The sequence below is a fragment of the Heptranchias perlo genome, chromosome 1, assembly GCF_035084215.1.
Source record: "Heptranchias perlo isolate sHepPer1 chromosome 1, sHepPer1.hap1, whole genome shotgun sequence".
Taxonomy (NCBI): Eukaryota; Metazoa; Chordata; class Chondrichthyes; order Hexanchiformes; family Hexanchidae; genus Heptranchias; species Heptranchias perlo.
The window spans coordinates 81,709,247-81,810,697 of NC_090325.1; the positions used below are offsets into that span (position 1 = coordinate 81,709,247).

At 43.9% G+C, this 101,451-nt stretch overlaps 1 protein-coding gene across 1 annotated transcript; it reads left to right on the forward strand.

Moving 5' to 3' along the window:
* Positions 1–735: 735 nt before the first annotated feature.
* On the forward strand, positions 736–90,278 carry nmu (neuromedin U). Its single transcript, XM_068002820.1, has 12 exons — positions 736–1,046; positions 1,812–1,937; positions 3,155–3,225; positions 52,438–52,496; positions 53,739–53,786; positions 53,888–53,947; positions 74,865–74,894; positions 74,977–75,027; positions 81,665–81,739; positions 83,929–83,982; positions 84,548–84,586; positions 89,959–90,278. The coding sequence occupies exons 1-11, from the start codon at positions 736–738 to the stop codon at positions 84,581–84,583; spliced, it is 921 nt and encodes a 306-aa protein (XP_067858921.1). The 3' UTR covers positions 84,584–84,586; positions 89,959–90,278.
* The last annotated feature ends 11,173 nt before the right edge of the window (positions 90,279–101,451 follow it).

A 101,451-nucleotide genomic window follows, 5' to 3' on the forward strand; every position in this document is an offset into this window, starting at 1 on the left:
CCGGGCATACCACTCTATGCCATTATCATCGAGGTAGAGGAGGAAGAGGAGCATAGGATGGAGCTAAGGAAATTCAGACACCATTCAAGGAGGATGCAACCCACCGAGTAATCGCTCCCCCCAAGAGAATATTAAGACGGTACAGGTCACATTTGGACCTCTCTGAGGGGCTCTGCATTAGAAGAGTGTGCTTTATGAAAGATGCATCTCCATGACCTGCTGCTTGAAAACTTGCAGCCACATTCATCTCCCTGCATTGTTCTCTCTGTGACTATAAAGGTGCCCACCGCCCTCAGCTTCTACAGCACAGGATTATTTCAGGCCACGGGAGATCTCTGCAACATTAGCCATGGAACAATGTGCGCACATATTCACGAGCTCACTGACATCCTGTATAGCAGAGCAGCCAAAATCAAAACCTTTAGCATCACAGCAGACACCTAAGCTGCATTGAGGGCGCCCACCGAGCACCCACTCAGCTACCTCAACAGGAAGGGATTCCACTCCCTCAATGTCCAGATTGTGTGTGATGACAATCAGAGGATCCTCCATGTCAACGCCCAATATGCAGGAAGTTGCCATGAGGACAGTATCCTTCATCATTCATCCCTCCCTGACCTCTTTATGGAAAACAGTCGGATCCGCGATGGTTTCTGGGTGACAAAGCATGTCCCCTACTCCCATGGCTAATGACTCCAATCGGAGTGGTCTGATCAGCAGCAGAGGAGAGCTGCAATGAAGCACAGGCTGGTGATTGAGAAGACCATTGGGGTGTTGAATGCGCACTTTCACTCTCTGAACGGGTCGGGAGAGGATCTGCAGTGTGTTCCAGATCAGGTGTCCAGAATAGTGATAGCCTGCTGTACCCTTCACAACTTTGCAATTAAGGAAGGGATTTGCTTTGACATGGCTGAGGAGGAGGCCCTGACTCTGACGGATTCAGAACTACATGGAGCAGCCCATCAGGATGATGTGCACTCAGATGAGTCCTCACTAACTGTTGCAAGGGGCATCACAGAGCAGTTCATTTTGGAAGTCCCCTCTGTGTAACTCAGTCCACCTTTAACACTACATCCTGACCTCTTTCTTCTCCAGCTGCAAATAAAGAATCATTTCCTCAATTCACTACCCATTCTATCACATGACAACACATCAGCTCTCTTTGCTCTGATATGACTGTGCCAATAATCATCACCTGAGTAATAAGTCAGCACCAAATGAGTGCACCCTTTCCTGTATGACTGTAACCTCCCTGAGTAACAAAGCACCATGTCAGTGCATTTTAAAATGATAACTGCAAAGTACAAACAATCACCATACTCTTTATTAATACTGTGCTTCCTCTGGGCACCTTTCTGTTCTAATGCCTCTTCTAATTGTCATCTGAGAGCTTGGATCGCAGGAGGCAGTTGGATTTTCAAGCTGTATAGAAGAATCATGGATTGAGTTGGCCCCCATCTCATCACAGCTGGCTCCTGGCATGGATTGCACTGCTGGCATAGATACTGCTGCTGGCTGTATCTCTGGAGGGTGCTCTGGGTCAGCCTGCTCTCGCCTCCCATCTTCCAGTGATGTGGTGCTCTGAGGGGGAAGGCTGGAGGCTTGACATGTATTGCTGTCCTGAGGGACGGCTGTATCAGGTAGGTGGACTCCAGCCGTCACCATTTCACTGAGCCCTGTGGCCCCAATGATCAGTGGCATGGCTGTACAATGGCAGCTATCGGATGCTGAAAGCCCTGAGACACAGTGGTAACCATGGTCTGAAAGCCACGATTCATGCTGTGCTCTAATCTGTCCTCTATTGCCTCCAGAGCTGCAGATTGTGCTTCTGTGGAAGTGGAAGCACCGACTGGTCCCTGGCTGTTTCTTAGCTGGGGATCTGCTGCAGATTGCAATAAAGCTGCAACACGCTCCATTGCAAGGAAGGAAAAGCTTCCGTGAGGTTGCTACAAAGGATAGCTGTAGACTCGAGAGTCATACATTTCAGTTGCCGCACATTCTTGGAGATTGACCTCAGAGCCTGCATGTCGGTGTGATGTTCCTTAAACATCCTTCAAGAAGGGGCAGGATGAAACAGATGCACAGAGAAGGTGTCTTGATTTTCATCCTTCTCTTCCTCATCATCATCGTCATAAGCAACAAGGGAGAACTATCTCCCCAGCTCCTCCTCCACTGCCTCATTATCATTATCGTCATACTCCTCTTCTTCCCATGCACTCCAGTGGCAGTGGTGGATTGCAGGAAGGGAGGGTAAGAATGGGTGAGCATAACCCTCTTGGGATTAGGAGACAGATAAAGAGGATGTAAGGTTCTGTCTGTGTGCTGCTTCAGAGGGATGTCAGGGTGACAATGTAGATGCTCAGTCATTAAACTGGCATTGGCAAGATGCCGCTGACCTTGCCATCTCCAATCGCAAAAGCCAAGTGTGTGCCCATTAGCTCTGTGGCCTTCTTCTCAAAGCGAGTGAAGGGTTTAAAGGAGGGCTGCCCCCTTTGATGGCCTGCCTTTGGCAGGCACTGTGTGCCAATTTGTCCTGCATGAAAAATAAGTAAATGAGTGTAAGGTTAGCAGTTGAGGAGAGAGTGCCAAGTAGAATGGGAGAGCTGAAGTAAGAGATGTGGGGGTATGAGGCTGCAACTCATGATGCCTGGAGCGAGGTGGCACTGGCAATGTATCAAATCCTTCACCCACCAGGACTGCAGACCAGTGGCGCAAAAAGTTCAACCACCTCACCAGGGCTGGCAAGGTAACACACTGGACATTCTCTTCAGGAATGAGGCTGTTAAAATGGAGGAAGGGGTTTTTGGGTCGTTCATGCCAATTATTGGGGTTAGAGGAGCTGTGTGACCAGAGTGCAAGATGTCGAGTTAGAGTCGTCCTTAACTGGAGTGCACTTTGTTGGTTGTACAAATGTTGCTTTAATAGGATGAAGAGTGTGCTGGTGAGCAAGGAAAGAAAGGAGAAAGTGCCCAGTGTGTTACCTTGCCAACCCTGATGAGGTCATTGAACTTTTCATGGCACTGGTTTGCAGTCCTGGTGGGTGAGGCATTTGACACAATGCCAGTGTCACCTCGCTCCAGGCAGCAGGAGGCTATGTTGCACCCACATCCAGGAGTCTGTGCCTCCTGCCTTCGTCTCCAATCTCCTCGAGAAGGGCTTGGAGGTCTGCACCTGTGAAGATTTATGATTTCTTCTGGACGTTGCCCTCACGGTACAGATGGCGATGTAAGTGGTCATTATTTGGTAAAAGAATAATAAAAATATTGTTAACATATTCAGTGAAGTTATTAGAGAGTGAAATGAAAGGGCCAAGCACTGTTACTCTCTCACCTGCTTGTCCTGCTGCTGAAGAGTGGACTGGTCTGTCTTTTAAATGGTTCAGCTGCTCACGCCCATTTTACATGAGTTTTACGCCATGACTGCACCAATGGGAAAGCAAATGAGCCGACCCAGGAAACACGCATGTCACTCCCTCCACAGGTGACGGGCGGTCCCACATTTTTTCCTAAAAAGATGCAACAGAAGTGTAACTCACTTCAAAGAAATTCTAGGCCCTCTCCCCAACCCCATCTTTAAATCAGTACACAGAGCCAGAGTGTTATTTTTTCACAAGCAAGGTCAATTTAGTTTGGTAGTTTGATATTTTTCCGAAGTTATACACCTGTGCATGTAGCAAATGAATCAGAATTATGATTAGTGGCAATCACTATGTACAATGAACAAATAGTGTTGAAAGTGAAAGTGTGTTCCACCCACCTCTATTTTACCTTTTTAACATTCAAAGAAAGTAAAGGCCCTGTTGTGAGAACAAAAGTCATGCAGTCTGCACAGACAAGTTTATTGAGAGCTATATTTTCGCTCAAAGATATCACAAAAACTCATTTCTATTTACATTTAGATCAGACATATGCCGAGCTAAATAAATAGTAGCTCAGAATTAGGACCATTTTAAATAGAGCTGATGTTAACTCTATGACTGTGTCACTTTCTCCATAAACAAAATATAGACTCTAGCACTTAAGTTAAATGATGAACAAGCAAACCATTCAGCACCTGCTTGCACCTTGAAGGCACATATCATTTCATGCCATTGTTTTTGTATTATTTTTCTGATTGATTTTTGCCAAAACAGAAAGTTAAGGATCAGCTTCAAACTCTTTTCTGAGTCTGATTCAATTTGAATTAGGCAGGATTTAGATTTATTCTTATGGTGGACCCAATTTAAGTTTTGTGACACTTGACTTCAAAAACAAATAGTGTACCACGTAAGCAGTGAGACAATGTGCCCTGTTTTGTTCATTCTGCACATACCTAATGCAATTTAAATGGTTGTGCGTCAAACAATTCTGCAAATATGCAGGAAGGGTTACTGTCAGATAGGTCATATATTTTTCATGTTGATGTCAAATTTGTCCAATTTCAATAGCGAGCAGCTATTTTCTGGGAGTTATTTATATTTGCCAGCCTTATGAGTTCTGGTAATTTTACTTTGGGAACTTGAAAATATGGAATTCTTGTGGTGTTGCAGTCAAAACGTTGTAGAGGACTGACAGCCTGGCCATATTGTTTTGATGCTGTGGAGGATCATCCTCGGTATGGATCAGGATATCTTCATCAAATGCACTGGTCTGCAAGACACTGGACTGCACTGAGTCCAGCAAAAGAAAAAACTGTTTGCCAAAGAATCGTAGAATCATAGGAAGGTTACAGCACGGAAGGAGGCCATTCGGCCCTTCGAGTTCGTGCCGGCTCTATGCAAGAACAATCCAGCTAGTCCTACTCCCCTGCCCTGTCCCCATAGACCTGCAAGTTGTTTCCTTTCAAGTTCTTATCCAGTTCCCTTTTGAAGGCCATGATTGAATCTGCCTCCACCACCCGCACAGGCAGTGCATTCCAGATCCTAACCACTTGCTGTGTAAAAAAGCTTTTCCTCATGTAATCTTTGGTTCTTTTACCAATCACCTTAAATCTATGTCATCTGGTTCTTGACCCCTCCACCAATGGGAACAGTTTCTCTCTATCTACTCTGTCTGGACCCTTCATGATTTTGAATACCTCTATCAAATCTCCTCTCAACCTTCTCTGTTCCAAGGAGAACAACCCCAGCTTCTCCAGTCTATCCACATAACTAAAGACCCTCATCTCTGGAATCATTCTAGTAAATCTTTTCTGCACCCTCTCTAAGGCCTTCGCATCTTTCCTAAAGTGTGGTGCCCAGAACTGAACACAATACTCCAGTTGTGGTCGAACCAGTGTTTTATAAAGATTCATCATGACTTCCTTGAGGGCTATAATTTTCCATTTCTGGTATAGCCACTGAAGTTGGCAATGGTAACAAGTAGGATTGAGCTTTCTTGAGGAGTCCCACTGTTCTACCAGTTTATCCAGCTGATCTTACTGCTTATTTTCCCCAGTTTAAATCAAAAGTGGGGGCAGACTGTCGGGTAGGGCGCCAAATGGACACGATATTGATGATGCACCCGCGGCGCCTGCCCAACGTGGCAATTGAGAGGCCTGAACCATTTTCAGGTTCATACCTCATGAATGTTTTCTCAGTGAGCTATGGGTGCCAAACAGGGAGGGAAATCGGCCGACGATTCCATGCAGTCAGCCGGCAGGTTAGGCCTATTCAGGAGGGGAACAGATGCCGAGGAGGATCTGCAAGAATGGGCCAGCATTGGGCTGGAAGATTTCTGTGGGGCCTGGAGGAGCACTCTGTTGTTGGGACTCCTGCCCCATCCATGCTCCCTCTAATGCTGCTGGCCTTGAAAGGGGTGGCCAGAGGCTCTGCCCATTTACAAGGCCCATGGGAGCTCTGATGTTAGGTCTTGACCCAGCGTATTCTGATCCTGCCTGACTTCTGACCCTTCTAACATACTCCCACCGGAGTTATGGCGAGAGTACACCGGAAGGGCTGAAGATTTTGACCTCTAGGTTCTTGCAAAATGGAATTGTGATCTTACCTGGTCTCCTAAAGGAATCTTCTATTTGGGGAAAATTATTGTTCTAAGCTCACATTGCTTATTAAATTTTAACATGTTAAACAACATTAAGAAAGACCTTGAGATTTGAAAAGTTCTCACCCTCTCATTATCAGCTGATGAGAACATTTTTAAGATAAACATAATGGGGGTTAAATTCGATAACCTCCGAATTCAGGTGCGGGCATCGCGGTCCACGATTAACCTGCGCCCAGTGCTTCCAATGCAGGCAGCACGTGAGATTCGTGCTGTCTGATCATTGCCATGATTTGTACGTGCAGCCAGCACTACCCGTGCTGTTGAGAGGCTGCACGCACAAGCAGGGGGTCCGAAATGGGACATGGCCAGCACTAGTTATAGGCAACCTGTACCTCTTAAAGGGGAGGTGCATAGTCAATGAAAGCAGTGCAGGATGGCAGGCAGGATTGCTGGACCGGCAAGAGAGCGCGCACCAAGGTTCTCGAACGACGCATTGGAGGCCCTGGTGGAGGGAGTGGACGAAAGGAAGGCCGACCTGTACCAGCAGGGTGGTAGGAGACCCTCCAGACACCAGCTGCAGAGGCAGTGGCCCAGGAGGTGATTGCCAGGAGCATGGCACCGCGCTCGTGGGTGCAGTGCTGAAAAAAGTTCAATAATTTGACACGAGTGGTCAAGGTGAGTGAATGCAAGTGTCAAGTGGCACATCCTACCAACTACACCACTGCTCCATGCACAACACCCCCTGTCACCCACCCACCAACAAACACTGACCATCCGTATGCACGCATGCAGCATCTCCCCCGCACATAGTACCACACTTGCAGGCCTCACAACCACCACTCAAGGTCGCACACACTGGCAGCTATTTGACTATGACAAGCACATCAGCCACACACCTTGCAAGATACTCACTGACACACTTTCCTCTGTCTTGCAGGAGAAGGTGGCGCACAACAGCCGGCAGCAGGAGAGACCTGAGGGAGGACAGGCACGCCTACACGTCCTCACCCCCCAGGAGGAGACAGAGTTGTGCAACGTTAGGTGGGTCGTTGCTGCGCACGTGGCCACCAGCAGCGCTGGAGGTCCTGACAAAGGAGGCCTCTGGATACCAAATCCTCCTTCTCATTTCCTACATCTCCCTCATCCCACAATCTTTTCTGATTCACGTGCTGCAGATGCTGTCAGCCCGCACGTCTTACTTTCTCCTCTCCCCACTCCACAACTCAACCCTTCCCCTTTTGTCATTGCAGATACCCAAGAACTGGAGCCGGCACCATCTGAGGAAGAGGAGGAGGAGGAAGACAGTGAAACCGCACCGTTACTTGATCTGGCACTCGCATCCACCAGCTCAGACACCGACACTGCGCGTCCTTTAGAGACTAGGTTAGAGGAAGGATCTGCAAATGGTGTGACACCGAGCACAAGTGCGCAGGAGCTGGGGAGGGGGAAAGGATACCACAGGTGCCAGCTCACCGGAGGGCGAGGACTGCTGCCGAAGGGTCAGATGATGACTTTGAGGGGGCCAGGCTACAGGAGTCGGCTGATGGGCGTACACCACCAAATGCTTGGTGCATTGGAAAGCCTGCCAGAAAGCCTGCGCACAATGTCAAGGGGCATGGAGGAGTCCAGCTCCAACTTGGCACAGGGCTTTGCGCAGAGCTTGGAGCCCATCCTTTCTCACATTGAACAGGTGGTCACCTCCAAAAGCACACCTGTGCAACCCACCATGATGCAGAGTCTGATGACCAATGTCACAGCTTCCACTGTAGCACAAACAGCTGCCATTGCAGCACAAACCGATGTCATCAAAGGTCTGCAAGCTTCAGTTGGAGCTCAGACTGCTGCACTGGCAGCTCAGACTGTTGTTATCGTGGCTCTGGGGACCACAGTGAAACGGGGCTTCCAATACGTCACGGCACACCAGCAATCCGTTCTCCAGCTGATCACCGGGAGTGCTGAGGCAGTGGCGCCATGGCAGACAAACCTGCTGTCCTCTGCCCAGACGATAGAATTCCTGCTCCCACCCCTGTCACTCCTCTAGTGCCCTTGCTGTTACCTGTCAGCCAATCAGGCCAGACTTCTGCAGTCCATGCTGAGATGGTGCAGTCTGAAGCCGGGCCCTCCTGGGCCAGAGCTGCTCAAGGTCGTCCTCCAAGGCCATCTGCACGCTCCTCCATTGAAGGCCAGCAGCCTCCCACCACCCATGCTCCAGCCACTGGGGAGCACCTCGTAGGAGCACTAGAAAAGATAAAGGCACACGAACAACAGGCACTAAGGGAATGCACAAGGGTGAAGAGTCTTATTCTGTTTGCATCATTTCATGTGTTAATTTATAAGTGTGAATTTGAATTTGCGATTGGTGGTGGATTTTATTTCTGCTATGATCTGAGGGGGGAAGCAATGTGTAATCATATGGAGGGCGATATGATGGTCACATGGGAGAGGACGGGGGGGAAGTGTAGGACTGTTGGTGACTTGGGAGGTGTCGTTCACGTTATTGATATCGCTCACGGATCAGCTGAGCACGCAGAGCCTTGGCAGACTGGGCCAGTGTTCCTTGTTGCCCCCTTGCGTCTTCCTCCACTTCCCCCTCTATCTTCTCCCCATCAACCTCAGCCTCTTCCTCCTCCTCCTCCATAGCCTCTTCCTCTTCTTCCCCCTCCTTCTCTGGCTCAGGGTCTTGCCGGATAATTGGTGGCAGGGGCTATTCCCTCATAATGGTGAGGTTGTGCAGCATGCAGCATTCCATGATGAATCTTGACACCCGCTCAGCTGAGTACTGCAGGGCTCCAACAAAACGGTCCAGGCAGTGGATGCGTTGCTTTAGGGCATCTATGGTATGCTCAATGATGTTGTGTGTGACAGCGTGGCTCTCGTTGTAGGCTCGCTCTGCACATGTGTGTGCGTTCCTGACCGGGGCCATGAGCCACCTCATGAGGGGATAGCCAATGTCACCCAGTAGCCAGCCTCTCACTTGCCGAACCGGTTCAAAGATAGCTGGCACGTTGGACTGCCACCTAGTGAAGGTGTCATGACTGCTACCAGAGTAGCGGGCATTGACCTCCACGATGCGCTGCTTGTGGTCACACACCAGCTGCACATTGAGGGAGTGGAACCCCTTTCGGTTCATGAAGATGGCTGAGTTGACAGGTGGAGCATGCATGGCAATATGCGTGCAGTCAATGGCACCCTGCACCATGGGGAAGCCTGCAATGTGAGCAAACCCTTCTGCTCGCTCGTTCTGCTTCTCTTTATCAAGAGGGAACATGATGAACCTGTTGTGCAGCTTGTACAATGCCTCCATGACTTCCCTCATGCAGCAGTGCACTGTGAGATGTTGCACAGCTCGCCAGCAGAGGCCTGAAAGGATCCAGAGCCTTGGAAGTTCAGTGCCACAGTTACATTCACAGCCACAGGGAATGCTGTCCCTGTCCTGCTCTGAGGCTGTAGTTGTGGCTACAGCAGGTGACAGATCTCTATCACTACCTCTTTGGTGAACCTCAGCCATCAGATGCACTAATCCTCGCTCTTTTGGAGGTAAGATTGGTGTTCCCTGAAGGCTCTCATGAGAAATGGTCTCCTGCTCAGTGCCCTGCGCCTCGTCCACCTCCTCCCTTTCCTCACAGATTGACCTGCTATGCGTGGCCTCTCTGCATGCTCCCAGTCATGTTCTATGCCCAGCGGGAGCCCTAGCAGACCACCCTTGGTTGCCAGGAATCTTGTTCTAACACTGTTCTAAATTACACCAACGGTAAGGCAGTACCTGCCAAAACACTCTCAAATATACTATAGCAACTCTCTGTAAGTATAAGAATCTTCAACAAACATGTCCTATTCTACCAGCAGCCAGAAGCAATAATCCAGCAACTAACCTGCAACACTTGCATGATCCCTTCAAATAGCACTGATGGGGGATCCTCCAGGGACTCTAAGACATGTTCAGGTGTTCGCGGTTAAGACAATGCGTTGAATGGAGTGTTAAGGTCCAAAATGGTGTCTATCACTTTAAATCAGCATTGCACTCTCCCTACTTTACATGCTGCCAGCTTTCGTTATCTGCACATGCACAAAACCCTTTACCAAGATGGGCGTCCGGCGCATGTAACTCGAGAAGCGTGCCTGCACATTCCGGACGCCATTTTGGAACTTCAGGAGGCCGTGTAGCACTGAAACAACGGGCGCTACACGGCCCAATTTCTAGGCCAATGCCTTGGTTGAACTATATCTATACATGAAAGAAATATGATCATCCATTTCCCATTATCTAATTGGCCGTTGGTAACTACTCTCTACCAGGCCCTGACCTCCGCTGCAGCCCAAGCCCCAGCTCCTCAATCCTTCCCAGTGCAGGTCCTGGTTTTCTACTCTTTCTCAGCCTAGGCTCTGGCCTTCCTGATTTCTCCTAGTCCAAGCCTTAGTTTCTTGCTCTCTCCCAATCAAAGTGTATCATAGCGCATTGAAATTTCAATACACATAACAATGGATTTCCCAGTGCAGGATGAGGGCTGGCTGGAGCTCAGTGGGGGTACCATACCTGAAACTGTGGGGGTAATTTAACCTAACTCGCCGTGCGGGAAATCTATGGGATCGGCTGCAACGCCGGTTTTGCACTCCACCAAATAGTATGGAGAGTAAAATCAGGCGGGGTGTAAAACCAGCGTTGCACTCGATCTCGTCAGTTTCTCAACGGGCTGGTTAGGTTAAAATCACCACGGGTGTCACTTAAGAACTTATTCTGTGACTCTGGCATAGGATTGAAGTCTCAAAATTAAGTAATATGCTCCTCTTGTAAATACCGACTCACACGAGAACACTGGCTTAAGGTGGATTTGTCACCATCTGTGCTGGCTGCCTTAAAAAGAAGCCCTGATATTCTTATAGGTGATAGGCCAATAATATTTTATGACTGAGTGAGGACAGGAGTAGGCCCTGTTGGGGGTGTTTACGAAGCAGGTCTTCTCAAACCATTCCGAGCAATACGTCAACAATTTAACCTGCTTCATGAACAATATTATGGGTTCTTGCAACTCAGAGGAACTCTCAGAGCTTGAGAACTTTCTCTGGCAAAAAACCAGGGGGCTGAAATTCCACCCCTGGTACATTGGTGATGTTAGCACATTTTGAACAATGTGCTTAAAATAAGGGCTTAAACTAAGATTGGATGAGCATAACCTACTTGAGATTAAAGAGATAGTGAAGGGCAAGGAAGCTTTTGCTGTTTTACAGGGATTTCATGGTGGATATCTAGGACTGCACCCACTAATCTTCAGCCTGCACGGTCCCACCGATCTTACCATCTCCCATGGCTGGAGCGGAGTGCCTTGCCACTAGCTCCATGGCCTGCTCCTCATAGGGGGTCAGTTCTCTAACGTCATATTTGCCCGATCCAGTCCCCTAACTTTCATGGGTATTAGACTAGAAATTGGCTCGCCCAAGCCCGCTGGTGCGAACTGGGTGCAGGGAATAATCCCTGCGCCGGAATGGGTAGGCCTGAGGCGGGTCGAGATTGGATTTTGGACCATTGTGTCGCTAGCAGGCGGCCCTCAGGACAAGACAAAGGGTGGCGGGGTGATCAGGAGAGGGGGAAAGCGATTGGGAGAGAGGGAGGCGATCAGGTGGGAGAGGGGGTAATTGGGAGGGAGAAGGGGAGGCGCTCAATAGGGAGGGGGCAATCAGGAGTGAGAGGGGGTAATTGGGAGGGAGAAGGGGAGGTGCTCAATAGGGAGGGGGCAATCAGGAGTGAGAGGGGGTAATTGGGAGGGAGAAGGGGAGGTGCTCAATAGGGAGGGGGCAATCGGGAGTGAGAGGGGGAGGCGATCGGGAGGGAGTGGGGTGATCGAGAGGGGGGGGCAATTGGGAAAGGGGGGAGGCGATCAGGAGGGGGTCAAGTGGGAGCTGGCAATGGTCTACAGCACTGCAATGGAGCCAGGAGAAGCACTCTGCACCTCTTGGCTTCACATTCAGGTAAGTATTTTTTTGACAAACGTACCTTTTTAGTGGTAGCCTCCAGCGGCCCCTTTCAGGAATGTTTCTTTAGGCCACATGGGGGCCACATTTTCCTGAATGCAGCTGACCTGGTGCCAGCAGTCTTTTTCTCTTTTTCTGCGTTTCATCCAGGAGTGGCTGAAGGTCGGCTTCATTGGAATTTTGGGCTCTGCTTTTCTCCTCCCTTCTGCCTCTGCCTGCTCCTTCACCTAAAAACATTTCTTTTTGAAGTGTCAGAAAATCTCACATGAGCCATCTATCACAACTAGCTAAGTCTTGCAAAATTAATTACTTACCTGCTACTCCCCCAGCCTGCTGCTGAAATTCTCAGCCATTCTTGGCATTTTAAGGGCTGCACCTGAAATTTCCAACATCCCCCCCATCCCCAGTAGTTACATGGGATTTGTGGTCTGCCAGTGCCAGCGAGTATGCAAGTGAGCTGATCTTGCATTCTATGGCTGGATCAGTGCTGGATTGGATCAGTGGGTGGAAGTCCTGGCCTAGCCCCATGGAATTTTGGGGCCTGGTTTTTTTAATAGTATTTATTGTCTGTCAGGCACTTTTAATATAAATCGTTGTTTGAAGAGAACTCTTATTTTTTTTATTCATTCGTGGGATGTAGGTGTCACTGGCAAGGCCAGCATTTATTGCCCATCCCTAATTGCCCTTGAGAAGGTGGTGGTGAGTCGCCTTCTTGAACCGCTGCAGTCCGTGTGGTGAAGGTTCTCCCACAGTGCTGTTACGTAGGGAGTAGGCCTGCTGGCCTTGTCCTTCTAGGTGGTAGAGGTCGCGTGTTTGGGAGGTGCTGTCGAAGAAGTCTTGGCGAGTTGCTGCAGTGCATCTTGTAGATGGTACACACTTAATGAAGCAACTTTGTTTTATTGGTGATCATAAAGCACTAGTCCACTGAGGTGATACATACTTTTTATGCAAAATTAAAATCAAATTTAAAAGATGGCAAAGTGCTGATGCAGAATTGCATAAGAGATTACATTAGAACATAAGGAAAAACAGACTAAGAAATAACCAATCATCGCATGCAACCCATTCTTCCACAGACTATGCTTGATCCACGCCATCATGGATTCTAACCAAATCATTTCATCTTCTGAAGAAAAATTATGCAAAGTATCTCCTTGCGCCCTAAAGGTAAATCAAAGGCAATGGGCCCCGACATCATCCCGTTGAGACAACACTTGTGCTCCAGAACTAGCTGCGCATCTAGCCAAACTGTTCCAGTACAGCTACAACACTGGCATCTACCCGACAATGTGGAAAATTGCCCAGGTTTGTCCTGTCCACAAAAAGCAGGACAAATCCAATCCGGCCAATTACCGCCCCATCAGTCTACTCTCAATCATCAGCAAAGTGATGGAAGGTGTCGCCGACAGTGCTATCAAGTGGCACTTACTCACCAATAACCTGCTCACCGATGCTCAGTTTGGGTTCTGCCAGGACCACTCGGCTTCAGACCTCATTACAACCTTGGTCCAAACATAGATAAAAGAGCTGAATTCCAGAGGTGAGGTGAGAGTGACTGCCCTTGATATCAAGGCAGCATTTGACCGAGTGTGGCACCAAGGAGCCAGAGTAAAATTGAAGTCAATGGGAACCAGGGGGAAAACTCTCCAGTGGCTGGAGTCATACCTAGCACAAAGGAAGATGGTAGTGGTTGTTGGAGGCCAATCACCTCAGCCCCAGGAAATTGCTGCAGGAGTTCCTCAGGGCAGTGTCCTAGGCCCAACCATCTTCAGCTGCTTCATCAATGACCTTCCCTCCATCATAAGGCCAGAAATGGGGATGTTCGCTGACGATTGCACAGTGTTCAGTTCCATCCGCAACCCCTCAGATAATGAAGCAGTCCGTGCCCGCATGCAGCAAGACCTGGACAACATCCAGGCTTGGGCTGATAAGTGGCAAGTAACATTCGCGCCAGACAAGTGCCAGGCAATGACCATCTCCGACAAGAGAGAATCTAACCATCTCCCCTTGACATTCAACGGCATTACCATCGCTGAATCCCCTACCATCAACATCCTGGGGTCACCATTGACCAGAAGCTTAACTGGACCAGCCATATAAATACTGTGGCTACAAGAGCAGGTCAGAGGCTGGGTATTCTGTGGCGAGTGATTCACCTCCTGACTCCCCAAAGCCTTTCCACCATCTACAAGGCACAAGTCAGGAGTGTGATGGAATACTCTCCATTTGCCTGGATGAGTGCAGCTCCAACAACACTCAAGAAGCTCGACACCATCCAGGACAAAGCAGCACGCTTGATTGGCACCCCATCCACCACCCTAAACATTCACTCCCTTCACCACCGGCGTACCGAGGCTGCAGTGTGTACCATCCACAGGATGCACTGCAGCAACTCACCAAGGCTTCTTCGACAGCACCTCCCAAACCCGCGACCTCTACCACCTAGAAGGACAAGGGCAGCAGGCACATGGGAACAACACCACCTGCACATTCCCCTCCAAGTCACACACTATCCCGACTTGGAAATACATCGCCGTTCCTTCATCGTCGCTGGGTCAAAATCCTGGAACTCCCTTCCTACCAGTACTGTGGGAGAACCTTCACCACACGGACTGCAGCAGTTCAAGAAGGCGGCTCACCTTCTCAAGGGCAATTAGGGATGGGCAATAAACGCTGGCCTAGCCAGCGACACCCACATCCCATGAACGAATAAAATAAAGCAAATCTGCAAAATACTCTGTAGTGGCAATTGACCCAGATACCATACAGGGAATGGAGGTAGTGGCAGTGCTGTGTGGCAGCAATCACAATGTAGTGGCGGGGGTGGGTGGGGGTTGTGGGGGTGGGGTACCACTAAAGAAAATCTCAATTGAGGGCAAATGAAATATCTGAGCATACAGGACAAAAACAGACCAAGGACTAGTAAGTGCAGAGTAAAGAAATGTGACCCTAAATGGATTGCTAAGACAATTCAATATGAAATAAATATAAAAATCAAACTCCACAAATCCTTTAAGGGAGAAAAGTCAGGGGAACTCCTAGGAAGAATACAGGAACCTCCAAATAGATCTATGAAATTGAGATCAGAAACAAACGGAAAATTTAAATTGAATGCAGCAGAAAAAATCAAACAAAACAGTAAGAAATTTTCTTCCTGTCTTATAACAGGAAGAAGGTTACCAAAGAACAATTAAGATCCCTTAACGATATAAATGGGGTTGAAACTGATGATGAACTAAGAATAGTTATTCTATGAAACGATACTTCCTGGAAGTTTTCACTAGGAAAGCCCTTATCACCTATCACAGGAGGCACTACAAGTAAATTTAATGCAGCAGAATTTTCATCTGATGACCTCCCTATGTGCATCAGTTCGTGAGGCATTACAGCCTGGATAAAGGGGCAAACACCAGTAACACCGGGACTCTGCCTGGTTTGCTAATGACATTTCCAGTAGGCCAGGTCAAGTGGGCAGAGAAATCTCTCCCGGAAACAGATGGGAGCTTTAATATAATACTGAAGTGATATAATAACCCCCCTATGTCTTTTTCTGGCCTTTACACTAGATCTACATCACTTCCAAATCATGTTGAAAGAAATGTGTGTCCAGATGCTGAGCTGTATACAAGAGTACATTTAAAGGGCCAGGAAGAAGATTCAATCTATAGTTTTTAGGCCATTTCTGGCTTGGTTGTCTCATTTTTTTTGTTTTGTTTCCTCCTGTTACTTATGTTCTCATGAGGCTTTGTGCTAATTGTTTTAATCTATTTGCCTCTTCCCCCAGCATCATTACTTGCAACAATTAATTTCAGTGGGAAATGGTCTCAGTTTTTAAATTAGTATTTTCACAGAGAGTAGCTCAATTACCAACAATTAGGTAGTGTGGGAGGTTCCTTCCTTCTGTAAGAAAAACGGAGAGCTTGCAGTTGTGTAGTGCCTTACCATGGGATCGATTTTCAACTTGCCACCTGGGCGTAAGACTGGCATTATGATCAGCTGCCTGTTATAGAAACCGCCCGATGGTCGTTTCTATTGAAATCTATTGTAACGCCAGTTTTACGCCCAGGCAGCAAGTTGAAAATCTACTCCATGTCTCATAAAAATCTACAGTGTTTCAATTCGAGTGAAATATATTGTGCAGATACTTTTTTTGGTAGGTAAATACTGCCGCTATTTTGCACGCAGCATGCTCTTACAAGCAGCAATGAGATGAATGGCCAGCTGATCTGCTTTTTTTTCGTGGCTTTCAATCAGGGTGGAATGATGGCCAGGACACCAGGATAACCCCCTGTTCCTTTTTGGATAGTAACATGGAATTACTAAGATCCACCGGAATGGATAGATAGACTCTGAGTTTAATGTTTTATCTGAAGGAAGGAAGAAAACCTGAATAAATTCATTCTCATTGTAGGGTTTTTAATTTGTTAGAAACTTAAGTTGGTAAAGCAGCATTTGTCAAAGCTCCGTTATCAGTGAAGTTATCCTTTAGCATATACTGTTTTGGCTTTGCTTGCATACTTCTGCATGAAGTATTTCTTTGCCAAATATCTATACTGAAAATTGAAATAGTTTTACTTAGTAAGTAGCTTAAGATATGAATAAAATGTACTCTGTCAATCACCATTTGACATTCTTTCATTAGCAAAGCTTGTTGAGATATTTCAACTGTCAAAATTCTTTAAGCCTATCTCAGTTTTGTTACTTGCACTTTCCAGGCTCTGTGTAGGCTTTGTCCTAAAGGTGCAATTATAAACACGGAAATGTCAGTGTTGATCAAAAGCATTTCATCTAGCACTCATCTAATTGAGCTCTACTTCAAATATTTAATGAGTAGACTAGTAACAGCAGAAACTTTATTTTATTTAAAGTTAATACAGTCATAGGTAATCAATTTCTCAGCATGAAACAAAACATGTATAGGAAAACAAATGTTAGTAAGCACGAATATACATATGGGGCAATGGATACCAGTTACACTGATGGCAGATTTTCTAAGGTTCTTTTCCTCATTAATGCCCGAGAATGCATGCAAAACCTTTTAAATTAATACTTGGAGTGATTTCCCAGCCTCTTCACCAGAATCGTGCCATTTGCCTTCGAAACTCATCTTGAATGTACTTAATGAAAGCTCCATGTGTGATGGGACTCTTGTTTATTTGATCCAATTTTTACAGTACCTTCTCATAACTTGCTTCTTCTCTCTCGTAGCATGCACACCATATGAAGAAATCCCACACATATGCACATCCCCCATTGCAATAGGCACTCACTAAATTGTTCCCTTGCTCCTCCTGCAGGAAAAAATGGCTCACAACACAAGGGAGAGGAACCTGAGCTGGGAGGACCAGCTAACATCCAAGCCCTTAGTGAGATGGAACAGGGAGCCTTGGAGATCATTGGCCCATCAGGAACAAATGCATTGGAGATTGCTGAAGGCTGGGAGCGACAATGAGCAGGGTGTCTGTCTATCACTTGTACCCTTGTATTAAGATCAAGCAATCGCACATTCAGGCAACTAGACAACTTCATGCTGCACAGTGAAACCTGTCATTTGCTACTGTTCAGCTTGTCAGTGCCACGCTAACTTGTTCCTTTCTCTTTACTCTAGGTCCTTCTCAGCACCTGGATTCTTCAGAGTACAAATTCTTCAGAAAAAACACCTCATTCACTCCATTCCTCCCAAGCACCAGCACAGAGATTGAGACTCTGGGTATGTTAGAGAGTGAGTTAGAGGGGCCTGCATGATGAAGCACCCAGCACAACTGAGCAGGAGCAGGTACTAGTGGAAAGGACATTCCAGTAGGCGGCTCATCAGAAGGCAAGCTCAGCTCCGAGCTCTGCTGGCTTTCCCTCTTCTGATCTATCCTCACCTTTGCCTGAGTCTTTCTTGTCAGATGAGAGGAAGTCCTCTTGCTGTTCCTCCTTCACGTGCAATCCTCTTTGGATTACGAGGTTGTGCAATATGCAGAACACTACCACATGCATGGGGTGGTTCAACAGCTCTGGTTGTACCACATCTATTCAACCTTGCTGGGGTTGCAGAGGAGTGTCATAAGCCATGTATGGAGGGGGTAGCCCTTGTCCCCTAGCAGCCACCTCTGTTGTTCCTTCATGGGTGGAATAGTGTGGGGTGGGTGACTGACACAGGATGAAGGAGTCAGCAGAAAGCGATTAAAAACAACTTTTGTTTGTTACTGATATCATTTCATCCGGCTGATCACACCACAAAATTAAATACAAGCAATGATATTAAATAATACATGCTTTAAAATCTTATCTATTTAGTGTTATAAAATTTAAAGCTCTGAAGAAAATTAATACAAATTATCATAGGTTCTAGAGACAGTGAAAAGGACAGTGACGGGGAGCCTCCCACATTGAAGAACTTTGCTGAACTACACCAAGCTTTAGGGACGATCAACTACTTGGGCAGGTTTCTATCAGATTTGAAATCTGTTATGTACCTAATAGTCACAGGAAGGATTGGGATCATGCCCAGGAGCAAGAGCTTGAGAACTTTAAGAACCTGTCATTGGCACCAGTGCTCCAAGCCTACAGAGGTGAGTATAGATACAAGTAGTTATAGATTGGGAAGAGTATCACTGCAGCAACATGGAGAAAGGCTTTTACCAATTGTGTTTTGTTCCTGAACTTTGACAGAAGTGGAAAAAAACATATGCCCAAATTTTTAAAAAATGCCTTGCAAATGTAAGGACTTGTGAGAGATTTGCCAGATACTTACATGGGTGCTACACGATTTAAAGCCCTGATTTTCCGATAATGGCAAAAATTTCTTGAGTTGTCCAATGGAACAATTGCATCTGCACCAGCAGCTCACTGGGAGTCTTTCCCCTTTGTTTGAATAGGTTACTGACACATGTGAGAGCTTTATTTTCTGGTGAGTGAAAAACCAGGTGAAGCAGCAGCTCTTAAAGGCCTGCAGCTCACCATTAAAGGGGAAATCATGGCAGTGACAGAAAAGTTCAGTGATTATTTACATTGGTACAGCAGAGACATGGGCAATACTGCTACTCTATGCTGAAAGATTGGAAGTCTTGCTACAGGAAATGCACCAAAAAATAATGCCTCTATTTGGGGATGAAGGTTACCTTCCAGTAAAGCATTAGTGCTAATGACATGCAGGTGTTGCCAATGGAGTCAATGCTGTCACCCACATCCCTTTTACCTGGCTAATGCATGGTCCAAAATGCAGCAAAATTTAACAGAATATACTGAAAAAATGCTATTCATAACAAGGGTGCAACATTACCCTCCTTTAAGAAGTCAGGCCACAGAATTCTTGATATGTGTTGTTTATATGGGAAAGATGCATGCTATGAGTGGATTCATGCCCAGAGTGAGAAAAATCGGTCAGGTGTGTTTTAAATGTTGACTCAATTTAAACAAGGCCCACCCATTTCAACGGTATGTGAGGCTAATTTTTTGGCCCCAAATCATCCATTGGGAAATTGGGCAGGGCATGAATCAGTCATTCGAGGCTGGTCTCCCAAATACCTGGCCGTGCCTGGCAACAGCAAGGTTGGATACTACTAGCAGGACAAGAAAAGATTTAATTATTGTGATACACTATCCGTGATTCCTATTCAAAATACAGATAGATCAGATACTGAGAATGAGGTACACGCCTATGTGAAGCATATGGGTCTAGGAAGCCAATGTCTGGAGAGAGAATTGCACTTATAAGACAGAAAACTTCAAATGGCTGCTCGACATTCTAAAGAAGGTTTGCCTAAAAATATTTAAAGTGTTCTTGATGAATTGAGAGAATATTAGACTGTACAAGAAGAATTCTCAGCAATAAATTGCTTAATAGTATACTGAAACAGGGTTGTAATCTCTGCTACAGTGAGATTCTTGCCAGAATCCATGAGGAACATCAAGGACTGATGAAGAACCAAGAATGCAAAAACATGTCTATATAGTGGCCGGCATCAGCAAGGATATCAGAGAGAGATATCGGAGAGAAAAGCCTTGATTTCCTCTCCTGGATGCTTGCTGCACTGCTGTGAATCAATTTGCTAGGAGCAGAAACCGAGCAGGAGTTCTGTCCTGCTCACATTTTCCTCACCTACAGGGGCGCATATTGGAAATTTGGGCACATTCTTTGCGTGATTCCAATGCAGAATTCCTTCAACAAGTCATTGTGCAATATTACCTGATGGTCGCAGTGCTGTGGAAATGAAACCATTTATATTGCAGGATGGATTCCACAGCATTTGGAGCCTTTTAAAAAAAACTGTGCTGGAAAATTGCAGTCTTTTGTTCCTGCTGTGTACATCCCTCCCCAATTCTATATATTATAGTTAAAAAAAAGGAATACAAGCCTGGTGAATCAAATTACAGTTAAGCAAAGTCAAGCAACCTAACTTCAGTTCACATAACTACATGTACATTTGTTCACATTTTATCAAGAATAGCTATGAGTAAGATTAACAATCCATTTTACTAAATTAGACGAAATTGCAATGTTTCCAAAAGCAGTGATTCAACTATTGAGCAGTGAGTAGGTTAATGAGGTGAACTGTAAATGTCACATTAACATTGTTCAGAGATATATTAATCGTTGACTTTTGATAGTCCCTTGTTCACTTCTGTATGTTAAAAAAAGGGCATGACATTTTAAGTTCTCAGTCTCATGTTCTTGATGTCTCTGGTGCAATGATATGGTGTTGAAGCATCAATATACTCCTTGCAAGTACAGTTAATTGAATACAGCTCAAAAACATTTAATTTGCAGATTGAAGGAATCTGGCCAAATGTGCCTATCACAAATGTAATAAACATCTTTTATAAACGGAAAAATTAAATTTGTGTTAGTAATAAATATGAATACATCCTCCCTCTTATCTTTTAGCATCGCCTCATCACTTGATAATGGCAATTAGTAATACCACTAAGTCAAAAACAATCAGTTCAGAAATGCAAATAGTGATGGTGAAGTTAGCCAAAATGTACCAGATCAGCTTAATTTGGAGACTACTCAAATTTGACCCAATTTTAAATTGGGTTTTAAAGGAGGAGGGAACTCCAGAGCTTAGGCCTAGATGGCAGAAGGCACAGCAGCCAATGGTGGGGCAATGGATTTCGGGATGCACAAGAGGCCAGAATTGGAGGAACACAGAATTCTTGTAGGTTTGTAGGTCTGGAGAAGTTTACACAGAGAGATATATAACCAATGGGTAAAGTAATACTATTAATTGACATAGGGTAGATGACCATCTCATAATGCTATTTCCCTTCATGATCCCATACATCTTATCGTCCTTATTCAAGGTCACCAGGCCCACTTCATTAAGTCTCACACAATACCATGTGCGGGTTCTTTCACACTGGACAAGATGACCATGCAAGTACTTATCTTCTCTTGAGGCCTGGCTTTTGTATTCCAGTACGGAAAGTAAAAACATGAGATTCAGTGTTTAACTTCTGCTGTTTTTTTAAGATACATTTTAACCCTTTACTTGCCCATGTCTCCTAACAGAGTCAGCAAGGTACCCAATCCATTTTGGCTCTGGGCCCTCATTATACTGCGGTCAGCGAGTCGCGAGTATGAAACCCGCTCCCCAACAGGCAGCCCACTGATATGTAGGCAGGAAATTGGGCAGTGCAGCCGACTGTGAAGGGCCTGCACCAGCAGCTTACAGCGGGTAGAAGCAGCGGGAGTGAAAACAAGCAGCACTTCGGAGCAGTGGGTAGCACTTTGCAGAATCTACAGCCGCAAGTACATTCAATTTGGAAGCTTTGAAGGCTCAAAACCCACTAGTGACTGCCATAAAAATGTGTCGCAAACCTCCATCCAGATTTCTTTGATTGCAGCTGAGAATCCCTTTCATTTTCATTGGAAATCGCCACCTCCCAGGTGAACCTGCAGGCACAAGGGCTTTTTAAAGGCCCACACACTGTCAAGGTAAGTGCATTAGGCCTTTTAAAGGCCCTTTTTTATTTATGTATTTTGCCCCAACCTCCCTTTATTGGCATCAGAGAGCTTGCCATCAGGAATTCTTCGAGGTGACGTGTTTGGAGGAAAAGGGGACCAGCGGAAGGATGTCAGGCAGGTCAGGTTGCCTGAGAGATGCTTTGTGTCCTCCCGTCCACATCTCCACCCCAACATGTGCAGAGAGTGGAAGTGAACCTCACTTTAGTAGATGTTGTCAGTGGAAGCTCCTCTCCCCAGTGACGCTGCACTTGCAGATCTCCCGATGGCATCACAATGAGATGTGAAGTCCTGTCTAACCCTTATGCTAGAAGGTTCTTCAGAAGAATCCCAACGTCAACCTTTTAAAAAGGCATGGCCGGGTGATCAGGAGCCACGTGGCCTGTTTGGCCAAACCTTCCAAGACACCACTAACCATTTCTGCGGGAAATCCGACGGCTCCACCGTGGAGCCCAGCCAGTACAGGTAAGTTAAGAAGGGGCGAGACGAATTCAGGGAGAGGGCTGCAGAGCATCTCTGCAGGTTGACTTTTGTGAGGCCAGAAGGAGTTTAAATGCTTCTCCTGATCATTTAAAAACCTTTTCATAAACTTCTTTTGGTCAGTCTGCTGCAGTCCTTTCAAAGTTAGGCCACTCAAGGCCAAGTTTGAAATGGGCGGAGTGTGCCTGGTGCACACTTCCCACCTCACCCACCCCTCCATGGTACTTGCAAATTGCATCGGGGTCCTATGACATCACAGGACTCCGATTTACATGGGCTAATGAGGATCCCACCTATTCCTGGTGGGTGCCTGGGCCGCCATTTCAAGCTTCCCACCAAAGTGACAGAGATCCGGGATATCCGGTGGAAACGTGGCAGTAAGTGCTGTCCCAGTTTGAACGCCCCATTTCCACCTGGTGAGTGGGATAAAAATCGGCCCCGTAGATACAAATAAAATAATCCTTTGTTATTTGACAACTAAGTGTAATGGGAATGTTAAACTATCAAAAAAGCAATTTGCACAAGGAGTTATGTATGTATTGGGAGTGCTAAATAACATTTTTCCACAGTAATGATTTTTTAATGTTATCTTTATCCATATTTTATATTAGCTTGAGGCCCAAATATTTCTGCTTAATTTCACTGCAGCTTAATATTTTACGTCGACTGTGATGTGAATGTCAAGAGAGCACAGATTTTCCTTTGATGTACAAACTCAGATTTGTAGAAATGCATTTTCGTAGAATCATCAAACCTAATTACCAAAGCACGGTGCTCAGTTTTCCATCTTCAGGGTGCCCATGGCACATGCGCCATTTGACTTCACAAGTATATCAATTGGCCAGAATTTACTGTAGCCAGCGAACGAGCGGTGCCTGCCGTTCATTAGACTTGCCCTTGCCCGTTTAATTTCCATGACATTTTGCATGGCAAGTTACTGTAAGTGGGAGATGGAAATGGCACGGCGCCCTCTACAGGGCATCTGGGACCTGTGTGAACAGGGCAAGCATCTCCTTAACCAATCGGATTGAAGGATTGATAAATGAGCAAGCGCAGTGTTTGAACAAGGAAGTGTAAGTTAGAATAGTGAATACAATGACAATACAGGTACAGAAAGAGAACTGGAGAGAGGGAAAGAAAGATTGGATTAAGAGAGAGAAAAAAAGAGACAAAGAAAAAGTTTTTAAAAATGTAATTTACATTTTTTTTAAATCTCCAACAACAACTAAAAGCTAAAGGAATAAGACTCCACACTTGTCATAGTTAATTTTCAGTGCCAGAGCGGTTGTTTGGCTTTAATTAAAACTTATCATGACGTTAAAAAGGGTACTTAGATTGAAATGGACAAGCCCTAACTTTCTGTGGCAAGTTTAGTTTGTATCTAATGTGCAACTACAGGAACTTCACACCGTTCAATGCAGTTGAATGGTGAGTCAGAGAGCGAGATGCCATTTTCATGGAGCTAACAGTAGAGCGGCGCATTTCGGACAGCAACTTCCGGATTTTCGTGTTTAACCGCGCACCTGCCCTCGCCTGATGTTGCTGTGTGATTTGCGCAGAAATAACGGTGAGCGCTGTTAGCCTCACCATTATTTTGACAGGAAAATCTGGTTTTAGTGCCTGTTGTAACGTGCCATCCAGAGGGGTAATGTTACGAGTCTGCACTGTCAGCAGGGTGCCTCGCCTGCTGGCAGCATATATTGGGAATTCAGATGTGTGCTGTCCATGATTTTCCGATCATTGACCTTAGACTGTAGGCTGTCAGCACTGCTATTGCACAAAAATCTGCATCTAGTTCAATTTCTAAGGGTCACAGTACTGCATGTTTGATAAATACACCGGCCTTGAACATCCCTGGCGGCTCCTCCGATCATCCACCCTAACATCGGCAGAGTTTCTGTAGACCTTCCATCGGAGTTATGGCAGACCTTGGAGAGAACTTCCACAGAAACTCAACCACACTAAGTTCAATTCTGTATTAAAGCTGAAAAATAATTTGTTCCAACTCAAATATTGATACTTAATCTTAACACTTATTACCCCCACAGTCACGTGTTTCAAGTTTAAGAATATGAATACTTATTTTTCATTCTCAGGCCTCAGCAGTAGAAGCTCTATAATTGTAATTCAGGATTTACTTCAAGTGGCTCACGGTGACAGACAAGGAAAAGAATCACAGCAGCATTTTCCTTTCTGGAAACAAAACAGAACCAAGACAAAGTTCTTTAATTACTACACAGGCATGCTGCCATATCACTGTAGGTACAGCACAGGAGGAGGCCATTTGGCCCATCGTGCCTGTGCTGGCTCTTTGAAAGAGCTAACCAATAGTCCCATTACCCTGCTCTTTTCCCATAGCCATGTAAATTTATTCCCTTCAATATTTTTTCAATTCTCTTTTGAAAGTTACTATTGAATCTGCTTTCAGGCAGTGCATTCCAAATCATTACAACTCGCTGCATAAAAAAATGTTTCCTCATGTCGCCTCTGGCTCTTTTGCCGATCACCTTAAATCTATGTCCTCTGGTTACCAACCTGTCTGCCACTGGAAACAGTTTCTCCTTATTTACTCTTTCAAAACCGTTCCTGATTTTGAACACCTCTATCAAATATCCCATTAACCGTCTCTGTTCCAAGGAGAACAATCCCAGCTTCTCCAGTCTCTCCACATAACTGAAGTCTCATCCTTGGCACCATTCTAGTAAATCTCTTCTGCACCCTCTCTAAGGCCTTGACGTGTGGTGCCCAGAATTGAACACAATACTCCAGCTGAGGCCTAACCAGTATTTTATAAAGGTTCAGCATAACCACCTTGCTTTTGTATTCTATGCCTCTTTTAATAAAGCCCAGGATCCCATATCCTTTTTTAACAGACTTCTCAACTTGTCCTGCCACCTTCAAAGATGTGCATATGTGCACCCCTAGGTCCCTCTGTTCCTGCACCCCCTTTAAAATTGTAGCATTTAGTTTATATTGCCTCTCCTCATTTTTCTTACCAAAATGTATCACTTCACACTCCTCTGCGTTAAATTTCATCTGCCATGTGTCTACCCATTTCACCAGACTGTCTATGTCCTCCTGAAATCTACTACTATCTTCAACATTGTTTACTACATTTCCGAGTTTAGTGTCCTCTGCAAACTTTGAAATTATACCCTCTATAGCCAAGGCCAGGTCATTAATATATATCAAAAAGAGCAGTGGTCCTAATACTGACCCCTGGGGAACACCACTATATACTTCCCTCCAGTCTGAAAAACAACTGTTCACTACTCTGCTTTCTGTCCCCATGACAATTTTGTATCCACACTGCCACTGTCCCTTTAATCCCATGGGCTTTAATTTTGCTAACAAGTCTATTATATGGTACCTTATCAAATGCCTTTTGAAAGTCCATATACACAAAATCAGCTGCACTACTCTCTTCAGCCTTCTCTGTTACTTCATCAAAGAACTCAATCAAGTTAATCAAACACGATTTTCCTTTAACAAGTCCGTGCTGACTTTCATTTATTAGCCCATACTTTTCCAAGTGCCAATTTATTTTGTCCCGGATTATTGGGCTAGAAATTCGGCCGTGTAGCACCTGTTTCTCAGGTGTTACATGGCCACCTGAGGACCCAAAATGGCGTCCGGAATGCGCACGCTACTCCTAGTGTGACATGCGCTGGACGCCATCTTGGGAAAGGGGTTCGCGCAGGCGCAGATAACGAATGTCGGTGGCATGTAAAGTAAGGAGAATATGCATTAGATCAGTGTGCAACGCTGATTTACAGTGATAAACACCATTTTGGCACTCAATGCTCCAGCCAACGCACTGTCTTAACCACAACCAGCTGAACATATCTTAGAGTGCTTGGAGGACCCTCCACCAGTGCTATTTAAAGGGACCATTCAGGATTTACAGGCTAGTTGATGGATTATTGCTTTTGGCTGCTGATACATTTGTACCCGTTTTTGGAGGACTCCTATACTTGAATACAAGATCGAGGGGACATAGCCTAACATTTAGAGCCAGGACTTGCAGGAGTGAAGTTAGGAAATGCTTCTACATGCAAAGGGTGGTAGACGTTTGGAACGCTCTTCTCCAAATGGCCAGCTGAATTGTTAATTTTAAATCTGAGATTGATAGATTTCCGTGAATCAAGGGTATTAAGGCATATGGGGCTAAGGTGGGTATGGAATTAGATCACAGATCAACCATGATCTCATTGAATGGTGGAACAGGCTCGAGGGGCTAAATGCCACTGCCACTTGCTGCCTCCTGTTATGCGCCACCTTCTCCTGCAAGAAAGCAGGACGTGCGTGAGTTATTCAACCATGACAGGAACATCACCCAGACATCCGGATGTCTGGGTGATGTGCCTGTCATGGTTGAATAGCAGCCTGTGTGTGACCTGTGGGTTGTGGGTGTGCAGCTTGCAACAGTGGGATTGTGTGAGGTTGAGAGGAAGGATCTGATTGGAAGAGTTGATTACTGATTGAAAGAGTTTGTGTGTAGGTGGGTGATGGGTGGTGTAGTGCGTGGAGCAGTGGATGCGGCTAGTGGTGCAGTTGGAGGAGATGCCACTTGACAGTTGACCTCACTCACCTTGAGCACTCGTGTCAAAGCATTGAACTTCTTCCTGCACTGCATCCATGTTCGTGGTGCTATGCGCCTGGCATTGACTTCGTCCCCTACTGCCTCCCACTGCCTCTTGAGCATATGTCTGGAGGGTCTCTTGTGCCCCCCACCCCGTGCGGATATAGGATGCCTCTCCTCTGTCCACCTCCACCACTTGCACCAAAGCCTCTACTGCATCAGCAAAGAACCTTGGTGCACGCACTCTCGCAGGCCTGGTACAAACTCAGTTCGGCAAATTGGTGAGGTCTGGCTTGCAGATTGGAGGATGTGGGACTTAGTAGTGCGTAACCTTTATTCAATGTTTTAACATAACTCAGCAGTTTGTAAACATAGGGACCTGTATCTGTGTCTTACATGTGCGATGTCTGGTCTCCGTTCAGACTCCGTGCGGACCCGTACTTTATCTTTTACAATTAAGAGGCGCAGGCTGCCTTTAAGAGGTGCAGCCTGTCTTTAAAAGGTGCAAGCCAATCACATGCTGTTTGGGCCCCCCCGCTGGTGAGAAGTGCAAAGCTGGTGAGACCATTGCAGCTAGGCCTGACTGCTAAGCTCTAATCGGGTACGTAGGGAGGCAGCGCAAATGTCTCGTGCTGCCTGCATTGGAACCACCAGCTGTGAGTTAATCGTACACCACGATGCCCATACCCGGATTCAGGGGTTAACCAATTTCACCCCCATTGTCTCCAAAAGTTTCCTGACCACCGACATTAGGCTGACTAGCCTGTAATTGCTGGATTTATCTCTCTCCCTTTTTTGAACAGGGGTGTAACATTTGCAATTCTCCAGTCCTCTGGCACCGCCCCCATGTCTAAGGAGGATTGTGGCCAGAGCCTCCACAAATTCCACCCTTACTTCCCTCAGTAACCTAGGACGCATCCCATCCGGACCGGGTGACTTTTCTACTTTGAGAACTGCCAATCTTTTAAGTGCCTCCTCAATATCTATTTTTATCCTATCCAATATCGCGACTACTTTACTGCTACAATGGCAGCATCCTCTTCTCTAGTGAAGATGGATGCGAAGTATTCATTTAGTGCCTCAGCCATGCCCTCTGCCTCCACAAAAAGATTTCCTTTTTTGTCCCTATTCGGTTCCACTCTTCCTTTGACTACCCTTTTACTATTTAAATGTTTATAAAAGACTTTTGGGTTCCCTTTTATGTTAGCCGTTAATCTATTCTCATACTCTCTCTTGCCCCTCTTATTCCCCTTTTTCAGATCTCCTCTGTACTTTCTGTATTCAGCCTGGTTCTCTACTGTATTATGAACCTTACATTCATCATAAGCCTCCTTTTTCTGTTTCATTTTAATCTCTATTTTTTTAGTCATCCAGGGAGCTCTAGCTTTGGATTCCCTTCCAGTGACTCAGTTGTGATGTGGAGATGCCGGTGATGGACTGGGATGGACAAATGTAAGGAATCTTACAACACCAGGTTATAGTCCAACAATTTTATTTTAAAATCACAAGCTTTCGGAGATTATCTCCTTCGTCAGGTGAGTAGTGAATGAGAGCTCCTCAAATCGCATATCTTATATTAGGCTGGGACACCATCACACCAATCAAAGGTGTCGTTGGTGTTCAGACAGGTTAGCCACGGAAAACAGTAGGTCCCAGTATGCTGAATACACATTGTGTCAAATTACACAGACAGAGAGAAAGAGACCCGAAAGGCAGAGAGAGAGAGAGAGAGAGAGAGAATTTTCAGTTGTATTAAAAACAGATAACTTTTTTTTCCCCTGCTGGTGGGGTTACGTGTAGCGTGACATGAACCCAAGATCCCGGTTGAGGCCGTCCTCATGGGTGCGGAACTTGGCTATCAATTTCTGCTCGACGATTTTGCGTTGTCGTGTGTCTCGAAGGTCGCCTTGGAGAACGCTTACCCGAAGATCGGTGGCTGAATGTCCTTGACTGCTAAAGTGTTCCCCGACCGGGAGGAAACCCTCCTGTCTGGCGATTGTTGCGCGGTGTCCGTTCATCCGTTGTCGCAGTGTCTGCATGGTCTCGCCAATGTACCATGCTCCGGGGCATCCTTTCCTGCAACGTATGAGGTAGACAACGTTGGCCGAGTCACAGGAGTATGAACCATGTACCTGGTGGGTGGTGTCCTCTCGTGTGATGGTGGTACCTGTGTCGATGATCTGGCATGTCTTGCAGAGGTTGTGAAGGTCTGGATCGAAGGTCTTGATCAGTTTGTTGAGCTGGTGGGTGTGTTCTTTGGTCGGATCTGTGGGTAACCGTCTGTAGTGTTCCTGGTTGTCCAGTTGTCGGTATGCTTCTTTGCAATAGTCCATTCTGTAACCTCTGCAAGACATGCCAGATCATCGACACAGATACCACCATCACACGAGAGGACACCACCCACCAGGTACATGGTTCATACTCCTGTGACTCGGCCAACGTTGTCTACCTCATACGTTGCAGGAAAGGATGCCCCGGAGCATGGTACATTGGCGAGACCATGCAGACACTGCAACAACGGATGAACGGACACCGCGCAACAATCGCCAGACAGGAGGGTTCCCTCCCAGTCGAGGAACACTTTAGCAGTCAAGGACATTCAACCACCGATCTTCGGGTAAGCGTTCTCCAAGGCGGCCTTCGAGACACACGACAACGCAAAATCGTCGAGCAGAAATTGATAGCCAAGTTCCGCACCCATGAGGACGGCCTCAACCGGGATCTTGGGTTCATGTCACGCTACACGTAACCCCACCAGCAGGGGAAAAAAAAGTTATCTGTTTTTAATACAACTGAAAATTCTCCCTCTCTCTCTCTGCCTTTCGGGTCTCTTTCTCTCTGTCTGTGTAATTTGACACAATGTGTATTCAGCATACTGGGACCTACTGTTTTCCGTGGCTAACCTGTCTGAACACCAACGACACCTTTGATTGGTGTGATGGTGTCCCAGCCTAATATAAGATATGTGATTTGAGAAGCTCTCATTCACTACTCACCTGACGAAGGAGATAATCTCCGAAAGCTTGTGATTTTAAAATAAAATTGTTGGACTATAACCTGGTGTTGTAAGATTCCTTACAAGTGACTCAGTTGATAGCACTCTCGTCTCTGAGTCAGAAGATTGTGAGTTCAAGTCCCACTCTGGAGACTTGAGTACATAATCTAGGCCGATACATCGCATGAGATGTTAAGCCGAGGCCTCGTCTACTCTCTGAAGTGGACGTAAAAGATCCCATGGCACTATTTCGAAGAAGAGCAGGGAAGTTCTCCTTGGTGTCGTAGCCAATATTTATCCCTCAACCAACATCAATAAAAAAAAACATATTATCTGGTCGTTATCTCATTGCTGTTTGTGGGAGCTTGCTGTGTGCAATTTGGCCGCTGCATTTCCTACATTACTACAGCGCCAATACTTCAAAAAGTACTTAATTGGCTGTAAAACACTTAGGGATGTCCTGAAGTCGTGAAAGGTGCTATAGAGATGTAAGTCTTTCTTTTATTCTCTATTTGCAGTGAGAGAGGCTAAGAGTGCTTGAAAGGAGGTGGGAGGGTATTAAGCCATATTGGCAAGCTATCCTCAAGATCAATATTTAGTGATACCTTTAGTTCACAAGATCACAAGATAATTACAGATGAGGAAGGTCAATTAGCCCATCTTAATTCATCCATCCAGACAGCTGACAGTGGGAGCTGGGCCAGGTTCTTGGGTGGCAGTGAGAATTGATTCACACTCTAGGATGACAGTGGGGGTCAGCTTGAGTTCTTGGATGATGACGAGGATTGGGCCAGGCTCTTGGATATCAGCAGGAATCAGGCCATGCGAGGCTGACAGGGGAGATGAGATAACAAGAAGGGTGTGGCCGCATCCTGAGCATCCCCGTAAATCCACCACTGCGTCCAATCATGGCACTGTTCAAACTACCACTTTGCCCACCCTCGGCGTTACTTACTCACAAGTCTGCTGTAAGTAGTTTAACTTCCTTTATTAGCCCAAGCTGAGTAATTCTGTGCTTCTGTGGGAATTGGTTCGTAAAAGGGCAAGATTTTTTCACCTCCTTTCTATTAACATTTTTAAACAAGAGAGGAAAATCTTAGGCTTTTTTTTAATAGTGGGTACAGTTCTATTAGCACTAATTCAGAGTTTTCCTCACTTGTATACTCAAATACTCTATTGAAATTAAGCCAAAGAATAAATATAGCAGGGTTCGCTGAAGTGGCAACACTCAGAGGCACTGCTGAAATGGATCTCTGCTCATTTGGCTTAATTAAAATATTTTGTAACCAGCAATGACTGAAACATCTACACTTAGCATTTTGACAGGAAACAAACTGAAAAATATTCCTTCTCTTATTTTGCTGTTAATCTGCTCCTGTCAGCAAAGTCCCACTGTTGTTTTTGTCTGTCCATTACATACTTTCAAATTTAAAGTTGAGATCCTGCTCTGTTCTGTTTTCCCAATCATGGGCACAATGGGTGGTCCAACTCCAGAGAATCATAGTCTGGAATCAGGCCTACAATCCATGGATGGATATGTGAACTAGAGACCCCCAGCCAATGTGTGTCTTCATGGAACCTTCAGAAAAGGCTGACAGGAACCTAGAAGTACCACATAATAACAATAACACTAACAGCTAGGAAAGAAGTCTTAATTTCCCCAAACATCCTCCAGAGCCTGTTTTTTTTTATTATTCGTTCATGGGATGAGGGCATCGCTGGCAAGGCTAGCATTTATTGCCCATCCCTAATTGCCCTTGAGAAGGTGGTGGTGAGCCGCCTTCTTGAACTGCTGCAGTCCGTGTGGTGACGGTTCTCCCACAGTGCTGTTAGGAAGGGAGTTCCAGGATTTTGACCCAGCGACGATGAAGGAACGGCGATATATTTCCAAGTCGGGATGGTGTGTGACTTGGAGGGTAACGTGCAGGTGATGTTGTTCCCATGTGCCTGCTGCCCTTGTCCTTCCAGGTGGTTGAGGTCGCGGGTTTGGGAGGTGCTGTCGAAGAAGCCTTGGCGAGTTGCTGCAGTGCATCCTGTGGATGGTACACACTGCAGCCACCGTGTGCTGGTGGTGAAGGGAGTAAATGTTTAGGGTGGTGGGTGGGGTGCCAATCAAGCGGGCTGCTTTGTCCTGGATGGTGTCGAGCTTCTTGAGTGTTGTTGGAGCTGCACTCATCCAGGCAAGTGGAGAGTATTCCATCACACTCCTGACTTGTGCCATGTAGATGGTGGAAAGGCTTTGGTGAGTCAGGAGGTGAGTCACTCGCCACAGAATACCCAGCCTCTGACCTGCTCTTGTAGCCACAGTATTTATGTGGCTGGTCCAGTTAGGTTTCTGGTCAATGGTGACCGCCAGGATGTTGATGGTGGTAATGCAGTTGAATGTCATGGGGAGGTGGTTAGACTCTCTCTTGTTGGAGATGGTCATTGCCTGGCACTTGTCTGGCGCGAATGTTACTTGCCTGGGTGTTGTCTTGCTGCATGTGGGCATGGACTGCTTCATTATCTGAGGGGTTGCGAATGGAACTGAACACTGAGCAATCATCAGCGAACATCCCCATTTCTGACCTTATGATGGTCATTGATGAAGCAGCTGAAGATGGTTGGGCCCAGGACACTGCCCTGAGGAACTCCTGCAGCAATGCCCTGGGGCTGAGATGATTGGCCTCCAACAACCACTACCATCTTCCTTTGTGCTAGGTATGACTCCAGCCACTGGAGAGTTTTCCCCCTGATTCCCATTGACTTCAATTTTACTAGGGCTCCTTGGTGCCACACTCAGTCAAATGCTGCCTTGATGTCAAGGGCAGTCACTCTCACCTCACCTCTGGAATTCAGCTCTTTTGTCCATGTTTGGACCAAAGCTGTAATGAGGTCCGGAGCCGAGTGGTCCTGGCGGAGCCCAAACTGGGCATCAGTGAGCAGGTTATTGGTGAGTAAGTGTCGCTTGATAGCACTGTCGAGGACACCCTGCATCACTTTGCTGATAATTGAGAGTAGACTGATGGGCTGGCAATTGGCCGGATTGGATTTGTCCTGCTTTTTGTGGCCAGGACATACCTGGGCAATTTTCCACATTGTTGGGTAGATGCCAGTGTTGTAGCTGTACTGGAACAGTTTGGCTAGAGGCGCGGCTAGTTCTGGAGCACAAGTCTTCAGCACTACAGCCGGGATATTGTCGGGGCCCATAGCCTTTGTTGTATCCAGTGCACTCAGCCGTTTCTTGATATCATGTGGAGTGAATCGAACTGGCTGAAGACTGGCTTCTGAGATGGTGGGGCTATCGGGAGGAGGCCGAGATGGATCCACTCGTCACTTCTGGCTGTAGATGGTTGCAAAACACTTCAGTCTTGTCTTTTGCACTCACGTGCTGGGCTCCGCCATCATTGAGGATGGGGATGTTCACAGAGCCTCCGCCTCCCGTTAGTTGTTTAATTGTCCACCACCTTTCCCCCAGCCTACATAATGTAAAACTCCCAGGAACATTCTTGCTCCAAGCCTGGCATGAGAAAGGCATCACCAAGCTATTCCAGGTCCTTGAAAGAGGACAGATTACTACCTTCCATCAAATCCCACCTCACCCAACATGATCTATTCTGTTACGGTCAAATTAAATATTGCCTCCAGAACATAAGAACATAAGAAATAGGAGCAGGAGTAGGCCATCCGGCCCTTCGAGCCTGCTCCGCCAATCAACAAGATCATGGCTGATCTTCTAACTCAACGCCATTTTCCTGCACTGTCCCCATATCCCTTGATGTCTTTAATATCTAGAAACCTACCGATCTCTGTTTTGAATGTACTCAATGACTAAGTGTCCACAGCCCTCTGGAGTAGAGAATTACAAAGATTCACCACCCTCTGAGTGAAGAAATTTCTCCTCATCTCAGTCCTAAATGGCCTACCCTTTATTCTGAGACTGTGACTCCTGGTTCTAGACTCCCCAGCCAAGGGAAACATCCTCCCTGCATCTATCCTGTCGAGCCCTGTAAGAATTTTGTATGTTTCAATGAGATCACTCTAATCTCTAGAGAATACAGGCCTAGTCTACTCAATCTCTCCTCATACGACAATCCTGCCATCCCCGGAATCAGTCTGTTGAACCTTCGTTGCAGTCCCTCTATGGCAAGTATATCCTTTCTTAGGTAAGGAGACCAACATTGTACACAATACTCCAGGTGTGGTCTCACCAAGGCCCTATATAATTGAAGTAAGACATCTTTACTCCGATATTCAAATCCTCTTGTAATAAAGGCCAACATACCATTTGCCTTCCTAATTGCTTGCTGCACCTGCATGTTAGCTTTCAGTGATTCATATACAAGGACACCCAAGTCCCTTTGAACATCAACATTTCCCAATCTCTCACCATTAAAAAAATACTCTGCTTTCCTGTTTTTCCCACCAAAGTGGATAACTTCACATTTTTCCACCTTATATTCCATCTGCCGTGTTCTTGCCCACTCAGTTCGCCTGTCCATATCCCCTTGAAGCCTCTTTGCATCCTCCTCACAACTCACATTCCCACCTAGTTTTGTGTCATCAGCAAACTTAGAAATATTACATTTGGTCCCCTCATCCAAATCATTGATATATATTGTGAATAATTGGGGCCCAAGCACCGATCCCTGCAGTACCCCACTAGTCACAGTCTGCCAACCTGAAAAAGAACCCAGCCATGGGTACGGTAGCATAGTGGTTATGTTACTGGACTAATAATCCAGAGGCTTGGACTAAAATCCAGAGTCATGAGTTCAAATCCTGCCACGGCAGCTGGCGAATTTAAAATTCAATTAATTAAATTCAATTAATTAAATAAAATCTGAAATTAAAACTACCGGATTGTCATAAAAACCCATCTGGTTCACTAATGTCCTTTAGGGAAGGAAACCTACCATCCTTACCTGGTCTGGCCTATATGTGACTCCAGACCCACAGCAATGTGGTTGATTCTTAAATGGCCGATGCAAGCCACTCAGTTGTAAAATCTCGCTACGAAAAGTCATAATAAGAATAAAACCGGACGGACCACGAGGCACCGGACACGACAACGGCAAAACACCAAGCCCAGTCGACCCTGCAAGGTCCTCCTTACTAACATCTGGGGACTTGTGCCAAAATTGGGAGAACTGTCCCACAGACTAGTCAAGCAACAGCCTGACATAGCCATACTCACAGAATCATATCTTTCAGCCAACGTCCCAGACTCTTCCATCATAATCCCTGGGTATGTCCTGTCCCACCGGCAGGAAAAACCCACCAGAGGTGGCGGTACAGTGATATACAGTCAGGAGGGAGTGGCCCTGGGAGTCCTCAACATTGACTCTGGACCCCATGAAATCTCATGGCATCAGGTCAAACATGGGCAAGGAAACCTCCTGCTGATTACCACCTACCGCCCTCCCTCAGCTGATGAATCAGTCCTCCTCCATGTTGAGCACCACTTGGAGGAAGCACTGAGGGTAGCAAGGGCACAAAATGTACTCTGGGTGGGGGACTTCAATGTCCATCACCAAGAGTGGCTCGGTAGCACCACTACTGACCGAGCTAGCCGAGTCCTGAAAGACATAGCTGCCAGACTGGGCCTGCGGCAGGTGGTGAGCGAACCAACACGAGGGAAAAACTTACTTGACCTCGTCCTCATCAATCTACCTGTCGCAAATGCATCTGTCCATGACAGTAATGGTAGGAGTGACCACCGCACAGTCCTCGTGGAGATGAAGTCCCATCTTCGCACTGAGGACACCATCCAACGTGTTGTGTGGCACTACCACCGTGCTAAATGGGATAGATTCAGAACAGATCTAGCAGCTCAAAACTGGGCATCCATGAGGTGCTGTGGGCCATCAGCAGCAGCAGAATTGTATTCCACCACAATCTGTAACCTCATGGCCCGGCATATTCCTCACTCTACCATTACCAAAAAGCCAGGGGATCAACCCTGGTTCAATGAGGAGTGCAGAAGAGCATGCCAGGAGCAGCACCAGGCGTACCTAAAAATGAGGTGCCAACCTGGTGAAGCTACAACTCAGGACTACATGCATGCTAAACAGCGGAAGCAACATGCTATAGACAGAGCTAAGCGATTCCACAACCAACGGATCAGATCAAAGCTCTGCAGTCCTGCCACATCCAGTCGTGAATGGTGGTGGACAATTAAACAACTAACGGGAGGAGAAGGCTCTGCAAACATCCCCATCCTCAATGATGGCGGAGTCCAGCACGTGAGTGCAAAAGACAAGGCTGAAGCGTTTTCAGCCAGAAGTGCCGAGTGGATGATCCATCTCGGCCTCCTCCCGATATCCCCACCATCACAGAAGCCAGTCTTCGGCCAATTCGATTCACTCCACGTGATATCAAGAAACGGCTGAGTGCACTGGATACAGCAAAGGCTATGGGGCCCGACAACATCCCAGCTGTTGTGCTCCAGAACTAGCTGCGCCTCTAGCCAAGCTGTTCCAGTACAGCTACAACACTGGCATCTACCCGACAATGTGGAAAATTGCCCAGGTATGTCCTGTTCACAAAAAGCAGGACAAATCCAATCCGGCCAATTACCGCCCCATCAGTCTACTTTCAATCATCAGCAAAGTGATGGAAGGTGTCGTCGACAGTGCTATCAAGCGGCACCTGCTCACCGATGCTCAGTTTGGGTTCCGCCAAGACCACTCGGGTCCAGACCTCATTACAGCCTTGGTCGAAACATGAACAAAAGGGCTGAATTCCAGAGGTGAGGTGAGAGTGACTGCCCTTGACATCAAGGCAGCATTTGACCGAGTGTGGCACCAAGGAGCCCTAGTAAAATTGAAGTCAATGGGAATCAGGGGGAAAACTCTCCAGTGGCTGGAGTCATACCTAGCACAAAGGAAGATGGTTGTTGGAGGCCAATCATCTCAACCCCAGGACATTGCTGCAGGAGTTCCTCAGGGCAGTGTCCTTGGCCCAACCATCTTCAGCTGCTTCATCAATGACCTTCCCTCCATCATAAGGTCAGAAATGGGGATGTTTGCTGATGACTGCACAGTGTTCAGTTCCATTCGCAACCCCTCAAATAATGAAGCAGTCCGAGCCCGCATGCAGCAAGACCTGGACAACATCCAGGCTTGGGCTCATAAGTGGCAAGTAACATTCGCACCAGATAAGTGCCAGGCAATGACCATCTCCAACAAGAGAGAGTCTAACCACCTCCCCCTGACATTCAACGGCATTACCATCACCGAATCCCCCACCATCAACATCCTGGGGGTCACCATTGACCAGGAACTTAACTGGACCAGCCATATAAATACTGTGGCTACGAGAACAGGTCAGAGGCTGGGTATTTTGCGGCGAGTGACTCACCTTCTGACTCCCCAAAGCCTTTCCACCATCTACAAGGCACAAGTCAGGAGTGTGATGGAATACTCTCCACTTGCTTGGATGAGTGCAGCTCCAACAACACTCAAGAAGCTCGACACCATCCAAGATAAAGCAGCCCGCTTGATTGGCACCCCATCCACCACCCTAAACATTCACTCCCTTCACCACCGGCGCACTGTGGCTGCAGTGTGTACCATCCACAGGATGCACTGCAGCAACTCGCCAAGGCTTCTTCGACAGCACCTCCCAAACCCGCGACCTCTACCACCTAGAAGGACAAGAGCAGCAGGCACATGGGAACAACACCACCTGCACGTTCCCCTCCAAGTCACACACCATCCCGACTTGGAAATATATCGCCGTTCCTTCATTGTCGCTGGGTCAAAATCCTGGAACTCCCTTCCTAACAGCACTGTGGGAGAACCGTCACCACACGGACTGCAGCGGTTCAAGAAGGTGGCTCACCACCACCTTCTCGAGGGCAATTAGGGATGGGCAATAAATGCTGGCCTCGCCATCGACGCCCACATCCCGTGAACGAATAAAAAAAAATAAAAAAAACTCTAACAGGAGTTGACAAACGTTGGATTTGTACCTGCATTCCCTGCCAGACACTTGCAAATATGTTTCCATCATGGTTAAGACCAGATCAAAAGAAAACACAGAAAATCTGCAGGGCACTTGTGTAAGTGACCTCTGCTTACCAGATAACAAAGAAGGAACGGGTGGATGTATAGAAGCCGACCCTCCCAATAACCAAGCAGTAGAATGCCTGAGGGCAGCTTAAGATAATGAACTGAAATTACTGAACACACCACATCCCATAGATGCTTCACAAACTCTAATCTCCTTAGAGGGGCTCTGACCAGAAGAGCATGATGCCATACACCTTCTGATCCTGCTCATATATTTACCATTCTAGATAGTATTCTTAGAGGGCGCAAAGAACAGGATGGATCTCACAATCTCTGCAGGCCATGGCCATGTGCCTGCTGATCTACTCATTGACAAGTGAGTCCCCTTCCTGTAATACACAGCCTACCAAAACATAGGAGCATAGGACATATGAACATAGGAACATGGGAACAGGAGTAGGCCATTTAGTCCCTCGAGCCCATCCCACCATTCAATGAGATCATGGCTGATCTGTGATCTAACTCCACGTACCCGCCTTAGCCCCATATCTCTTAATACCTTTGGTTAACAAAAATCTATCAATCTTAGATTTAAAATTAACAATTGAGCTAGCATCAACTGCCATTTGCAGAAGAGAGTTCCAAACTTCTACCACCCTTTGCGTGTAGAAATGTTTCCTAACTTCACTCCTGAAAGTCCTGGCTCTAATTTTTAGGCTATGTCCTCTAGTCCTAGACTCCCCAATCAGCAGAAATAGTTTCTCTCTATCTACCTATCAGTTCCCCTTATTATCTGTCATAGATAACTGTCATAATTAACTGCAAGAAGATTATTTCCTTTACTGGGCAAAGCATCAGTGGCCATATGTCAGCCAGAACAAATAATGTATGGAATCTGTCTGGATCTCAGCAGTTACCAGGTAGTCTGGACCCCTTTCTTGGAGACTCACATAATTCTGACACATGCATACCGCTCTCTAAAAAGATCAGAGTAGGGCTGCAAGCTCATAAACCCTCTCCCTCACAGCTACACTACATCCACATCAATTTTAAGAAATCATAAGAATGGAATGGTTAGGATGCCTGGGCAGCTGAGGGTGAGAAGTTAGCAGGGTGCCTTACTAAAATAAATGACATTGGTGACCATGATCATAACAGTGACATCATTTATATCCTTTGACTGAAATTTAATTATACATAATTTGATGTGATAGGAGTCATTGCTAAGTGGGGATGACACCACAGGGTCAAAGATCATGAGAACGGTTCATCTTCCGTATAGGAACTATTAGTCCTGGATTAGGTTTTACTGAGACTGTAGCTCAATGGGGATGCACTTACCGAGATTGAGACTTCAAGTTCATGGAACTGCAGGAATTTGTAAATAAATTCATGAACCCATACAGCAGACATTGTCCTAGAAGAGAATGAAAGTAATAATGTAAATAATTCTTCACCACTAATCTGAAGCACATTTAAGCAAATGCTGATTGGTGACATTAATATTCCTCACATTAGCTTCTGTGATTGGTGACTGAAACATTACGTTTGATCTCATGCATGACAATAGTCAAATCTTACACCACATTTGATTTTAAAAAAAATCACAGTACAAGGTGAAATAAAATGTTTCCCATGGTATTTAATATTGTGGCTGAAAGTAGTCTTTCTTGGCAAGCTGCTTTAAAACTGCTGCATTCAGGCACTTTACGGTAATGGTACTGATTACATCCTGTGGTGTGGAATTAAAGCAGAAGGGACAGCTTTTCTTTCTATAAACCTACAGTTAATTTGGTAAAACGCTATTTTGTTTTTGATGTAAAGATTCCTAAATATTCATACTAGCTTCATGATTCATTTGTGGAAGTAACAGTATGTAGGACTAAAATAATCCAATGATGTTAGTACCTCACCTCTCTCCTAAGGGGATTTTCAATGTGTAGTGGAGTAGTAAAGAGCGGTCTAGAGAGAAGTGAAACATAATAGGAAAGATAACAGCTCTACGCTTGTAGCATTTCTCATTAAAATTAAATAAAACTTAAAGGGCTGATGTTACCGTAGTTAATATTTGTGTGTCATGTTTTTTACATGTAGCAGATCACAATAACATGATTAGTGCTGCAATGGCATCATTGTATTAACAATTATGCCTGTTACTGCAAACCATTTTAACTTTGTTTTAATAAAACTTTAGCTTAAATCGGAAAACTGCAATGGCTAAGTTCACACAACAGATATAGCAGCTGCTGCTGACTCATCAAGTGTCAAAAATTATAGCCTTGAAGTATTAGCAACAAAGGCGTAACATGTTGAATCAAATCCCTTTGTCTGCTATTTAATGGAGGCAGTATGACATTAAAAATAAATGGGTTGATCTCTCCATCAATACAATAAAGAAAATAAGAAATAGAAGCAGGAGTAGGCCCTTGAGCCTGCTCCAGATAAAGGAATAAAGGATTCATCCGCTAATATCGCCCAGTGTAATTTCTGGGGTTACGGCTTTGTGCTCGCAGTTGCAAAGCCAACTGCCCCTGCCTGTTCCAAGAACTTTGTCAGAAAAACATACAGCAACTTATTGGAACTCTATTTTTTAAATTACTTTATTTAAAACAATTTGCTGCACAATACTCAAGGGGAAGCAATGAAACACCCAGTGGTCCCACTTGTGAGTTAGTTTATCGTCTTCACATCTGAAATAAATGGAATACCTCGCTTTTCACCAAGTTGGGAAAATAGGAACATAGGAACAGAAGTAGGCCATTTAGCCCCTTGAGTTTATTCCACCATTCATTGAGATCATGGCTGATCTGTGACCTAACTCCATATACCTGCCTTAGCCCCATATCCCTTAATACCTTTGGTTAACAAAAATCTATCAATCTCAGATTTAAAATTAACAATTGAGTTAGCATCAACTGCCATTTGCAGAAGAGAGTTCCAAACTTCTACCACCCTTTGCGTGTAGAAGTGTTTCCTAACTTCACTCCTGAAAGTCCTGGCTCTAATTTTTAGGCTATGTCTCCTAGTCCTAGACTCCCCAATCAGCGGAAATAGTTTCTCTCTATCTACCCTATCAGTTCCTCTTAATATCTTGAAAACTTCGATCAAATCATCTCCGAATCTTCTAAATTCCAGGGAATACAACCCTTGATTGTGTAATCTCTCCTCGTAATTTAACCCTTGGAGACCAGGTATCATTTTAGTAAATCTACGCTGCACTCCCCTCAAGGCCAATATATCCTTCCTAAGGTGCGGTGCCCAGAACTGAACACAGTACTCCAGGTGTGGTCTAACCAGGGCTTTGTATAGCTGTAACATAAATTCTACCCTCTTGTATTCTAGTCCTCTAGATATAAAGGCCAGCATTCCATTAACCTTTTTGATTATTTAAGTGATCTATGTACATGGACCCGTAAGTCTCTTTGGACCTCCACTGCTTCGAGCTTTTCACCATTTAGAAACTACTCTGATCTATCCTTTTTAGGTCCAAAGTGGATGACCTTACACTTGCCTACACTGAAATCCATTTGCCACAGTCTTGCCCATTCACTTAATCTATTAATGTCTCTCTGTAATTTTACACTTCCATCTACACTGCTTACAATGCTGCCTATCTTTGTTTCATCAGCAAACATGGATATGTGGCTCTCTATCCCGTCTTCTAAGTCATTAATAGTGAATAGTTGAGGCCCCAACGCAGATCCCTGTGGGACACCACTAGTCACATCCTGCCAATTTGAGTACCTGCCCATTTTCCCTACTCTTTGTCTCTACGCTCAGCCAATTTCCTAACCAGGTCAATAATTTGCCCTCAATTCCATTAACTTCAACTTTAGCTAACAGACTGATATGAGGGACTTTATCGAACGCCTTCTGAAAGTCCATATAAACAACATCCATAGACATTCCCCTGTCCACTACTTTAGTTACCTCTTCAAAAAATTCAATCAGGTTCGTCAGGCATGACCTACCCTTTAAAAATCCATGCTGGCTCTCTCTGATCAGCTGAAAACTTTCAAGGCATTCAGTCACTCTAACCTTAATTATAGACTCTAGTAATTTCCTGACAACAGATGTTAGGCTAACAGGTGTATAATTCCCTGGTTTCTCTCTCTCACCTTTCTTAAATAGCGGAGTGACATGTGCAATTTTCCAATCTAAAGGAACGGTTCCTGAATCGAGAGAACTTTGGAAGATTATAGTTAGAGCATCCGCAATGTTCTCACCTACTTCCTTTAAACCCCTGGGATGGAAACCATCTGGTCCTGGGGATTTGTCACTCTTTAGTGCCATTATTTTCTTCATTACTGTTAATTTGCTTACGTTAATTATGGTGAGCCCAAGTCCCTGATTCAAAATTAGTTTCCTTGGGATGTCCGGCATTCTATCCTCTTCCTCTACTGTAAATACTGACGCAAAGTAATTATTTAACATGTCCGCCATTTTCTTATTTTCATTTACAATATCACCATTGTCAGTTTTGAAGAGGCCCACATTGCTCTTGACCACCCTCTTTTTCCTAATATAATTGTAAAAAATGTTTGTGTTGTTTTTGATACTTTTCATACTCTCTTTTTGTAGCTCTTACTAACTGTTTTGTTACCCTTTGCTGTTCTTTGTATCTCTCCAAGTTGCCAGGATCTGTGCTATTTTTTGCATTTTTGTATGCTTTTTCTTTTAGTTTTATGTTGTCCTTTACCTCTTTTGTCGTCCATGGCTGTTTTCATTGGCAAGTAGAGCTCTTGCCCCTTAGGGGTATAAACTGGTTCTGTATCACGTTAAATTATTTTTTGAACACCCCCCACTGATCTTCTGTTGTTTTACCCATTAACAGATTTGCCCAGTTTACTATGGACAGTCTCTATCTCATCCCGTTGAAGTCGGCCTTACCTAAATTTAGAATCTTAGTAGCTGTTACGGGTGTCTCCCTTTCAAACACAACGTTGAACTCAATCATATTATGATCACTATTAGATAAATGTTCACACACCGTTAGGCTGTTAACTAAATCTGTCTCATTACTCATTATTAAATCTAATATGGCAGGCCCCCTTGTTGGTTCTAGAACATATTGTTGCAGAAAGCTGTCCTGAACACACTCAAGAAATTCATCTAAAGCATAATTTCTGACGATTACTCTACTCTCTTCCTTTTCATTTGTTTTAGAATTATTATTTATTCCACCTTTTCCACCTGAGCCCTCCTCCCCATTTACTAGTTTAAAGTCCTTGTGACCGCCCTATTTATCCTTTCCACTAGGACCCTGCTCCCAGCCCGGTTCAGGTGAAACCCGTCCCAATGGTACGGCTCCTTCCTGTTCCAGTACTGGTGCCAGTGTCCCATGAAATGGAACCCCCCTTACCCACACCATTCCTTCAGCCATGTGTTCACCTCCCTCATCTGCTCATCCCTACACCAATTTGCATGTGGCTCAGGTAATAATCCAGAGATTATAACCCTTGAGGTCCTGTTTTTTTAATTTAGCTCCTAGCTCCTGCTACTCTCTGAACAGGGCCTCTTGCCTGCTCTTTCCTATGTTGTTGGTCCCAACATGGACCACAATGACTGGAACCTTCCCCTCCCTCTCATAGGAACATAAGAACATAAGAAATAGGAGCAGGAGTAGGCCATACGGCCCCCCGAGCCTGCTCCGCCATTCAATCAGATCATGGCTGATCTTCAATCTCAACTCCACTTTCCTGCCTGATCCCCACATCCCTTGATTCCCCTAGAGTCCAGAAATCTGTTTATCTCAGCCTTGAATATACTCAATGACTGAGCATCCACAGCCCTCTGGGGTAGAGAATTCCAAAGATTCACAACCCTCTGAGTGAAGAAATTCCTCCTCAATTCAATCTTAAACGGCCGACCCCATGTCCTGCGACTATGCCCTGTAGTTCTGGACTCTCCAGCCAAGGGAAACAACCTCTCAGCATCTACCCTGTCAAGCCCCCTCAGAACCTTATAAGTTTCAATGAGATCACCTCTCATTCTTCTAAACTCCAGAGAGTATCGGCCCATTCTACTCAACCTCTCCTCATAGGACAACCCTCTCATCCTAGGAATTAATCTAGTGAACCTCCGTTGCACCACATCTATGGCAAGTATATCCATCCTTAGATAAGGAGACCAAAACTGTATGCAATACTCCAGGTGTGGTCTCACCAAAGCCCTGTACAATTGTAGTGAGACTTCCTTACTCTTGTACTCCAACCCTCTTGCAATAAAGGCCAACAATCCATTTGCTTTCCTAATTGCTTGCTGTACCTGCATGCTAACTTTTTGTGTTTCTTGTATCAGAACAGCCAAGTCTCTCTGAACACCAACATTTAATAGTTTCTCACCATTTAAAAAGTATTCTGTTTTTCTATTCTTCCTACCAAAGTGAATAACCTCACATTTCCCCACATTATATTCCGTCTGCCACCTTTTTGCCCACTCACTTAACCTATCTATATCCCTTTGCAGACTCTTTGTGTCCTCCTCACAGCTTACTTTCCCACTATCTTTGTATCATCAGCAAACTTGGATACATTACACCTGGTCCGTTCATCCAAGTCATTAATATAGATTGTAAATAGCTGAGGCCCAAGCACCGATCCTTGTGGTACGCCACTAGATACAGCCTGCCAACCTGAAAATGACCCATTTATCCCTACTCTCTGTTTTCTGTCCATTTTCCAATCCTCTATCCATGCTAATATGTTACCCCCAACCCCTAGAGCCCTTATCTTGCGTAACAACCTTTTATGTGGCACCTTATCAAATGCCTTTTGAAAATTCAAAAATACTACTTCCACTGGTTCCCCTTTACCTACCCTACTAGTTACATCCTCAAAAAAGTCTAATAAATTTGTCAAACACAATTTCCCTTTTAAAATATATATAAAACCATGTTGACTCTGCCTGATCATATTATGATGTTCTAAGTGCCCTGTTACCACTTCCTTAATAATGGATTCCAGCATTTTACCGATGACTGATGTCAGGCTAACTGGCCTGTAGTTCCCTGTTTTCTCTCTCCCTCCTTTCTTGAATAGCAGGGTTATGTTTGCTACCTTCCAATCCGCTGGGACCGTTCTAGAATCTAGGGAATTTTGGAAGATCATAACCAATGCATCCACTATCTCTGCAGCCACCTCTTTTTAGAATCCTCGGATGTAGGCCATCAGGTCCAGGGGATTTATCGGCTTTTAGTCCCATTAGTTTCTCAAGTACTTTTTCTCTACTGATAATAATTACTTTAAGTTCCTCACTCTCATTGGTTCCTCACTATTTCTGGTTTGCTTTTTGTATCTTCTACTGTGAAGACAGATGCAAAATATTTGTATAACACATCTGCCATTTCCTGATTCCCCATTATAATTTCTCCTGTCTCAGCCTCTAGGGGACCAATGTTTACTTACGCTAATCTCTTCCTTTTTACATATTTGCAGAAGCTCTTACAATCTGTTTTTATATTTCTTGCTAGTTTACTTTCATATTCTATTTTCTCGCTTTTTATCAATTTTTTGGTCTCCTTTGCTGGCTTCTAAAACTCGCCCAATCCTCAGGCTTACTACTCTTCTCGGCAGCCTTATAGGCCTCTTCTTTTAATCTAATACTATCCTTAACTTCTTTAGTTAGCCACGGGTGGATCACTTTTCTCGTGGAGTTTTTATTTCTCAATGGAATATATATTTGTCGAGAATATTGAAATATTTTCCAATATCCTTTCAAGCCGGTTCGAGATGTCACTCACCCTGGCACCAGGTAGACAACATATCATGTGGGAGTCTCTTCCAGCTTACAAAGGATGTTATCTGTCCTCCTAATTATTGAATCCCCTACAACGACCACATCACCCTTCTCCTCCTCTACCTCCTCCCTTTGGACAGCCTCCTGCTCCAAGGTGCCATGGTCAGCATTCTGCCTGTTGTGAAGGAGTTTCAAAACTGGTGGATCTGATTCCCCCTCACTCCCCTCTTAGCAAGTGCACAAAATTACTGAGAGTGAAGTTTGGGAAACGCTTTCCTATTTATTGGAAGTTTTGGTGATTGCACATTTCAATAACTGAGCAGGATTTGGACAACTTCTCTCCAGGATCTAAACTTATCCCAATGTACCAGGAGCAAACGTTTGCAGCAAACGGCGGTTGGTTTTGCTTTGCACTATAAATGCGGCACCAAATCATAAAAGGTAAGCTGCCTGACAAGGATTAGAACAGATCGAGATGAAAAAAAAGTCGGAGCAGAGAATGAATGAGAACACATGGTCTATCTCATCGTGTCCGGGGCTCGGACACATGACGTTTGGTCTTGTCGATGCTGACGTGCGGGCACTGAGGGGTGGTTTAAGAGTAGATCCCAGAGATACACAGCAGTAAAAGTCCGGAAGGATCTGAGTTGGCCAGCTGAGACCGTGTGAACCATGCTGAGCTCCAACCTGTGCCAGTACCGAGAAGGAGAGAGAGCGCCGCACAGCATCAGTATGAAGCACCCTCACTCCATCCTAACACTGTTACTTCTTTCCTGGGGCTGCTTCTCACAAGGTACTACTGTTACTTTCAGTCTCTCCTTCTCTTCATCCCCTTTGTTCTTTTTTCATTACCTTTCTGTCATCGTTATCTACTTTTTCCCATTCATCCAGGGCGTTTCTCCAATTCCTTTAACCTCGCAATTCACCAGATTGTCAGGGGTTTATTTGTTTTTGAATTTCTTCCCGACCTTTTCCTGTTGTTTGTTTTAATCGGTTCTCTTTTTAAACATGTTTATAGTCCTTGACTTCTCATTCCCAAAGTAAGTTTTATAGAAAACGTTTAAATTGTTATTGCTTATAAGGAGGATGCATTTCTGGACATAAATTGTGTTATATGGAGAAGCGTTTTTGTTTAAAAAAGGCAGTGCAGTATAAATATTTGATATTTACCCAATGAATTCTGAAGCTGACTGTAGACAAAGTCTGCAGAGCAGACAACATGTTGTTGATAAAAACGGGGAATTGTTGATTTTTTTCTGCATTTGCAGAGGTTGGACAAAGGTACCTCTTGACCCAGATTTTCAATACTTTTATTAATGAGCTAATGTTGGACATGAAGGGAGAACATTTTCTTCCACCTGAGTCAGAGGATTTCCAAATGAGGCACCTGCTCTGTGTGGACAATACATCTGTATAGTCAGTCTTCTATTGGGTTATCATGGTTGTTAAATTAAATATTTTACAGGTAGAAAAGTGCAGGTAAATAAAAAGGAAAACCAATGTTACGATACTTGACTGTTCAAATAGAAGCAGTAAAATGGGGTTTGTTTTTCTGGGAGATATTAGGGCTGAAATACTAAGTTTACTTTACTGATTCTTTCATCATCTTCCATTCTACCCCATCCTGGAGCTCACAGAAAGATCATATAAGTAAAGAGAGCATTGTAGCATCACTTGCAGTCCTCAGATTTGGGAAGAAATATGTTGCAGAAGCAATTGTATTCCTTTAATGGTATTCCAATTAAATATCTGTAAAATCTCAAATCCTATACTAAGATTGTCCTTCTCCTTCTATACAGAATGAATGTAATTGGCTCTCAGGAAAGGTAGGTGGCTGTGTATTATAACAGAAATCCAATGTGGCCAATCTGTAAAGGCGTGTCTGAGGATCTAGACATTGCAGCTTTGAATGTCTGCATAGCAGAAAAAAGTGTTCACTCCATTGAAACCGATTGACATTATTAAAACATTATTAAAAGCGTTATTAAAAATTAAAGTCCTGTCTCGTTATAAGTAAAGTCGGCGAAAATGTAGCCTGCCATCCTTAATGGTAGTCCCTTGCTGCTCGAAAGAGAATTTGAAGATTATGCATGTAGAGACAATAGGGATGTAAAAATTTAGCTGAAACAGAGCTTTGTTTAAAATTAGGAAATCAAAACTTGTTCATTAAGGCACTACAGTCACTTACCTTTGCTCACACGCTTAGAGTTCGATGGTGAAACCGTTTGTGATAATGATGTTTAAATGTGGGCTGTGATGTACAGAAGTCAAATGATTCCCCTTCTGTATGGAACAGTAAAAATCAAATATTGATACTATTGTGTTAAAGTGCTTTTAGAAGTATACAAATGCCGCAACATATTGCTGTTTCAAGGCAAACGTGGAAATGTAGATAAAGTAACTAAATAAAGTGGAAAAAAACAGAACTACAATTTTCAACTATTATTGTACATAAATATTAATAATATTTTACTGTTTCATTTATGAGTTATTTCAGATATTTAATATTTTATTATATTATTAGAGATCTTTGATGGTCATGTTAATCTTTTTGGACCAAAATGAAAACAAATAGTTTTTTTGTTTTAAAGGGCATGCAACAGATAGAGACATGCTCTTATGTTCACGTCTGTGTGTTTATTGCTATGTTCTATAAAAGTGAGCTAATATTTTAAAAGAGTGACCTTTTTGAAATTAATTTGAATAGAAAATCTGAACAAATTCAGTTTGAGATCAAAGAAAATTCTACATTAGGTATAAAGATTGGGCTAAATTTTAAAAAGTCAATTACAGAAAAAATGGCATTTTAATTTAATATATAACCAAAAATTCAGTAAAAATGTGGCAAATTAGCATTTGTTAAGGAGATACCACCTTTATACAAATGTGCTTCACAAATCTTTTTTCCTCTTTGGCAAATAATGGCATAAGTAATGTCACAATGCATCAATGAATCACAAAAACATCATTGGACTGTTTCCACATAAAATCATTGCAGTCCATGATGACAAAAGCTATTCCTCTTTAAGACAGTGAAAGGGATTCTTTTTTTAAACAAAAACTTTTTAAAGTACATCATCAAATATCTAAATGAAAAGAATAAAATTTTGTGGCGATGTAAGACAAGACATATCACCGGGAATTTCCTCTGAGCTACTCCCACTCTGCCACCATAACTTTGCTGGAATTGCATTGGAAACCCTGTTTATGCTGCACTTCCAGTGAAGTTACAGCGGCCCGCTTCAAGGAAATTCCTAGCCATTATTTTGCTACATAAATTGTCATTGAAGGTAGAAGCCAGGTTTAATTATTTACTCCAATACCTCAAAGACCTATGATCACTAAGAGGCCAATAATAAATATCTGGTACTATTGGTTAATAATAGATATTGCAATTATTAATTCATTATAGAATTATTTAGTGAACAACAAAAATCTCTTTTAATTTTATCCTATTTTAAAAATTATTGGTAATTTTGTATAACATTAAAAATAAAAAAGATTCTTATTGAGTTATTGCACTAAGACAAACATGTGTGTGTCACACTTTATTAAACTAACTTATTAGATGTACCATAAGTTTTGAAAAGGTACAATTTATCAATTTGTTCCAGTAAAAGGTTTTTTTTCATCTTTGTGAAATCTCATTATTAAATCTTCAGAGCAATGGATTACATTTCCTATATTCATCCTAACTAAAATCTGTCTTTCAGTTTTGATTTTTAACATCGCAAAATATAAGACTATTTTTATAATTCATATCTTTGTGACAATTTGGCTGACACAGAGTACATAAAGAAACAATCAGTGGTAATGCCAACACTGGATTTCCAGTTGAAGGAATGATTAATCTGCAGCCTGGTCTGATATTTGAACTTGGTTGCCCTGTTTGGGCGATTTTCACTACTTCACAGCCAGGTAGTTAGATGGAGCATTCTGTGGCAACAGAATGCTTCATGCCAGAGGACAGATGGGTGGCTGTGGAGAATATATGGAATCAAAAGGTTCTGAAGCAACCATGCATCAGTAATAATGACAATTTTGAAACTGGTGTCCTCCATATGAAATAAATTCCTTTGTGACAACACTATTCTTCATTATAAGAGTATTATATCATCTAGGTCATAAAAGTCAAATATCAACACACTGAGAGTACTGAATTCCTGACCAAAACTTGCAATGTTTCCTGAAGATTCTTTTTGCATAATTTACAGTAAAGAAACTTTCAAACCCAAACTTATGGGTGTTTAAATGCAAATAGCATTCTAGTGGTTCCAGTTAGCTTTGCTTACCTATTTGCTGAAACTAATATCACACCATCGATAATGGCAGCAATGATGCTTCATTTGGAACACAAGAGTGTATGGGAATTATCAATCTCTGCTAGAAAAATCAGAATATCTTTGTTAGAAATTGGATTAGAATTACAATGCTTGTCAAATACATAATTTTTATTTCAAAATGTTGATTTCAACATTTAAAACCGGTCAACCTTCTTTATGAAACAGAGCAAATTCTAAGTAATTGTAGGATTTCCAAATATGCATGTAAAAAAATCAAATTCATGATCAGGTTTATAAATGGTCACTTGTCTAGTAAACTAGACATATGTGATAACATATGTTATATTTCATTTTAAATTGATGGATTTTTCCTGGGAATGATCTGTAACATGAGATTTTGCTAAACCTCTTCGCCTACCCATCTCTCTTCTCCGTTTAGAAGCCACTTAAAACCTAACTCCTTGACCAAGCTTTTGGTCACTTGTTCTAATGTCTCCTTCTTTGGCTCGGTATCAATTTTTTTAAAATTCGTTCATGGCAGGTGGGCGTCGCTGGTGAGGCCAGCATTTATTGCCCATCCCTAATTGCCCTTGAGAAGGTGGTGGTGAGCTATCTTCTTGAACCGCTGCAGATGGTCTGGTGAAGGTTCTCCCACAGTGCTGTTAGAAAGGGAGTTCCAGGATTTTGACCCAGCGACGATGAAGGAACGGCAATATATTTCCAAGTCGGGATGGTGTGTGACTTGGAGGGGGACATGCAGGTGGTGTTGTTCCCATGTACCTGCTGCTCTTGTCCTTCTAGGTAGTAGAGGTCGCGGGTTTGGGAGGTGCTGTCGAAGAAGCCTTGACGAGTTGCTGCAGTGCATCCTGTGGATGGTACACACTGCAGCCACAGTGCGCCGGTGGTGAAGGGAGTGAATGTTTAGGGTGGTGGATGGGGTGCCAATCAAGCGGGCTGCTTTGTCCTGGATGGTGTTGAGCTTCTTGACTGTTGTCGGAGCTGCACTCATAGGCAAGTGGAGAATATTCCATCACACTCCTGACTTGTGCCTTGTAGATGGTGGAAAGGCTTTGGTGAGTCAGGAGGTGAGTCACTCGCTGCAGAATACCCAGCCTCTGACCTGCTCTTGTAGCCACTGTATTTATATGGCTGGTCTAGTTAAGTTCCTGGTCAATGGTGACCCCCAGGATGTTGATTGTGGGGGATTTGGCGATGTTGTTGAATGTCATGGGGAGGTGGTTAGATTCTCTCTTGTTGGAGATGGTCATTGCCTGGCACTGGTCTGGTGCGAATGTGACTTGCCACTTATCAGCCCAAGCCTGGATGTTGTCCAGGTCTTGCTGCATGCGGGCACGGACTGCTTCATTATCTGAGGGGTTGCGAATGGAACTGAACACCGTGCAATCATCAGCGAACATCCCCATTTCTGACATTATGATGGAGGAAAGATCATTGATGAAGCAGCTGAAGATGGTTGGGCCTAGGACACTGCCCTGAGGAACTCCTGCAGCAATGTGCTGGGGCTGAGATGATTGGCCTCCAACAATCACTACCATCTTCCTTTGTGCTAGGTATGATTCCAGCCACTGGAGAGTTTTCCCCCTGATTCCCATTGACTTCAATTTTACTAGGGCTCCTTGGTGCCACACTCGGTCAAATGCTGCCTTGATGTCAAGGGCAGTCACTCTCACCTCACCTCTGGAATTCAGCTCTTTTGTCCATATTTGGACCAAGGCTGTAATGAGGTCTGGAGCTGAGTGGTCCTGGCGGAACCCAAACGGAGCATCGGTGAGCAGGTTACTGGTGAGTAAGTGCTGCTTGATAGCACTGTCGACGACACCTTCCATCACTTTGCTGATGATTGAGAGTAGGCTGATGGGACGGTAATTGGCCGGATTGGATTTGTCCTGCTTTTTGTGGCCAGGACATACCTGGGCAATTTTCCACATTGTGGGGTAGATGCCAGTGTTGTAGCTGTACTGGAACAATTTGGCTAGAGGCGCGGCTTGTTCTGGAGCACAAGGCTTCAGCACTACAGCCAGGATGTTGTCGGGGCCCATAGCCTTTGCTGTATTTTGTCTGATTACGCACCTGTGAGGCGCCTTGGGACGTTTTACTACGTTAAAGGCACTATATAAACACAAGATGTATGAAATCAAAGGTAGACAACAGCAAGATGCAGAATGCATTGGGAGTAATTTTGACTTTTTGTGATAGTGTAACATGGGTGATAGCAAATCGGCAGCTTGTTTCACATCTCTCCTGATTTTTATTTCCATTGAAGCCATTTGATATTGCCCGTTTTACACTACTGTACAAAGTCAAAATTACCCCTATTGTCCTTTAAAATAATCATGAAAACTAGTTGAAAGCAAGTTATAGACTTTTGTTGTGTCACCTGTTTGCAAGACATTTGTAGTTTCAGATGGATATAGATTTCCTAAATGCTGGTGTACATAATCTTATATCTAATTTATCTTCTAGGTGTTCCTGCATCACCTCAAAGGTTTCCAGCAGACCAAGAGTTACGTTTGTGGAGTGAGGTACTTGCAACCAAATTGAATTTGAATAAAATAAACTTAATTGAACACAGTTTTTCCGTTTGTTTATAATAAGATAAATCAAGGAAAAACCTCACGTATTATGGGCCACACTGCAGGGAGCGAGTCTTGGGAAAACTGCAGGCACGGAGGGCACAACTTTCTGGGAATCATTTCCTGCATTCTGCTGGAAGTGCTAGATCACAGAATCATCTCTGTAAAGTAATTGTTTACAGCTCCCTCACAATGAACAATGCCGTTCTCCTGTAATCTTCACAAACTCACTCACTACATAAAGTACTTCTTAAGTTTTAATAGCGATCTTACCACAGATTGTAGAACATGAAGGCTTACTTCCTGGGAAAGCTATGTCATCTTTGGTGTCCAATGAAAGAGAAGTTTTATGAGTATCGTTGGAAATTATTTGACACACAATTATTCCTGTTCCAATTCATACATATGAAATCTAGATAAGTACAATTGCTGTACACATACTTTTCACAGCAAAAGGTTTCTTCTATTAATAAAATTGAATTAATCACAATATCTTTAAAAAAAATGACATTACAGTTTTGCATTTTAATAAATCCAGTTAATATATATTGTATGTCTTGAGGGATCGCAAGAAATGCAACAATTAATGCAAATCTAAGCGTTGCACTTTATTTTTACCTTCCTACAATTTTACATTTACTGGTATTAAAATTGCTTATCCAGCTATGTAGATGATATAGGATTTCCACTGACCATTCTTGCACGAGGAAGAAAACATCAGGAAAAATATAGATGTGTGTTTGTTTTAAATAATATGCTACTTACATCTATTAGATGTATGAGAATCATGGCCTGAACTATTTTACACTTTTATTTTTTTAAATAAAATCTATCCAGGTTAGTTCTTTTCTATTTTAATGTTTCTTTACATCTCTTTGGACCTCTGTTATTTTCATTGACCAGAATATTTCTGCAAAACTTCATGTTGAGGCTAATTTAGTCCATGTTGCTTCAGAAATAAATGAGTTAAAACCTTTGTTGTGATATTGTATAAAAGAATGTTATATTCTTAACATTGCACAGTGTGACCCCATTTGTCTTTTCGAAATTCACCATCCATATCCATTAGATATTCTTGTTCTAGTACTTTTGGAAAATTGTTGATCTGAATTTAATCAAACCCACACATACACTGTTCTAGAGGAAGCATTCTTCACTTTCCAATGCTAATATCTCAATTGTCCTTTTTAGATAGATGACCTGTGTTCTTCCTTTCTCCCTGCAGATCCTCAGCCACAGGTGAGAGCCAATACAATTGTGTAAGACCAGTTGCACTGTTTGTACACTTGTAATAGAGTTAAACAAACAATTTCTGAAAAGTTTATGTCTTGCTTTACCAGCCTCCCAGTACACTCGAAGAACTGTGTTATATGGCCTTGACAATTCTGCAGCGACCTCAGGTATTTGTTTCTTTACATCAATGCAGCAGGAATTTCATGCAATGAAATGTCAGGAATTTGCACCCACTGTACTTTTGCTATTGATGCTATTGTTGTTTTAAATTTAAAAACAAGTGACAAAGAAGCCCAGTAGATGGCCAACTGGGAAAAGAGACATATAATTACCTTTCCCTCTCACAAAGACCACCACCAAGTACTGGATGATGTAGACAAATGTTATTTTTAAGTTTTAAAATGTTGTGTTCTCTGGAAAGTGTTTCTAATTTAAAAGACAGAGGGCTCTAAATTGTGCACCCATTGTGTAGGCACTACGCGGACTCCTAAGGACCCAAGATGGCGACCAGAATGCGCATGCGCACTTCTAGCGTGACGTGCGCCGGACGCCATATTGGTAAAGGCATTTGTACACGCGCAGATAACAAATGCCGGCAGCATGTAAAGTAGGGAGAATATGCGGTAGATCAGTGTGCAACACAGATTTAAAGGGACAGATGCGATTTTGGAACTCAACACTCCAGCCAACGCATGGTCTTAACCTTGCATAGCTGAACAGGTCTTAAACAGCATGGAGGACCCCCACCCATGCTATTTAAAGAGATCATGCAGGATTTACAGGTTAGTTGCTGGATTATTGCTTTTGGCTGCTGATGCATTTGTACCTGTTTTTGGAGGTCTCCTATACTTGAATACTAGGGCTAGGGGATTAGAGCCAGGACTTGCAGGAGTGAAGTTTGGAGACAGTTCCACATGCAAAGGGTGGTAGAAGTTTGGAACACTGTTCCGCAAACAGCAGTCGATGCTAGCTCAATTGTTCATTTTAATTCTGAGATTGATAGATTTTTGTTAACCAAAGGTATTAAGGGATTTGTGGCTAAGGCAGATATATGGAGTTAGTCACAGATCAACCATGATCTCCTTGAATGGTGGAACAGGCTCGAGAGGCTAAATGGCCTACTCCTGTTCCTATCTTCCTATGTTCCTGTAATAAAGTTTCAATACTCTACGGGAGTGGGCTGGCTAGCTGACAGGCAACAGCAAGGGCACTGGCGGAGTGGCAGGGTTAGGACAGGAATGCTGTCATCCTGAGAGAGGACAACAGGTTCATGTTCCATGGAGCCACTGCCACTTGCTGCCTCCTGTTATGCGCCACCTTCTCCTGCAAGAAAGCAGGACATGTATCGGTGCGTGTCCTGCAAGATGTTTGGGTGATGTGGCTGACATGGTGAATAGCTGCCAGTGTGTGTGAGCTGTGAATTGTGGGTGTGCAGCTTGCAACAGTGGTAATGTGTGAGGGTGAGAGGACGCATCTGATTGGAAGAGTTGATTACTGATTGAAAGAGTTTGTGTGTAGGTGGGTGATGGGAGGGTGTAGTGCGTGGATCAATGGATGCGGCTAGTGGTATAGTTGGTAGGAGATGCCACTTGACAGTTGACCTCACTCACTTTGACCACTCATGTCAAAGCATTGAACTTCTTCCTGCACTGCATCCATGCTCGTGGTGCAATGCACCTGGCATTGACTTCATCCCCTACTGCCTCCCACTGCCTCTTGAACATATGTCTGGAGGGTCTCTTGCTCCCCGCTGCGGATATAGGATTCCCCTCCTTCTGTCCACCTCTTGCACCAAGTCCTCTGTGCATCATCAGAGAACCTTGGTGCACGCACTCTTGCAGGCCTTGTACAAACTCAGACCGGCAGATTGGTGAGGTTTGGCATGCAGATTGGAGGATGTGGGATATAGTAGTGCGCAACCTTTATTCAATGTTTTAAAATAACTCAACAGTTTGTAAACATAGGGACAGGACCTGCATCTGCGTTTTACGTGCGATGTCTAATCTCCGTTCAGACTCCGTGCGGACCTGTATCTTATATTTTGCAAATATCAGAGTCCCGCAAACATTGAGCAGCCCAGTTGTAGCTCATTAAAAATTCCAGAGGTCCCATCATCACCATGCTTCACTATATTACAGCACAGATTCACTTCCCCATTGACTTCCATCACTTCCTGTAGCCACTCTGCACCTCCCTTTAAAAGGTGCAGGCTGCCTTCAAGTGGTGCAAGCCTCTCCCGATTTCTGGGCTCCCTGCTGTGAGCAGCCACTCAACAGTGCAGGTAGTGCTGGCTGCACACAGTAATCATAGAAATCACCAGGCAGCACGAATATTACGTGCTACCTGCATCTCAACGACCAGGCGGGGGTTAATCGCACACCGCGACACCAGTGCCTAGTTTCGGGGGTTATCCAATATATCCCGAAGACTGTTCTCATTGTTCCCCATTTAAAACAAAAAAAATGGGGGCAATAATAGGATCACTGCTCCAAGGGTGCTGTATCCAGTGAAGTTGTGCTGCTCAGGTGCTCCAACTGCATTATGGGAGTCAGGCTTGATTATAATAAAAAATAGGGCCCTAATGGACCTTGTGAACACTTTGAAATATCCGGCCAAACTGGGGCGCGCTGAGCACACTGGGACACGCTGGGCACAATGGAGCGCACAGTAGGCCTCAGGCCGAAATGACCATTTATATGGAGCCCAATAAGCCTCAGTGAAATGGCCAATGACTATAACATTATCGGTGCCATAGTATTTTTCTCACATTTGACTCGAGCGAGAGAGAGAGAGAGCGGGCATGATAGGCAGAAGTTTTTGAGAGACAGGCAAATGACAGACATGATTGAACCAAGGTGCATTACCAGACCTGATGGATGAGACTAATAAGAAGAGTAGAGGCAGCAGCTGGCACAGGGAAAACTAGCAAAAGATCCTCAAATATTGTACCGGACCAGTTGGTTGACTTCAAGTGCCAAATAAGATGAAATTAGTTTTGATCAGTTTGAGGCATTCCAGGGTAATTAATCTCTGCTCACACTTGGTCTTCTAGTAGCTCTTTGTTCTAGTTCCTTGTCAAAACTATTTGTCATGAGTTTTGGACACCTGCTTCCCATCTCTCTTTCGTCCTGATGGTACAGTTTCAAGCTCTCACTAGAAAACCCCTCAGATAATGAAGCAATCCGTGCCCACATGCAGCAAGACCTGGACAACATCCAGGCTTGGGCTGATAAGTGGCAAGTAACATTCACGCCAGACAAATGCCAGGCAATGACCATATCCAACAAGAGAGAGTCTAACCACCTCCCCTTGACATTCAACGCCATTACCATCGCCGAATCCCCCACCATCAACATCCTGGGGGTCACCATTGACCAGAAACTTAACTGGACCAGCCACATAAATACTGTGGCTACAACAGCAGGTCAGAGGCTGGGTATTCTGTGGTGAGTGACTCACCTCCTGACTCCCCAAAGCCTTTCCACCATCTACAAGGCACAAGTCAGGAGTGTGATGGAATACTCTCCACTTGCCTATGAGTGCAGCTCCAACAACACTCAAGAAGCTTGACACCATCCAGGACAAAGCAGCCCGCTTGATTGGCACCCCATCCACCACCCTAAACATTCACTCCCTTCACCACCGGTGCACTGTGGCTGCAGTGTGTACCATCCACAGGATGCACTGCAGCAACTCGCCAAGGCTTCTTCGACAGCACCTCCCAAACCCGCGACCTCTACCACCTGGAAGGACAAGGGCAGCAGGCACATGGGAACAACACCACCTGCACGTTCCCCTCCAAGTCGTACACCATCCCGATTTGGAAATATATCGCCGTTCCTTCATCGTCGCTGGGTCAAAATCCTGGAACTCCTTATCTAACAGCACTGTAGAAGAACCTTCACCACAAGGACTGCAGCGGTTCAAGAAGGCGGCTCACCACCACCTTCTCAAGGGCAATTAGGGATGGGCAATAATGCTGACCTTGCCAGCGACGCCCACATCCCATGGAATGTGGGAAATGGTGTTCCACGGAGATTGATGCTGGGACCACTGTTGTTCACAATTTACATAAATGATTTGGACTCGGGAATTGGAAGTACAATATCAAAATTTGTGAATGACACTAAGTTCGGGGGTATAGTTAATATTGAGAAGTACTGTAACAAAATACAAGAAGACGTTAACAAACTTTCAGAAGGGGCATGTAAATTGCAAATGAATTTCAATATAGATAAGTGTGAGTTAGTGCATTTTGGTAGGAGGAATAAGGAGACCACCTATTCCTTGGAAAATAAGAATCTAAAAGGGGTGGAGACGCAATGGGATCGAGGGGTACAGATTCACAAATCATTAAAAGTAGCGATGCAGGTTAACAAAGCCATAAACAGTGCAAACAAAGCACTGGAGTTCATTTCTAGAGGAAAAAAAATTCAATGCACTTGGATACTGTGCACAGTTCTGGTTTCCACATTACAAAAAGGATATAGAAGCACTGGAGAAGGTACAAAAAAGATTTTCAAGGATGATACCAGAACTGAGAGTTCATGGAAGACTGAACATGCTGAGGCTCCTTGGGGGTGATTTTAAACCCCAAGAACAGGTGGGTTGGGGGCGGGTGGAGTTGAAAATAGTTGTTTTTTGGGTTGCGACCGCAACCTGGCTTTATTTCCGGGTTTAACGTCGGCGCGGAAAAGTACAGGCTTCCCACTGGGAATGCAAAATCCAAAAATCTTGCGATTGCGACCCAAAAAAACAACTATTTTCAACGCCCACCCACCCCCAACCCACCCGTTCTTGGGTTTAATATCACCCCCCTTTTGTCTTGAAAAGAGAAGACTGAGAGATGACCTGATAGAGGTCTTTAAAATTATGAAGAGGTTCGATAGGGTAAACATAGAGAAGATATTTCCACTTGTGGTGGAGTTCAAAACTAGGGGCCATAAATATTAGATAGTCACTAATAAATTTAATAAGGAAACTTCTTTACTCATAGAGCGGTGAGAATGTTCAACTTGCTACCACAAGGAGTAGTTGAGGTGAATAGATGCTAGGGGAAGCTAGATAAGTACATGAGGGAGAAAGGAATAGGATATGTTGATAGTGTGAGATGAAGTAAATAGAATGGGAGGAGACTATTGTGGAGTATAAACAAAGGCTGATTGGCCTGTTTCAGTGCTGTAACTTCTCTGTAATTCTGTGCATTGCTTCATGCTGTTCTACCATTATAACCGGCTTCAAGTTTTATCCCTGTAACGTATATCAAATTCTCTGCTCTTTGGACTCCAATGAAATCTTTTATCATGATGTTATCCCTCCCATAGTCCTAATGTTGCTTGCTTCCAAACATACCCTTGTCCTGTGCTTGCTGTACAATCTCTCTTACTTCTGTCCAGCTTTCCTTCTCGTTGAAAATTTGTTTGTAGTCACCCTATCCTTAATATTGCCTTCTGATGGGGCAATAAAATGTTGTTTCTTTGATGATCACCATCTGTGGGCCTTCTGGGTGCTGCCCAAATTCTGCAGCTGGAAGGCCTCCTATCCCAAGGATGGTGCCCAGTACCTGTAAAGAAAATGTACTTACCTTTTTCTGGTCTCCATTTCCTTGTTGCTGCCCCTCTTCGATCCTCTGATTAGAGAGAGGCTGTGAGCAGGGCGTAAGGCCCTCTTCTTCTGCGTGCCCTTCAAAATGGACACCCTTCTGGTGTTAGGGGAGGAAAATGAGGGCTGTTTATGCCCCTTCCTGCCTCATTAGCATGCCTGCCCTTTGCTTGTTTCTCCTCACTTGTGTGATTTGTGATTTACCCAGTGCAGCTTCTTCAGGTATTGCCTACATTCTGATGAGTTAGTATGTGTGATGGTGCTGGGGGTGGGAGGACTGCTGCATGCAACCTACTGCAATGTGTCAGATTCTGTGGTGCCATTTGGTTTTGCCTCATCTTGGAAGGAATATATAGGAAGAGAAATGGCAAAAGGTTTACAATGCATTCCCAAGACAAGGCTTTCAACAAAAGGTAAGATCACGAGACATTTTATTAGTCTTAAACTTAAATAAAGCCAATTACATAGGTATGAGGGGCGAGTTGGCTAAGGTAGATTGGGAAATTAAATTAAAGGTTATGACGGTTGAAAAGCAATGGCAAACATTTAAAGAAAAATTTCAATATTCTCAACAAATATACATTCCATTGAGAAATAAAAACTCCACGGGAAAAGTGATTCATCTGTGGCTAACTAAAGAAGTTAAGGATAGTATTAGATTAAAAGAAGAGGCTTATAATGTTGCCAAGAAGAGTAGTAAGCCTGAGGATTGGGAGAGTTTTAGAAACCAGCAAAGGATGACCAAAAAATTGATAAAAAGGGAGAAAATAGAATATGAAAGTAAACTAGCAAGAAATTTAAAAACGGATTGTAAGAGCTTCTACAAGTATGTAAAAAGGAAGAGATTAGCAAAAGTAAACGTTGGTCTCCTAGAGGCTGAGACAGGTGAAATTATAATGGGGAATCAGGAAATGACAGATGCATTAAACAAATATTTTGTATATGACTTCACAGTAGAAGACACAAAGAACATACCAGAAATAGTGGCGAACCAAGGTTCTAATGAGAGTGAGGAACTTAAAGTAATTAATATTAGTAAAGAAAAAGTACTTGAGAACCAATGGGTCTAAAAGCTGATAAATCCCCTGGACCTGATGGCCTATATCCGAGGGTTCTAAAAGAGGCGGCTACAGAGATTGGTTATGATCTTCCAAAATTCCCCAGACTCTAGAACGGTCCCAGCAGATTGGAAGGTAGCAAATGTAACACTGCTATTCAAGAAAGGAAGGAGAAAGAAAACAGGGATCTACAGGCCAGTTAGTCGGACATCAGTCGTCGGGAAAATGCTGGAATCCATTATTAAGGAAGTGCTAACAGGACACTTAGAAAATCATAATATAATTAGGCAAAGTCAACATCATTTTATGAAAGGGAAATCATGCTTGACAAACCTATTAGTGTTTTTTGAGGATGCCACATAAAAGTGTGTTACGCAAGATAAGGGCTCAAGGGGTTGGGGGTAACATATTAGCATGGAGAGAGGATTGGAAAATGGACAGAAAACAGAGAGTAGGGATAAATGGGTTATTTTCAGGTTGGCAGGTTGTAACTAGTGGAGTGCCGCAAGGATCAGTGCTTGGGCCTCAGCTATTTGCAAACTATATTAATGACTTAGATGAAGGGACTGAGTGTAATGTATTCAAGTTTGTTGACAATACAAAGCTGTGAGGAGGACACAAAGGGCTTGATTTTAAAAGCAAAAAAGGGGTGGGTTGGGGGCGGGGCGGGGCATTGAAAATTCCCACCATTTCAGACCCGCCCCCAACCTGCCTCCAACCCGCCCATTTCTGGACGAGGGGTGGGCAACTCGCTCCCAGGAGGCGGGTCGGGCCTCAAAACCTCTCAAGGAGGCTTCCGACTTCCATTTTTAACTAATTCCCATTTCAACCCCGGGGGTCCACACCCCCGATCGCAAACCCCCCCCCCCATCGCAGATCCCCAACCCCGACCTCCCCGACCTCGATCCTCCCCCTCCAACCCCGACCCCGATCCTCCGACCCGATCCTCTGACCCCAATCCTCCCTCTCCGACCCCGAACCTGATCCTCCGACCCTGATCATCTGACCCCGATCCCCTAACCCTGATCCTCCGACCCCAAACCCCCAATCCTCTGACCCTGGTCCCCTGACCCCGACCCCGATCCTCCGACACCGATCATCTGACCCCGATCCCCTGTTCCCCCGACCCACACCCTCCGACCCCGATCCCAATCCTGCGATCCTTCGACCCTCTCCCTCAACGATCGCGGACCCTCGCGATGCCCCCCGATCCTGCCTCCCTTGTGACTGATCCCCAATACCATCCCACATGACTCGGGATCCCCGGGCCCACCTATGTCCACCTGTGCACACCTATGCCCATGTGCCCCTTGCCCACCCATGCCCCTTGCCCACCCATGCCCCTTGCCCACCTATGCCCCATGCCCACCTGTGCTCCTTGCCCACCCGTGCCCCCTTGATCCCCTCCCCTGAACCATGCAAACAAAGATTTACCTGCAGACTTACCTGAACACATCCTCTCCCCCGGCTGGTCTCCGTCTGACTGAGACCAGCCTGTCAATCAGCTGTTCAGTCGGACGGGAAACCGACAAAAAAAAACAAAAGACGTCCTCATGTCAAAATTGTAAGAACGTCTGGGAAACCCGTACTAATGGGTTTCCCGTACCTCAAATTGACCACCACGCCCCCTTCCCGGTTCCGTTTGAAAATTGACTCCAAAGAGTCTGCAAAGGGATGTAGACAGGTTAAGTGAGAGGGCAAGAAAGTGGCAGATGAAGGGAAATGTGAGGTTATTCACTTTGGTAGGAAGAATAGAAAAACAGAATATTTTTTAAATGGTGAGAAACTATTAAATTTTGGTGTCCACAGAGACTTGGGTGTCCTCGTATAAGAAACACAAAAAGTTAGTATGCATGTACAGCAAGCAATTAGGAAAGCAAATGGAATGTTGGCCTTTATTGCAAGGGGGTTGGAGTACAAGAGTAAGGAAGTCTTACTACAATTGTACAGGGCTTTAGTGAGATCTCACCTGGTGTACTGTGTACATTTTTGGTCTCCTTATCTAAGGAAGGATATACTTGCCTTAAACGCGGTGCAGCGAAGGTTCACTAGATTAATTCCTGGGATGAGAGGGTTGTCCTGTGAGACGAGATTGAGTAGAACGGGCCTATACTCTCTGGAGTTTAGGAGAATGAGAGGTGATCTCATTGAAACATTTGTAAACAATTTTACAACACCAAGTTATAGTCCAGCAATTTTATTTTAAATTCACAAGCTTTCGGAGGCTTCCTCCTTCCTCAGGTGAACGTTGTTGAACGTTGTTAAAATAAAATTGCTGGACTATAACTTGATGTTGTAAAATTGTTTACAATTGTCAACCCCAGTCCATCACCGGCATCTCCACATCATTGAAACATGTAAGTTTCTGAGGGGGCTTGACAGGGTAGATACTGAGAGGTTGTTTCCCATGGCTGGAAAGTCTGGAACTAGGGAGCATAGTTGCAGGATAAGGGGTCGGCCATTTAAGACTGAGATGAGGAGGAATTTCTTCACTCAGAGGGTTGTGAATCTTTGGAATTCTCTACCCCAGAGAGCTGTGGACGCTGAGTCAATGAATATATTCAAGGCTGAGCTAGACAGATTTCTGGACTCTAGGGGAATCAAGGGATATGGGGATCAGGCAGGAAAGTGGATTTGAGGTTGAAGATCAGCCATGATCTGATTGAATGGCAGAGCAGGCTCGAGGGGGCATGTGGCCTACTTCTGCTCTTATTTCTTATGTTGTTATATGACATACAGCTGCTTAGCAAATGTAGCCTGAAGTCGGGAGGCTTTCAAATAAGTGAGCGTGGAAAGCATATTGATAAATAGAAGCTGTTTGCTGGATGGTGGCACCAGACCTCCAGACTTGCCCTCAACAGTCTCTTCCTCAGATTTCTGGCCAAAAAAGGGCAAGAGTCCTGATATTGTGTGAACTGCTTAAGAATAGCTCTTTTCCATTATTGTGTCCGGCGCACTTCCAGTCCAGATCTGGCATGACAGGTCGCAACGTAAAATTCAGAAGCCTAAAGCCCATTTTATGTGCACAAATCGGGCGGCCATAGGTTAAATTTCTCTCCCGTTGTACATAGCCAATTTTAAAATTTAAATAAGTTTCCTTTTAACTCACGACTGCAGAATTTCTAGTATAACATGGACAATAAATAGTTTTATACATCCTTCATGGTGCAATGAGATCTTATATTAATTTTTCATCAATTTGTTTTATGGCACTTTTAATTTCATATTGTGGGTGTATGTGCATTGAGATTGGCAAGTGTTTTACTTAGAAATAGCAACAGCCTAGGTTAAATAGTGGAAATGTAAGGATGGATAAATACTCTGGATTTTGCTTGATAATATTTTGGGGACAAGGGCGTAGTTAGGGTAGAGTCCGTGATAGGGTGAATTGTACATGGTCTGTAGAAGGAGTTGCAGTTACAAGTCTAAGGCAGTTTTTGTTTTCGTGCCTGTCAAAACTGAGTAAATAGCAATGATTTTGGTCACTCATAAGCACTGCAAGTACCAGTATGTAGCAATTTTCTTTATTTTCTATCTTGCATCACTTCATTAATAATGAGAAACTTCTATGAACTCATATATCATGTTGGCTGAGTTATTATGTTTCCTAAAGTTACCATTGTTAGCCAAAACAGTGTACTTATTTTAAGTTGCTATGATCCCCTAATGAAATTGAAGCAAGCTGCATGTTCTTTATTTTATGATGATAGTGCTAGTCTCTTTCTCTGAGGAATGTTTAATTGTCCACATAGTTGATACAAACTTTCCCTTTATGACATAGGCCCACCTGGGCACTCATCGCATCAGCTACACAATAAAGAAACTGCTATAACACCTAAAATCAGATGACAACCTACACAAATGGAAATCCCAGAGATAATCATGCTAGAATACAGAAAATAAAGTTAATCAATTGTAAAACTCAGCAGATCTCAAGGAGGAGACATATCTCCAGTTGTAGTGTTTGTCCTCTACACAAGCTGAGCACTCGCATGGAGAAATCTATCAATTATGCACCCACTTTCAGCACTTCTTCTCCTTGAGTAAGCCAGTATAGTGGACAGGAACATAAATTCCTGAAGTATGTCACGTTTTGCTATTCAGGGGGATGATTTTCCCTCCGTGCAGTTTTCAGGCGGGCGGTTGGTGGAGTGCGCTTGTTGGCCGTCCGATAGTGCTGATGGGAGGCCCGGTCCATTTTGAGGACTGGGCCTCATTAACATAGGGCCAGAGGGCTGTGGGAGGAAAACGAGTGCCTCGGGACAGCCCAGCAGCTCCGGGCTGTCACAATATTGGGCCCGGTCGGACTCTGGGCCAGGAAAAAGGGAGGTCAGGGCAGGGGTATATTCTCAGGAGGGGAAAACTGGTCCGGCAGAGGCCAGGTTGTTTTTGTGGAGCCCAAAGGAGCACTCCTGCTCTTGCTGGCCACACAAAAATAAATAAAAACCTACTTTTGGACCCCTTTTCAGCTAAACTGCCAGCTGAAACGGGGCGACGTATATACAGTGCACACTCCGCCCAGTTCTGTCCTAAAATGGCATCGAGGTCCTGCGACACACGGGTAAAACGGGAGAGTCATACAGCAGACATTTAGGGAACATGGGGGGTTAAATTGGATTAAACTGGACGCGGGGGTCGCAGTGCGCGATCAACCCGCGCCCGGTCGTTGAGATGCAGGCAGCATGAAACATTCGTGCTGCCTGGTCATTTACTTGATAGCTGCAAGCAGCCAGGCCTAGCTACGCTGTTGAGTGGCTGCTCACCAGCAGGAGGCCCTGATATCGCGAGTGGCTAGCACCTCTTAAAGGCAGCAGGGACCTCTTTAAGGCAGCCTGCACCTCGTATTTGTAAAACATAAGATACAGGTCCGCACGGAGTCTGAATGGAGATCAGACATCGCACACGTAAAACATAAATGTAGATCCCATCCATATGTTTACAAACTGTTAAGTTATGTTAAAACATTGAATAAAGGTTGCCCACGACTAAATCGCACATCCTCCAATCTGCACGCCAAACCTCACCATCTACTGACCTGAGTTTGTACCAGGCCTGTGAGTGCATGCACCAAGGTTCTCTGCTGTTGCATTAGAGGCTTTGGTGCAAGAGGTGGACAGAAGGAGGGGCATCCTATATCTGCAGTGGGAGCAAGAGACCCTCCAGACATATGCTCTCGAGGCAGTGGGAGGCAGTAGGGGACGAAGTCAATGCTAGGTACAGCACCACGAGCATGGATGCAGTGCAGGAAGAAGTTCAAAGCTTTGACACGAGTGGTCAAGGTGAGTGAGGTCAACTGACAAGTGGCATCTACTACTAACTGCACCACTAGCCGCATCCATTGATCCACGCACTACACCCCCCACCGTCACCCACATACCAATAAACTCTTCCAATCAGTACTCAACTCTTCCAATCAGATGCTTCCTCTCATCCTCACATATTACCACTGTTGCAAGCCGCACAACCACAACTCACAGTTCACACACACTGGCAGCTATTCTACCATGACAGCCACATCACCCAAACATCTTGCAGGACACTCACCGATACATGTCCTAATTTCTTGCAGGAGAAGGTGGCACATAACAGGAGGCAGCAAGTGGCAGTGGCTCCATGGTACATGAACCTGCTGTCCTCTCTCAGGATGACAGCATCCCTGCCACTCTGCCAGTGCCCTTGCTGTTGCCTGTCAGCTAGCCAGCCCACTCCCTGTAGAGTATTGAAACTTTATTATAGGAACATAGGAACAGGTATAGGTCATTTAGTCCCTCGAGCCTGTTCCACCTTCAATGAGATCATGGTTGATCTGTAATCTAACTCCATATACCCGCCTTAGCCCCATATCCCTTAACACCTTTGGTTAACAAAAATCTATCAATCTCAGATTTAAAATTAACAATTGAGCTAGCATCAACTGCCATTTGCAGAAGAGCGTTCCAAACTTCTACCACCCTTTGTGTATAGAAGGGTTTCCTAACTTTACTCCTGCAAGTCCTGGCTCTAATTTTTAGGCTATGTCCCCTAGTCCTGGTATTCAAGTATAGGAGACCTCCAAAAACAGATACAAATGCATCAGCAGCCAGAAGCAATAATCCAACAACTAACCCGTAACTCCTGAATGATCCATTTAATAGCGCTGATGGAGGTCCTCCATGCTGTTTAAGACCTGTTCAGCTGTGCGAGGTTAGGACAGTGCGTTGGTTGGAGTGTTGAGTTCCAAAATCGCATCTGTCCCTTTTAATCAGCGGGAGGAGGTATTGGCGGTTTTAGCAGGCCTAAAAATGGATAAATCCCCATGCCCGGACGAAATGTATCCCAGGCTACTGTGTGAGGCAAAGGAGGAGATTGCGGGGGCTCTAACACATATATTCAGAACCTCTCTGGCCACAGGGGATGTGCCAGAGGACTGGAGAACCGCTAATGTAATACCATTATTCAAGAAGGGGAGTAGGGAAAAACCGGGGAACTATAGGTCAGTGAGCCTAACATCAGTGGTAGGAAAATTATTGGAAAAAATTCTGAAGGACAAAATTAGTCTCCACTTGGAGAAGCAAGGATTAATCAGGGATAGTCAACATGGCTTTGTCAAGGGAAGATCATGTCTGACTAATTTGATTGAATTTTTTGAGGGGGTGACTCGGCGTGTGGATGAGGGTAACGCAGTGGATGTGGTATACATAGATTTCAGTAAGGCCTTCGATAAAGTCCCCCACAGGAGACTGGTCAAGAAGGTACGAGCCCATGGAATCCAGGGTGCCTTGGCACTTTGGATACAAAACTGGCTTAGTGGCAGAAGGCAGAGGGTGATGGTCGAAGGTTGTTTTTGTGACTGGAAGCCTGTGGCCAGTGGGGTACCACAGGGATCGGTGCTGGGTCCCTTGCTGTTTGTGGTCTACATTAACGACTTGGATATGAATGTAAAAGGTATGATCGGTAAGTTCGCTGATGATACAAAGATTGGTCGGGTGGTAAATAGCGAGGAGGATAGCCTCAGTCTGCAGGACGATATAGATGGGTTGGTCAGATGGGCGGAACAGTGGCAAATGGAATTTAACCCGGAAAAGTGCGAGGTGATGCACTTTGGAGGGACTAACAAGGCAAGGGAATACACAATGAATGGAAGGACCCTAGGCAAGACAGAGGGTCAGAGGGATCTTGGTGTGCAAGTTCACAGATCCCTGAAGGCGGCGGAACAGGTAGATAAGGTGGTAAAGAAGGCATATGGGATACTTGCCTTTATTAGCCGAGGCATAGAATATAAGAGCAAGGAGGTTATGATGGAGCTGTATAAAACACTGGTTAGGCCACAGCTGGAGTACTGTGTGCAGTTCTGGTCGCCACACTACAGGAAGGATGTGATCGCTTTGGAGAGGGTGCAGAGGAGATTCACCAGGATGTTACCAGGGCTGGAGCGCTTCAGCTATGAAGAGAGACTGGGAAGATTGGGTTTGTTTTCCTTGGAGCAGAGGAGGCTGAGGGGGGACATGATTGAGGTGTACAAAATTATGAGGGGCACAGATAGGATGGATACTAAGGAGCTTTTTCCCTTCGTTGAGGGTTCTATAACAAGGGGACAGAGATTCAAGGTAAAAGGCGGGAGGTTTAGAGGGGATTTGAGAAAGAACTTTTTCACCCAGAGGGTGGTTGGAGTCTGGAACTCACTGCCTGAAAGGGTTGTGGAGGCAGGAACCCTCACAACATTCAAGAAGCATTTGGATGAGCACTTGAAATGCCATAGCATACAAGGCTATGGACCAAATGCTGGAATATGGGATTAGAGTAGACAGGGATGATGGCCGGCGCGGACACGATGGGCCGAAGGGCCTCTATCCGTGCTGTATAACTCTATGACTCTATGACACACTGATCTACCGCATATTCTTTTTACTTCACATGCTGCCAGCTTTCGTTATCTGCGCGTGCGCAAACCAAGATGGTGTCCGACTAAAAGTGTCCGGATGCCATTTTGGGTCCTTAGGAGGCTCCGTAGCGCTTACAAAACGGGTGCTACACGGCTCAATTTATAGTCCATTGGGTTTTGACCAGCTGAAGCCCCGCTTACGTGGTTTACCTTGGGTTTTTCAGATCTTCCATCAAAGTTACGATGGCCGATTGGGAGAACACTTGAGGAAATTCTTGGCGATAATCTAGGCTGACGCATCAGTGCAATACTGAGGGAGTGCTGCACAGTCAGAAATGGCAATCTTTCAGATTAACATGTTAAAAGTAGGCTCCATCTGCCTGCTCAGGTGGTTGTAAGAGATCCCATGGTACGATTTGAAGAAGAGCAGGGCAGTCCTCCCAGTGTTCTGGCCTATGTTTATCCCTCAACCAACATTTATTAAAACAGATTATTTACTCACTTATCTTATTCCCTTGTTGTGTGTAAATTGACTGTCATATTTGCCTACATTACAACAGTGACAACGCAGCAAAAAAAGATGCGATTTGCTAACTGGCTGATTACCTGCTACTATTGTGCTGCCTGTGACTGGTAAATATACTGGGGTCAAATTCCTTCTGCCTTTCCACCAGGCTCCCACCATTACTCTGGCAGGAGTCCTGACCATAGTTAGGAATTCCTGCTTTACTTTGCATACGGTCACTGGAGAAGCTTGTTTAGTTCTGTTACTAATAGTATTAGTGAAGCATCATGTTGTTGTATTAGTTTCCGTATTTGAGGAGGATTAGATATATTCTGTAATTACTGTAATCTCCTGTATTAAATATTTGAGTAAAAGACCCAAAAACATGACATTCCTCTGCTATTTTAAAAGAGGCATTAAGCTATTTAAGAAAGCAGGCTGAGGACTGTCACACTAATGTATTAAGACTTTGTAGCCTAATATCACAAAAAATACTTTTTATTCGTTCATGGGATGTGGGCGTAGCTGGCAAGGCCAGAATTTATTGCCCATCCCTAATTGCCCTCGAGAAGGTGGTGATGGGCCGCCTTCTTGAACCGCTGCAGTCTGTGTGGTGAAGGTTCCCCCACAGTGCTTGATTAGAAATCATTACTAAATTAGTGTATGAAATCTACAGTTCCAAAGAACCTTCAAGAGAATCATACACAACTTCAAAAGCTATTTAACATTCGGTCTTGTATAATCCAGTTTCACATTCTAAAAGGATCAGCAACTTACATCTTAAATCTTGCAGTCCTTGTACAAGCATTACAACCACACTAATACTTTAAGTACTTAACACCAAGCGAAAGTAAGCAAAAAACAATACAATTGCACTTCTTTCAACTACCATATGGACTATAATCAGCATTTCCAAACAGTTAGGTAGGGATTCCCAGGATTTTGACCCAGCGACGATGAAGGAACGGCGATATATTTCCAAGTGGGATGGTGTGTGACTTGGAGGGGAATGTGCAGGTGGTGTTGTTCCCATGTGCCTGCTGCTCTTGTCCTTCTAGGTGGTAGAGGTCGCGGGTTTGAGAGGTGCTGTTGAAGAAGCCTTGGCGAGTTGCTGCAGTGCATCCTGTGGATGGTGCACACTGCAGCCACGGTACGCGGGTGGTGAAGGGAGTGAATGTTTAGGGTGGTGGATGGGGTTCCAATCAAGCGGGCTGCTTTGTCCTGGATGGTGTTGAGCTTCTTGAGTGTTGTTGGAGCTGCACTCATCCAGGCAAGTGGAGAGTATTCCATCACACTCCTGACTTGTGCCTTGTAGATGGTAGAAAGGCTTTGGGGAGTCAGGAGGTGAGTCACTTACTGCAGAATACCCAGCCTCTGACCTGCTCTTGTAGCCACAGTATTTATGTGGTCCAGTTAAGTTTCTGGTCAATGGTGACCCCCAGGATGTTGATGGTGGGGGATTCAGTGATGGTAATGTCTTGTCAATCTATAATGCATTGTCGGGGGATCTCCAACAATCTACAGTAGATGATGTGAGCTGCTTCTCACCTCTCCCGAGAAATGCTATTAGAATCATAGAATCATAGAATGGTTACAGCACGAAAAGAGACCATTCGGCCCATCGAGTCCGCACGGCTCTATGCAAGAGCAATCCAGCTAGTCCCACTTCACCGCCCTATCCCCGTAGCCCTGCAAATTTTTTCCTTTCAAGTACTTATCCACTTCCCTTTTGAAGGCCACAATTCAATCTGCCACCACCACCCCCTCAGGCAATGCATTCCAGATCCTAACCACTCGCTGTACAAAAACGTTTTTCCTCATGTCACCTTTGGTTCTTTTGCCAATCACCTTAAATCTATGAGTTCTGGTTCTTGACCCTTCCGCCAATGGGAACAGTTTCTCTCCATCTACTCTGTCTAGACCCTTCATGATTTTGAATACCTCTATCAAATCTCCTTGCAGCTGCCTCTGTTCCAAGGAGAACAACACCAGCTTCTCCAGTCTATCCATGTAACTAAAGTCCCTCATCTCTGGAAACATTCTAGTAAATCTCTTCTGCACCCTCTCTAAGGCCTTCACATCTTTCCTGAAGTGCGGTGCCCAGAACTGGATACAATACTCCAGTTGTAGCCGAACCAGTGTTTTATAAAAGTCCATCATGACTTCCATACTTTTGAACTCCATGCCTCTATTTATAAAGCCCAGGATCCCATATGCTTTTTTAACCGCTTTCTCAACCTGCCCTGCCACCTTCAACGAATTGTGCACATATACCCCTAGATCGCTCTGTTCCTGTACCCCTTTTAGAGTTGTGCCCTCTAGTTTATATTGCGTCTCCTTGTTCTTCCTACCGAAATATTTCACTTCGCATTTTTCTGCGTTAAATTTCATCTGCCACGTGTCCGCCCATGCCACCAGCCTGTCTATATCCTCTTGAAGTCTACCACTATCCTCCTCACTATCTACTACATTTCAAGTTTTTTGTCATCTGCACATTTTGAAATTGTGCCCTGCACACCCAAGTCCAAGTCAATAATATATATCCAGAAAAGCAGTGGTCCTAGTACCTAACCCTGGGGAACACCACTGTATACCTTCCTACAGTCCAAAAAACATATATTCACCACTTCTCTCTGTTTCCTCTCACTTAGCCAATTTTGTACCCATGCTGCCACTGCTCCTTTTATTCCATGGGCATCAATTTTGCTGACAAGTCTATTATGTGGCACTTTACCAAACGCCTTTTGAAAGTCCATATACACAACTACATTGCCCTCATCAACGCTCTCTGTTACCTCATCAAAAAACTCAATCAAGTTAATTAAACACGACTTGCCTTTAACAAATCCATGCTGGCTTTCCTTTATTGGCTTGTCCAAGTGACTATTAATTTTGTCCTGGGTTATCGTTTCTAAAAGCTTCCCCACCACTGAGGTTAAACTGACTGGCCTGTAGTTGCCGGGTTTATCCTTACAACCTTTTTTGAACAAGGGCATAACATTTGCAATTCTCCAGTCCTCTGGCACTACCCTCATATCTAAGGAGGATTGGAAGATTATGGCCAGCACCTTTGCAATATCCACCCTTACTTCCCTCAGCAACCTAGGATGCATCCCATTTGGACCGGGTGACTTATCTACTTTAAGTACAGACAGCCTTTCTAGTACCTCCTCTTTATCAATTTTTTACCCATCCACCTCTCAACCACCTCCTCTTTTACTGTGGCTTTGGCAGCATCTTCTTCCTTGGCAAAGACAGATGCAAAGTACTCATTTAGTACCTCAGCTATACCCTTTGTCTTCATGCATAGATCTCTTTTTTGGTCTCCAATCGGCCCCACCCCTCCTCTTACTACCCGTTTATTATTTATATGCCCATAGAAGACTTTTGGATTCCCTTTTATGTTGGCCGCCAGTCTATTCTCATACTCTCTCTTTGCCCCCCCTTTTTCCTTTTTCACTTCTCCTCTGTACTTTCTATATTCAGCCTGGTATTATTTCACTTGTATTATCAACCTGACATCTGTCATATGCCTCCATTTTTTCCTTCATCTTACTCTCTATCTCTTTCGTCATTCAGGGAACTCTGCTTTTGGTTCCCCAACCTTTCCCCTTCATGGGAATGTACCTAGACTGTACTCAAACCTTCTCCTCTTTAAAGGCACTTAAGAAAAGCAAAATATTGTGGATGCTGGAAATCGGAAATAAAAACAGAAACACTCAGCAGGCCAGGAGAGCCTGGAGGAGAGAGAAACAGAGTTAACGTTTCAGGTCTTTGACCTTTTATGAGAACTGGAAAAAGTTAGAGGTTTAATAGTTTATAAGCAAGTATTGAGCCAGGGCAATGGGGGGAGAGGGGTGGATGGGGTTTGAGGGAGGAAAGAACAAAGGGGAAGGTCTGTGACAACGTGGAGGGCAGGAGTGATTAAATGACAAAAGGGATGATGGTGCAAGGCAAGGAGAGTCCAGAGGAGGTGTAAATGGCAACAGCAGAACCATTACCAGCACCTGCTGTTCAAGAAAATGGGAGCGGTGGTTATGATCTGAAGTTATTGAAATCAATGCTGAGTCCGGAAGGTTGTAAAATGCCTCATCGAAAGATGAGGTGCTGTTCCTCAAGCTTGCATTGAGCTTCATTGGAACAGTGTAGGAGGCCGAGGTCAGAGTGGTCAGAGTGGGAGTGGGATGGAGAATTAAAATGGTACTTAAAAAGAATTGAATTCAGAGTTGACCAATTTCAAAATGAAACACGAAGCACATTGAGTCGTGTAGTTTAAAGGCGGAGTTGAGGTTTTAGCTTATTGAAAGCCATTTAAAGACAAACAGAAAAAAATTCTGATCATTGTTTGCTTTTTGAGGTGATAGTGATATATTTCAAATGTTTTCAGCAGACAAAAAAAAATTTCATAATTGTTTGTTATATTGAGAGATAGAAGGGGTAATTTTATGAGTTTGTGCTACCGGTGGAGAGCATCACCCACTGGCCTCACACATGAGGAAATCGCAGGCCTGCTGCCCTTGATGTTCCTTTCTTTAATGGATGGAAATTCGAGTGCAGCGCCCCTAAAACTCCCTTGGGTAGAGTTTCTGCTTTGGGCGCAAATTGGAATTGGGTGCAAGTTGCCTGCGAAAATTGCCAGCTGTGTTACAGTTCGAGTTTCTGCAAAAATGCATATGCACAATCACATATGTAAAATCTTCCATAAGGAGCAATCCGGCAGCTTGACAGAGCATAATTGTTTATTTTTTTTGCAATAAAAATATTCATTGATGTTTTTAAGATATATTTAAGAGTGGTAACCTGGTGCAGTTTTATTAATACAGCTGAAAATGGGTTTATCACAAAAAAATAAGCATTTTTAATAAGTATGTCTAGTCCTCCACCTGTGAGTAACCGGATTTTAAATCACCAAAAATGACTTTAAAAAATTATACTGAACTATTTATTAATTTCACTGGTGTACGCTAGTCAGTTTCTTAGTAAATTAAATATCTTTTATGATGTAAAAACGTTTAAAACATGCCTACCAGTGCCTGTGCGCCTTAGAAAATGAGTTGATTTGAAGACCCTCCTTGAATGGCCGCAGACGTGTGGAATCGGCGGAAATTTGCCATCCTCGTTATTTTGATCAAGGGCGTGGCCAGTATTGTGCGCGGGGCCAGCTCCAGCTCAATGATTTTTGAACCTGCGCAAAAGATCCCGGAAATTTGAATTACGCTGGACATAATTTACGCCCAACGTAAATAGAAATTCCTCGATCTTTTGTGCTGATTCGGCCGGATTGTGCTGATAACACCAGTACAATCTAGCGGAAACCCTACCCCACTATGTGTGCGGCTGGCGGTCGGGAGGCCCTATCAACGGCACAAACCCGGCTCATTCCCCCGAAGAGCTCATCCCAGTTCTCTGATTCCATGGTTTTACAAATTTAGGGCTGACCAATAAAATATCATTGCTTTCTGATTGGGTGGTACAGTTAGTTAGCGCACTGGTCTTTTGCCTCCTGGTCATGGGTGTAAGCCTAGCCAGGCTGATGGGATGAAAGTCTCCTCTCCTCTACAGCTGTCAGCATCCTATGTGTAACGAGCTTAAGTGGTTCCTAGTGTGCGTTTTGGCCACAGCACAAAACTGCCCATAATTTGATACAAAATGGCAATCTCACAAAAAAACCACAAGGATGCTGGTGTAAACAATGAAGAAATTCACATTTGTGTAATAATAGTGCTTTTCTGATTTTTGGTTTGTCACATTTTTGGAGATGCTTTACTTTGCTTCTGGATCATGATATGGTGATGGAGTGGAAAAAGAGTTCCAATTTCCAGCACTGACATCCCTCACTTTATGAATATAAAAATTGGCCAAATTTGTTTTTGAGAAATAAAAAATAAAATTTGCTACCACTTTTTAGTTCCCAGAACTTTGCAGCTACAATTTTAATAGTTGGTGGAACTTTCTCCTCTAATTGGATATTTTGTAACAGTTTGTACTGTTTTGTTCACTATGGTGAGTACTTAAATATAATAAAGATCCAACATTAATACTGGGCAATCTGTTTACAGGATTCAGAAGACAAGGGCCAAACCAAAAGGGTAAGCAGTACATCTTTCAGATTATGAAACACAGTTAGAATATATGAGGAGTCTTAAATATACTTTTCTGTTTTTTGTACAGTTCTTGTTTCATTATTCTAAGACCCATGACTCGGGCAACTCTGATTTTATGGTAAGTGACATGGAGAATATTTAAAAATTGTCTGGAAAGATTATGTTAAAACCTATCCTCTGGTTCCACTCCAGCTATTAACTTGCAAATTAGTGAACATTAAGCCACACAAGAGGGGCTTAAAATTTGTTATTTCTCTATTTACTGTGGAAGTTATGTACACCATATAATTAAAGCTATGTTTGCTATACCAGTGACAGGAGATTTGATATTGTTTTCTAACATGTCTAACTATAATTTCAGAGAATAAAACATTAACTCAGCATTTTGCAGCCTCAGAAGATGCCAGCTTTTAATTACTCCATCACATATCTGAATATTGAATATGGCAACACATATAATTTAAAACATCAGAAACAAATTATATTGATACAAACATTGTGATAACACATATTATAATGATTGCAGTTAACAAGTAAATTATAAAGTCATGAAAGAAAACAAAGACAGGTATTTAAGTGATTTAAATTTTTGATTAAACTTTCATAATGCTGAGTAAATATAAATGGCAGAAACTAAACAATACCCCTTCTATCAATCTATCCATGTATATCTCTTTATCTCTCTCTCTATACACACACATATGTATGTATATGTGTATAAGATTTAGGTCCATCACACTGCAAAGTGTCAAAAATATAAAAGGAAGAGAAAGCCAGTCATATTACATCTGCTTCTTCTGACTTGCAGCAAGGAATTTACAAGCACCTGCCAATATCTAAATGACCTCAGGATGACCTTTTATACAGCAATTAGACCTTGCAGCATTAAAGAGACAAGCCACCTTAAACAGAATTGCACCTTCGCAAAATCCTCGCTAAGAAGCAGTTATATTTAACCACAGCATGTCTATTGCATGGTGATGATGGTTTGTCCATCATTGTCGATGATGACAGCCTATGATTCATCTCCATTTTAATACAGGTTATGGGTTCTCATATGACTATAAAGTCCGATTATCATGAGGAATGTTCTCCCACACCTAGGACAGCAGGTATCAGTTTGACCTTAGGATTCTGATCTTTCTTTGATACCCTTTGGGCTCTCTTCGACCACCGTAAGAGCATTTACCAAGCTTCAGCTCACCGTAGAATACATTCTTGGATAATCTTGTATCAGGCATTTGAACTAGATGACCAGCTGACCTTAGCTGTGCCTTTACTATGATTGCCTCTATGCCTGGCATATTACTCTTCTGAGGACCTTAGTGTCCCGGAATCTTGTGCAACCATCGAATTTTCATGATTTTTCTGAGGCAACTTGCGTAGAAATTATTGAGTTTTCTGATGTGGCGACTGTAAGTGATCCATCTATCGCACACATACAGTAAGGATGTTATAGCTATGCCTTGTAGACCGTAAGTTTTGTTGCCAGTTTAATGCCCCTTTTATCCCAGAACCTCACATGGAGCTTTCTAAACGTTCTACTTACTTCAAACAATCTGTAGGTCACCTCATCATCCAGGAGCACATCACATGACATGGTGCTTCCTAGGTAGGTGAATCTATCCAATACCCTTCAGTGCCCCAGCATGTGCGCTTCGATGGTAATATTGGTGACACACAAGGTTTTCTAGGGGCAGGCTGCTATACATCTTCCGTCTTCTTTAGACTGATGGGGGGTTAAATTGGATTAGGCCAATAATTTGCACGATCCGCGACTAATGCACAGGCAGGACCAGACATTCGTCAGGCCTCAGTACTTGCCTGACAGTAGCATAGCATGTCAGTGTTCCCAGAGGATTCAAGGACATTTGCACTTTTCACCAGCAGGGGAAGCTCCAGTCTCTTAAAGGGAGGTTGTCTCCCTGACAGGGCAGCCTGCATCTCTTAAAGGTAGCCAGTACCTGTTACCTGCTAAAAATAACCGTCTGCTGTCTGCGTGGAGTCTGAATGGAGATCAGACATTGCACACATAAAACATAGATGCAGGTCCCGTCCCTATGTTTACAAACTGTTGAGTTATGTTAAAACATTGAATAAAGGTTGCGCACCACTAAATCCCACATCCTCCAATCTGCACGCCAGACCTCACCAATCTGCCGATCTGAGTTGCTACCAGGCCTGCGAGAGTGCACCAAGGTTCTCTGCTGCTGCACTAGAGGCCTTGGTGCAAGAGGTGGACAGAAGGAGGGGCATCCTATATCCTCGGGGGCAAGAAGCCCTCCAGACATATGCTCAAAAGACAGTGAGAGGCAGCAGGGGGCGCAGTCAATGCCAGGCACATAGCACCACGAACATGGATGCACTGCAGGAAGAAGTTCAATGCTTTGACACGAGTGGTCAAGGTGAGTGAGGACAACTGTCAAGTGGCATCTCCTACCGACTGCACCACTGGCCACGCACTACACCCCCCATCACCCACATACCAACAAACTCTTTCCATCAGTACTCAACTCTGCCAATCAGATGCCTCCTTTCACCCTTACACGTTACCACTGTTGCAAGCCGCCCACCCACAACTCACGGGCCACACACACTGGCAGCTATTCAACCATGACAGGCACATCACCCAGACACACATCCTGCTTTTTTGCAGGAGAAGGTGGCGCATAACAGGAGGCAGCAAGTGGCAGTGGCATTTAGCCACTCAAGCCTGTTCCGCCATTCAATGAGATCATGGCTGATCTGTGACCTAACTCCATATACCCGCCTTAGCCCCATATCCCTTAATTCCCAGAAATCTATTAATCTCAGATTTAAAATTAACAATTCAGCTAGCATCAACTGCCATTTGCAGAAGAACATTCCAAACTCCTATCACCCTTTGCGTGTAGAAGCATTTCCTAACTTCACTCCTGCACTTCCTGGCTCTAAATGTTAGGCTATGTCCCCGGGTCCTAGTATTCAAGTATAGGAGACCTCCAAAAACAGTTACAAATGCATCAGCAGCCAGAAGCAATAATCCAGCAACTAACCTGTAAATTCTGCATGTCCCTTTAAATAGCACTGGTGGGGAGTCTTCCAGGCACTCTAAGACATGTTCAGATGGTCGCGGTTAAGACAGTGCATTCAGTGGAGCATTAAGTCCCAAAATGGTGTCTATCACTTTAAATCAGCTTTGCACACTGATCGAAAGCTTTTTCTCCTTACTGTACATGTTGCCGATGTTCGCTATTTGCGCATGCGCTAAAAACTTTACCATGATGGTGTCCGGCGCACGTCATGCTAGATGCGTGCGTGCGCATCAAAGATGCCATCTTGGATGTTCGGGAGGCTGTGTAGCGCCTAAACAATGGGCACTACATGGCCCAATTTAGCGCCCATAGTGAGTCCAAATTTGTTACAAGCATCCGAGAAATGGTCCATGATGACTTGGAGGTCTTCTTCTGCATGGGCAACAAAGAAATGGTCCTCGGCAAACAAGAGCTCCCGAACAAGTTCTTCAGAGATCTTAGCTTTGGACTTTAGGCGGCGGAGATCGTACAATTTGTCATGCGTCCTGAAGAGAATATACACTCCTTTATCGAAGTTCTTGAGGGCATAAGTAAGCATAGAAGTAAACAAGGTACTAAACAATGTGAAAGATGGAACACAACCCTGTTTGATTCCATTGGAAACAGGGAAGGAGTTGGAAACTTCACCATCTTCTATGACTCTATCATACCATTATGGAACTTGTAGATCATCTGGATAAACTTTTCATGGTGTGGTGCTCCTGTCAGCTATCATCCAATTTACTGCTAACACCACCGCAGGAGGTTCACCAATCACTTCAATTTTCCTTTACAAGGAACCTAATTTTTTCTATTAATTGCTTCCAGTTAACTGGAACTAACAAAATGAGATATTTTCAATGAAACTTTTTTTTTTAAATAGTGACAATTTCTTAAATAAATTATATCCAGATTTTTATTAAAAATGTTAACAATGGAATAAGGAAAGAATTGTCATTCTAATTAATGCTGCAGCTCCTTGTGTTTAACAGGACCAAAAATATTACTTTTAATGCAGTTCATTTTCAAGATTTTCCAATGTGTCTAACAGAGATCAGCATGTCAAATGCATGTCTTTGTGTACAGAGTGGCAGTACGAATAATCACAGTGATACTAATGCAGTAACACCAGTTGCTGGCTCGCTTTAGAAGATTTACATGACAGTGCCAAACATTAATGAATCTGGAGCTGTATATTAACGTCCACATGATTTGAAAAAAATCCTTCAGCAGAACTAGATAATTCATCAAACCTTGATGCTTTGACGGTTGCACCAATACTTGGTTGTAAATTGCGGCTGAAGCGAACTGTCAGATAAATTTACATGATGCCGGTGTCAGTTGAAGTACGCTAAAGAGATTTTAAATTCTCCAATGTCTTAAGTGAACTCTTCCAAAGACTTGGATGGCATTACCAATATCATATTGGTGCTTGTAAGATAAACACATTTACCATCACTTTCAAGAAAACATTATGACCGAAGATTTGTGGAGAGTCATTAAAATTGACAAAGTTCTACAAAAATGTTGCACTATGTAAATATATGTACATTTGGTGGATAGCCCTGGGGAACATCAGTGGCACTTGATGACATCTAAACAGCCTGATTAACTGAGAAGCAAAGGTGCTAGCAGCATTATAATAACACCACCATGATCCTACTTGTTAAACAGAAGCCTAAGCTATGAAATATCAAAAATTCTAATTTCTTTGAAAAATAACCGCATTGTAAGTATAATTTTTGGCAAGAAATTAAACTTTAAATTAACAATTAAGTAATCGTGGTGCTTTACAGCTTGAGTTAATACTCTAATATAATTTGTATTGCAAAAGATACCAGATTTGTTGGAATTCACTTTTGAATTTGACAACTGTGTTTCTCCTGGGTTTACAAACTAACATGCATGAGTATGGTGACAGATAGCTTTTGGGGCCATCTAGGTAATAAAAAGTGTTGCTACTGCTGTTCCTATCCTCCATGAACCAACTTTCACCCCAACACTGCATTCTGGTTATGGTGCAGGGCTGACTTTCTGCTGATCCTCCGCCAAACTTACGGCAGGAACCCAGGGGAACACCATTGAAAATTCGACCCCAATGTGTATTTTTGTGATTGAATAAACTGTTATAAGATATTCCTTCAGTGCTCAATTAATTTGAGTGTATCTCTCAGGAATCCTCCACTCATCGGACTCATCACCAATCAGCTGCCACCATTTCTTTTTACAGAGCATCCCATAATAATCCCGGTATCTATAAGGTCAAATTTCCAAGCTGGATAGTTGGTGTTAATTGGTAATAAACTCTTAAAGATTGGACAAAAATGCTATTTTTGTTCAACAAGAAAGTTAAAAACAAAACAATGGTATAAACTTTGAGGAAGATGAAAAACTATTCATGTTTGACATTGTAGTTGACACAGTAAGATAGTAGGTAAAGAGATACTCTTAGCATCGACTCTGAAATTGATTGTTGATCATTTTCCATTAGATATATCAATTTCAGTCTTTAAACAGCAAATACTGTTTTTCTGGAACAATTGGGATTTTATTCCTTCTTGGCTTTAACACATTTTTCTTATAATTGATAATGAACAGTAATTATGCCATAAAATATCTGTTATGACATTCAAAGATCATTTCAAATTTCCCCAAGTGCAGTTCTTTTTAATATAAAACACTAAGGAAATTTATACATCATAGATTACAAATGCAGAGTAGTTGATGGATCTTCATCGTCTCTTAGCATCGCAACTATGTTTCTGAATTAACTAAATCATTGATTTTTTTACCTGCATATTATTAATTTTTCAATTTGCCCCTTTAGAAGTAGATTTTTTCTTCATAATTTATAAAATCTGCTGTTATGAATGAGAACAACTAGTTTAAATTAAACATGTTGATTTATCTAGTAACTCAAGACGTACAGTGATACCAGCTGCTTTGATTTACTATGTAATTGTATAAAGCCTCACATCTAATCTTGTGAACTTGTAAAACCCTAGTGGAACAACAAAACTTAACTTTTAAATACATGTGCATTGTTTAAATAATCCTATTTATTTTGTTCAATTTCCCCAGCAAATTTATCTTCCTTTGCCTGTCCATACGATGTATTAATCTTCATCTGCGAGATAGGAAAGCAGATACTCTACTCCCAGACCTCCACTAATGTGTTAATAACTGGCTTCTAGGATGAGTTTATAGGAAGAACTGGTTGAATCATTCTTTTAATACCCCATCTTCCCTGTGGGGAAGCACTCCAGTTTCACTCAGTTCATGCACCCATTGTATTGACTCATACCCTATGTGTCACAGTGGACTAGTGTATTAATGGAATTAGTCACCAGGTTCAACTATGTATGTGTTTCTTTATAGATAAGAATGTAGCTAAAATGACATGATGTTTGGCTTTTTATTTTTAGAAAAATCACTTAAGGGAGTTTTAAAGATTTAAGTATTACATTCTCAGTTGTTACATATGTTATTTAAAAAGAAATCTATAATGTTTGTCAGTAACAGATTCAGAACCCACAAAAGGGTTTTCATGCAAGTTATGTGACTTTTCAGCAAGAATCATTTCAGCCTGCCTGTTCTGTTTTGTCCCACATTATGTCTACATAGTTTTCTTTGAGAAGGTACTGTTGCATCATGTGATCAGTTGATCATTGTTCCTCATATGTCCTTGTTCATGTCCACCAGTCCTCTGTCCTGCATCCTTTGCTGCAGCTTGTCCCTGAGCTTCATGAGAGAAGAATGAAGAAAGGCAGAGGTGACGTACGTAACTCTTTAGTAATCCTGCCAGCACTGTCTTGTGACCATTAACCTTTGTTTATTTCTGCAAGGGGAGGTGGCCGTTTGGGCCAATGGTTGAACTGACCTGGGGGTTGACAAAACATGAAATCGATGTCAGGCGAATTCTAATTAGGGGCAATTCAGACAAACTACCGCTTTCTTCAAGGGGTTCAATAATTAATTTTCAGACTTTATGTTTAAAAACTGTTTAGCATTTTCTAACTTCAAGTTCATGACCATTCTTCAACCTTTCTTCCTTGGGCTCTTTCTAAATGTGATTCCTGGGCTATAGCTAAACTCCAACTGACACGTGTACATAAAGGCAGTTCTTTTAGAGATATAAGAACTCTAAACAACTAACACCGAACCTTTGTAAGGTGGAGTGCTAAGGCCGATAGGGCATGCCCAGCAGGCAGTTGGCTGGGAAATCAGTCTCTGATTTTCTGTCTATCAATTTAAATAAATGGAAAATAAGAGGCTGTGTGCCCACGATTTCCTGACCAATGCTCCCTGCAAGCATCACACCTCCCTGGGAACACCCAATCGGGGAGTCTGCCCTTTACTGTCGACAGAGACAATTGTCCAATTTCTAAAAAATTACTTGAGTTAAAAAAAAAATTCTATATATTCCCCTGAGCTGAGATATCACTGTTGAGATGATAAATCTGTGAGCTAAAGGAATTTATGACTTTGATATGGCTTTCTTTCTGTGAAGCACCATGGGACGTCTTGAAGATGGAAAAGATGCTGTATAAATACAAGTTCTTCCTTTTTTTTCTGTCTTTCTTTCTATTGCAACAAACGGGTGAGACTTTGTAACTTAGTGAGATGTGACAGCTAAATAAAATTTTAATATCTGCTTTTACTGTAGTGAGGAATTGGCTGATTGATCAATTTCTTCAATTCCCTGGTATATATAGACAGAATCTATCATCTTCTTCTGCAGTTTGAGACGCCACAGAATAATGTACTAGTAATGGACAAGTACAGAATTATGCACTTTTGAAATGGATGTTTGTCCCCTATAGGTACCGTTATTAAATTTGTCACAGTCCATTGAGGTGCTGGCCCTCTTATCCATAGTTGGCACAATAATATTGCATTAATATTTTCATTTTGGTAATTCAATTGGACTTACTTGTTTAGGACAGGTTGCAGATATGAAACAGATATGAAAATCACAAACCTTAGGAGTTTAGGTTTTTCACTTTAGAACGTTTCATAAATATTTCCTAGTGTGAAGCTATCAAAATTTGTATTGAGTTCATGTGATAAATGTCGTGCTCATAGCTGTTCAATTGCAGGTGTTATTCATAAAAAGTAAAATTCAACCTTAAATTGCTGACAATGTATCCAGAGAAGAAATGGAAGATAGTTTTGCTAAATTTGTGAGAGTAAATTAAAATATGCATATTGCAAAAGTAAATATCTCCTCATAAGTGATTACATATAACGAAGGGTTTCATCATTGGCCGAGAATTTCCTCGGAGCTGCTCCCACTCTGCCGCCATAACTTCGCTGGAAGTGCGATGGAATCTCCCTCTACATGCAACGGGTTTCCGCCGCACTTCTGCCAAAGTTTCAGCAGTGGAGCGGGACCAGTTTGGAGGAAATTCCGACCATTGTTACAACCCTCAGGTGACATTATCATATTACTAGATACTGATCATACTCCTGGCCATAGAGGACATGGAGAACACTTAATGGGGTGCCTGGTGACACTGAACTAGTCCTGGCCCAAAATTTGTAACAGAGACATTGCTACGATCTTGTCCTTAGAAATTGCTTTTATTGCAACCTAGTTCCCACTTAACTGTCAGATGTCCTGGGTTTTTCTTATCAATAGAAGTGGTTTGCAGTTTTTGCCTTATATTAATATGCTGATCTGGCAGTTACCACCAGAATTGGGAAACCGACCATGTGCTAAAGAAATCTATTGGCCACCAGTAGCAACCTACCACTTTCCATCAATAGAAAAGTCCTAATCATCATCATTGCTGCAGTGTATTACAGTCACACATCTCCCAGGAAAATAAAATAGGGGAATGATAATACAGAAGCAGAATTTTAGCGTCATTTTAACTATTGCATACAATATAGCAGAACTGCCAAGGAATAATGGTTTTGTTCATGTTGTAGCTTAATAAGTTTTTTTTTTATTATTGCTTCAGGAAGAATTTCAAGGACCACGTGGAATTCAAAGTAGAGGCTACTATCTGTTTAGAGTATGTATCAATATTTGGAAATTTACACTTATATAACAATTCTGCACATCTCTCAGTATTTTCACCCTAATTTAGATAAATGTAATCACAGAAATGTCATTAGAATAAGTTCAGTACTCCCAGTGGGGAGCTGCACTTGGAGGGGCAAGGGTTGGAGACAGGGCTATGACAGAGCACCAGAAATTTGTTGACTCATCTGAGCTATCGATGTAAAAAACACAATTTGGGTCACTAACATAGGCTGATGTGGGCCAACAGATCAAGTTATATGTATAATATATATAATTCTGGTATTACGGTGCTTCTTATTGATGTGACTTACTAAGATTTGAGCCCGGACACGGGTTCTTTAATGTGGAGGCCTTTAGAGCCAAGACTGATCCTGTCTTCAACCAGCAGTTTGATTAGGAGTCCCAGAGGCACTGTGGCCAATTGTAGCACTCCAGTGATATTGGATAACTCAGCACCGATCAGGAATCGTGAGACTTTCAGAGTCTGTATGGTTTCACAAGCACAATTTGTTGTAGATTATTCACTATTTGTTTTATTATCCCTGTTTTTCTAGCCACGAAATGGAAGGAGATCGTCTAGTTTTCGCTAACAGGTAATCTAATCTCAGGTATTCAGTTGATAGTCATAAAGTGATCAAGCTTCACTATTACTGACAAATGGTAATGTTGCTTTGTAATCGTCTAGTTATTCTCTGTTTCTCTCCTTGTCATTTTGCAGTGCAGATCAGTGATTTGTTTTCCATAATTCAATTATCTAGACACATATTTTATTTACACTGCCTGCTTTGTTTTCTAATTGTAAATGATGGGTTTTTGATTTATGTTTATGGATTTCACAGTGTCTATTATGCGCATTAACGTAGGATAGTCAATTCAGTTGTGCTACGCTTGACTGGCGGTCACTGGTACATTGCATACAATGTTAGAAAATATTCCAATCGCTCCTGCCTACCTGCTGACAATGACTCAATGGGGGGAATTTTGACTTTGTGCGATTGTGTAAATCGGGTCATAGCGAACCTTGCAGCCTGTTTTATATCTCTTCCGATTTTTATTTCCATTGACTTCAATGCCGTCGATTCGCTATCACCCATTTTATACTATCGCACAAATTCAAAATTACTCCCCATTCTTTTTTCAAAATTTCACTTTTCCAGCTCCCACTAATCTATTATGCTTCATATCCCCAAACATGACCTCTGCCCCAGCTTATTTCCCTCCTCTTACTTTGGTTTTTACTCTCCTCACTGCTGTTTCTCGCTTATCTTCCTATCCATGCTATTGTATTTCTTTCCATATATACCTCACTCATCCTACTCATTTTGTCTCTCTGTCCTGGCTTGTCTCCTTTATATGACTCCATTTTATGCAACTGTCTGATTTGAGCAATAAACTGAACAAACACAAGCTCAGTTTTTTTTAAGTAATCAACAAGCGGCTTTGTTCAATGCTTGACGTCGTTACTGTAAACTTTACATCTTCATGATGTTAGGTTTAAATCTCCCTGAGGCTGGGTTCATATTGCCAGTTCTCAAACATTTGCCTTATAAGTCCTTATAAGAGAGTATAGTGTGCATTATTGGGCTCCACATTATGGGAAGGATATTGAGAGTTTAGAGAGGGTACAATGCAGATTCACCGGGCTGCTGCCTCCTATGAGGACATACAGATACGAAGAAAGAATTGAAAAATTGTGTCTTTTTTAGTTAGACCAATGCAGATTATGGAGCAATGTGATAGAAGTGTTTAAAATTATGAAAGGATGGGACAGGGTAGATCGAAGCAGACTGTTTCCAGTAATTGAGGGGTCAAGAATGAGGGGCCGTAGATACAAGATTAAATGTAAGAGATTTAGAACAGAGAGCAGGAGAAACTTCTTTACACAGAGAGTTGTGAGGCTCTGGAATTTACATTCATGGGTGGTTGGGGCAAAAACCATGTCAACATTCAAGATTAGATTGGATAGGTGGATGAAGGAAAAGAGATTGGAGAGATATGGGAACAGGGTGGTAAACACGATTAAGACTATTTGCTTGTGTGGAAGGTAAACTCCGACACGGACATGTTGGACCGAATGGCCTGTTTCCGTGTTGTAACTTCTATGTATTTAAGGTGTCCTCCTCTGTCTCTGACTTATTTCAAATTCATATCCAAATCATGTATTAATTTTTTTGTCGAATTATAAAATCTGGACACATGGGCCCTGTTATTACCAGGGAGGGGGGTTGGCAGCGGGCGGTCGACTGCACGCGTGGGTGACCCGTCCAGTAAAATCGGTGGGTTCCCCACGTGATCTCGAGTAAATTGAAGCCACTTACCTTGGCTCCCGGGAAACCTGCGCAGTGGGCGGACTGCGCACCCGCATCACAGGCTGTCAGCTGGAGGAGACCTATTTAAAGGGGTAGTCTTCCAATGCTGCTCCTGGAGCAAACAGCCAAAATTACAGCATGGAGCAGCCCAGGGGGAAGGCTGCTCCCAGATTTAATGATGCCTCACTCCAGGTCCTCTTGGATAGGGTGAGGAGGAGGAGGAGGGAGATCTGCTCCCCGGCGGACGGGAGGAAGTGGCCTGCCTCTGCCACCAAGAAGGCCTGGCTCAAGGTGGCAGAGGAGGTCAGCAGCACCAGCAACATCTCCCGCACCTGGATATAGTGCAGGAAGCGCTTCAATGACCTAACTAGGTCAGCCAAAGTGAGCACACTTACTCATTCTCCTACACTCTGTCTTCCACATCACTGCCCCCACCCCACAACTCCTTCTGCACTGCCAACACTATTCTATCACATCACTCAGCACACCCACTCAAACCTCATCCTCAACTTACCTGCACTTACCTCCCCAGTACTCATCCCACCACTACCACTCAACCCAATCCTCATACAATCTCATGGTTCTGTCTCATACTCACCGTCATGTATGAGTAGTAGGACGTGTAAGGCAAAGGTTTCCTGAGCACAAAGGGGATGCACAAGGGTGTTTGACGATTTGTCATGTTTTTTATTTATATTTGATTTTGGTTCAAATCACATTAAATATTATATTGTCACCACTACTGCCATGTCTTGGCCATTCTTGACTGGCTTGTGCAATAAGTCCCTTTCATGAGGTTCTCCATGAACACCCACACTTGATGCCACCCATTGGGTCACCCTACAGTGGGTGCATTTGTAGTTGCACGACTATTTTGTGCAAGTGCCTGTTGCGCAGCACTGTGTTGTGGAGCTCCATATGGCGGAGGTGGACGGCGTGCCTGGCGAGGCTGGTGATGTTGCTCGTCCTTGGATGAAGCGACGAATGCAGCTATGGCGCCCCCCCCCCCCCCCCCCCATCCTGATGGTGTGAAATTGAGGGGGTCCGCAAAGTAGGTAAATGTGTTTGCACAGCAGAGTTTAGGGTATAAATTAATAATTTTGAGTGGAAAGACAACGGTATTGCAGCCAAAACTTTGTCTGAAGTGACAGAGTGCCCTGCTGTAATAAATGAGGTATTCCCCCCAACTGTCAAAAAATCCTTTGCATCTCCCACTGGCTGCTGACTGAAACACGTTTGCTCCAACAAGGAGTGTTTCCCACAGCACGGGAAACACGCTGAGGATCCATGAAAATTGCACCCCTGCCAAAATCTCCTGTCAATGAGGTCTGTCAAGTACCTCATCTAGGTAAGTAACTATTTAAATTGTCATCCCGCTGGCTTTAATTGCCGGTGGGAGTCCCGCATGCGGGAGCTGCGCGCGGACCCGACCGTGTCACTGGGGAACACGGAAGTGGGTGGGTTGGAGCCGGGCTCCGGACCAGCTCCGGGATTCCCCGCTTTTACGAGCCCCCTTCCGCCCCCAACGTACCCGCTCGGCCATCCGAAAATCGACCCCATGATGTCTGACTAATGCCTTATACAGCAAAAATATAGAACCTAAGTTCCTGCCCTATGTGCCTGAGGAATGTTCATTTCCCATGTGCAAAAGAGAGGAACAGGGGGCAAAGAAACATGATGCTGAGTCTCTGCCCCCTTTATGTTACCCAATAATTTCCAGTGTTTCCCCCAAGGGTATCGGAGTGCTTGTGCTTACAACAGACATAAGCATAAGGCAGGCATGTTAATGAAGTGGAAATGGGCAGCACCAGACCTCTCAACATATTTATATCCCCTATAGCCAAAAGAGCACCCTTTTTCAAAGGCACAGAAGAAGTGGGCCTTCAGCCCTGAGCTCAGCCCCTTTCCATTTGGATCATTTTGCAGGCAGCAAGATCAGAGGACCATAAAAAGTAAGTCCCTTTGGCTTTCATGGACAGCAGGAAAGGGACTGGCACTGCAGGTCTTCTGGCTGCTGTTTTTGGAAAGCAACCAGAGGGATCCAAAGCTGGAAGGCCTGCAGCAGTGTCTGAATTTCTGCAATCTTTTCCAGGCATGAGGCTGGTGTTCTTTGAGTCTAGGTTAATGGCCTGAACCCACAAATATGGGTGGGTTCATGTCAAGTTAGACAGAGGGTACATCATCTGATTAGTGTCCAGGCATGGCTTGGAGCAGGAAAATTGACCCTCAAATCTCTTTGATTGGTTCTCTAACCTTGAATGCAACCCAATACCTTACTTGTCTTGTTTACTGCAGTTAAGCATTGGACTAATGGTTTCATAGATTTAGCCACCATATAATCTGAGGTGTATTTCTTGATCAGCATAGTGTATCATTATTCCATTTGATACACAACTCTCTTTTAGTTCCTTGCTCCCATAACAATTATTTTACATCTATCTACAATGAATTATATCTACTACCTGGAGAAGCTGGGGTTGTTCTCCTTAGGGCATTGAAGAGGAGATTTGATCGAGGTATTTAAAATCATTAACGGGTTTGATTGAGTAAATAAGGAGAAACTCTTTCCAGTGGCAGAAGGGTCAGGAACCAGAGGACACAGATTTAAGGTGATTGGCAAAAGAAGCAGAGCCGGCATGAGGAAATATTTTTTACGCAGAGAGTTGTTATGATCTGGAATGCACTGCCTGAAAGGGTGGTGGAAGCAGATTCAATAATAACTTTCAAAAGGGAATTGGATGAATATTTGAAGGGAAAAAATTTACAGGGCTATAGGGAAAGAGCAGGGGAATAGGACTAATTGGATAGCTTTCAAATCTCTGGCACAGGCATGGTGGGCTGAATGGCCTCCTTCTGTGCTGTGACATACTATGATACTATGATACCTATTGGACCAGTTACCTGAAAGAACTATGCTTCTGAACCAGGTTGCATTTTAAAAAAAATATTTGCTCTGCTTCTATTTTGGTGTCATCTGCAAACTTGGAGACGTTCATCCAAATCAATGGCATAATATATAATGTGTGTTAAAGTGATTTATCTTCCAACTTAGTTAGGAGTATAAATGAACCTGATGTAAATGAGTTGAGAGGATAGTGATGGGAAATCTGGGGAGTCAGATTGGTAGCCCATGAGTTACAGTATTAGTGGAAGGTTATGTTGGCATTTCAACAAATGGAAATTGCCCCCATGATTTGTTGCACAGGGGGATGTACCAGACATAGACTAGGTTCTTCTCTACATTGAGAAAGGCGAAATTGCAGGGAGGGCCACACTGGTTCACTCATGCATGCCTGCTAACAGTTGATTTCTCTGAGCCATGCACTTTCCATGGCTAATAGGATGAGAGGGGGGAGCCTGCCGCCACTCCTCTTCAGTGCTTCTCTGATTTTTTAAGAATGACCCAAAATGATTTGTTTTCTTCTTATAGAGAAGCAACAAGCCTTTCCTTGATGTCCCCCCATTCTCCTATGTGACTTCCAGAGTTTGAGGCCTAGCTATATGGGAATTCAAATCCTGCTGTTCCATGGTAACAGTGGGCTGCCATTTTAAATTCAGTGCTGTGTTGTAGTGAATATATTTAGTTTGAAACCTTACCTCAGTCTAGCTAAAGAGAATATTTATTGTGTAACTTTTACAATAATTTCATTTTGCAGGAACAAGGACATCTATAGGAAAGGTTGACACACATGCTGAATATGATTTCTAGAGAGCAACGTACAAGCAGCTATGCCTACGTCTTTCTAAAATTGACCTGTTGAATTATGTCTTTTAAACATCTATAATGTGCATGCTAACTTAATACACTTTATTGTAAATTGCTGTTTTCCTAATGAACTATTCCATTAAAATTGAAGGTAAACTTGTGAAATGTTTCAGTGCATTTTAGAAAAGTGGGACACATCTATGGTTAGTGTGTAAATATCACTTTAAATCTAAAGTCTGGTGTCATGTGATGCATGTTATTAGATTCCCTTCTCACCCACTCTGTTTATGATGGTGTCACCAAATGTACAAGTTAAATTAAAATTCTTAGTAAAGGTTCCGTGTTTGCTTTTGTTTTAGAACATTCCCTCTTTTAATTGACGTGCTATAAAAGTACTGCCAAATTTGTGCAGGGTTTTAATTCTATTCCAACATGAACATACAATATGTGCAATGAAGAAGTTATGGGGGTGAATTTCCGTGGGGATTCTTCTGCCCGTCCATCTGTGGCTCTTCCGCTGAAGTTACAGTGGGCGAACCTCCTCCCTCCCTCCCCCCCACCGCCCCACAAAAATTCATCCCCCTATGTCTTATGGTTGAAAGGCAATGCTACTGCAGGTTCTGTGTTGCTACCATTTATTGATATTTCCAAACAGATTGGAAGGTATTTCCATTGTTGAAATTGCACTGTTAATCTCACCAATTTTTGCTTGTTTTAAAATCCAGCAAAGACAAATATTCGAATGGGTGAGCTTGTTCAACAGGATTTTGTCAATTTTACAAGCAGGGGCGGCCTGCAAAAAATGCTCATTTTGTACCTATCAAATACCTTACCAGCCACTTAACTGCCCAAGTACTGCCAACGGCATTAATCCATCTCCAGAAAGCAGGAAACTAGGAAATTAAGCGGACCAGTGTATTTTTGCAGCCCAATTCACGACCACCACCCATCCCACCTTTCCAGGGTCTCCAACATCATCATTATTTGCTGTACACTGCATACCTTTTCAATACAAAACGGCCTAATCAAGGAGGAGGAGAATAATCGTAACCAAGGTCAGAACAGGATGCAGACACTGACCAAGAAAAAGTCGCTGCAGAATTTTGTGCTAGATGCTCATACAAGACACCTTGAGTTAAATGCCTGGGCTGTCCCTTTAATGGAGCCCCCTGTCTACATGTATTCAAATCAAGTGGCACAAACCCATTCCCTCTCATTGTTGGTGTGAAGGTTTTTTAAAAAGTGTAACAACATTGAGAGTGGTAAGTTACAATTTGAATGAGTGCCCTGCTGTTGCGCGGTCATGCACGGTGCTGTTAAGTTGCCTGCGTGCTTTGCATGGGGCAACAGTATAGGTGCAATAGATTAAGAGGAGACTGTCTGTGGCATGCATTACTGGCCCAACATCTTGCCATAGGAAACTTATAAGTTAATAAACTGTAGTAATATAAAGTAAATGGTGTTATACTACAGAACACAAAACAGGAGTGAGATATGGGGATAATAGTGGTCAGATCACTGGGGGTATCAATGTAGAGTGCAGCAGCAGTAGAAATAGCAAATAGGACCTTGGACTGTACAGCCAGAGGAATGGGGCATGAGTCTCAGCAAGAGAGTCTCAGTTTGTACAGAGGGTTAGTCCGGCCCAATCTGGAGTACTGTTTTCAATTCTGGTTGCCATATTATAAGAAAGATATTCAGGCCTTGGAGAGCATGATAACTAAATTGATATCTGCATTTAGACGCTTGAGTTGTGAGGAGAGGCTGTTAAAGCTGGGAATGTTTATAACTGGAGAAACGAAAGCTGAGGAGTGATGCTATTGAAGTGTTCAAGATCCTAAAAGGTAAAAACAAGATAAATGGCAATATGCTTAACACTCACAGGTTCTACAACAAGAAGGCACATAGCCTTAAGCTTAAAAGAGGGAGAGTAAAAAGATAGTTTAGATATAACTACGTTACCCAGAAGATGGTGAATGTATGGAATGGACTGCCAAGGGAGGTAGTAAGGGCTGATTGTCTCAGCAAATTCATGAGAGCACTACATAAGTCAATTTTGATAGAGGTTCTTTTAGGATGCAGGTAATGTTGGCAAGGCCAAATTTATTGCTCATCTTTATGCCCTGATAAGATGGTGTTAGGCCTTCTTGCTTTGTAGCAATTTTTACATCTGTGTGTCATGATTGGCTACTTCTGGTGGCATTAAGCGTCAACTATGTAAAACACCAGACAGCTAGCTTCCCCTCCCTGAAGGTCATTAAAAGAAAGGACTTGCATTTATATAGCGCCTTTCATGATCTCAGGACATCCCAAAGTGCTTTACAGCCAATGAAGTACTTTTGAAGCACAGTCACTGTTGTAATGTAGGAAAATTAGCGAATCAGTTAAGTCTTTACAATAGTCCAGGTTGTTTCATAGTAATTTTTATATGGTGCTAGCCCACACTTATTACCATATTTATTGAATTTAATTTCACAATGATGGCCATGATGCAGAGAGAACAGCTGTAGAATGATGATGAAATGAGAGAGGCACACAGGATAAGGAGGTACCCTTCCAGCAGACTCTACGGACCATACCGCTCCATTGAGTATATACCAGAAGAGACCTGCTTAAGGAGACTATGGTTAGGTGAGAAGGCATTGCAGGTACTCTGTGTCCTGTTGCAACGAGACCTACAAACATCCTCTCAAATACGCAGTGCTCTCTCTATCCAGGTGAAAGTCATCATAGCCTTCAATTTCTATGTCACAGGGTCCTTTCAGGCTGAAACCACTGATTTCTGCAACATTACTCAACTTGAAGCCAAATTACTGTTGCACTTTTCAGCAGGGCACCCCAATTTATAACCTTGGGAATGTCATTACAGGGCTTTAAACTTTTATCATGTGGCAGCCTTTCCCTGGGTATGTGGTGCTTTAGATAATACTCATGTTGCAATTTGGGCTCCACATTTGAATCTTCAACATTTTTTAAATCGCAAGGGATTCTTCTTCTTCTTCAATGTACGGATGGTATACAACCAGCAGCATAAGATCTTGCATATTAATGCCAAATTTTCAGGAAGCTGGCAATAGGTGTTCAGCCTGAGGAACTATAGTATCTCTGTTATGTTCGAGGGAGAAGGTGAACATCTGGCTCGCTCCTTGGTGACAAAGGTTAACCCCTGCTGCCCTGGCTAATGAAACCTGTGTCTATACCCAACCACTGATGCAGTGGAAAGGCATAATAAGCCCCATACCACAGCTCATATTGTTGTTGAGCACACTGCAGGCATTCTGAAGGCACACTTCTGTTGCTTGTATAGATTGGGGGAGCGTTGCAATAAAAGCCTGCTAGAGTCTCCAGAACAGCTGTGGCATGCTGCATCCTAAATAACTATGCTCTGTAGAAGGCCCTTCCAATGAAGATTCCAGATAAGGAAGGAGAGCCAGTAGAGAGAGCTCAACAGCCATTTGACCTGCAGCAGCAGAAGCAGAGGAGGCGCCAGGAACTGGATGGAGACAGACTGGACCACATTGAATAAACAACACCTTCTCCAACCTTTAAATAAATAGGTGACCCTCTCATGCAGCCTTTACACAGACACAAACGTCCTTGGACTTGTGTCAGCCCGGCATTCTGCCTTTTCCCTTTAACTATCTAGTGAACAGAGACGCTCCACTCTATTAGTCCTCACCAATAATCCAAGCTCTTGATGATTCAGACAAACCTGAAGTTGCCTGTAGCCCTCCCACTTTACCATCTCCTATGGTACCTGCTAAAGGCCTTTGCAGGATCTGCAGTGCTTCTTCCTCCTGTGTCGTCAGGGGTCGAATATCTGGCGATCCTCTGCTACTAGCCTGCAACTTTCTATTATTGTGGGTGATCTTCTCCTGCAATTAAAGGTATAAGAGAACAGGATATTAGTTATTTGTTGACAGTAGGGTAGTGTGTCGTTTTCTGCTCCCAGGTGTGTTCCACCAGTGCTGCTACTGCCCCTTTAAGCAGCAGCGATTTTTCTATCCTACTGTTGCACACGAACACCCGCTCTCAGTATCAATTTCCTCCCCAACCCCTGCTTGGTGGCTTCCAGTCAAAGTGCTTCCAGTCAGTTTCCACCTCACCACAAGATTCTGACCCCTTCAGCATAACCCTGGCGTGGCAGGGTGATCTGCCCACCTCCGAATATATAAATTAATTGATTTCTGGGTCAAATTAGCAGCTGGAAATTCCATCCTGCCTCATTTCCGGCAGTACAAATGCACCTCCAGAATTTCTAGTCTACGACGACTAGATTGCTAGTCCAGTACCATTGCCATTTCAGTGATATGCTGATTGAGAGATATGATGGAATATATTTCCTACACATTAGACCGTAGAGGTCTCACAAACATATAAACATACGAACAATGACGGACAGGTAAAGAACCCCTGCTCCATCCAGCCTGTCCCACACAACTGCGATGCCTTGTGCATCACAATAGATACACTCCTCACCCCAACCGAAACCATGTAATCTCCTGGGAGAGGTGAAAAGCCAGATAAAAACCCAGGCCAATTTGGGAAAAAAAATCTGGCAAATTCCTCCCCGATTCTTTTAGTCAATCGAAACTAGTCCAGGAGATCACTCGGGCCCTGATAATGCTATGCAGTACCTACCTTTTGTACGAGGTGATCCCCGCCCGTCTTGTAATCCTAGGTGCCAAAGCTCCTATTTTGCATCACCTAATTCAGCCATTCTCCTGCTCTGATTGGACCGTTTCACTTGTGCTGTGCAACCGAACTCTTCAGTCACTTCAACTTGTAACCTACTGCTCCTGGCTCTGCTCTGGCTTAGGAGGCTGCTAAGGACATTTAAATACCTGCAGCAGTATTCCCGATTTCTGGGTTTGTCCATGCAAGCTCACTAACCTTACCCACATTGAGGGTGAGAATTTAGCATGAACATATGATTTGGGGCCAAACTGGAAGTTCAATGTACATGCCTGAAGAGTAGGCTCTTTTTCTGCTCAACCAATGCCACCATTTCAATTTGTACCCTATTAAATTCAAGATATTGAATTTTTGAACTGTAATTTTTAAGGTCAAATCTATGTTAGATAACATAGAAGACCATGACATCTAACTGTAATTACACAACAAATAAATGGAGTATTCATGTATTATGGTAATTTTTAAAATATGCAGAAAACATTCAAATTATCCAGTAATTTAAATTAACTGACTTTGAATTAAAAAGAGAAGTAAACTGTAGTACCCACTCACTCCAACTAACTTTTCTTTATTCCTCTGATGCCTCCATGCTCACTTTGAGGATGTTCTGTAGATCACTGCTAGAGAATTTTTAAATGTGGGTGTCCTCATAAATCAGTACAAAGACCTGGCCTTAGTTAAAGGACATGCAATAATGGTGTCCAATTTTGGGCACCACACTTTAGGAAGGATGTCTCAGCCTTGGAGAGGATGCAGAGGAGATTTACTAGAATGATACCAGGGATGACAGATTTCAATTATGTGGAGAGACTAGAGAAGCTGGGATTGTTCCTCCTAAAGCAGAGAAGGTTAAGGGGAGATTTAATAGAGGTGTTTAAAATTATAAAGGGTTTGGATAGAGATAGGGAGAAACTGTTTTCACTGGCAGGAGGGTCGGCAACCACGGGACACAGATTTAAGATAATTGGCAAAAGAACCAGCAGGGAGATAAGGAGAATTTTTTTTACGCAGCAATGTATATGCATTGCCTGAAAGGGTGGTGGAAACACATTCAATATAGTCCCCATCACTTACACCATCCTAGTTTATCCCAGACTGCCGTCTATATCGGGCAAATGACGCTAACCATTTGCCAGTACCATAGGCATCAATTACAAAGGCGGTGCTTAAATGGTATTAAGTGGGCTGGCTATTTAGGGCTGTTCAAGCAGCTGATCAGTTACCTTCCTTCCATCCGCCCCTGTCCACTGCTGCTCGCTCTGCAGCACTGTTCATGGTTCAGGAACTTTTGAAATTGACCAGGGCAGTTCTGAGAGACATTAACAAACTCGGCAGCAGTGGTTTAGGAACTTTGAAATTGATCATGGCAGGGCAGTTTCATTTTTATTATTTAAAGTGGTTCCATTGAGTGGATTAAGACCATGTAGTATATACTGTAGTTATACATGAACGCCCAATCCAAGCTTACAAATGCCTCAGATTTAGCAGGATGGGGAACCGAGAATTATTAGCCCAACGAATATTTGGCTTGACCAAACATTCCCTTCAGCACTTCCTGGAAAAATATTTCTTTTTGCTGAGGAATCATTTGATTGATTAGTCAGTCAGTGGAGAAATCTACCGGCTGTCAGGTACTCGAGGACACCAGCCCCGATGCATTCACATGGGCTTGGGAAGGAGGCGTGTACTCTTTTGAACCAAAGCACTCCTTTTACATTTCTTGGTTACAGTGTCCACCGCATATAGCGGGCAAATCGTGTTGACACCAACGTGCCTACTATAAACGGTGGAGACTGCAGTAACTTTCAAAAGGGAACTGGATATATACTTGAAAAGGAAAAATTTGCAGGGCTATGGGGAAAAGAGCAGGGGAGTGGGACTAATTGGATAGCTCTTTCAAAGAGCCAGCACAGGCACGATGGGCCGAATGACCTCCTGTGCTGTAAGATTCTATGATTCTATAAGATGGCATCTGCTGTTAGTTTAGAGATTTCTGTCAGGTAATTATTCTGCGGAGGGATTGTTTTGTCGTAATAGTTGTAACACTGTCACCACAATATATTGTGACGTCGCTGAATAAATATAAATTCAAACTCGGATTGTTGTGATTGCAGAGTTCTAGGACTGGAATGTGCCATTGTGATGTGACTTATTTATTTACAGTTGTTAGGCAGTTACTTGATAACTTTATCATCTGATGAAAAGGATTCAGTGGCGCTGCTAAACTACAATCGTCTCAAGTACTATCGTTTTCCTCTGTTCTTTGTATTTTTGAAATGGATTGTATTCTGTTTAAAGAATGTTTCTGCATCTAACCAAAATAATTTTTAAAGTTTTCCCTCTGGTTCTTTAATAATCTTCTGCATGAATATTTCAGGAAAAAGAAAAGAAAAGCATCATGCAGGTAACAAGAACTATTTATATATTTTTAAATCCAGTCAGAAGCACTGAATGGTGCACTGCAATAGAACACTATCCTTTGATCTCTGCAACCTGGGTTTGAATGCAGCTCAGACTGATGGGTGAAAAATCCCCTCTTTCTACATGGATCCTAATTGAAATGAATTTGGATCATCCAAAGCCAGACTGTAGTAGGCTGAATTTAACACTGAATTGGCACTAAACTGAGAAATGCCAAGGGGGATGGTATGGGAAATGGAAACGTTACAATGGTTCAGAAGGGTTGCTCTTCTGAGGTGAAAGGGTTGATTTTAACCCTGCTCGCCGGGTGGAAGCCGGGTGGGTGGGCAGTTACAACTGCCTGTGGCACTTACCCTCAAGGTCCCGCTGTCTTCCGGGGGCTTCTGATTTTAACCTGCTCTTCTGAACAGGCAAATGGGACACCTGCTGGAAACCTGTGGGGTCCTGTTTTAAATATGCAGATCAGGGTCTGATGACATAATCAAGGCCCAACTACTTTTTTAACCGGAGGCCTGCGCAGGGAAGCCGTTGTGGCTTTCCTGCCAGGCCCATCTAGCAGGAAGAGGTGTCAGGATCAGAAGGGGCTACAATGGGTAAGCATTTTCCTTTTTTTGACTTTGTTTATGGGGCCAGAAAAAGCAAGAGTGCTCCTCTGGGCCCCACAAGTAAAGTTTAGGACTCCCTTGCTTCCTCCCTCCCCCGATCATGAGCCCCTCCCGAACCCTCTCCCAGCCACTTGCTGCAGACCGTTCCTTTGGTGCCCAGTGGTGGCCTCCTGCCATTATGCTCCTGACCACCAGCCAGGTGCCACTTCCCGCCGGATTTGGGTGGGAGACTGATGGAACTTATGCCCATCTGCCCACACGACTGCCGTCCCGTGGTAAAATCAGGGCTTAAGACACTATTAGGGAAGCATAGAGGAAGCTTTGCTCTGCATCTAATGAGCCAACAGTATTTGATGCTGACAGTAGCTGCAATGAATGGAAAATGTTTCATTCCCCAGCATTGATATTCCAAATCCTCGGTAAGCAGCAAACGGAAATAGTAAATTAAAACCCACTTGTAGTGAAACAATTCAATAGCTACAAATACACAAGTAGAACTAATATACATTTTAAAATATTTTTTGAAAAACAAAAATGAAAAAAGCTGAATGCATAACTTCGCCTTACTAGGAGGGTTATTTTGTGTCAGTGCTTGTGGATGGGAAGGGACTGTTCATTGTGCCACATAGAATCATAAAATCATAGAATGGTTACAGCACAGAAGGAGGCCAATCAGCCCATCAAGTCCGTGCTGGCTCTCTGCAGGAGCAATCCAGCTAGTCCCACTCCCCCGCCCTTTCCCCAAAGCCCTGCAAATTTTTTCCCTTCAAGTATTATCCAATTCCCTTTTGAAAGCCAAGATTGAATCCACCTCCACCACCCTCTCTGGCAGTGCATTCCAGATCTTAACCACTTGCTGTGTAAAAAAGTTTTTCCTCATGTCGCCTTTGTCATTCTTTTGCCAATTACCTTAAATCTGTGTCCTCTGGATCTTGACCCTTCTGCCAAGGGGAACAGCTTCTCTCTATCTACTCTGTCTAGACCCCTCATGATTTTGAACACCTCTATACCTCTATCAAATCTCCTCTCAATCTTCTCTGCTCCAAGGAGAATAACCCCAGCTTCTCCACTCTATCCATGTAACTGAAGTCCCTCATCCCTGGAACCATTCTGCACCCTCTTTAAGGCCTTCACATCCCTCCTAAAGTGCAGTGGCCAGAATTAGACACAATACTCCAGTTATGGCTGAACCAGTGTTTTATAAAGGTTCATCATAACTTCCTTACTTTTGTACTCTATGCCTCTATTTATAAAGCCCAGGATCCTGTATGCTTTTTTAACCACTTTCTCAACCTACCCTGCCACCTTCAGCGATTTGTGCACATATACCCCAAGATCACTCCTTTAAAATTGTACCCTTTGTTTTATTCGTTCATGGAATGTGGGTGTCACTGGCAAGGCCAGCATTGGTTGCCCATCCCTAATTGCCCTTGAGAAGGTGGTGGTGAGCCGTCTTCTTGAACCGCTGCAATCCATGTGGTGAAGGTTCTCCCACAGTGCTGCTAGGAAGGGAGTTCCAGGATTTTGACCCAGCGACGATGAAGGAATGGCGATATATTTCCAAGTCGGGATGGTGTGTGACTTGGAGGGGAAAGTGCGGGTGGTGTTGTTCCCATGTGCCTGCTGCCCTTGTCCTTCTAGGTGGTAGAAGTCACGGGTAAGGGAGATGCTGTCTAAGAAGCCTTGGCGAGTTGCTGCAGAGCATCTTGTGGATGGTACACATCGCCGCCACGGTGCGCCGGTGGTGAAGGGAGTGAATGTTTAGGGTGGTGGATGGGGTGCCAATCAAGCGGGCTGCTTTGTCCTGGATGTTGTCGAGCTTCTTGAGTGTTGTTGGAGCTGCACTCGTCCAGGCAAGTGGAGAGTATTCCATCACACTCCTGACTTGTGCCTTGTAGATGGTGGAAAGGCTTTGGGGAGTCAAGAGCTGAGTCACTCACAGCAGAATACACAGCCTCTGACCTGCTCTTGTAGCCACAGTAGTTATATGGCTGGTCCAGTTAAGTCTCTAGTCAATGGTGACCCCCAGAATGTTGATGGTGGGGGATTCGGCGATGGTAATGGCATTGAATGTCAAGCGGAGGTGGTTAGACTCTCTCTTGTTGGAGATGGTCATTGCCTGGTACTTGTCTGGCGTGAATGTTACTTGCCGCTTATCAGCCCAAGCCTGGATGTTGTCCAGGTCTTGCTGCATGCAGGCACGGACTGCTTCATTATCTGAGGGGCTGTGAATGGAACTGAACACCGTGCAATCATCAGCGAACATCCCCACTTCTGACCTTATGATGGAGGGAAGGACATTAATGAAGCAGTTAATGATGGTTTGGACCTAGGACACTGCTCTGAGGAACACATGCAGCAATGTCCTGGGGCTGAGATGATTGGCCTTCAACAACCACTACCATCTTCCTTTGTGCTAGGTATGATTCCAGCCGCTGGAGAGTTTTCCCCCTGATTCCCATTGACTTCAATTTTACTCGGGCTCCTTGGTACCACACTCAGTCAAATGCTGCCTTGATGTTAAGAGCAGTCACTCTCACCTCACCTCTGGAATTCAGTTCTTTTGTCCTTGTTTGGACCAAGGCTGTAATGAGGTCCGGAGCCGAGTGGTCCTAGAAACATAGAAACATAGAAAATAGGAGCAAGGGTGGGCCATTCGGCCCTTCGGGCCTGCTCCGCCATTCAAAATGATCATGGCTGATCATCTAACTCAGCACCCTGTTCCCGCTTTATCCCCATATCCCTTGATCCCTTTAGCATTAAGAAATATATCTATCTCCTTCTTGAATACATCTAATGACTTGGCCTCCACTGCCTTCTGTGGTAGAGAATTCTGCAGGTTCCCCACCCTCTGAGTGAAGAAATTTCTCCTCATCTCGGTTCTAAATGGCATACCCCGATCCTGAGACTGTGACCCCTGGTTCTGGATTCCTCAGCCATCGGGAACATCCTCCCTGCATCTAGTCTGTCTAGTCCTATTAGAATTTTATATGTTTCAATGAGATCACCTCTCATTCTTCTAAACTCTAGTGAATATAGGCCTAGTCGACCCAATCTCTCCTCATATGTCAGTCCTGCCATCCCAAGAATCAGTCTCGTAAACCTTCATTGCACTCCCTCCATGGCAAGGACATCCTTCCTCAGATAAGGAGACCAAAACTGCACACAATACTCCAGATGTGGTCTCACCAAGGCCCTGTATAACTGCAGTAAGACATCCCTGCTCCTGTACTCAAATCCTCTTGCAATGAAGGCCAACGTACCATTCACCTTCCTAACTGCTTGCTGCACCTGAATGCTCGCTTTCAGCGACTGGTGTACAAGGACACCCAGGCCTCGTTGCACCTCCCCTTTTCCCAATCTATCACCATTCAGGTAATAATCTGCCTTTCTGTTTTTACAACCAACGTGGATAACCTCACATTTATACACTTTATACTGCATCTGCCATGTTCTTGCTCACTCACCCAACCTGTCTAAATCACATTGGAGCCTCTTTGCATCCTCCTCACAGCTCACATTCCACCCAGCTTTGTGTCGTCTGCAAACTTGGAAATGTTACATTTAGTTCCCTCATCCAAATCATTGATATATATTGTGAATAGCTGGGGCCCAAGCACTGATCCCTGTGGTACCCCACTAGTCACTGCCTGCCACCCCGAAAAAGACCCGTTTATTCCTTCTCTCTGTTTCCTGTCTGTCAACCAATTCTCAATCCACGG

Coding starts and splice junctions, on each gene's coding strand:
- nmu (XM_068002820.1), top strand. CDS start 736: ATGAAGCACAGGCTGGTGATTGAGAAGACCATTGGGGTGTTGAATGCG. Junction 1,047..1,811: donor ATTTTGGAAGTCCCCTCTGT/GTAACTCAGTCC, acceptor TATTGCCTCCAG/AGCTGCAGATTGTGCTTCTG. Junction 3,226..52,437: donor CTCACGGTACAGATGGCGAT/GTAAGTGGTCAT, acceptor TTTATCTTCTAG/GTGTTCCTGCATCACCTCAA.